Source organism: Bufo bufo, chromosome 1 (assembly GCF_905171765.1).
Source record: "Bufo bufo chromosome 1, aBufBuf1.1, whole genome shotgun sequence".
Classification (NCBI taxonomy): Eukaryota; Metazoa; Chordata; class Amphibia; order Anura; family Bufonidae; genus Bufo; species Bufo bufo.
Window position 1 is genome coordinate 214,836,445 of NC_053389.1, and position 125,623 is coordinate 214,962,067.

The window sequence follows — 125,623 nt, forward strand, 5'->3', positions numbered from 1 at the left end:
GGCAGCCCGCATGTGTTCGTGGGCGAACGCGGCGAACTGACCATCATTGCCCTTGATGATAAACGGTTGTCAGGGTGAAAGGCAGATGTACAGGAGCAGGGGCCAGCGGATGATGGAGGCAGTAACCAGGCCCAGTTTAATTAGAATAAATAAAGCAACTTCAAGTTGGATGCTTTGTGCTTGTGAACGGCAATCTTTAAGTCTGACCATAGATTTTCTATTGGATTGAGATCTGGGCTGTGACTAGGCCATTCCAACACATTTATATGTTGCCCCTTAAACCACTCAAGTGTTGCTTTAGCAGTGTGTTTGGGGGCATTGTCCTGCTGGAAGGTGAACCTCCGTCCAAGCCTCAAATCACGCACAAAGTGGTACAGGTTCTGCTCAAGAATATCCCTGTATTTAGCACCATCCATCTTTCCCTCAACTCTGACCAGTTTCCCAGTCCCATTCCCACAGCATGATGCTGCCACCACCATGTCTCACTGTGGGGATGGTGTTCTTTGGGTGATGCGATGTGTTGGGTTTGCGCCAGACATAGCGTTTTCTTTGATGGATTAAAAGTTCAATTTTAGTCTCATCAGACCAGAGCAACTTCCTCCATACATTTTGGGAGTCTCCCACATGCCTTTTCGCAAACTCACAATGTGCCTTTTTGTTTTTTGCTGAAAGTAATGGCCCCACTGCCATAAAGCCCAACTCTATAGAGCGTACGGCTTATTGTCGTCCTATGTATGGATACTCCAGTCTCTGCTGTGGAATTCTGCAGCTCCTCCAGGGTTACCTTAGGTCTCTGTGCTGCCTCTCTGATTAATGCCCTCCTTGCCCGGGTCGTGAGTTTTGGTGGGCAGCTGTCTCTTGGCAGGTTTGCTGTATTGCCATGTTCTTTCCATTTGGTTATGATAGATTTGATGGTGCTCCTGGGGATCATCAAAGATTTGGATATTTTTTTTATAACCTAACCCTGACTTGTACTTCTCAACAACATTGTCCCTTAATTGGTTGGAGAGTTCCTTGGTCTTCATTGCAGTGTTTGGTTAGTGAGACCTCTTGCAGCCTCTGGGGCCTTTCAAAAAAGGTGTGTATATGTAATGACAGATCATGTGACACGTAGATTGCACACAGGTGGACATCATTTCACTAATTATGTGACTTCTGAAGGTAATTGGTTGCACCAGAGCCTTTTTTGGGCTTTCTAACAAAGGAGGTGAATACATACGTAGATGCCAATTTTCTGTTTTCTATTTCTAAACAATAGTTTTGTTTATATAGTTTTCTCATTTCACTTCACCAACTTAGACTATTGTGTTCTGATTCATCACATAAAATTCAGTTTAACAAAACATTGAATTTAAGGGTGTAATGTAACAAAACACCAAAAAAGTCAGGGGGGGGGTGAATACTTTTGCAATGCACTATATATCAGAGAGCTTACTTTTCCCCAATAACTGTGTATGGGCAGTGAACTGATGGTACTGATAGTGCCTGAGTATCTTTTTATGCATTCTAGCAATCTTCCCAATTGACCACAGGTGTGAAATACTCTCACAAACAATATTGGATTTTCCAAGCCGAGGATACAGATGACCAGTGCATACCAAAGGGGTTCTACGCCCATTTCACCTAATTAGTAGCAGTAACTAACCTGTGGAAGGAAGCTCTTTTACATAGTACTTACCTGTCCCTCAATTCCGCTGTCTCCACTGCACCCACTCACCTGTAGGCTCTTCTGCCTGGGTCTTGACCAGATGTGACTGCTTATTTTCCTGTTTATCTGCATAGAAGTAAAAGTAGATAAACAGGAAAAGAAGACAGCGGCATTGGGGAGTAAAGGACGGGTAAGTACTATGTAAAAGAGCTTCCTTCCACAGCATAGGCTACTTTTACACTAGCGTTTTGGCTTTCCATTTCTGAGATCCGTCATGAGCTCTCAGAAGCGGTCCAAAACGGATCCGTTTTTCCCTTAATGCATTCTGAATGGAAAAGGATCCGCTCAGAATGCATCAGTTTGCCTCAGTTCAGTCACCATTCCGCTCTGGAGGCGGACACCCAAACGTTGCCTGCAGCGTTTTGCTGTCCGCCTGACGAAGCTGAGCTAAATGGATCCATCCTGACACACAATGTAAGTCAATGGGGACGGATCCGTTTTCTCTGACTCAATCTGGCACAATAGAAAACGGATTCGTCTCCTATTGACTTTCAATGGAGTTCAAAATGAATCCGTCATGGCTATAGAAGACATAATACAACCGGATCCGTTCATGACGGACGCATGCGGTTGTATTATTGTAACGGAAGTGTTTTTTGCAGATCCATGATGAATCCGCAAAAAACGCTAGTGTGAAAGTAGCCTTAGTTACAACTACTAATTAGGTAAAATGCCCAGAGAACCCCTTTAACCCTTTTCATAAGCAGTAAAGTCTTAATGCCATAAAAAAGCAGTACCTTACTGTCTGAATCCAGTGCATGGTCTTTGTGATTCTAGACCTTCTATGGCTGTCTATTCTCTTTCTCCTTCTCAGGGGTATCCTCTCAGTTAAATAACTCTGTGGCTGCTTTTCAGTCTCAGGAGCGGAGTCTCCTGGAGAAGGTTCTCTTTGGGCCTACTTTGGAAGAGCTCACATATGTAGGTTTTGGCTCTTGCTCTGCTTAGCTCAGACTCTCTATCTAACCAGGGTGCAGGCGCCTGTTAGTTAACCTTTTATGTCCATACATTGCCATTAGGCAGGAGCGTAGCTATAGTGGAAGCATAGGAGGTGGCTGCAACGGGGCCCGAACTAAGAAGGGGCCATCTTGGGAGGAAGACTGAAAGATTTTATTGTCAGTATTATACAATGACAATTATAGTGACATGACATACAGTATATACGTGTAGGAAATGGACAGAGCGGCTGCTTGACCTAATCTGGTCCTAGAGAGCGATCTTGACTAGCCACAGGACTGAGGGTTGCATGGGAGTAGGGGGTTGCTGGTGGGGAAGGGGCCAATCAAAAATTTGCTGTAGGGCCCAGTAAGTTCTAGTTCTAGGTACTGTATACATAGTGCACCAAAAAATAAGTGCACAAAGAAATAAGTGCTTTAACAACAAATCACATTTAACTCTGTAACATTAAATCCTTTGCAGTAATCCTCTGGGGCTCTGCACTAGTGACATGGAAAAAAAAAACCTTACCAAAAATTCTAAATAAATATGTTTAACATAAAAATGTAATTTGAAAAATGTCATTTTCTGAAAACACATTCCCTTTAAGACATACTCTAACTGTATGTGCGGTATCTTATGGTATGTAAACATGTGAATGTTCCTCATTCAATCAGGTTAAAAAGCATATCAATAAAATCAAAAGCAAATAACCTCATTATGCTGTAAAACAAACACAACTGAAGAAAATACAGTATGCAGACAAGAATATTATACATTTCTTCTTCCTAATAAGATGTTTATTTATTATTATTTTATGCACAGATATAGCGCTACTATAAATAATAAATAAATAAAATGAAGGTGCTGCAAAACCGCTGAGAAAACTGGCCAGTGTGAACATAGCTTGGTGGCATCTCTCCAGCATCATGCTATATAAGGGGGGAGGGGGTCATCATTTTGATAGGTCCACCTCATCTCAGTTAATATCGCTTGCTCAGGTGTAGGAGTGACATGAAGAACCCTATGACGCTTGTGCCTGCTTTTTAGCCTGCTTAAATGGTCTCGGCTATCAGCACAATGGAGGGGAAGTCAGCTCTGCCTTTCCACCAAATTAGCTTCAGTCCTTCTGCAGATTCTCGGTTCGAGCTGCTGCTGAGGCTGCAAGCACCATGGTCTCCATGACGACATCCTCCTCCCTCCCCTCTACAGCATCTCCTCTACCCAAGATCCTAAAAGACAGACCTGACCGCCAATCACTATTCCCATCTCTAAAGACAGGCAGGCGGGACAATAGGAGGGTCTCCTATCCATCACATAGAAGGGGGCCCTTGCAACATACAGAGCAGAAAAAATATCAATCTCAGCTTCATTATATTTATTTGATACATCATTTCCTTTTCTAGCCATACATGCATAGATTGACTTGTCCATGTTCCTATCATTGAGTCGTACATACACGAGCCGTATAGTAATCACATCATCCTTTAACACATTGCATCCGTCTGTGAATTTTTTTAGATTTTTTTTTTTTCACCTATCCTTCCATGTGTGTATTTTTTAGCCTCCAGACCAGCAGAGGTTTGCTTTGGACATGAGACCTAGATCCCTCTGTTCTGCAATGCTATCATACCAATGGGGAAGCAGGTAAGACCAGGCAATTCATTGGCCCTTTTTTTTTTTTACTCTCCATCTCTGTTTGCAAAGAGGATGAGGATGATGATGATGATTGCAGGCAGGCACAATAGGGACACTGACATCATTTATACAGATATAGCAATCCACACATACACTGCATCGCTCTGCTGTGTCCTTTAGTGATCTGGGGGGTGGCGGGTTTCATCATGCAGGCAGCATAGACTTTTATGTTAGCTTACGTTGGACTGGAGATTGCATGCTATCTGCATTCATGATGTGCCTTGCATTCTGTTTGTGCTTTTTTTTATTATATCTTGTGCTGTAGCAGAGTGTGATCTCTCCAAGACCACGGAATTTGTCCCCCTAAGATGCTGAGAGTGGACCCCCTCTTTATCCTGGTGGTTTCCATGTCGTATTTCAACCCCGAAAAGGCCTTGGCAGCCCCAGCAGAAAGCGGTGAGCTACCCACCCCCCTTTTTCCTTTTGTCCTGGTTCTTTTCTATGGCATCCGATTGCATGTGCTGCTATTTTACCTGCACTTTTGATGTTGGTTTAAAGCATCTGCAAGCCTTTGCTTCTATTATACGCTGCTTGCCTATCTCCCATTTTAAGCTACCGTTCCACACAGCGTCCCAGTTATCTCATCACTAGCCATTCATCTATCCTTGCCTCAGCCATTTTTAACCCCTTCAACCCCCACATTTATTCACTATTTTTGAAGTGCTCCTCTACCGATAAATCGCCCTTTCATTGCAATGGCAACTAACTTTTAACCCTTTCACATTGCCGTTATGAACTGTGCAGTCATTGCAAAGCAATTTCCAATGGGCTGAGATAGGACAGCCGTGTCTTTAATGCAGGTTTTTGGTCACTGGAGTTTTTGCTTGCTTCTGTTGAGCTATGTAAGACAGAATATTTGCATCATGCTTTTTCTCTGGTGAAAAGGGTCGACCTAGGAGGCCTCCCAGGTTAGATGAATATAAGGTAATATTAAATGTTGGTTGCTTTTGCATTTGTGAGTGCAAAACAGATTTCAACCTGTGTGCTTCTCTTCATCAAATCCCGGAGGATCTGTCAAGTGTTTACCTCTAAGGCTCCCCATGGTATACATGGGTGTGATTGTACTTTGTATCAGCCGAAAATGATATCACTCTGTGGAGCAGTGAAGATTGTAACATACTAGACAGCAAATAATGAGGATCCTTTCCTTGTGATCCGTCCCTGGGTCATATTCATAGTTGTAGGAATCCTATACATATGTGGAAAATACACCCTACATGGCTGACCAAGCATTATTTATATACATATACCCCGATTATACCTTTTTTCCTGTATTTTTTCAAATAATTTGACAAAAACAAAGTTTATCTGGTATCACCTATACAGTAGGTCAGGGGCAGATTAGCCATAGACCCTACAGGGAAATTTCCTGGTGGGCCAATGCCCAGGGGGCCACTCAAGCCCTCTTGATGGCTGCAGGCCAAGTACATAATGATCTGATGCTCAGCGGCTGCAGGTGCCCTCCTGGACTCCACTGTATTACTGTCCTCATGATGGTGATACCGTTTAATACTATGGTGAGGGCAGCAGTATTTTGTGCTGCCCTGTGGTATTTGGTTCTTCTGGGGCGGTATTCTGTGCTGCACTACAGTATTGCAGGCCCACCTACTTTGGTTGTCCCCGCCTACTTGTTTTGGCCCGTATTCTGTCAGTTTGAACCCACCTACAACATGGGCCACTTTTTTTTTTTCAAGGCCACTTTAAGTTCCCAATCCGCCTCTGCAGTAGGTGATACACCACTATAATTCACATTCCATTTCACTACTTTATGTAGGCCACAGATAGGGCTCCATAAACCTGGTGACAGTGTCATTTTAATACACATATACCCTAGCCCTATTGCATTTAAGCTTACAATCAATTTTTCATTTTAGATGCCAGTTCCATCAGAATCCAACCAAATTATTACTATGCTTTTTTGTAATATAAGCCTGTAATATAATACAACTTGTGAATGTCCAGTTTAAAATGCATGACCCCAGTAAGACATGGTAGCATTGACAATTATAAGCCAATGAAATGTAAAATTGTAAGTTGTTATTTAAGTTCATTGATCTCCTGTCTCATAAATGGTCTTCATTAGTCATACAAGCATCAAATCAGGAGACGTATCATAAGCTGACCAATGCTTCAAACCAACCTCCAGTAAAAAGAACATTCCATAACATACATCTGCATTGAAGTAATATGTAGCCATTCATACAGTAGAAAGGCACCAATATTGCCTTCAATGATAGGACTACACATGTGACTACTAAGTCCACATTGACAAGTTATACTGAATCTTTTTCCAAAAACGATACATAAATCTTCTCAGCTCTTCCTGCTCTATAATATGCTGATTGGACTGTAGTTTTAGGTTAACAGAGGGATATGGGCTAAAATATCAGGATACTGAGGTTGTACCTGTATATAAGTTTGTAATCTTTCTTGTCAAGCCCCACCCCTGAGGAGCCTATTGTACAATTTCTCATAGACACACACTAAGCTGATCAATAGGAATACCAGGAGTTGGACCCCCCTATCCCCCATCTGATACTGATGACCTATCATAGGCAATCAATATTAAACACACAAACAACCCTTTAATATTCAATCACTGAGAGTCCATCACCTCACTCCCCCACAATCAGCTGTTCCCTGCAGCCTCCGGCACTGTCATTAGCACTTTGAATGAAGCTGTGCTTCCTGTCCCATTCAAAGTGTATTGGCTGTGCTGGGTTAATGCAGCTAAGCTGCCACTGAAGTGAATGGGAGTTGAACTGCAGTAATCTTGAATGGAGCTATGTGTCCTGTTCCATTCAAAGTGCTAGTTCCAGTATCGGAGGCGTCAGGGAACAGCTTATTGTAGGTTATTGGGGTGTCAGACCCTCACCGAGGTCTGACAACCTGAGGATAGATCAATAAATAATCAAAAGAAGGAGCATGGAAAACCCCTTTAACTCCACGCAGATGATTTCCTAACCAGAATTGAACCCATTGTCCCGTGGCTGTAATGACTAAGGCATCAAGCAGTTGGTCTATAGCTAGTGTGCTGTTTCATGAGTCATACAATGAATACCCACTGAAAAAAAATTATTGACTATGAAAATTAGCAGTAAAAGTCTTGTCTCATTCTTTTTAAATTACTGTATTACTGTACTTTTGCAGAGTAGCTGGGTGATGGAGCCCAGATGTTGCAAGTAGTCCTATTACTTGTGGCACAAGTAACAAATTACCAGAACAAAAGCATCAGAATTTATACTGCAAATTGTCCTATATTTTTCTTTAAATTGCATTATTGAAAATAAGGTCCTATATTTTAGGGTGTAGTCTAAAAGGAACTCAAACGGAATGTCTACACCTTTTAAAACCATTATTCTTATGTATTTCCTGTTTCACTTATAACACCAATATATATTGGAGTTATTTACAGAGATTGTAACCACACCAGTCCCTGTTACAAAAAGGGCTCACACTCTAACTTCCCTATCTCAAACACGCATTCACAAACTATGGTCAATTTTATAGGAAGTCATTTAACCTATTGGGACCTTCTTGGAGTATAAGAGGAAACCAGACAGTGATGTAAACATTGGGAAAACATACAGAGGTTGCCCTATGCTGAATTCTGATAACATTTTTAGAATATTGTCGTAGGGCTGTGAGTGGTGTTTTTCTGTAACAGATCTCCAACTCCTACATAGATGTAAAAGAGAACATTCTGGCAGCATGCAGCCACCACTAGAGGGAGCTTACTGCATAATCAGGCAAATGTATCAAGAATAAGATCTACTTCGCACTGGAGTCAGATACATCTAATTTATTTAGACAAACCCGCTAATAATTTATGCACATCTTTGGCTACCTGTGCTCCAGAAACGAGCCCAAGCAGATTTGAGATAAAATTTATGCTAGTTTTTGGTAAATTTGCCAGGATGTTGAAGACCACATCCCCCATACACTAAGCTCCTTTTTTGAAGAGTGGCGAGAATGGTGTAAAAGTGCAAAAAGTCAGAAACACAACTGTTATTATTAAGTCCATTGTATAATAGTATGCAGTAAGCGCCATTGGTTTTCATAAGGTTTGTTTTGGTGAAAATGAAGAATAATAAAACCAAATATTTTTTCCTAACAGTAGTTGCATGTTTGCTCCAGTAGAGAAACATACACATTTCTGACCAAGCAAAGAAGTTCCCTAGATAAGCTTTAGGACATACTATAAATCAGAGGTCAGGTTATAAGCACTTCATGGTTAAAGGGGTTATCCCATGAAAAGTATTAGTCCACAATGAATAGGACATTCAAAAATATATTGTTCAATTTGTATGTACATTACAGTCTTCTTTTTGGCAGCGCCCCCTGCTTTTTGTCCTTCTCCTGCACTAACGATCAATAGCTTCTCTGCCAACCCCCTCCCCATTTATTGTTGGCATATTCATCTCATAGAGAAGCAAGTGAAGCAGCCTAGACGCCATTCATTCATCCATCCATCCATCACCAATTCTAAATTTATACAACCTATATAGCTATATCTCTACCTGTAGAGATGGAAATTGTGGGGGCATAACATACCATATGTATCTCTGGGACTGTATACCAGGTACTATTTTGAATGCAGGGGAGGAGGTGATTAACACGTGCTAAATGCAATGCTTCCTAGAGATGCAAGTGCTTGATTGTCCCATGTGAACTGATGCCCATCCGCGGAAAGGAAAGACATTCCTCCAAATAACCAGAAAAGTGTGTAATTTTTTTAAAAAATTGTTGGATAACCCCTTTAAAGGTTTAGATGTCTTGTAAAGAGCCTCTGGGACCTGCTCCTATCTTGAAACAGGGTCCCATCTCGAGACCATTGCATTCACATCTATTGGAGTTCTGAAAACAGCTGAGTAATTTGTACTGCATTGTACTACATTGAGACTCATGTCCACCACACTTGTATATCCTGGCATGTGGTATATGTAATATATATTATATGTGCCATAAGATAAGGTGTTGAGAGTCCGTGATCTCAGATCATCACCACTAATTTGCAAAACAAAGAGTCTGTAGCTGGTTGGAGATTGTCAATATCAATTATATTCCATACACCATTTTAGGCTAAGAACTTTTGGAATCACAGAACTCCATTGATCTTCTGTTCTTTCTTGTCTAGATATACTTATACAGTAGATTTATGGTAGATAAATATTTCTTTAGTTTTTTTTTCTGAATATCATAGGATATTTCTTTCAATCTCACACTTGGTTTCATTCTTGAGGTAAGGGTCTGGAAAATGAGACGTCTACAAAATCACCATTGGTCCAGTTTTTTTAATTAATTTTATTTAATACATTGAAACCTTTTTAAAAGACCACCATTGAGAAGACCATCCCTTTATCCAAATAAGAGTTTCTGTGGCAGATTTTTAGTGCCACTACATATTATGCATACTTGCCATCTTTCAAAAGAGGTTTTACCGCCTTTACCAAATTATCTTATCCCAGACCACAACCCTAGAGTCATGTTTTCTTACTAGTATTCAATCTCTGTAGGGAAGTAAATGGTTTGTATTTGAGTTTGTTGTACTTTTTCGGAATGAAGGGTTTCAATTGTGCATTTACCTAAGAAACAAACAAGGTCATTGTATCTTTGTTTGAAGACATATGGCACTAAACCCTGTATTCTGCACCTTGAGATGATTGATGTGCTCTGCTAAGACAAAAAAATGGTTTGTGTTTTTGAGGTTGTAATTAGTGTTTAGCGAAGCAAAGCATTCGAAGCAGAATTTGGTCAGATGTTTAGGAAAGCTTTGATTCACAACAAAGATGAATTTCTACACGCTTTGTGGTAACAAAGCACTTTCGTCTAAAATAGCAGCTACACGTGTTTTAAAATCAAACTAAAAAGCCCGGAAACGCAAGATCACTCATAATGCCGTGCAGTCATTCAATCCTCAGATAGCCATCCCCTGTGATGTCACAACCCTATAAAACCTTTGTGGTCTCCACCATTGTCCTGTGAGCTAAACATAGAGAGAGACATGGCAAGCACTCATGCGCTAGGAACAGTGTGGCTGAAAATGATTACTAGATAAATATTGGAGAGGAAGAGTGCAAGGAAAGTGGAGGAAGACTGCAGGTAGGGTGCAGGGAGAGTGGAGGGAGACTTATTGTGCATCAGTTTTATTTATTTCTTCCTACATTTACTTATTCCTATATCAGCTGTAAATGTAATTCAATACTAATAAGATGGAAGTCTTTATTATTTCACTGCCAGAGTGCCAACCAATACCATTAAATCTGCACCCCTTAGGAGGGCCAGGTCTTAATTATGACCATCCTCATCTTTTGCTGGCTTTGCTTCTTCTGAATCATCCTTCAAAGTCTCCATATCCTAGAAAAGTCAGCAAGATGCAGAGAGAGGAGGAGCTGGATGTTCCAGATGACATATTCTCATTGATATTAGATGATGTGGAAAAGGAGGAAAAGCAGATGGCAGAGGAAGGGCTCCCACCTGTAGGGCAGCAGACCGCTGGGGTTGGAGAAGTTGGTATGCCAGAGCTGATTGATATTCAGTGTTAACTGTCAAATAACCTGCAGGAGGTTGCAGGCAAGAACAGCAATAATATGCATATTGTCCCCCATCTAACCAGCCAAACACCATACCAGCAACAGCCACTGTTTAACGCTGCTGCACGGCCATTAACAATGAAGAAGGACTATACAGTGCGGTCTTCATTATTAAATGAAAGGCAGCTGCGAGCTAATTGGCCCCACGGTTCTTTAACTCAGCATGGCTCTGTGTGGCTATACCCCAAGGTAGAGTGGCCTGAGTATACCTGATTTATAGTGATTTGTGACAAATTAATAATCTAATTTCTTGGCAAACTTTGGCGAAGTCACTGAATCAAATTTTTTAAAACTTCGCTCATCTCTAGTTTTAACCATTTGCTAAGCCCTTTTCAGAAATATTGCATTTTTGTTGGCATGACAGCATTGTTTTATAGGTACCGGTTAAGACATGCTGCATGTTCATTGGGTATGGATTTTAGTACAAGTATTTTAGTACTCACAGTATAGGGAACTGCATGAAACTGTAAAAGACTCCAAGGCAGTGCACTACAACTTTATTATCATGATGTAGCGTAATGTAGTTTATAATTATGGCCCAGTGCAATATACTGGTGTCAGTTTGTTGACTGCTTTGGCCAAGCATCTTTGAGAAGGTTGGCATGTCTAACCATACTGTAAAAGTCTTCAGCTACTGCTGTCTTCTGTGGAACTCCAATCCACATTCCAATGAATTCAAGGGTTCCATGTTTTGAAGATAAAGTGCTACAATTTATATCATGGCATCATAACATTAAAAAGGGTTTTCCAAGTAATGTAAAAAAAAATAAAGTAAATCTGATGATCAGCAATATACATAAGCTAAGCACGTTTTAGGAAAAAGAAAATATTTCCTTATTTCCCTAGTTCTGTTCTGGCTCTTTGTTTGGGGGGGGGGGGGGGGGGCGTAACTACAATCTCTGAGGTTTTTCCTCATGAATATTTGTGGATGTCAACAAAGACTGTCTTTCCCCTCCCCCTGCACTGCAAAGGGAGTGAATAAAATTGCTTCCCTGTCTGCAGTCTGACTACTGGGATACTCATGTTGTATGTGTGGGACTACTAGTCCCAGCTGTGCAGTACAATGACATTGCTGAAACACATAGGATCTTCCCCCTACCTGTTCTTGTGCAATGCTCTGCAGACACTTCCTCACAGCCAGCAGAAAGGTACAGAGGAGAGAACTCCTCCTGTTTTTGTCATCTCTGTGTTTGCAAGGTGCGGAGGGAGAGGGAACCTGTGCACAGTATTTATCTCCTCAGTGCCTGGAGAAGAGGAAACCCTGCAGCTGCTCAGAACCTGAGGCAGGCATCCAGCCCTGAGTCTGTGCTGCTGATGGTAGAAGAGGTTAAACTGTGCTGAAGAATCCAGTGGAAGGGGAGACATAGGGCAGACAACTCAGCCAACAGATTGGGCAGTTCAGGGGGGCATGGCTTGTCGCTTCAACCAGCACAGCCTTCAAGTGATGTTCAGGCCTGCACATCCTGCTCCCTCAGGTTTGTGCAGGGAACGTCATCAGAGCAGGGAAAGAAGCTGACATCACAGGTCTGCTAACTAGGAGAACAGGGCCACTGTAGATGAAGGAAGTGATTTCAAAACCCTTTACTTTGGGTAGAAACATACAAAGAAGAAAATTACTTGGACAACCCCTTTAAATAGTTTGTACCAAGATCAAAACTAATCCCTTACCACCAATCCTAAGAATGGGAGTTCTAATTCTCCCAAATGAATGGAGTTTGAGCATGTGCTCCACTGCACCTTTTGTTGTACTCTGCTATTTCCACTAGTCCCATAGAGAAAGAGTGAAGCCTTGGCTCACATACTCAACCAACCACTCCATTCATTTGAGGAATTGGGGACCTAACGGTTCAAACCCCCACTGATCTGTTGCTCATACTCCATCTTGAGACTAGTAGATAAAGTTTTTGGTCTTGGTACAAACCCTTTAAAATGCTAAACAAAGATACGTGTATTGGTTTAATAGAAAGCGTAGTATTTTTCAAAATTGGTAATTGAGATGGAATATTGTTATAGTATAGGTGGTATGGATCTCCTATGAACATGAGGAACAGTAGAGCACCATAGTTTGGATACCCCATCTTAAAATCTAGTAGATATTGAGTATTATCTTTATGTCCCAGGCAAAAATAAATGTGTGTTAACATGAATGGGAATTGTGACAGTGCAGTAAAAATGATAAGGAATGTACCACATTAAATATGTATATGCTATATTAAAAACTGACAAACACAGCAACTGGTGACCGTTTGTTCATGCTAGAGTGTGATTTTCTCTTCTGCTCACTCGAGTTTTGCACTCAAGCAACATCACTTGGTATCACCTCTATAATTTATAATGCTCCAGACTGAAGCATAGTAGTAAGAAAAACATCTCATTGCTCAGCAAGAGAAAATGCACATGTAATTGAGGCATATTTTATTCCAGATACGTTTTTCTACTACTGAGAATGAAGATATTACTTCTCTGCGTAATGGAATTCTGTTTTCTTCCCTTCATTTACTCATTTACTGATTTAAATTAATTATTGACTATGAGGCTTGTAGGTAATGTGGAAACTTTATTTCCTCTGATGTTTGTGATGAAGGGAACTTTTAATAGCATCAAGGGAACATACAAATGCACATACTAATGGAATTATATGAAGCAATATTCTTAGAGGAGCACATACTACAGGAAAATTCCAGAAGTTATTGCTTTATCTATATCATCCACAGTGGCAGGCGCCAAAAGATCTAAATTATCTATACCTGGGTTTCTTAATCTTTGTGTACTGAGGTCAGAGCCTAACCACCAATGGTCAAAGTCCATTCTAAAATTTAAAAAATTGTTTCCCTTTCCTGTGTCTCTTGACCTCAGCATAGCATTAACCCTTTCAGTACCGGGCCACTTTTCACCTTAAATCCCAGGCCGATTTTTGCAAATCTGACATCTCACTTTATGTGGTAATAACTTCGGGAACGCTTTTACTTATCCAAGCCATTCTGAGACTGTTTTCCCTCGTGACATATTGTACTTCATATAGGAAAACGTATCTCAACTTGTCACTAAGGAGTGATCAGCTGATAGACGATCATAAGGCGCAATTACCACAACCCGGTACAGGATACATCAAAATTTATTATGAGACAACGCGTTTCGGGGTCTTGACGGCCCCTTTATCAAGTCTGTGTACCTGCCAACGCGCCTTTTCCACACGTGCCGCACACAGGACCATAGCGGTGACACAGCTACACCTTTTCCAACTAGGACAAGGTACGGACATGCACCATTTTTAGAAGAAACCAGGCAGTATACACCCAGCTGCACATAAAATTAAGGTGACACAGACTTGATAAAGGGGCCGTCAAGACCCCGGAACGCGTTGTCTCATAATAAATATTGATGTATCCTGTACCGGGTTGTGGTAATTGCGCCTTATGATCGTCTATCAGCTGGATAGTTACAAGCGGAGATACGTTTTCCTATATATATACCCGAGTGGCGATCTGGCCTTCGCCCCAAGGGGTCTCCTGACGCATCTGGCAGCACCGACCTGCGACTTTTATACCTTACAGCCCACCTGCAATATGGTTGCACTCAACTCCGGTGCAACCAAAACAGGTGAGTCTATCGTATCCACCAGCTCTTTGAAGGAAGCTGTTGTACCTCGATTTACTTACCCTATGAGCGCCTCTCTCACCCTTTGGCTGTTACTTCACTATATTGTACTTCATGACAGTGGTAAATTTGAGTCGATATATTTCACCTTTATTTATAAAATAATCCAAAATTTACCAAAAATAATACATTTGAATTTCTCTACCTTTAAGACTTCATAAACTTGTTATCAGTTAACATTCCCCATGTGTCTGCTTTATGTTGGCATAATTTTGTAAATGTAATTACATTTTTTTAGGACGTTAAAAGGCTTAGAAGTTTAGAAGCTATTTTTAAAATTTTCAACAAAATTTTCAAAACCATTTTTTAAAGTTATTTTGAGGGGCTTTAGTAATGTAAACCACCCATAAATGACCCTACTTTAGAAATTACACCCCTCAAATTATTCAAAACTGATGTTACAAACTTCGTTAACCCTTGAGGTGTCCCACAAGAATTAAAGGAAAATGGAGGTGAAATTTCTAAATTTAAATTTTTGGGTAGATTTTTTATGTTAATCAATTTTATCTTGCAACACAGCAAGGGTTAACAGCAAAATAAACTTCAATATATATTACTCTGGTGCTGCAGTTTACAGAAATACCCCATATGTGGCGGTAAAATGCTCTATGGGCATGTGGCAGTGGTCAGAAGGAAATGAGTGCCATATGGATTTTGGAGGCAGATTTTGCTAGAATGGTTTTCAGGCACCATTTTGTATTTTAAGAGACCCTGACGTACCCCTACAGTGGAAACCCTCAAAAAGTGACCCCATTTTGGAAACTACACCCCTTAAAGAATATATTAAGGGGGTACTGAGAACTTTGACCCCCTAAGCATTTTACGGAATTTGGAAACACTTGGCTGTAAAAATGAAAAGTTTAATTTCTTCCAATAAAATTGTTTCTTTAGCCCCAAATTTTTCATTTTCACAAGGGGTAACAGGAGAAAAAGCATCACATAATTTGTTACCCATTTTCTCCTGAATACGGCAACACCCCATATGTGGTGGTGAACTGCTGTGGGGGCACATGGCAGGACTCAGAAAGTAAGCAGCGTAGATTTTGAAGGATAGGTTTATGGGTGCCATAGATTTTCATTTTTTAAGTCATTGTCTTATGTGGGGGCTCATTTTTTCCGGGATGAGGTAATGGTTTGATTGGTACCATTTTGGGGTACATAAGACTTTTTGATCACTTGGTATTACACTTTTTGGGAGGCAAGGTGACCAGAAAATGGCTCTTTTGACACTGTATATATTTTTTTTTTGCGGTGTTCACCTTAGGCCTCCTGCACACAAACATGTGCTTCCCGTTGCCGTATTGCGGTCCGCATTCGCAGATCCGCAATACACAGGAGCCGTTCTGTGGCCATTCCGCATCACGGATGCGGACCCATTCACTTCAATGGGTCCGCAAATCCGGAGATGCGGAATGGTGCGGAACGGAACCCTACGGGAGCACTACGGAGTGCTTCCGTGGGGTTTCATCCCGTACTTCCGTTCCGCAAAAAGATGAAACATGTCCTATCTTTTTGCGGAACGGCCGGATCGCGGACCCATTAAAGTGAATGGGTCCGCGATCCGCTGCGGCTGCCGCGCGGATTGTGCTTGGTAAGCTGTGAGGAAGCCGCAGTACATGCCGGAGGGATAGGATAGGCCATCAATATCAAAATCCCAAACAACCCCTTTAAGACTGGACAACATTGAGCACCATAGATTATTATAAGCAGAACAGAGGTGTTAGGTGGGTGCATCCCTGTCTTGGCAAATGTAGACACGGCGCTAATGATAGCATGGTCAAGGAACTGTACGTAGTAGCCAAAACTTGACTTAGTAGGACATTTCTAAGTGAACTTAAACATAGGTGTGATTAGAAGTAATGGGTGGACCACAGGAAGGGAACAATCTGTACTTGAAATGTACCTGCATGCTTACCTTGTGCTTGGAAGCACTTTTGTTTTATCCTGGCAGTGTGTCCTGGACCCATTAGCTCTATTTGCATCTTTATTCAGTCATCAGTATATCTTGTACACTTTCCTTCAGATTTTTATGTTGCCTATTTCATTACTTTCTTACATTTCTTTGTGGTATCTCCTTAATTTCCACGTCTCTACTAACACTGATGGACTTCCTGTCAGACTGAATGCTTCTCTCTAGTTCATTCATAACTGTTGTGAATGGGTCATTCATCCTCCACTCTTGGTACATTCAATACCAGAATTGTTCACAGTGGCACGTAACAATGAGCGATCCCACAGACAATTAATGATTTTCCCTTTCTCAGATGTCTAGGACTACTGTATCAGCAAAGGGATTACCTTAGTTTAAAGGGGTAATCCCATGATTAAAATTCAAATGTAATACACTACAGTCCTGTACCTCACATGGATCCAGAACTCCCCCCATTCATTGCTCCAATTGTTCTGCTAGATCTACTTAAGGTTGGCAGCTCAGAAGGTGTGTCACTTCTAAGAGGTGTGTCATTTCTCATGGGGAATATCCATTTGACTTCAGCCTTCTCCCTGAACCTGTCGCATAGTCTAAGAGTAGATATAACTGGTAGCAGTTGAAGGACAGAACTGAGCATGTGCGTCCCCCTAAGTAGGTGAACATTGTTATAAAGATTAAACACCATTGTAAAGAAGTATAGAACATATTTTACAACTGCAGCATTACTACAAAAAGTAGATTTCAAAAGCAACTCGTTTTTCATGCTAAATTATATTGAAATAAAATTTGTGGTCGGATCGGCTATCAGAACGGGTTAGATAGGATGGGTACACCCATCTACAACAAGCAGTAGAATTGTGCCATAACTGCTGCGGTAGGGCAGCCTAAAGTGGCCAAAAAGCGTAGACCTTAGTTTAGAGTAAAACATATACATACCCATTACGACACCCGCTTTGCACTCAAAAGACACTACACGATGAAGGTGCGGAAAATACCGTACATATCAGAGACTTCTATATACGTTACCTCTTTGTCACGTGCGACGGCACATTGTTCTTGAAGGTAGCTAAAGTTGATGCTTTTGAAAGAGTGGTCGGTAATCAGGAACGATTTACTCCTATGTTGACAAACATATGAACATATTACGAGGAGGTCTGAATCCCGAGAGCTGCGGACTGAAACAACAATGGTGAATCTGATGGAAGGGCTTAAATGAAGACCAACCATTCGCTAAGGGTCTGCTTGGACACCAACTGTTACTGGTGGCAAATACTTCACTATACTTATTCCCCAGGCGACCGCTTTAATTATTATTTATAAAAGGACCCAAAGTTAGAAGATGGCGTATGCCGTTTAACTCTAGTAATGGATCAAGTGAAATGTGTAGACTCACCAGGCCTGGGAAACATAAGCACGAATACATGGCTGGTTGAAATTAACGAGCTAATGTCGCCTGCACTGAGGAAAAAACATACCCACTATACTAGCAGTTGTGACAGGAATAAGCTTAAAGTCATGATAACTATGTATGCTGCGCCTGTGATAGTGATAGGACTTGTGTCCGTAGACGTGACAGACTATATATATTGCGCCTTATTGTTGTACCTCTCACTTTGAAAGATGGACCGGTACAAGGTGCAACACCAACACCCTCAGACTGAGTTTGAAGATGAAGAAGTAAGCGTGCCTATAATGAAGACATAATGTACACACAATGCCTACTGCTATGACAGGACGAGCTTAAGGTCATGATAGACTACCTATGCTGCCCTGTAGTCGTGCTAGGACTTATCGTGTCAGTAAACGTGGACAGAACTTCGTAAATCGCTTGTAGTCGTGACAGGACTTATTAGTCTGTAGTCGTGACAGACTGCGTAAATCGCCTGTAGTCGTTGACAGGACTTATTAGTCTGTAGTCGTGACAGACTGCGTAAATCGCCTGTAGTCGTGACAAGGACTTATTAGTCTGTAGTCGTGACAGACTGCGGTAAATCGCCTGTAGTCGTGACAGGACTTATTATTCTGTAGTCGTGACAGACTTCGTAATCCCTGTAGTGGTGACCGGACTCCTGTGGACGAACCTGATGCCATAGTATAGTTGTTTCCCTTTTTTTTTTTTTTTTTTTTTTTTTAACACCCTTTGAGAAGCGGAATTGTGAGACCCCAGGGTCATCTCCCTGGGAGAATAGGTCTATAATTCAAGAACCTCGAGAGATTAAATGTGAGAAAAATGCGAACCCGGGAGGAGAAGTTGATGTCCGAAAGGAAGGCTTGGGATGACTGCTTTGAAAAGAACAAATGAAGACCCAACGACCTACAACAATAATGTGAGTGAGGTTCTAATGGCAAAGCCGCGCCTACGAGCCACCACGAGAAGAATTGTAACGCGAGCCACAGCTGACCGAGGCATGCGAGCGGCCTGAATGCAGAAAAGGCATGAACATACTGTGGCGGGACCACGCAGCCAACCTCGAATGGCGGAGTTTGTGTGAGTAAAATGTAAACTGAAGACATGCGTGAGAGACTAATGGCGGAACCAAGCGCTAGAGGGGACTAAAGACACTATGGTGGAACCAAGCGCTAGAGGGACTAAAGACACTAATGGTGGAACCAAGCGCTAGAGGGACTAAAGACACTAATGGTGGAACCAAGCGCTAGAGGGACTAAAGACACTAATGGTGGAACCAAGCGCTAGAGGGACTAAAGACACTAATGGTGGAACCAAGCGCGAGGAAGGGGCCATGCGCAAGGAGACACTAATGGCGGGGCCATGGCGCAAAAGACACTAATGGCGGGGCCATGCGCAAAAGACACTAATGGCGGGGCCATGCGCAAAAGACACTAATGGCGGGGCCATGCGCAAGAGACACTAATGGCGGGGCCATGCGCAAGAGACACTAATGGCGGGGCCATGCGCAAGAGACACTAATGCGGGGCCATGCGCAAGAGACACTAATGGCGGGGCCATGCGCAAGAGACACTAATGGCGGGGCATGCGCAAGAGACACTAATGGCGGGGCCATGCGCGTCAAACTTAACGGAGAAGCAATGCGTCAGAGACTCTAATGGGTAGCCATGAATGCGAAACAAATGGCGATTTATTATTATTATTTATTTTTAATATATATATATATATATATATATATATATATATATATTATATATATTTTTTTTTTTTATCCACTTATGCAGCACAGTATGACTTGGGGACTTGCATAACCATGACCCCCCTTCGACAATAAACCTAGGACACTAACAAGCTTATAACCATATCGTACCCCTAACAACATGATGATCGGTCATAAGCCCCACAGAGCCATGAGGCTGAAGAGTTCATCAGGCTCCCGAAGCCAAGACTGCACTCGATGACATTGCAGTGACGATAAGTATTAAAATGTGAGCTAGACCTGATGGGATATGCATCGACGTTAGTGAACCGAACCAGGTGCCTAAATAATACATTAAACCAACCGTGAATAAACAGATGAGAGAAAAAGCGCCAGAGGCATTACAGTTCGCTAAGAGAAGACCCTTATCGTGAAAACAAATGAACTACTTTGAAACATAGTAGGAATCTTACTCCTATTAGCCCACTAACCGCTGAGGACTGCATGGTGAACTGGGGCAGGAGGCCAATCCGAGTGAATGCGGACCAGAAGTAAAGGAGACCAGTCTGAGTGAATGCGAACCAGAAGTAAAAGGAGACCAGTCTGAGTGAATGCGAACCAGGACTAAAGAACAGGACACTTTTTTTTTTTTTTTTTTTTCCCGCTGACGTGAAACAGAAAAAGTAGGCCTATAACATAACCACCAGTGAGGAAAGAAACGTAAACCTGAAAGAAAGCAGCTATGTTTATCGGGAGAACGGTATCAGAGCGGTGCACTGACTGCCCTAGAGAAAATACTCAGTAACCATGATGTAGCAACGAAAAAAATGCAGCTTTAAGTGGAAGCCGAATATGCAGCAACTGATGTAAGAACAGGTGGGTGAACGCAGCTCTGGATGTGAGTAGTGCCTAAAAACATGGTATGGGCCCAGCTCTGAGCATGAAGAGCAAGGTATAACGCAGCTGTATGAATGCAACCTGAAGTGACAGGGTATTGATGTGATGCAACAGCAACTCATAAACGCAGCTCTAGTAGTAAATGGAGTATAACATTGTTAATGCAGACACATGGACGTGGCTTTTGAAGGTAACGAACCTAACCATGATCATTCGACCATTAGCGCCCCACCCCCCTCGCCCCAGAGCGCTACAAGTCCCCCATGGTGTATCCAAGTCCAATCCTACTGTGAATGAGAGTACTCGCCTGGCACCTTCTGCCATTACCCAGGTGCGAATGAAACCTCCACATAATGCTGTAGGTTTTTTTTTTTTTTTTTAAATGGACATCACCATCACCCAAGAAAACATAAATGCGTTTTGAACGTAAAACCCTGATGCAACGCCAATTAATCAACATATAGTGCACCTATGACCTAGCACAAAACCGCTGACACATGCGTGCCCATAACATACGGTTTATAGATTAACACACTTCCATACAAGAGCATCAGAACTCAAATACAGGCACCTAGACCGACCTGCTCGAGTACCCATATACAGACCACTGATCTACACCTAGCATGTCTGGCGTTAACTGCGGATGTGCCCCCACATGTAAAACAGGTAACAGAAACCCCACACTTTTTTTTTTTTTTTTTTTAAGCAGATATCAAAACGTAAGCCTGAAAAGAAAGCGGCTATCTTTATCGGAAGAGCAGTATCCGAGCAGTGTGCTGATAGCCCTAGTAAGAATACTGAGTAACCATTATGTAGCAATGAAAAGAAATGCAGCTTTAAGTGGAAGCAGAGTATAACACCTGATGTAAGAACAAGTGGGTGAATGCAGCTCTGGATGTGAGTGGTGCCTAAAAACATGTTATGGGCACAGCTCTGTGTATGAATATGAGGAGCATGGTATAGAGCAGCCATATGAATGCAATCTGAAAGTGAGCAGAGTATTAATGTAATGCAACAGCGGACGTATGAACGCAGCTCTAGTAGTGAACGGTGTATAGGACAAAAATGTAAATGCAGACACACGGACGTAGCTTTGAAGGTAACAATCCTAACCACGATCATTTGACCATTGAAGCCCAACCCCCTTTGCCCCAGAGCGCTACAAGTCACGGACCGTGTAACCAAGTCCAATCCTACCGTGAATGCCAGCACTTGCCTGGCACCTTCTGCCATTGCCCAGGCGCAACTGAACCTCCACATGATGCTGCAGGTGTTTTTTTTTTTTTTTTAAATCAGCGACCATTGATCCACATTTACCATCACTTAAACCCAGCACGCGTAGCTTGAACCAACTGCAGACACGCGTCCCGCATGTAAACCAGGTATCAGAAAACATACAACCATGCCCCCTCTAAGCACATGCTACCCCAATAACTGTATGCAATGGCCTCACCAGGCCTCTGAACAGCCAGACAAACAACCATGGTTTGACCATTTAGCGCCCATACTCTGCTGTATCCCAGAGCGCTAACATATCGCAGGCCGCAGCGTGGGTCCCGTACAAACACCTCCGATCCTACCATGAATACCAGCGCCCTTCTGAGACATTCCGCCGTCGCCCAGCCGTAAGGAGCCTCCACCCATGCTGCTGTATCCTAGAGCTGAGCCAGAGGTAGTGAAATCAGCTGAATCGGCGTCAGTCTGGACCCACAGGTGCCTATAAATAGCCTAGTAACCAGCCAGCCTGGGCTCACAGGTGCATGTAAGTAGCCTTGTAATGACCCTCCCCTCCCACAAATTCAGCAAACTTCTTTGCTTAACACTTAATGGTGGCACAAATCATTTAAGGCATGCAGGACCTAATAGTTTTAGGCTGTTTTATCCTATAGTCCAATAATAGTCAGTAAATACTATAACTGAAAGTAAAATAGACAAAATGTATTCTAGAAGAGGAGGAACTTGTAAATGTGTCATGTCCAGAGGCAATAGTAGGGGCAGTTTTGTACTTTTAAAATACCATGGGGGTCATTTATCAAACTGGTGTAAAGTAGAACTCGCTTAGTTGCCCATAGCAATCATTTAGATACCACCTTTCATTTTTCACAGCTCCTTTGGAAAATAAAGGGGGGGGGGATCTGATTGGTTGCTATGGGAAACTAAGCCAGTTCTACTTTACACCAGTTTGATAAATCTCCCCCCATATGTTTTCTATAGTAATGAAAACTAACCCAGGTCAGATTAAAAACCTTCTCCTCCCAAAAAAGCTTGCCCCTACTCTGCTTGAAAAACATTTACTCATAGCCACCTTGCCCCTTAATACCATCCAGATTGCCCAGAATTATAGTGCCATATGATGCTAGCATAGTGTCCACCACCATAGTGCCCTCATAGCTATAAAGGAGCGGAATAGGAACTTAAAGTGGCCCATGAAAAAAAAAGTTAAAGTGGCACCATTTTGTAATCAGGTCCAAATTGACGGCCAACACAAGTAGGCGGGGCCAGTAATACCATATTACGTCGCATAATACCTTCCCAGCAGAGCCAAATACCACAGTGCATCACAAAATACTGCCCCAGCAGCGGAAAATACCTCCCCAAAAACTGCCCCTCTGTGGCAGTCAGCGCCAGCTGCCATGTCGTGTCCTCCTCCTCCAATTGCCTCAGGATGGCAACACAGCTGAATTCAGGAGTCAGGAGGGGAGCGTCAGTTTATTACTTACCTGGTTGATGGCCGTGAGGAGGGCGTAGGCGGTTCCCTGGGCATCGGCACCCCGTGAAGTTTCCCTGTAAGGTGTATGACCAGTAGGGATCAGTGAATCGACTTCAAAGTTGATTCGCATAAAACTTTGTTCTAATACTGTACGGAGAGACTGTAAGTTATCACGAGACTTTGCGCAATAACTTCATAAAATTTATTTGTACTGTAAAAAAACATTTCCTGAACTCGGGTTTGGTTCCAAGTGGTACCTCCTGCTCCGTACAGTATTAGAACAAAGTTTCATGCGAATCGACTTCGGATGTTTCATCCGAAGTTGATTCGCTCATCCCTAATGACCATTCCTCCCCTGAACCTTATAATGGCCTATAGTTCAGACAACCACACTGCCCCATAATGCCATTTACTGTACCATGAACTTACTCCATCCACCCCACTGCCCGCTGACTGCACGTAACCAGCCCCTCAGGTGACTTTCTATTTCTGGCAGAGCTCAGCACATTGCTGCTTCACTGTATGAAGATGTCACCGCAGCTGCAGGACTGCGATAGGCGATATGTGCCTGTAAATTACATTCTGGCCATTGCCCTTGCAGATCTGTCAATGGAAAACACACCAGCATTTTTATCAAGCTTTACCCATCCACAGAAGGGCTTATGGAAGATCTTGTATTTACTAAGGGACTTTCCTACTTTTGTAAGGGAGCAATATTCAATTAGGGTTGGTCTGTGTATTATATTCTATAAATGTAGGATCACCATTATTGGTTTGTTTACAATAGCGCCTCTAGTGTCCAGAATGTGAGTTTTCATCATCCTTCTTGTAAGACATCTTTTTTCACAGTTCAAACTCTGTCAAGAAATATTGCTTTGGGATGACTAATATTCTATTACACTATGCCTGATATGCTGGACTGTGACCAGCTGCTTAAATGGAGATCATTTTTTTTCTGCGAGTTAAAACCAGAGAGTGACACATATCCTTTTATCTCATTTGATTGTATTTTTTATTGTAGTTCCTGAAAATGATTGATTATTCAGGCAGTTAAAGGAAATGTGTCACCAAAAATTGTACCTGCCAGATAAAACCAGATAGTAACACATCTCCTTTTTAGTTTCCTGAACATGATTATGGCGGCAGCCATTTTGCCTAAGCCGTTCTTAACAGCATTTAAAAAGCATTAAGAAAATTGCTTTACGGCAGCCCCATGGTCCATAGACACAATGGACAGGAGGGGACCTCATTGACTTCTATGAGAGAGTCTTCAAGACATGCTCTGTGACCTGTGCAGAGGTCATTGTACAAGAGAAGAATAGATAAGCTTTGACAATCACCTATTGTGAGTGGTAGATCCTGTCTTATCTATGCACAGAGGTGATATCATTACAGGCAGGATTAGGTAGCAGGTAAGTGCGGTAAAGTGATCTGTACAGACCAAAAAGGGGCGCATACAGTGCGAACTGCAGGTTTTTGTTTACATATAGATATTGACATGGGAAATTAAAATAACATCCTCAAAAATATAAAAAAATATGTTAAACATAAAAACATGATTTCAAAAAATGTATAATTTTCTGATGACACATTCCCTTTAACCCCTTCCCGACTTATGACGTATTAGAGCCTTTGGGTCTTTAAAGATGGCGCCTGCTCCACACAGCAGACACCCTGGCCTAATGCCCGCAACCGGCGGTAATGCTGCTCACGGACTTTTAACCCCTCAGATGCCGTTGTCAAACATGACCACAGCATCTAGAGGCGCAAACCTTCCTTAATAAAAAAATAAAAAAATCTAAATTAAAACTACCCCCCCCCCTTTCCCCAAAATGAAAATAAAAATACATAAAAAATTAACATTATGGGCAATGTCACGTGCGAAAACGCACATTCTGTTAAGATCTAAAAATATTTATCCCATAGGCAAACGGCAAAACGGAAAAAATAGCAAAATGGCCGATTTGCCGTGTTTTGGTCGCTTCACTTCCCACAAAAAATTTAATTAAAAGTGATCAAAAAGTTATATACATCCCAAAATGGTATCAATGAAAAGTACAGATCGCCCGCAAAAGTTATAGGGGTCAGAATATGGTAATAAAAGTATTAAAACGTGAGGAAAACTATACATATATGGTATCACTCTAATTGTCCTGACCTGGAGAATGAAAGTAACAGATTCAGTTTTACCGCATAGTAAATGTCGTAAAGAAAACCCCCAAAACATAAAACTGTTGCGAAATTGCGTTTTTTTTCCAATTTCACCCCATTGGAAATTATAACATTGTATCCAATATTAAATAGTGGCATTAGAAAGTGAAACTTGTCCCACAAAAACAAGCCCTCATTTGGCTATGTGAGCAGAAAATTAAACAAATTATGGCTCCAGAGAGGCAAGGAGTGGAAAACGAAAATGCAAAAATGAAAAAACATCCTGGGCTCCAAGGGTTAATGACATTTAGAGATAGGCTTTACAGCAGCCTCCATAGTCCATAGACCTAATGGACAGGAGAGAGCCTCATTGACTTTTAATGGACAGTTTTCCGTCAACAATCCTGAAAAAGAAGCGGTTGCAGCACTGGTGTTGCATGGCATCCCCTTTTCTGTTTTTTACTCCTGCACATCAGCGTTTGTGGCCACCAGGCTGTGCAGGAACCCTAAACGTGGCTCCATTCCCCTGAAGTCTTCAGTTCCCTTCACCGCTGGGTAGACAGGTGCTTTGATGTGCCGGGAGAAACACTTAGTGTTATGCTGCCTTCATTCTCAGGATCAGTAGAGGTCCAATAGGTCAGACCAATCGTAAAGTGAAGGCATATCCTAGCAACATGCCCACAGTCAGGGTGTAGCTAAAGGCTCTTAGGCCCTGATGCTTGGGCCTCCCTTCCCTCAGTGCTTTGTGGCAAGGGAAGCACATAGCCTACATGCTGACTGAGGCAAAAATTGAAACAGCACCCCCATGCCAACTTCTTGACCTAACCCTTTCCCTCCATCCAGAGGTGTAACTTGATCAGCATGCACTTTCTATAATACCAGTGTCTTAGGCACCACAAGGGTCATTAGGCCCAAGTAGTGACGGCTACCTCTGCACCCCCTATAGCTATGCCCCTACCCACAGTTTATGAGATTCGAATAACCCTTTAATATACTTTGCAGTCATTTACACATGTAGTAATTGATTATTAATCTACAATGAAATAAATATCTTATTATGGTCTTGTGCTATCAAGGGTTGCGGTATCGGGTTGCCTGTGAGTAGCAGAGTTGAGCGGACACCTGGATGTTCGGGTTCGGCAGGTTCGGCCAAACTTGAAAAAAAAGTTCGGGTTCGGGACCCAAACTTGACCCGAACTTGACCCCAAACTTTTGGGCACTAAAGTCAATGGGGACCCGAACTTTTGGGCACTAAAATGGCTCTAAAATAGTCCTGGAAAGGGCTAGAGGGCTGCAAAAGGCATCAAAATGTGCTTAAGAGCATGGCAACTGTTCTGCAAACAAATGTGGATAGGGAAATGACTTAAAATAACATAAAATACAGAAAAATTAAAAATAACAATCTGGATCTAGGAGTAGGAGGTTGAGGAGGCGGTGGATGGGTGGATGTGGCGGTGTAGGTTGACGTGGCGGTGTAGGTGGAAGCGGCGGTGAAGGAGGAATAGGTAGCCAACACTGATTTGTGTTATTTTTAATTTTTTAATTGGGGTATCCCCCAAAATATTGGGACATATAACAAAATAAAACAAAGAATAAGTGCACTTGAGTACAAGAATGGATGGTTGAGGCTGGTATAAATGTTTATTCTGCACAAGGTACGGACAAGTCCTGTGGGATCCATGCCTGGTTCATTTTAATAAACGTAAGCTTGTCCACATTGGCTGCGGCCTGTGATAATGCTCTCTGCCGTGCTAAACACACGTTCACACTATACACTGGCTGCAGGGCAGGTCAGCACCTCCAAGGCTGACAAAGCTTTTCCACATTTTGGCCATGCTAATCCTGCCTTCTCAGGTGCTGGCGGTGCCCCAGCTGCGTTGGCGACCTCTTCCTCCTCCTCTGCCTTCGCCTTGTGCTTCTACTGTGCCCCCGCTGTCAGGTGGGAATGCCATCATCAGCGTGCGCTTGTAGTCACTCATCTTCCGATCAGTAACAGATGTTTTCACTAAATTTAGTTCCCTGTCAGCAATGCAGAGCAGGGGTTCATTCACGGTAAAAGGGGGTTCATGTCACCCAGCAATACAACAGAGGATTTTGAGAGATTTAGGCTCCTGTCACCCAGGCACAGCAGGGGTTCATTCACGGCAAAAGGGGGTTCTTGTCACCCAGCAATACAACAGAGGATTTTGAGAGATTTAGGCCCCTGTCACCCAGGCACAGCAGGGGTTCATTCACGGCAAAAGGGGGTTCATGTCACCCAGCAATACAACAGAGGATTTTGAGATATTTAGGCCCCTGTCACCCAGGCACAGCAGGGGTTCATTCACGGCAAAAGGGGGTTCATGTCACCCAGCAATACAACAGAGGATTTTGAGAGATTTAGGCCCCTGTCACCCAGGCACAGCAGGGGTTTGTATACGCCAAAAATGGTAAAATGTCACCCGACAATTGAAAATAGGATTTTTTTCAATTTAGGGCACTAAAATTGGGACTTTTTTTAATTAAAATGGCTCTAAAATAGTCCTTGAGGAGGCTAGAGGAATGTAAAAGGCAGTAAAATATGCTTAAGAGCATGGCAACTGCTCTGCAAACAAATGTGGATAGGGAAATAACTTAAAATGAAATAAAATAACTAAAAATTACAAATTATTAATCTGCAACTCAGAGAAGGAGGTGGATATGGAGTCGGAGGTTGAGGAGGCGGTGAATGTGGTGTTGTAGGTGGAGGCAGCAATGGAGGAGGAGGAGGTAGCCAACAATGTTTTTTTTATTTATTATTGGGGTAGGTAGCCCCCAAAATATTGGGACAAATAAAAAAAAAGAAAACAAAAAATCATTGCACTTGACTTGAGTACAAGAATGTATGTTTGTAGTAGGTTCAGTAGGACGTGTAGCTGTGGCAGAACGGCCACGTCCTCTCCCTGCAACAGAGGCTCCACCAACACCACGACCATGACCGCGTCCCTTATTAGATGTTTTTCTCATAGTTAGCGTTTACAAAGCAAAGTAAAAAGTGGTTAAGTCTGTTAAAAATAATTAACCGCCAATAAAAACCCTGATGTAGGGTATTGCACTCAAATTTTTTTTAAAACTCTATATGACAGCGGTGTTTGTGGCCTGAATGTGACACTCACTTATGCACGTCTTATCCCAGATGTGCAGTATATCAGAGGCTTTTTTCACCCCAGTATGCCAAAGCCGTATTTATGGCCTAAAAAGTGACAGTCACTTATGCACGTGTAATCCCAGATGTGCAATATATTAGAGGCTTTTTTCACCCCAGTAACCAAAAAGCCGTATTTCTGGCCTAAATGTGACAGTCACTTATGCTTGTCTAATCCCAGATGTGCAGTATATTAGAGTGTTTTTTCACCCTAACCAAAAAGCTGTATTTCTGTCCTAAATTTGACAGTCACTTATGCACGTGTAATCCCAGATGTGCAGTATATGAGAGGCTTTTTTCACCCCAGTATGCCAAAGCCGTATTTATGGCCTAAATGTGACAGTCACTTATGCACGTGTAATCCCAGATGTGCAATATATTAGAGGCTTTTTTCACCCCAGTAACCAAAAAGCCGTATTTCTGGCCTAAATGTGACAGTCACTTATGCTTGTCTAATCCCAGATGTGCAGTATATTAGAGGGTTTTTTCACCCTAACCAAAAAACTGTATTTCTGTCCTAAATTTGACAGTCACTTATGCACGTGTAATCCCAGATGTGCAGTATATGAGAGGCTTTTTTCACCCCAGTATGCCAAAGCCGTATTTATGGCCTAAATGTGACAGTCACTTATGCAAGTGTAATCCCAGATGTGCAATATATTAGAGGCTTTTTTCACCCCAGTAACCAAAAAGCCGTATTTCTGGCCTAAATGTGACAGTCACTTATGCTTGTCTAATCCCAGATGTGCAGTATATTAGAGGGTTTTTTCACCCTAACCAAAAAACTGTATTTCTGTCCTAAATGTGACAGTCACTTATGCACGTGTAATCCCAGATGTGCAATATATTAGAGGCTTTTTTCACCCCAGTAACCAAAAAGCCGTATTTCTGGCCTAAATGTGACAGTCAGTTATGCTTGTCTAATCCCAGATGTGCAGTATATCAGAGGCTTTTTTCACCCCAGTATGCCAAAGCTGTATTTCTGGACTTGCAGACATGCAGATAGCCTGTGCTGGTGCACTGTCGTTGCATAAAATGGCTGCCGATTATGTATTGATATTGACTAACTGAAGAAAAAAAAGTTTGTTTTCAGTAGTAGTTGGCTCAGGGCAGGCTTAAAAAAATTGTGCACTGCACCCACAAAACACATTTGCTGTAGATCGCTGAGTACAAAAAACTGTTCTTGATAAGATTTCTCCCTGATCTCTCCCTCACAGCAGCTGCAGCCTCTCCCTACACTAATCCGAGCAGAGTGATGGGCGGTGCTACGTGACTCCAGCTTAAATAGAGGCTGGGTCACATGCTGCAGTTGGCCAATCACAGCCATGCCAATAGTAGGCATGACTGTGATGGCCTTTTGGGGCAAGTAGTATGATGCTTGTTGATTGGCTGCTGTGCAGCCTTTCAAAAAGCGCCATAAAAATCGCCGAACACCGAACCCCAACCCGAACTTTTATGTATATGTTCGTGTTCGGGTCCGGGTGCCGAAAACCCTAAAGTTCGGTACGAACCCGAACTTTACAGTTCGGGTTCGCTCAACTCTAGTGAGTAGTGCTACTCTGCCAGTTTTCACATGATAATACTTACTTCCCCTGTATTCAAGCAGCACAGTATTATCATAGGCATTGGATATGAGAGAAGTTTTGAAAAATTTGATTTGGCCAATTCGCTGAAGTTCATCAAGAAATTCGATTAGTTCCGAATGAATTCATCACAAATTGCAATAAATCAGGTATACCCCAGCCACTCTGCCTAGTCATATTATTCCCACTTGATGGCCCAATCTCAGTGTGAAGGCTTGGAAGTTAACCCTTTCTTGACCGCCGACAGTAAATTAAAAAATGGCGCCTGTCTTCCTGTGTGATGGTACCAGAGACGGTACACAGCATTTAGGTGGGAAAATCTTCCTCAAAGCAACAAAATGGAGACATTAACAACAGGGATCACAATAATCCCACGTGGATCCCTCCTATGAACCTAATGGTATTGCACTTTTAAAATGATTAGGGTTAAAACCAGATGCCGAACATGGTGGATGGATCAAACATGGCCGCTGGATTATTGCAGCAACGCTGTCCCTAGCGCATGAACTCTTGCCACGTCTCTCCCTATGCTCAGCTCACAGGACAATGGCGGAGACCATGCGGGATGAGGGTTTTATAGGGCTGTGACATCACAGGGGATGACTATCTGCAGATTGGCTGGCTGCACGGCATTATGGGTGGTCTCATGTTCCCGGGTTTCTTACTTTCGCTTTGTTACAAGGAAGGAATTTCGGCTTCATTGAGAATCAAAGTTTTCCTAAACTGTGGACCGAATTCGTCTTCGAATGCTTTGCTTCACTCAACACTTGGAATGCCTCAGTACAACCAATTTAAGGAGAGAAAGGCCTTTAAGGCTGTATATTCACAGTGGATTGCATGCCACCAGCCCAGCAGATTCCACTACATAGGACATATTTTGTTACATCAGTTACACGGATATTATTCAGGGGGACAAATACTTCTCATGTGCCCACGGTGCGCTCTGATGTAATATCGCATTTTCTCTGCTAATAGCCCAGCTTGATATTCCAGTCAGATTTAATACTGCAGCAGGCACCCTCTTAGCCCGTCTAAAAGCTCCCCTGGCTGGTTCTTCACCGCTGTTTTATGGCTTCAACATTTAATCAGTATATGATTAATTCTCAGTAGTTACCATATAAAGTACAGGAATCAAAGTAAACCGTGAGAAGAAGAACTTGCAGCTTCTGCACCCCGCCATGCTTCCTATAGCATTACACACAGATATGAAGAGCTAGAGGCCACAAATAGTAAGGGGAGAGTCCTGTTATAGTTTTTTATTTGGGCTTATGAGCCTTAAAGGGGAGCAGCTACCTTCCTGACGTGTCGGTTTTAGTAACTACTTACATTTCCCATGTAATAACAATTCTGGAGCAGCTATTTTATGACTCTGTGATGTGACATTCCTGTATTATTCCTGAAAGAAATTATGAATGAATTACTAGCAATTTTCAATAAAGGTCCAGATGGATGTTACCAGTTGGTCTGCCACCACTATCCAGTCAGTGCTGCCAGTGTCAGACTGTGCAAGGACACACTCCCAACTGGTAACAACTATCTGGACATTCATTGCAAACTGTCAGTAGTTCAGTCATGACTTCTAGCAGGAGTAATAAAGGAATGTCGCATCATAAAGTCATAAGAATAGATGCTCCAGAACTGTTATTACATTGGGAATGCAAGCGGCGACAGAAGAGGTGACAGGTCCTCTTTAAATCTGTCACCAGGAAATTCACTGATAAACCAGACACAATGCCCAGTAGAGCTAGCTCATCTGAATATAATGATGTCTTTCACTTAGCGATCTGTTGCGTCATTCTGGAGAAAAAAATACTTATAAGGGCTCATTCAGACGCCCGTAGTGTTTTGTGGTCTGCAAATTGTGGATCCGCAAAACACGGATAACGACGATTGCGGACAAGAAAACGACAACTTGAAATGAATAGGTCTGCACCCATTCCGTAATATTGCGTATCGGATACAGACTCATTCATACGGTTCTCTGAATGAGCCCTAATCCATATGCAAATTAGCTTCTAAGTGCGCCAAGGAGCGGGCTCTGTGAACTCCTGCCCTCCCCTGCTTCCTCTGTCAACCCCTTCCTCTCTTTCTTGATTGATAGGGCCAGGTTTCTGAATAGTCATCTCATGTGGCCCTGTGAATCAAGAAGGAGAGGGAAGGGCTGGCAGAGCAAGCAGGAGGAGCGAGGGTGCTCAGAGAGTCTTGGCCCCGTCCTCAGTGCACTTAACTGATCACTTGCAATGGATCGTTAAGTGTAAGGTATCATGACATTTAGCTGAGCTATCCCTACAAGGCACTGTGTCTGGTTTATCAGTGAATTTTCTCGGGGCAGGCTCCCTATAAGTTATGCCTCTAACAGAACATACAGTATAATAATCAGCTGTTTCTTATGGCATCGCATGGTGACTGTCCATGCTTGCCTTCGGTGACACTGGCATATCTCCATCAGGTTCCCCCTCATTTCATTTCAGTAATCCCCCTCAATTTACACAGACAAAGCCCACAATTGATAAATGTCCCATATTATCTTTAGTGAAACCTTTCCAAAAGCTCCCCTCTTTAAAAAGACCACCCCAGCTCTGGCATGGATTTTCAGTTCCATCTATGAAAGGTACACTGGCCTCTGCTTTGAAGACTATTCTTCACTACTACTTTGGATGGTTATTTCTAAGAGGTTCCATTGTGATTGAGCATCATATATCAAAGTAATATCCCCATTTGGACATTCATAGCATATTGACATTAAATGCATAAATGTCCAATAGGTACGGTTTCCACCTTTGGGACTATCTGCTATCTCAAGAAGCACTTCCATGAATGGAGAGCGAAGTGAATGGAGGGTACTCAGCACATGCACGGTGTGGTCTCCACGGTGAAGCCCTGTTCTTGAGATAGGGATGGGTCCCAGAAGTGCGACTGACAACTATTGGACATATTCTATCAATATGCTATAAATGTCCATATGGGACAAGACCTTTAAACCTTAGTTAGCCATTTAGCAACCAATCAAGGTCCATGGTTTTGGACCTGATATTTCTCAGCTCATTGTCTCCATAGCCAGGACCTACAATAGCACTTTGATTGTGGTCTGGACAGGAATGGTTTCCTTTGCTGCAAGCTTCTTGGGATGAGTTTAGAACATGGGTGATTTGTAGAGGGGCAATACTGAAAAACATGGGAATGTATGGTCATAAACATGCTTCAAATGTTTAAATCTTTTCAAAAGACCTATGTTGTTCTGTATAAGACTATATTAGTAGTGATGAGCGACAGGGGCAATATTCAAATTTGCGATATATTCGAGAATTTGCGAATTCGTGATCTCCAGGCATTATTTTCTTGATTATGAAAATTCGCTTAAAAATTTGCCTAAACTGTTATTTTTTAAAAGAAAATGAATATTTGCGATTACGAATATATTTTGCGATATTCTAAATATTCGCAAATTTTCGAAGTGCCGATATTCGCGATTAAAATTCGCAATTTGAATATTCGTGATCAACACTATTTATCAGTTCCTATTCACAATGAAGAACCAAGATATTGTATTAAAATAAATGTTTTTTGGGTATTTTCCACGTTAAGCATTGATTTTATGCATTATTTGTACCGTTTAAAAAACATATTCTTCTCCTTAATCTTCTTGCAGATGGCTCATCGCAGAGGGCCCCTCTTGCACCACCATACGCTGTGGTACTTATCTCTTGCTCTGGTCTACTAGCCTTCATCTTCCTGCTCCTTACCTGTCTCTGCTGCAAGAGAGGTGATGTTGGATTCAAGGTGAGACTGGTTGCGAAGTAGCGAATTATGTTGAGACCTATATTGTTGTAGGAGCCAAGATACATACAGGGTGCAGATATTTGTAGGAGTTGCATTGTATACAACCTTTTATTTCCATATAAATTCCTCTTTATGCAGGCTATCCATATAATGATATAACCTTGTGATCATTTCATGACCCCCCATGTCAGCTTTAGATGGGTTTTTTCTCCTAGACCTTTGGGGCCCACTATGGCTGGGCCTACCAGAGGATCCTCTTTTACTCTATTCGGCTAGTCTGACCCTGTCCCATGTTCTTCATGCACTGGTTTAGTGCTATGCCCCTTTTTGTCACATAAGGGCACCACCATGCCGGGAAAAGCTGTGAAGAGCTTTTCACAAAAGCTATTCACAAATCTTCGTCAACTAAATGTTGCTATCATGCCACCATGGACTTTATAGAAGTCCAGTCACTGCTGCTGAAATATCTGTTTTAGTAAGTACTTGTATTCTCCATGAAATAATTCTACAACATTTTTCCTGATAAATCTGTGTTGTGCCATTGCTCTGTTATTCATCTATATGTCCTACACTGTCGGCGGTGATTGGACAGTGCCACAGTGCTTAGGGACACACCCCCAACTAGCAATTCCTGGGGGAATAGGGGAATGGCACAATGCATAGTTCCGAATTATTATTTTATATAGAATACATGTATTTACCAAAACAGACATATGTATGTATGATGTAGAAGTTATAATGTTAAATTATTGCCTAACTAAACTAGACCTTTTTTTGTGATATAGCATACGTGGTGGTTTAAGGGGCCTGACATTTATGTTGAGCTACCAAAATAATTTCTGGGACTTTTTTTGTGACACATTGGGTTTATTATTTATATTTTTAGAGAATTTTTTTTGTTTCCAATTTGCAAATTGATCACAAAATGTTAATATAGGTTCCTTATTTTGTGTCCATCCTTTTGATATATAACAACAACACCTGCATGGAGTTTGTATGTTCTCCCTGTGTTTGCATGGCTTTCCTCCCATACCACAAAGACATACTGATAAAGACTTTAGATTGTGAGCTACATTGGGGACAGTGAGTGATGATAATGTCTGTAAAGTGCTGTGGAAAATAGCAGCGCTATATAAGTCTCACATAAACAGGGCGGTTATGGCACCAGTTTCTGTTGGCGTGGGCATTTATTTTTACATTTTTTAAATGTATTTTTTCTTTGCTTATTGTTTTATATATTTTTGCAATATGTGCCTCCAAAAAGGTCATAAAACCATTGAAAAACATTTCGACTTTTTGTTATTTTGCTTGTATACAGCTCTGCCTGTGTAAAATGCCCCCATAGGGGCAGTTTTCCCCTGTAATTGGAGCTCCTTCACATGCCCCAGTCAAAGTGTAACTTTGACTGGGGCATGTGAAGGAGCTCCAATTACAGGGGAAAACTGCCCCTATGGGGGCATTTTACCCAGGCAGAGCTGTATACACAGTCATAGAGGGAAGGCTGTCAATCACTGATAGGACCGTCTTCTGGACTTCAAAGCCCAGAACGAGCAGCAATTTAAATGAAGAAATAACAGGTTTTACAGAATCTTTTCCCACAAAACCATTTATCAATCTGCTAAACTCCTGCTCTATAAGGCTGGGTTCAGACCTGAGCGTATTCGATATGCGCTGTTTACAGGCGTTTTTATCGGGCGTATTTTGGGGCGTTTTTGTATTTTGGAAATGCACGTCATACATGCGTTCTTGCTATTGACTACAATGACTTACGCCCGACAATAAGCCCCAAAGAAGCTACTGTACTTCTTGGGGCGAAGGGCGTTTTACAGCGCATTCGTACGTGCTGTAAAACGCTCAGGTGAGAACCATGCCCATAGGGAAACATTGGTCTTTGCCTGTTGAGCGTTTTACAGCGCGTAGGAACGCGCTGTAAAACGCTCAGGTGTGAACCCAGCCTAACAAGCTGCTTGCAGCTCAGACACCATGTTTAAAATGAACCATGTTCCCTTTAGGTAATGTTCATGTACTTTTTGGTGTATTGTGGATCGGAAAGGGTGCTACACACGAGCTGCAGTCCCTCTTTAGTTAGTAGATCCCCACCTCCTTAAGTCCAAAGTTAAAGAAACAATTAGGGTCCGCGCTTTAATGTAGGGATATCAGAAAAAGCACATCAAACACTGTTCATGCACAGTTAGTTTCTTCCCATTTCTTCCTTATTTCTCCTCCTTCACCTCTCCTAAGTCTCTGAACCAACGAGCAATGGTAATTATACTCCTCGCACCTTCAAAGAAAATACAAACATCGTGCAGACCCACATATACATCGATTCCAATAACTTTATTTCACTTACAAGATCACAGTCTAGATCATCGTATAAAATATAAAACAATGCCCTGTGCATGAACAGTGTTTGATGTGCTTTTTCTGATATCCCTACTTTGAAGCGCGGACCCTAATTGCTTCTTTAACACATACTTTTTGGGTCATAAACTTGATTACATAGTTAAGGTAGAACTAGCTGTATTATTTGTGGCACTTTTTTACTGTTTATAAAGGCGTACATTGAACAGATCCATCAGTATCCCAGTTTCCCAATTTTTAGATGGGTCCAAATTTTTACTGTGTAATCACAATCAAACCATCTGCACATTGTATTATTTTTCTGTATATTGCCCTTAAGTAGCTTGAAAAATGTATGGATTGAAAAAAAAATGTTCCACCTTTCTAAAATTTCTTTATGCAGTCAACTAGATGCTGTGTCTGAGCTGCTGATTCTGTTATCGGTGCCAAGATGAGTGCTTATGATGTGGATGCCAGAGCGCAGCAGAGTGCCAATCCTTTACTATAAAAACAGGGGAAGGATTCTTAACATCACTGGGAGACTCAGATTCGGCCAAGCACTTCTGATTACAGCTTAATTATTAGCCTTCATGATTTGGTAGAAATATCGGGCATGTGTGGCCCGCCTAAAAGTATGGGAAAAAAATATACTATCATGGGTAGTTATCTTCTAATTTAATAATATCTATAATCATTTAGACCCTAGGTTCTCAACATGTGGGTTACTATCTCTCTAGGGTCTAGAATTTCAGCCTGTTTCTACCCTTGAGAGGGTGTGCTGTGGTACCTCCTGCTCTTGTTTTTCTTTTTATTGACAGTAAGGTGCATGGAGATATCCCTGGGGGGAATATTTAAAAATGTAACAAATAGCAGGGCATGTGATAAAAATACAAGAGAAGTATTAGTCCTTGGGAAAATCCACCGCTGATCATTTGCTTCCACTGGTCTCTGCTGCTATCGTGCAGTGATGGCATTGTGACCACCTCCATGGCATGCGGGTAGCTGAAATGTCATCACTGCAGGACTGCACCAAGAAGCCCCGGAGCAGCGGCAAATTTTCCAGGTGACTAACCCTTCTTTGGTTGTTTTATCCTATCCTCTGCTCTTTGCTACATTTTTAAAAGTACCCGACAGCTCATTTACCATAGTGCACTACAGCCACCTTTGTTTTCATCCAATATTTTTACATACAGCAGTGGACTTTACATAAAGAATATTTTAGATATATTTATTCTTTTGCATTGTGTGTCTTTTGTATTTTTTATTCTCTTTTAAAATGTCTTTATGTTCTATAGGAGTTTGAAAATCCAGATGGAGAAGAGTTTTCTGGGGAGTATACTCCACCCGCTGAGGAGACTTCCTCTTCCCAGTCCATTCCTGATGTCTACATTCTTCCTCTCTCAGAAGTGTCTTTACCTGTCCCCAACACACAGGCTCCTAAAACAGGTACCCATCTCCCATGAGCCCTGGTTTAGGACTATATCTCAAAAGACTCTTTTACTGTAGATTTATTTTGGTAGAGCTCCAATAAAGTGGCCTTCTGATTCTGCATAAAAGATTCAATTAACTGCACGATGCACAATTAAAGTACCTGGCGCCTTCCTTTTTATTCATTCCTGGTCTCCTCAACATTCACCAAAAATGGCCTCCAGCTTCTTGGAATACCCTATGCACACTGGGGAAGATATATCAGTGTATATCCCTGAGACCTTATTGTAAAATGCACCAAACTTTTGCATATTTTGATGCATTTAGTTTTAGCTTTAGACCTATTTATGAAGCAAATGCTCCAAAAAGAATAATCCACTGCACCTTGCTTGGCTATGGGGCATGGCTTAGAAGGAAAGGGGTATGACTTAGCTTAAGGCCTCATGCACACAGACGTTTCTTTTTGCGGTCCGCAAAAACGGTTTCGGCTGTTCCGTGATCCGTGTCTGTTTTTTCATCCGTGGGTCTTCCTTGATTTTTAGAGGATCCACGGACATGAAAAGTGAAAAAAAAAAACTAAGTCAAGTTTGCATTGAAAATGATAGGAAAAACGGACACGGATCACGGACACGGATCACGGACGCAGATGACTATCTTGTGTGCATCCGTAATTTTTCACGGACACATTGACTTGAATGTGTCCGTGAACCGTTGTCCGTGAAAAAATAGGACAGGTCATATTTTTTTCACGGACTGAAAAAACGGATCACGGACGCGGAAGCCAAACGGTGCATTTTCAGATTTTTCCACGGACCCATTGAAAGTCAATGGGTCCGCGAAAAAAAACAGAACAACGGCCGCGGATGCACACAACGGTCGTGTGCATGAGGCCTAAAGGGAATGTCTTAAAATGCAACAACATGTGGCAAAAGTTTGACACAAACTGTTGGCTCAAAGCAAGTCATTCAATAAGTGGTGAAAAAGTTGAGAAAAATGTCAATTTATTGTATAGCGTGCACCACTGTAATATATTTTGCAAGTCTTTAGGTTATAAATGATTACATTGTCAACATTTTAGACAGCATTAGTAAATCTGACCCACTGAGGGAGATTTATCAAAACTGATGTAAAGGAAAACTGGCTTAGTTTCCCATGGAAACCAAACATATTCCAAGTTTCATGTTTACGAACTCCTTTGGAAAATGAAAGGTGGAACATGATTGGTTGCTATGGCAACTAAGCCAGTTTTACTTTACACCAGTTTTGATAAATCTCCCCCACTGTGTACAGAGTAGTCTATGACACTTTAACTCTTTCACTCCACACTTTCTGGTACTGTATTACATATCAGTTTTCCCATTGGTAAATTTACATGCAAAACCTTATGGAGGAGATTTACTAAACTGGTTTAAAGTAGAACTGACTTAGTTTCCCATAGCTACCAATCAGATTCCACCTTTCATTTTTCATAGCTCCTTTGGAAAATGAAAGGTGGTGTCACGGCGCGGTGTGGGAGGTAAACTCCACACCGAACACAGGAGGGAAGGAAAAGGTACTAGACCTGGAAACTAGGGAAAGGGGAAAGGTCACCATCTAATGAATCCCTAAACCAAGCCCTGACTACTATCAGTATGAACAGACCTCAATGGTAGAAAGGTTCATACACAGGAACCTAGAGCCCTACCTGACCCTAAAGGGCCCTGGAAGCAGTGTCAGAATAAAAGATGACCTGTTCCTTCCCAGCTGAAGGAACAGGAGACTCCCTCAGGCCTAATACCAAAAGATATGGGAATACGACAAACTAGAAATAGAAAAAAGACACTTAACTCCGAAGTACGCGGATGCGCAGGAACTCAGAGGAGAACCAAACACCAGCACTTCCACAACCAGAAAGGAGCTATCAACCTCATAGCATGATGGGTGAGACCAGACTAAATAGAGGAGTTGGAATGACCACTTATCTACACCTGATACAAGAGGTGTGGTCATAACAAGCAACAACACATAAACAAGTGAAACCAAATAGGCTGTCAGATCACATCACATTCAGCCCCAGGGGGATAGGTGACAATTAAATTAAATCTGGTCAAAAACAACGACCATCTTGCCTGCCTTGGGTTCAGTCAATTAGCCGACTCCGGGTAAGCCAGATTTTTTTGATCAGTAAGCACAGTAATAGGATGAATTGCTCCTTCCAACCAATGACGCCACTCCTCAAAAGCCAACTTAATGGTCAGCAATTCTTTATTACCCACATCATAATTCCTCTCTGCAGCCGAGGGTTTCTTAGAGAAGAATGCACATGGGCGCCATTTACTAGGTGAAGGACCCTGGGCAAGACTGCTCCTACCCCTACCTCGGATGCGTCAACTTCCACAATGAATGGCTGTGACACATCCGGTTTCACCAGTATAGGAGCAGAAGCAAAACATTCCTTCACCGCAGAAAAAGCTTGTAATGCCACATCAGACTAGACTGAGACATCCAAACCTTTCCTAGTCATGTCCGTTAAAGGTTTAACGGCAGTCAAATAGTTCAAAATTATTTACAGTAGTAGTTGGTGAACCCCAAAAACCACATAAGCGCTTTCAGTTTTTCGGGTCGATCCCAGTCCAACACAGCACGGACCGTCTCTGGATCCATACGAAAACCTGAAAAGAGTAGTTAACCCAGGAATTGCACTTCCTGAACTGCAAATACACACTTCTCCATCTTAGGGTACTTTCACACTAGCGTCGCTGGATTCCGGCAGGCAGTTCCGGCAATCTGTATGCAAACTGATAACATTTGTAGACGGATCCGGATGCGGTCTGTGGGGTCTGTGCATGCAGGCAAGTGTTTCGGCAAGTGTTCCGGAATTTTGGACGGTGAAAATACCGCAGCATGCTGCAGTATTTTCTCCATCCAAAAACCATACAGTGACTGAACTGAAGATATCCTGATGCATACTGAAAAGATTGCTCTCCATTCAGAATACATTAGGATAAAACTGATCAGTTTTTTTCCGGTATTGAACCCCTAGGACGGAACTCAATACCGGAAAAGAAAAAAACGCTAGTGTGAAAGTACTCTTAGCATACAATTTATTCTCTCTTACGATCTGTAACACCTGTCTCACGTGACTCTGATGAGTCTTCATATCTAGAGAATAAATTAGTATGTCATCCAGATACACAACAACAAACCTCCCACCAGATGGTGAAAGATATAATTAACAAAATGCTGGAAAACCACAGGAGCATTAGTTAACCCAAACGGCATGACCAGACTCTCAAAATGACCCTCTGGGGTATTAAACGCCGTCTTCCATTCATCCCCTTCCTTGATCCTGACCAGATTATATGCCCCCCTTGGGTCCAACTTGGAGAACACCTTGGCACCAACAATCTGGTTAAACAAGTCAGGAATCAAAGGAAGGTGGTACGGATCACGTAAACCCTGCTGCCACTGGGGACTTGGAAGGTCTAATATGTCCTTTAGCCAAACTCTCTGCAATATTTTCTCACATGGCCGCTCTTTCGAGTTCAGAAAGGTTACATAACCTAGATTTGGGCAACTTCGTTCCGGGAATAAGATTGTGGGGGTAAACCCTGGCAACCACTCTCAGAAAATACATCACAAAAACCAGAAATGAAAGAGGGAACAGCTTTAGTAGTCAAGACAGAAAGAGATGTATTAAGACAGTTGTCCATGCAATAATCACTCCAATCGAGAATCTGTCTCACCAGTCAATTGTAGGATTATGTTTGCTCAACCATGGTAAACCCAGAACCAATGAAGTAGACAGACCCTCCAGCATAAAGCACGACATGGCTTCCTGATGAAAATCACCCACTCTTAAACGGATGTCCTGCACCATCTGGGACAAACATTTCTGAGTAAATGGTGCGGAGTCTATTGCAAACACCAAAATATTTTTCTTTAATGCACTTGTTGTCAACCCATGCAAACAGACAAACTGACCATCAACTAGGTTAACCCCTTCCCCACTGTCAATAAACACCTCAATTCCCACAGTTTTGGACTCTAGCGCCACCTCAGCAGACAGGAGAAATCGTATACTACCAGTAAATGACAAAAGTAGGTTCTCTGACTCCCCACCCACCCCACCAAGAGTAAGATGGGAATTAAACTTTTATTTTTGTTTTCACCTTGACGCTGAACGTAAGGACAAACATTAACAAAATTTTCCCTTTTTCCACAGAAAAAACATACTCCATTCTTATGACTAAAACTCTTACAAGCAGGCCCAGAGGTAGGTCCCCTAACTGCATAAGTTCTTCACCAGGCATAAACTCAGGAGTCTCTCCACCCAAGGTATCAGAGGAAGCCGCTATGTTATATGATAGTTCGTCCTGAGAGTGAGGGACCTTAGATCTCTCTCTCAGGCATCTATCCATACGTACAGCAAGGGACATAGCCGCTTCCAATGACTCAGGATTTTCGTGAAAGGCCAACGTGTCCTTTAGCCTCTCGGATAATCCCTGACAGAACTGGCTATGGAGAGCTGGATCATTCCATTCCGTATCCGTAGCCCATCTCCTAAATTCAGAGCAATAGATCTCCGCAGAACGCTCTCCCTGCTGTAAACCACGTAACTTGGTCTCGGCCAGGAAGATACGATCCGGGTCATCCTAGATAAGACCTAGAGCTCTGAAAAATTTATCTACTGATCGGAGGGACTGTGATCCAGTCAGTAGAGAAAAGGCCCAAGACTGAGCCTCCCCTTTAAGCAACAACATGATAATACCCACTCTTTGACTCTCATCCCCAGATGAGAGTGAACGTAATTTAAAGTACAATTTACACGACTCTCTGAACCAAATGAAATTATCGCTTCCCCCCGAAAATATGTCTGGAAGTGCAACCTTAGGTTCAGGACGGGCCTGGAAACTACTACTGGCACCAGCAGCCTGTGATCCCTGGATGTGCGTGTGGAAGTCAGCTATCTCTAGAGACAGACCCTGCAATTGTCTAGCCAGTGCAACGATTGGATCCATACCCTCACTGACACAAACAAAAAATGACAGTTTATGGCGGTTGATAATGTCACGGCGCGGTGTGGGAGGTAAACTCCACACCGAACACAGGAGGGAAGGGAAAAGGTACTAGGCCTGGAAACTAGGAAAAGGTCACCACCTAGTGAATCCCTAAACCGAGCCTTGACTACTATCAGTATGAACAGATCTTGATGGAAAGAATGTTCATACGCAGGAACCTAGAACCCTATCTGACCTTAAAGGGCCCTGGAAGCAGTGTCAGGACAAAAGATGACCTGTTCCTTCTCAGCTGAAGGAACAGGAGACTCCCTCAGGCTTAATACCAAAAGATATGGGAATACGACAAACTAGAAATAGGAAAAAGACACTTAACTCCGATGTACGCGAACGAGCAGGAACTCAGAGGAGAACCAAACATCAGCACTTCCACAACCAGAAAGGAACTATCAACCGCATAGCATATAGAGGACTTGGAATGACCACTTAAGCTACACCTGAGACAAGAGGTGTAGTCATAACCAGCAACAACACAGAAACAAGTGAAACCAAAGAGGCTGTCAGATCACATCACGTGCAGCCAGTCTCTTAGATCTTCTGACCCCTGTCACGGGAGAGACCGTGACAGGTGGCATCTGATTGGTTGCTATGGGCAACTAAGCCAGTTCTACTTTACACCAGTTTGATAAATCTCCCCCTATGTATTATCTTGATTATGTACAGGGATGGACTGGCCATAGACCCTACAAAGAAATTTCCTAGTAGGCCAATGGCTATGAGGCCTTGTGAGCTCTCCTCACAGCCACCAGTCAGTTACATAGGGAACTGATGCTCTCAGCATTAATTAATGCTAGGTGCATCTGGTACTTATCCACCTGGCTGGCAGAAGAAAGTGCCCTCCTGAATGCAACTGTATTGCTTTCCTCAAGACAGTTATAGAGTTGAATTCTGCTCTACTGTGTATTTGGTTCTGTTGCAGAATATTTACGTATAAGGTATGGGCTTGTGGGGACTGCCCTGTGGAGGTCCTGACATTGTATTCTTCATTAAAGGGGTTCTCTGGGCTTTTCATAAAATCCTGGCTGCATGCACAACTCGATGTGTTCCAGAGTCTTCCTGTTCTACTGCACATACAGTATATGCAGCTTAACAGGAAGACTTGGGAATGCATCATGTTGGCAGAAGTGCCCACAGCCACTGTGAGCACAGCTGAGACAACAGCGATGGATGGGTAAGCATTGCCCAAACTATCTTTCCTACACAGACCAGAAGATGGCAGAATTTTATGAAAAGCCCAGAGAACCCCTTTAATGTCAATCATTTGAGAATGTGTAAAATACTAGTGATTGTACAGATACATTTGCTATATATGTTATTGGAAAGACTGGTACTAACTATATTTTCTGTATCCACAGTGAAACAGACAGGATTTAGTCGACAGGACCTAAGCTATCTTCAGGAGATTGGAAATGGCTGGTTTGGAAAGGTGAGCACTGACAGTCCTTTTTTTCCCTTTGGATTTCTCTGAAGTAGGGATGGATCAGAAAAAGTGAGGAAGAGAGAAGGGGAAAGGTTGAGGAATGTAATCTGTACAAATAAAAGAGCCCAAGGATGGTCTCTAGGAAAAACAATACATTAAATGACTATAAGGCATCCCAAACCAATAAAATAAAATACACTGGCATATACCTTATTTTTTGGACTATAAGACACATCTCACAGCAAGACGCCCCACCGGTTTAAACAACAGGAAATTGAAAAGAACTATTTTCAATTAATTTAAACTTCCCTGGTAGATTAATGAAGTGGAGCGTTCAACAGTCTAGGGTGAAGGGGTTAATAGTTTACAGTCAGCTCCTGTTACTCCTAGTGTCTCATCTTTTGACCACTAAAACAAACAGCAATGGCGCATGTGGTCACATGATAGGAGTAGCAACATCATCACAATAAACATTACAAGTTACAGTGTACATGTCACGAACCAGCAGGAGTGAACCCACTGTGCCACGTGTGCTACCTCCTCTAAGGGCATTGTCTAAGTGAACCCCTCGATCTTCACAGTACCCCTGATGGTGGGGATAGACTTTCCCGAGGGGAACACCAGATCACTAGCTCTTGAGGAGGATTGTCACACAAGACAGCTGGTCCAGGCGGACCAGGAGGTTCCTGAGAAATGTACCAGAGGTACAGACGTAGTCAGCAGGCTGAGTTGTAACCAGGAGCAACAGTGAAGGACCGAAGGATGAGGCAGAGGGAAAGTCAAACAAGCAATAGGTCTGGACAGGTGGCACAGGTACAGGTCAGGCAGTCCGTATCGGCAACAGGAGATTCAAGGCAAGCAGGCAGGGATCAGACTGGTAGCCAAGTCCAGAAACACAAGCAAGAGTCAGGTACACAGGAACACAAGCAGAGATAACAGCAACCTTAGCGGGACACAAGGACCTTGACACTGAGGCATCTGTGAAGGGGGCTGAGACACTTATATATGTGCAGGATGGCTAGGATTGGTCAGTGAGGTCACATGATCTAACCCATAAAGCACAGGAAGTGACGCGTGCCAGCCCTTAAGGAAGTGCTGCAGGGTACAAGCAGCAAGCATACTGTGGCCAGGGCTGAAAAGAAACTGTGGAGCGGATCCCAGAACAACAGTACCTGCAAGGACAGAGCCCAGGAATGCAGCGGTGAATGGGGAAGTACTGGGAGCAGATCACCGCTGAACACGGCGCCTGGGACTGCGGCGGTAAGCAGGGGAACAGCGGCGCACAGCAGCTGCTGTTACAGTTCAGTTCAATACATTACTGTGTAGTCCTCTTCTTCTTACTGGTCTGATTCCTCCCACTGGTGATATCATCAAAGGTCCATTACCTACACTAAGTCAGAGCTTTCATGTATTTCCCTGGGGACCTTAAGCTTGGGGAACAAGGTGTTTCTCACAGTCCTCTCCATGAGCTGAACGATCGCTCAGCCTCCTCTCCTGCTTGCACTGATCATGTGGATTGGCATTGGGCATGGAGAAAGGAGGGTGCAGACATGCACCTCTCTCACTGATCTAGCAAAGTGCTGTATGAACACTCTGATAGATTAGAAAGGAAGCAGTCAGGGGGGTCTGACTGGAGACCATAAGACCTAGGCACTTTTTAACAAGATCTTTTCTTTCTAAAAAAAAGTGAATCTTATAGTTCAAAAATACTGTTCATACCTTTCAATAAATGCATTGTTCAAAACTTCTTTATCCCCGGAATGTAATGACAAGTTGACCATTGGGACAAGATTGGGAATGTCTAATCATGGATGTCCATGTTGATGCCATAGTGACAGACCTTGATTGGCCAGACTTGTAATTCTCCTTTTAATATTGATATTACTATATTTCCCTTATTGAAGATTTAATTTGCATCTTTGTAAGGTGTACATGATGTCTTTTTTGCCTTTTTGGTTAATTGAATATTGGCTTGTGAAGCAGAATGTCTACAGATGCATAGGAGAATACATGTAATGGTACTAATGGATATACAATTGAAATTTGGAGTTCCTTAGATACCCTGAGGTCAAAACCTTTGATAGGAATAGGTTGCCAACCACAGTTCAAATATGACAGGCAAGTCTGACTGCAGACTAGATGTAGGCACTTTTAAACAATTTTTCTTTCTAAAAAAGTGAGTCTTATACTCCAAAAATACAGTTCTTACCTTTCAATAAATGCACCGTTCCACTGAAACTGGTGTTGGTTTCCACATCAATCAATGACAAGTCTATTGGGACAAAATGGGGATTGGCTAATCATGGACGTTCAGGGTTACGCCACAGCGACGACCTTTGATTTGTCAATCTAATGGATATACAACTGAAATATGTAGTCCATTGGATCCCACGAGGTCAAAAACGTTTGATATGTTACCAACCACAGTTCATTTATGACAGATAGTGTTAAGTCACAATGGGTATTAAAAGGCAAAAAGCATATTAAAGATATGACCAAGTGACATGGCTTTTTTTACATGTCCGTAACTGTTACGGTGCGCAAATTGCAAATCCGCAAAACGCGGATACCGCCTATCATATAGGACATGTTCTATATTTTTTACAGGGCTGCGGAATGGAACTAGCACACGGTGTGCTGTCCGCATCTTTTGCGCCCCATTGAAATGAATGGTTCCGCACCCGTTCCGCAAAATTGCGGACCCAGAAGTATTGACGTGTGAATGGACTCTAAATCTATATTCTTTCTGGACCCAGTAGTGCACTATAATATATGCTTCCTGTACACTAGTGGCACCAGGAATATTAAGTGATTCCCCAGCTACTGGCACCGTAGACTCATTAGTTGGGGAACACTCAGTAAAGCAACGTTCATAACTATTCGCTGTCCATCATATGTGCATGTAAATGCTAGAATATTATAAATTATATAGATTCTTTTGGAATACAGCATGTATAAACACATTACCTATTTCACCTACCTTGTCCGATTACTTTTTTTTTTCATTGCCAATGAAGGTTATTTTGGGGGAGATATTCTCAGACTACACTCCTGCGCAGGTCGTTGTTAAGGAGCTACGGGTCAATGCCAGCCCTTTGGAACAACGGAAGTTTCTGTCTGAAGCACAGCCTTACAGGTATCTGGTAATTTGTGGCACTTTTTTTCCAGATGCGATGATACAATGTTTTGCTGTAACTTTGTCTATATTTCCAATGCACAATAGACTCACTCAAGCTAAAATTAGTTTTTGCATTTTTGTTTGTTCCTCCCTTCTTTCCAAGATTCATAGCATTTGAACTTTTCTACTAAACATGACTTTTGAGGGCTTATTTTTTGCTGGGCAAGTTTTGCTGGGCATTTTTTTAATAGCATCCTCGGGTGAAATAAAAAAAATTCATTTTTGCCATCATTTTTTAGATTTTGTCTTTATGGTGTTCATTAGATGCTAAAAGTGGCATGACAGGCTTAGGCCTCATGGACGCGGCCGTTGTTTTGGTCCGCATCCGAGCCGCAGTTTTGGCGGCTCGGATGCGGACCCATTCACTTCAATGGGGCCGCAAAAGATGCGGACAGCACTCCGTGTGGTGTCCGCATCCGTTGCTCCGTTCCGTGCAAAAAAAATATAAACTGTCCTATTCTTGTCCGCGCTTTGCGGACAAGAATAGGCAGTTATATTAAAGGCTGTTCACGCCATCCGTGTTTTGTGGATCAGCGATTTGCAGACCGCAAAACACACAACGGTCGTGTGCATGTAGCCTTATTCTGTGGGTCAGTTTGATTATGGCGATACTAAATGTACAGTTGCAAGAAAAAGTATGTGAACCCTTTGGAATGATATGGATTTCTGCACAAATTGGTCATAAAATGTGATCTGATCTTCATCTAAGTCACAACAATAGACAATCACAGTCTGCTTAAACTAATAACACACAAAGAATTAAATGTTACCAGGTTTTTATTGAACACACCATGTAAACATTCATAGTGCAGGTGGAAAAAGTATGTGAACCCTTGGCTTTAATAACTGGTTGAACATCCTTTGGTAGCCATAACTTCAACCAAACGTTTCCCGTAGTTGCAGATGGACAGCAGTGGCTTCCTCTGTGGTATCCTCCCATGAAATCCATTCTTGTTTAGTGTTTTACATATCGTGGATTCGCTAACAGGGATGTCAGCATATGCCAGAGACTTTTGTAAGTCTTTAGCTGACACTCTAGGATTCTTCTTCACCTCATTGAGCAGTCTGTGCTGTGCTCTTGTAGTCATCTTTACAGGACAGCCACTCCTAGGGAGATTAGCAGCAGTGCTGAACTTTCTCCATTTATAGACAATTTGTCTTACCGTGGGCTGATGAACAGCAAGGCTTTTGGAGATACTTTTATAACCCTTTCCAGCTTTATGCAAGTCAACAATTCTTAATCGTAGGGCTGCTGAGAGCTCTTTTGTGCGAGGCATCATTCACATCAGGCAATGCTTCATGTGAAAAGCAAACCCAGAACTGGTGTGTGTTTTTTATATGGCAGGGCAGCTGTAACCAACACCTCCAATCTCATCTCATTGATTAGACTCCAGTTGGCTGGTACCTCACTTGAATTAGCTGTTGGAGATGTCATTAGTCTAGGGGTTCACATACTTTTTCCACCTGCACTGTGAATGTTTACATGGTGTGTTCAATAAAAACATGGTAACATTTAATTATTTGTGTGTTATTAGTTTAAGCAGACTGTGATTGTCTATTGTTGTGACTTAGATGAAGATCAGATCACATTTTATGACCAATTTGTGCAGAAATCCATATCATTCCAAATGGTTCACATACTTTTTCTTGCAACTGTATATAGTTTTTATTATGAATTACCGGTACTATTTAAAAAAATAACCTTGCATTGTCATATGCAGACAGCTATAACTTTTTTATGCTTTTGTCCACAGAGCTGTGTGAGGGCTTGTTTTTTGTAGGATGAGCACCAGTTATTATTAGTATATATTTTTTTTCAGATACAGCATTTACCGCACATTTTCTGGCATGGTGATACAAACTATGTTCAAAGGGAATGATGCCCGTCTCTAGAAAAGCCCAGAACAGTGCGAGACACCACCAATTTGTGCCGGTGACGTCACCAGGCTCCCTGCTACGTGGAAGTCTCCACCTAGCATACTGATGTGAAGCCTAGTATGTCACCGGTTGAGAACAAACAGACCTAGCTATGCAGAGCAGGGCAAGGGGAGCATCGGAGCAAGGAAATGCTCAGATGCTCCACTCCTACATGGTAAAGGACTGAAGGGGAGCTTATATCCAGGTTCAGACCTGAACCCAGACAACCACTTTAAATACCACTAAAGCTATAGTACGTGGTATGGAAAAGGATTGTGCCATGATTGAGGCAAAAAAATGAAAATCAGAAATCATAAAGTACATCATCTCTAGGCAGAAGTCTCTGCCTACAATACTGATCTGAAGCCCGGTACGTCATTGGCTCACAACAAACAGACTTAGCGCTGTGCGATGGAGCGCAAAGCAAGGGGAGCATCGGAACATGGAAGTGCCCCAATGCTTCAGCCCTGCATGATAAAGGACTGAAGGGGAGCATATATTCGGGTTCAGCCCTGAATCCGGACAACCCTTTTAAGGGTTGGGGACCCTTGGTATGAATTGATGTAAATAAAAAAGACTAATCATCATACTTATGTTAACAAACTGTATCTGGCCTTGTGCTTGTGGTCATGGCATGACTAGCAGCTGTAAGTGATAAGCATATAAAGGTGCCTTATGCAAGGATGCATAACATTGGGTATCTGTCAGCAACTACTAAATCCTAGAATTATTAGTAGGATTATGTAAGAAAACAACTGCTTTGCCATCATCAGCTATTCAGGCTTAATGGGGTTGTCAGTTTTTTGCTATTAATGACCTATTCTAAGGATAAGGCATGAATATCAGACCAACAGGGGGACGACTCTCGACACCCGGGACCTCCACCGATCAGCTGTTTGAAGAGAAAGCAGTGCTCAAATGAGCGTTGCCTTCTCTGCTCTGTTTACCTGCTCGCCGCAGCAATTGCAGTGGTGAGCAGGTGTAATTACAAGTATGGGGTCCCCATTCACTTCTGTAGGACAGGTTTATCTGTTCAAGTGCATAGGACAGAGCCATCCCATCACCATCACCATAGTAATTACACCTGCCCACCACTGCATTTGCTGCACCAAGCAGGTAGTCAGAACAGAGGAGGCATCGCTTGTATGAGCACTGCTTGCTCTTCAAACAGCTGATCAGCAGGGGCGCCGGAAGTTGTTCCCCTGCTGCTTTGGTAGGTCATCAATAGTAAAAAGCGAACAACCCCTTTAAAGAACCTTTTTCAGGGTTTTTCAGGAGCACAATATTGATGAGCTATCCTTAAGATATGCCATCAATATCTGATTGGTGGGGGTCCACCTGCCACCTCTTTGATCAACTGTTTGAAGTGAGCACTTAGGACAGTGACATCAAGTTAATTAGTCACATAGGCCTATTTTCAGTTCAGTTCCTTTCAAGTGAAATGACCTGTGCTGCAATACCAAGCACAGCCGCTATACAGCCACCAGATGTCAGAGCCCCACTAATCAGATATTGATGACCTATCCTGACAATAGGCCATCAATATCCAAGTTATGGAAAACCTCTTCAAGATACCATTTCTGTACAAAATTAGATTACGTAACATTGTATATGCACCTTAAGGCCTCATGCACACGACAGTTCCGTTGTTCCGTGATTCGTTTCCGTTTTTGTTTCCGTGTGTCTTCCTTGATTTTTGGAGGATCACCAGACATGAAAAGTGGAAAAAAAATCGAAGTCAAGTTTGCCTTGAAAATTATAGGAAAAAAACGGACACGGATCACGGACGTGGATGACAATCTTGTGTGCCTCCGTGTTTTTTCACGGACCCATTGACTTGAATGGGTCCGCAAACCGTTGTCCGTGAAAAAAATAGGACAGGTCCTATTTTTTGGACTGACTGGAAACACGGATCACGGACGCGGATGACAAACGGTGCATTTTACGAGTTTTCAACTGACCCATTGAAAGTCAATGGGTCCGCAGAAAATCACAGAAAACGGAACAACGGACACGGAACACAACAACGGTCGTGTGCATGAGGCCTAAAGGAAATGAATCACAATTTTATTTTTTAAAAACCTCAGAAAACAACTCAGTTACTTATATAGGATAGTGTCTGTGTGCATAATCTGTGACCTAGGCAGAGGTGATTGTGCAGGGAGGGGGTGGAGATGATCTGCCTTCATTATGTTAGTAATGTGAAATTGTGCCTGTGATAATAATGAGATGAAAAGTGAGCTGTGTAGAACAAGAAATGCCAGCCTATTAAGAGCGAGCAAGCTAAACCTTAAGGGCTTATTCTTGCACTTTCACACATAACCTAATTCACAATAAATTGAATGGGACTATCACACCTATATCCTAATTTTTATCCCAGCTAGCAAGCCCTGCCTTGGCCACAACCTTAATGAGCCTTAATGTGACCACCTGCCACAACCACCATGATCGTGCCATATCGTATCACCACCAATGCAGTCACAGTCTGACTGATGTCCCTTGGGCCCACCAGAGGAAATGATTCTGAGGGCCCAACCTCTTTGTGTATAGGAAGATCTTAAGGGCCCTTTTTTATTAGGGTCTATTATTGTCATAGCTTGGGCCCACCAGAGGATCTTCTGGTACTCTGAAGAGCCAGTCTGACCCTGAATGCAGTGCAGAGCAGAATTCTCATCCACTACCCATGACTTACCCTTTTTTATTGCCTTTAGGCTCCTACTTAACACCTTGTCTACACCTCTATCCCCTTAACCCTTCTCTATCTCACAGAGCCAGAGATCTTGCAGCCACTCCCTTATCCACATTAATGTATTGTTCGCCAATAATGATGGCCTTGTGTTTCGCCCGGTGGTCGTTTCGCAGCGAACTTTGCTTGGTCGCGGTTCGCCGAACGGGCGTACATATGGCGATGTCCGCCGGCGCCATATTCTTTTGCATTGCGCGGAACTTTGACCCATGACACATCCATCAGGTGGTACAGGACAGCCAATTGAGACATTTCAGCACATGGACATACCCCCTACCTTATAAATAAACCTGACCTGGCCGCCATTTTACATTAAATCTTTTGCCAGTGTAGGGAGAGGTTGCTGTGTGGAGCAGGGACAGACTGTTAGGGACACCAAACGCTAGCTAATAGGGCCACAAAAGTCCTTTTAAGGACTGGTACAGATGTGCTATCGATAGGTGTGACTTACTGAGGGGTGCGATATACTTATAATATACTTTCTAACATAGAAAGTATATTATAGTGCATTTGTATTGTGCAGCAGTTGTGTGCGGTTCTGCTGCGATACTGCAGCTACACAGAGGGACAAACGCTATTGGAACAAATAATTTCTACTGGTGTGATATACCAGTTGCCCCAGAAAAAAAATGATTGAGGCAGGGGTGTGATATACCTATAATATACTTTCTATATAGTGCATTTGGGTAGTGCAGCATTTGTTTGCGGTTTTGCTGCGTTACCTCAGCTACACAGAGTGACAAATGCCATTGGAACAAATAATTTCTACTGCTGTGATATACCAGTTGCCCCCCCAAAAAAGTGGGAAAAAAAGTGGGCTACAGTAAAATTGTTATTCAGTGACCGCATAATGTACCTCGAGCCACATAATCACAATTTATTTTATGTCAGGTGAATGCCTAATTTTTAAGGCGCGTACTCCTGTGGCCTAAAATAAAATGTTTCTAGGTGCAGGGCTCAGAGATACTCTTTTTAAGAAGCATAAAAATGTCCCTTGATTAAGATACATATTTTTTGTTGGAATTTTTGTCATTAATCCCCCTCTAGTATGTCACTGTCCATGTTGTGGGACTATTTGTACACTTCACTAAGTATTTGGTGGCTGCAAATATGAGCTGAAGGTTTTTCAGGTTCGCCTGCCATTAAAGTGAATGGGGCCCTCCGCAAACTTTACGGGGTCGCGAACAATTTGATCGCGGGTTCGCGAACCGTCCTGCCGATGTTTGTCCATCATCTACCTACTCATAACAGCTGGGTTCGGGGGCTGAAGTCTGAAATGTATAGGGATCTCTCGTTCTACGCTGACATATGATGTTGGAGGTAGAGAAGGATGGGCAAAGTGAATTAATGTTTCACCTGTTCTTTTTGGTTCTGAAGTGACTGTGACGGTGACTTTCTCTTTTCCACATTGACAACACATACATGCTGCACGTGAACCGAATGTGTATGTGATTGAGGAAGTTGGAGAGATAGCTGTGGGCCGAATGGTAGTTCGTCCGACAGGGGGTGATTGAATGTGGATGGTCCATCTTTAACCTTAAAGCTAGATATTACCATGGAAAATAATTTATAAACACCAGGAACATTTAAAAATATATGTTTTAGCCTAAAAAAACTTTTGTTTTCTGACAATTAATTCTCTTTAAATGAGAAGTGACCTCAAGGCAGTGGCGTGCCGTAGGGTGTTTGTGGCACCTGGGGTGGTTTCTTTCTCTGTCACCCCCCCCACCCACCCAATACTTAAAAAAATGTTTACCCCCTCACAGTAGTATTGCCCTCATTGTACAACCTACACAGTAGTTTTGCCCAGATATGTGCCCCTTAAAGTACTTATCCCTTCATTGTGCCCCCTTCTCAGTAGATATGCCCTCATTGTGCCCCCTTCACAGCACTTATGCCCTCTCTGTGCCCCTTTCACAGTAGTAATGCCCTATCTGTGCCCCCTTCACAGTTATAATGCCCTCTTTGTGGCCCACTCACAGTAGTTATGCCCTCTCTGTGCCTCCTTCTCAGTTGTAATGCCCTCTCTGTGCCCCTTCAGAGTAGTTGTGCCCTCACTGGGCCCCCATAACAGTAGGAATGCCCTCTGTGCCCCTTCACAGTAGTAATGGCCATTGTGCCCCCTTCATAGTAATAATGCCCATTGTGGCCCCTTCATAGTAGAAATGCCCTCTGTGCCCCCTTCATAGTAGTAATGCCGGCATTTGGGCCCCCTTCATAGTATAATGTCCCCTTGTGCCCTCTTTATAGTAATAGGGCCCATTGTTGCCCTCTTTATGGTAATATTGCGGGCATTGTGTCATGGCATCCATAGTAGTATGCCTCCTTGTGCCCCCTCCATAGAAGTAATGCCTCATTGTGCCTCTTCCACAATAGTAATGACGCATTGTGCCCACTTCATAGTAGTAATGGGCCCATTGTGCCCCCTTAACCCGCTTAAGGACGCATGGGCGTATCGGTACGGCCCTATTTCCGAGTCCTTAAGGACTCAGGGGCGTACCGGTACGTCCTAGCTTGAACCTCAGTATTCCGGCGCCCGAGGGGTTATACGGAAGGCGGGATTTCGCTGAAATCGGCTTCAGCCGGCATCCTGTGACAACGCCAGAGGGGGGTCAAGTGACCCCCCCGTGTCGGCGATCGCAGCAAACCGCAGGGTCAATTCAGACCTGCGGTTTGCTGCGCTTTTGTGCAGTTTCTGATGCCCGCGGTCCCTGACCGCGGGGATCAGAAACTTTTGAGTGCCTATAATCAATATTTTCACCCCCCCCTGCACCCTGCACGATTTTATGCCGGCGGGTTGGTGCGTGGGGGGGTGTCGCATGCGGTGGTGGCGGTGCGGGAGGCGGGGCGGTGCGGCAGGCGGTGATCGCGATCCCCCTCCCGCGCCTCACCATGAATGATCGTTGGCTTCTAGTGGTTATACCAGGGTGCCAGCACATTGCTGGCACCCTGGTATATAACGGCTGACATCTGTGAAGATGTCAGCCGTTTAACCCTTTCCATACCGCGGTCCGTACGGACCCTGTATGGAAAAAGTTAACTGTCGTCGTCAGGAGACTCCCTCCCTCTCCATCGGGGGGCTGCTTGTGCCTTGCGAGCCCCCGATGGAGAGGGAGAGAGCCCCCAGAGAGCCCCCCTCAGCCCTGTGCTTACCCTTCCCCGTCTGCGAAGTTCTGAGCAGACGGGGAAGTTCCACATGGCAACAGGACGCCTGCTCAGGCGTCCTGCTGTCCATGGTGCTGAACAGATCTATGCTGAAAGCATAGATCTGTTCAGTGAAAGTAAAATACAGTATAGAACAATATATATTGTACTGTACTGAATTATAGCAGACATCAGACCCACTGATCTTCCAGAACCAAGTGGGTCTGGGTCAAAAAAAAAAGTTAAAAAAAGTGAAAAAAGTAAAATAAAAAAAAAAAACATTCATCACTAAATAAAAAAAAAAAAAAAAAAAAATACACTACACATATTAGGGTATCGCCGCGTCCGTAACGACCTGATCTATAAAACGGGTCATGTTACTTTCCCGAACGGTGAACACCATAAAAATAAAAAAATAAAACTATGAGAAAATTGAAATTTTGCCCACCTTACTTCCCAAAAAAGTAATAAAAGTGACAAAAAAGTCACATGTAACGCCAAAATAGTACCAATCAAACCGTCATCTCATCCCGCAAAAATCATACCTTACCCAAGATAATCGCCCAATAAACTGAAAAAACTATGCTCTCAGACTAAAAGAAACACTAAAACATGATTTTATTTGTTTCAAAAATGAAATCATTGTGTAAAAACTTACATAAATAAAAATAAAGTATACATATTAGGTAACTGCCGCGTCCGTATCGACCGGCACTATAAGAATATCACATGATCTAACCCCTCAGGTGACCACCGTAAAAAATAAAAAATAAAAACGGTGTAAAAAAAGCAATTTTTTGTCATCTTACGTCACAAAAAGTGTAATAACAAGCGATCAAAAAGTCATATGCACCCAAAATAGTGCCAATTAAACCGTCATCTCATCCCGCAAAAAATGAGACCCTACTCAAGATAATCGCCCAAAAACTGAAAAAACTATGGCTCTTAGACTATGGAGACACTAAAACTTTTTTTGGTTTTAAAAAATGAAGTTATTGTATAAAACTTACATAAATAAAAAAAAAGGTATACATATTAGGTATCACCTCGCGTCCGTGACAACCTGCTCTATAAAATTACCACATGATCTAACCTGTCAGATGAAGTTGTAAATAACAAAAAAAAAAAAACACGTGCCAAAAAGAGCTATTTCTTGTTACCTTGCCGCACAAAAAGTGTAATATAGAGCAACCAAAAATCATATGTACCCTAAACTAGTACCAACAAAGCTGCCACCTTATCCGTACTTTCTAAAATGGGGTCACTTTTTTGGAGTTTCTACTCTAGGGGTGCATCAGGGGGGCATCAAATGGGACATGGGTCAAAAAACCAGTCCAGCAAAACCTGCCTTCCAAAAACCGTATGGCATTCCTTTCCTTCTGCGCCCTGCCGTGTGCCCGTACAGCGGTTTACGACCACATATGGGGTGTTTCTGTAAACACAGAATCAGGTCCAAAAAAATGAGTTTGTTTTGGCTGTTGAACCCTTGCTTTGTTACTGGAAAAAAAATATTAAAAATGGAAAATCTGGCCAAAAAAGTGAAATTTTGAAATTGTATCTCTATTTCCTTTAAATCTTGTGCAACACCTAAAGGGGTTAACAAAGTTTGTAAAATCAGTTTTGAATACCTTGAGGGGTGTAGTTTCTTAGATGGGGTCACTTTTATGGAGTTTCTACTCTAGGGGTGCATCAGGGGGGCTTCAAATGGGACACTGGCTGTCAAAAAAACAGTCCAGCAAAATCTGGCTTCCAAAAACCATACGGCGGCACCTTTCACTCTACGCCCCGCTGTGTGGCCGTACAGTAGTTTACGGCCACATATGGGGTGTTTCTGTAAACGGCAAGTCAGGGCAATAAAGATACAGTCTTGTTTGGCTGTTAACCCTTGCTTTGTTAGTGGAAAAAATGGGTTAAAATGGAAAATTAGGCAAAAAAATGAAATTCTCAAATTTCATCCCCATTTGCCAATAACTCTTGTGCAACACCTATAGGGTTTAACAAAGTTTGTAAAATCAGTTTTTGAATACCTTGAGGGGTGTAGTTTCTAGATGGGGTCACTTTTATGGAGTTTCTACTCTAGGGGTGCATCAGGGGCTTCAAATTGGACATGGTGTCAAAAAAACAGTCCAGCAAAATCAGCCCTCCAAAAAACCAAACGCGCACCTTTCACTCTACGGCCCTACTGTGTGCCCGTACAGTAGTTTAGACGGCCACATATGGGGTGTTCTGTAAACGGCAGAGTCAGGGGCAATAAAGATACAGTCTTGTTTAGCTGTTAACCCTTGCTTTGTTAGTGGAAAAAATGGGTTAAAATGGAAAATTAGGCAAAAAAATGAAATTCTCAAATTTCATCCCCATTTGCCAATAACTCTTGTGCAATACCTAAAGGGGTTAACAAAGCTTGTAAAAACATTTGAATACCTTGAGGGGTGTAGTTTATAGAATGGGGTCAGTTTGGGCGGTTTCTATTATGTAAGCCTCGGCAAAGTGACTTCAGACCTGTAGTGGTCCCTAAAAATTTGGTTTTTGTAAATTTCTGAAAAATTTCAAGATTTGCTTCTAAACTTCTAAGCCTTATAACATCCCCAAAAAATAAAATATCAATCCCAAAATGCTACAAACATGAAGTAGACATATGGGGAATGTAAAGTCATCAAAATTTTTGGGGGTATTACTATGTATTACAGAAGTAGAGAAACTGAAACTTTGAAATTTGCAAATTTTTCAAAATTTTTGGTAAATATGGTATTTTTTTATGGGCAAAAAAATTAACTTTTTTGACCCAATTTTAGCAGTGTCATAAGTACAATATGTGACGAAAAAACAATCTCAGAACGCCTGGATAAGTCAAAGCGTTTAAAGATAATCAGCACTTAAAAGTGACACTGGTCAGATTTGCAAAAAAATGGCCAAGTCCCTTAAGGTGAAATAGGGCTGAGTCCTTAAGGGGTTAATAGTGGTAATGCCGCTCTGTTCCCTCTTTGTAACTAGTATTGTTCTCTGTAGCCCCCTTTGTAGTAGTAATGCCCTCTGTACCCCTTCTATTAGTTAAAATGCCGCATTGTGGCCCTCATTCACAGTAGTAATGCTCTCTGGTGCCCACTTCACAGTAAAAAATGACCTCTGTGCCCCCTCAGTTTTAAAAAACAAAAAACAAAAAAATAAAACAAAAAACATAATGACTGCTCACCTTGTTCCGTTCCTGATGCTCACATCCAGCTCTATTCTGCAGCCACAGATCACTCTGCAGCACTGTGTGGGAAGAGCTTAGGCCGATTCCTGGGCTGCAGGCTCCTCCCACACAGGACGGCAGCACGATCTGTGCCTGCAGGCTGAATGGTGGAGTAATGGTGTCCCTGCTTCACCATTCAGTGTGGGAGAGACAGTACACGGGGAGCTGAGTGACAGGACCGCAGCTCGCCAGCGCTCCAGGAATGAGTGCTTCCATATGTATTGATGGAAGCGCTCATTGCTTCTGGGCTCTGGCACTCCCCTATGAGAAGGCACCCTGGGCAGTGCCCCCCCCTCCCCTCCCTTTAGCCTGCCACTGCCTCAAGGGTATACAAAAGTTAATTTAATGTGTGCAGAGATAATTTTTGAACATATACCTCCAGTTATAGAAAACATCTGACTTGTCAGAAGCTCCCACCAATAGCAAGGGCTCGTGTGCTTTTCCCCTGGTTTAATTTGAAATGTCAATAGCTTTTTCTCACCTTTCTTAATGGAGCAGAATGGCTTATTGTTCTCTAAAGAGCATTGCTTATGGTCTGTGAACCTATATCCACACCCATGAGAACCTCTGACAGTACAGTAAAAGCTTTCTAATCTAGATATACACTTACAACTGGCTAAGAGTAATACCTTCTTCTTTTGGATCAATGGACAACTTTGTTATATGTGCTAATCACAATCCACATCAATTGTCCATATCATAACAACTCAATGCCTGAAGATTACAATACTGCTTAGGGCGGCTGTCATTTTGGTCAATAAGTAAAATGAGATGATGCATGCGGACAACACTTGAGTATCTCATACCCTTTTCACTAGAACCTGGCTTTATTGGCTGAAGTATACTTACATACACGATTGGGTATTGGGTCCATTCTTGCTCCTATGTTGTACGCTCCCTTTCATATTTTGTAATTTCATATCTTCTTTAGCATTTGCTCCATAGTTACCCGACTGATAACTATCTTTTCTATCTTTTTCCGCTTCAAGTTTTTATGTGCTGCTGTGACTCAGATAATGATTAGATCTTACATGCCACAGAAATATCCTACCTTATAGGATTACCATGATTCATATATGCACAATCTAATAGTCACTCCATGTATATAGTTTCAAAAATCTTCCTGGGCATTTCAAAATGGATTCACTGAAGGATTATCTTGTGGGCAGAGTCAACCACTGATGCTTGTAATGTCTTATCGCATAATAGGGAGTGTGACGCTAGATCGCAGGCTTCGGCAGACTTGTTTTTGCCTTAGATCATTCAGAAGAAATTTAAATTGTTGAGATCAAGCAGGAAAGTAAAATTAGGGCCTCATGCAATGAAGGAAATTCATTTTATATGATGGTGGGCAGCATAACACATAGCTTTTTTTTTATTTTTTTTACTTATGGCCAGTATCCCACTATGTGTTAAACTTTAACCATTACAGATTACTTCTAGCTTAAAAATGAGTGTATGGACTCCCACATTCCTGTAGCAAAACGAGATGGAGCAGCTGTAGAAATTTCATACTTCCATTTCCACTTGTAAATTAAGGTTCAGACGTGTTGGATGTTATATATAGGGTATATATATAGTATATTTTTATATATACATATAGGTTACACTGGCTCAAAAAAATAAAGGGAACACAAAAATAACAGCTCCTAGATACTGTATTAATTAAATATTCTTCTGAAATACTTGTCTTTACATAGTTGAATGTGGGCTGACAACAAAATCACACAAAAATAAAAAAATGGGAATCAAATTTTTCAACCATGGAGGTCTGAATTTGGAGTCACACTCAAAATTAACCACCTCCGGACCCGCCTAACGCGAGTTCGCGTTCCGGAGGTGGCAGCGCTGCGCACAATCACTCATATACGCGTCATCTCGCGAGACGCGAGATTTCGCTCAAAGCCGGCCCCACATCGCAGGCCGGCAAAATTAAAAGAACAAGTTCGTCACCAGCCTGCCAGCAACGATCATGGCTGGCAGACTGGCGATTTTCAAAAAATCCAATCAAAAGTCATATAACAGATCATATTAGTAAATATGATCTGTTATATGGCTTCTCTGCTCCTTCTGCTGTTCTTTTTCGTCGGTTGGATCCAGCAGAGGAGCAGACTGAACTGTGAGTACACCAACACTACACCTTAGCCCCAGATCACCCCCCTGCACCCCAATTACCCTTTGATCACCCCTTTGATCGCCCCTGTCAATCACTAGTGAAAGGAAAAAAAGTGATCAGTGTAAACTGTCACTTTTTTTTTCCACGTAGTATTGGCTGTTAGGTTTTAGGGATAGTTTAGGCCCCTTGGTTAGGTAGTTTAGCGTGAGTTAGGCGCCCAGCCACCGCACCGCAGTCACTTATTCGCTGTTTAGCGTATCGCTAATCAGCATTTGTACTTTTATAGTATCTGTAAGTGATCAAAACTGATCACGGTCAGATCTATAATAGTATTAGTGTCACCTTAGCTCGCCCTCCACCCAAAACGCAGTGTTTGCCCGATCAGGCCTGATCGGTCGCCCACACGTGCGTTCACCCACACCCGCCCCACCGCAGTGACAAAAAAAATATATTTTTTTGATCACTGCACATTCATTTTACATATAAAAAAATCAGTTTTGATATTTTTTATCAACCGCAGCGGCCTCCGGTACTTCGCTAGCCTCCCCTTTGTAAGACAGGCTTGCTTTTTTTCTTGGGTAGTCTCAGGGAATACCCCTAAATTTAGTAGTCCAAAATGTCAAACAGGGGGTATTCTTCTGAAGAGGCCTACAGGATTCTGACCCAGTCGGATGAGGAGTGGGAACCCTCATCTGACGAATCTAGCGGGTCAGAATATGAACCTGTAGAAAGCAGTGGCTCTCTGACCCAAAGTTCGGACGAGGAGGTTGAGGTCCCTGGCAGCACCAGGGCGTACCCGGCCCCGTGTCGCTAGACCACAGGTTATGCAGGATCCGCTTCAAGAGCAGCAGAGTGGGGCTGCGCTGCCGGATCACGTGGTGAGGCATGACACCAGCAGCGCAGCCCTCCCTGGACGCTAGTACGCAGCATCTGCCGTACAACATGGGTGACGTGGCGAGCACCAGAAGGGCAGTTGAAGCTGGTACGGTGGCACGTGCAGTAGTTACCCCCGTCGCATGCCTACCGCACAGACAGCCCGTAGAGCCCCTAGAATCCCTGAGGAGCTGGCAAACCCTGATTGCAGTCACCAACTTCAGCCGCACCATTAGTTCCCCCTTTCAATCCGCCCAGTCTGGAGTTGGGGTTGAGACGCTCAAATCGGTTCGGCCCTGGGATTTTTTGAGCGTTCTTGACTGCGGAGCTCTTGGACTTAGTCGTGGCAGAGACAAACCGGTATGCCACACAATTTATATCCGCCAACCCGGGAAGCTTTTATGCCCAGCCTTTCCGGTGGAAACCAGTCCAAGTTTCCAAACGTAAAATTTTTTTGGGCCTTCTCCTCAACATGGGCCTGACAAAAAAAGCATGAATTGCGGTCATATTGGTCCACGAACCCGATTCATCACATGCCCATGTCTCTCTGCTGCTATGTCCAGGGCACGATTTGAGGCCATCCTCCGTTTCCTGCATTTAGGCGACAACACCACCTCCCGTCCCAGAGGCCACCCAGCTTTTGACCGGCTCCACAAACTTCGGCCCCTCATAGACCATTTCAACCAGAAATTTGCAGATTTTTATACCCCCGAGCAAAAACATCTGCTAGACGAGTCCCTAATACATTTTACCGGGCGCCTTGGCTTCAAACAATACATCCCAAGCAAGCGTGCCCGGTATGGGGTCAAATTGTATAAGCTCTGTGAAAGGGCCTCAGGCTATACCCACAAATTTCGGATCTATGAGGGAAAAGATCAGACCCTGGAGCCGGTCGTTTGCCCTGACTACCTGGGGAGCAGTGGGAAGACAGTCTTGGGACTTGTGTCACCCTTATTCCGGCAAGAGGGGGTACCATCTTTATGTGGACAATTTTTACACAATTGTGGCCCTCTTTAGGCATTTGTTTCTAGAACGGATTTGCGCCTGGTGGCACCCGCGCGAACTAGTCGCGTGGGCTTCCCCCAACGCTTGTAACCACCCGTCTTGCAAGGGGGGAGGAGGGCTGCCTTGTGTAACGAAGAACTGCTCGCGGTGAAATGGAGAGACAAGCGTGACGTTACATGCTCTCCTCCATTCACGCAACACGACAATCCAAATTGAGCGAGCAAACCCGTGTCATTGAAAAGCCCCTCTGTGTCCACAACCTATAATGCGCTCATGGAGGGGTGACTTCAATGACCAGATGTTGTCTCCGTATTTAGTTTCCCGCAGAACCAGACGCTGGTATAAGAAGGTGTCTGTATATTTAATTCAATTGGCGCTGTATAATAGTTTTGTTCTCTACAGTAAGGCTGGGAGAACAGGATCCTTCCTCAAATTCCAGGAAGAGATCATCGAGAACCTCCTTTATCCAGGAGGTTCCGTGGCCCCATCCACCAGTGTAGTTAGCCGTCTACACGAGCGACATTTCCCCAGTGTCGTTCCTGATACCTCAACCCAACCGTCACCTCCCGAAAAAGATGTCGTGTCTGTAGCAGGAGTGGAATAAGGCGTGACACCCGCTATTTCTGTCCTGACTGTCCTGACCACCCTGCCCTATGCTTTGGTGAGTGTTTCCGGAAGTACCACACACAGGTACACCTAGCATAGGGATTGCATCTCACAGGACAGGCACACAGGGCTATTAGGGCCCTTTTACTCACAGCTGCTGCAAACCTCTCCTTTCACCTGGGATAAAGTGCATAACGTACTTTGCCACATCTTGGGCGATTTGCGCTTTGCACATTGTCCCATGGGGAAGGAGAGGTTTGTTCTATAAAGGTAAAAATAAACAAAACAAAAAAAAAATTACCGTAAGTAAAAAAGTTAAAAAGTTAAAAAAAAGTTAATATGTTCTGTTCTAAAGTTAATAAAGTTATTGCGTTGCGGCCTGGTTTTTTCTTTTTTGTCTTGTTTTTTTTACCTTCCAGGTGGACCAACCGATCGACCAGCTGCAGCACTGATGTGCATTCGGACAGAAGCATTGCGCTGCTGTCAGATTACACGCAAGTCGGTGTATGCGGCGCTGCAAGACGAGATTTCTCCTCTGCAGTAAAAGATACGTTTGCCGAGGCATATGAGCTGAGGAGTGGCGGTGTTCATATACTTTGGCAAACACTTTGTTATATATAAAAAAAAAAATACCGGCAATGAGATTTATTCATCCACATCGATTGATGTGAATGGAGAAATCTGGTTTGGCCAGGGCATACGAGCTAAGTGGGTATGGATGTTGGGGCGGAGCACCTATGTCCTGGCAGACGCCTTTCCCCTCCTTTTTCTTTTTTTTGGCAGAGATTTTTTCTTCCACATTGATCGATGCAAATGAAGAAATCTGTGCCGTTCATTTTTTTCTTTCAGCCCAGAGGCTGAACGGAAAAAAAAAATCTCATTACCTGTATGCTCAATATAAGGAGAATAGCAGAAACTCCTATGCTGGGCATACATGTAATGATTGCGGAGACCCTCAAATGCCAGGGCAGTACAAACACCCCACAAATAACACCATTTTGGAAAGAAGACACCCCAAGGTATTCGCTGAGGGGCATATTGAGTCCATGAAAGATTGAAATTTTTGTCCCAAGTTAGCGGAAAGGGAGACTTTGTGAGAACAAAATCAAAAAAATCAATTTCCGCTAACTTGTGCCAAAAATTTTTTTTCTATGAACTTGCCATGCCCCTCATTGAATACCTTGGGGTGTCTTCTTTCCAAAATGGGGTCACATGTGGGGTATTTATACTGCCATGGCATTTTAGGGGCCCCAAAGCGTGAGAAGAAGTCTGGTATCCAAATGTCTAAAAATGCCCTCCTAAAAGGAATTTGGGCACCTTTGCCCACCTAGGCTGCAAAAAAAGTGTCACACATGTGGTATCTCCGTATTCAGGAGAAGTTGGGGAATGTGTTTTGGGGTGTCATTTTACAACTTTGTATAAAAAAATGGGAAAAGTTGTCTTTTGCCAAGATATTTCTCTCACCCAGCATGGGGTATATGTAAAATGACACCACAAAACACATTCCTCACTTCTCCTGAATACGGCGATACCACATGTGTGACACTTTTTTGCAGCCTAGGTGGGCAAAGGGGCCCACATTCCAAAGAGGCAGCCTTTCGGATTTCACAAGGTCATTTACCTACTTACCACACATTAGGGCCCCTGGAAAATGCCAGGGCAGTATAACTACCCTACAAGTGACCCCATTTTGGAAAGAAGACACCCCAAGGTATTCCGTGATGGGCATGGCAAGTTCCTAGAATTTTTATTTTTTGTCACAAGTTAGTGGGAAAATGATGATTTTTTATTTATTTATTTTTTCATACAAAGTCTCATATTCCACTAACTTGTGACAAAAAATAAAAACTTCCATGAACTCACTATGCCCATCAGCGAATACCTTGGGGTCTCTTCTTTCCAAAATGGGGTCACTTGTGGGGGTAGTTTATACTGCCCTGGCATTCTAGGGGGCCCAAAAGTGTGGTAAGGAGTTTGAAATCAAATTCTGTAAAAATGACCAGTGAAATCCGAAAGGTGCTCTTGGAATATGGGCCCCTTTGCCCACCTAGGCTGCAAAAAAGTGTCACACATCTGGTATCTCTGTTATTCAGGAGAAGTTGAGGAATGTGTTTTGGGGTGTCTTTTACATATACCCATGCTGGGTGAGATAAATATCTTGGTCAAATGCCAACTTTGTATAAAAAAATGGGAAAAGTTGTCTTTTGCCAGATATTTCTCTCACCCAGCATGGGTATATGTAAAATGACACCCCAATACACATTCCCCAACTTCTCCCGAGTACGTAGATTACAAGATGTGTGACACTTTTTGCAGCCTAGGGGGCAAAGGGGCCCATATTCCAAGAGCACCTTTCGGATTCACTGGTCATTTTTTAGCAGAATTTGATTTCAAAACTCCTTACCACACATTAGGGCCCCTAGAATGCAGGCAGTATAACTACCCCACAAGTGACCCCATTTTGGAAAGAAGACACCCCAAGGTATTCCGTGATGGGCATGGCGAGTTCCTAGAATTTTTTATTTTTTTGTCACAAGTAGTGAAAATGATGATTTTTTTGTTTTTTTTTCATACAAAAGTCTCATATTCCACTAACTTGTGACAAAAAATAAAAAACTTCCATGACTGCACTATGGCCCATCAGCGAATACCTTGGGTCTCTTCTTTCCAAAATGGGGGTCACTTGTGGGGTAGTTATACTGCCCTGGCATTCTAGGGGCCCAAATGTGTGGTAAGGAGTTTGAAATCAAATTCTGTAAAAAATGACCAGTGAAATCCGAAAGGTGCTCTTTGGAATATGGGCCCCTTTGCCCACCTAGGCTGCAAAAAAGTGTCACACATCTGGTATCTCCGTACTCAGGAGAAGTTGGGGAATGTGTTTTGGGGTGTCATTTTACATATACCCATGCTGGGTGAGAGAAATATCTTGGCAAAAGACAACTTTTCCCATTTTTTTATACAAAGTTGGCATTTGACCAAGATATTTATCTCACCCAGCATGGGTATATGTAAAAAGACACCCCAAAACACATTCCTCAACTTCTCCTGAATACAGAGATACCAGATGTGTGACACTTTTTTTGCAGCCTAGGTGGGCAAAGGGGCCCATATTCCAAAGAGCACCTTTCGGATTTCACTCGTCATTTTTTACAGAATTTGATTTCAAACTCCTTACCACACATTTGGGCCCCTAGAATGCCAGGGCAGTATAACTACCCCACAAGTGACCCCATTTTGGAAAGAAGACACCCCAAGGTATTCCGTGAGGGGCATGGCGAGTTCCTCGAATTTTTTACTTTTTGTCACAAGTTAGTGGAAAATGATGATTTTTTTATTTTATTTTTTATACAAAGTCTCATATTCCACTAACTTGTGACAAAAAATAAAAACTTCCATGAACTCACTATGCCCATAAGCGAATACCTTGGGGTCTCTTCTTTCCAAAATGGGGTCACTTGTGGGGTAGTTATACTGCCCTGGCATTCTAGGGGCCCAAATGTGTGGTAAGGAGTTTGAAATCAAATTCTGTAAAAAATGACCTGTGAAATCCGAAAGGTGCTCTTTGGAATATGGGCCCCTTTGCCCACCTAGGCTGCAAAAAAGTGTCACACATCTGGTATCTCTGTATTCAGGAGAAGTTAAGGAATGTGTTTTGGGGTGTCTTTTTGCATATACCCATGCTGGGTGAGATAAATATCTTGGTCAAATGCCAACTTTGTATAAAAAAAATGGGAAAAGTTGTCTTTTGCCAAGATATTTCTCTCACCCAGCATGGGTATATGTAAAAAGACACCCCAAAACACATTCCTCAACTTCTCCTGAATACAGAGATACCAGATGTGTGACATTTTTTGCAGCCTAGGTGGGCAAAGGGGCCCATATTCCAAAGAGCACCTTTCGGATTTCACTGGTCATTTTTTGCAGAATTTGATTTCAAACTCCTTACCACACATTTGGGCCCCTAGAATGCCAGGGCAGTATAACTACCCCACAAGTGACCCCATTTTGGAAAGAAGAGACCCCAAGGTATTTCGTGATGGGCATAGTGAGTTCATAGAACTTTTTATTTTTTGTCACAAGTTAGTGGAATATGAGACTTTGTAAGAAAAAAAATAAATTAAAAAAAATCATCATTTTCCGCTAACTTGTGACAAAAAATAAAAAGTTCTATGAACTCACTATGCCCATCAGCGAATACCTTAGGGTGTGTATTTTCCGAAATGGGGTCATTTGTGGGGTGTTTGTACTGTCTGGGCATTGTAGAACCTCAGGAAACATGACAGGTGCTCAGAAAGTCAGAGCTGCTTCAAAAAGCGGAAATTCACATTTTTGTACCATAGTTTGTAAATGCTCTAACTTTTACCCAAACCATTTTTTTTTTTTACCCAAACATTTTTTTTTAATCAAAGACATGTAGAACAATAAATTTAGAGCAAAATTTATATATGGATCTCGTTTTTTTTGCAAAATTTTACAACTGAAAGTGAAAAATGTCATTTTTTTTGCAAAAAAAATCGTTAAATTTCGATTAATAACCAAAAAAGTAAAAATGTCAGCAGCAATTAAATACCACCAAATGAAAGCTCTATTAGTGAGAAGAAAAGGAGGTAAAATTCATTTGGGTGGTAAGTTGCATGACCGAGAAATAAACGGTGAAAGTAGTGTAGGTCAGAAGTGTAAAAAGTGGCCTGGTCTTTCAGGGTGTTTAAGCACTGGGGGCTGAGGTGGTTAAAGTGGAAAAACACACTACAGGCTGATCCAACTTTGATGTAATGTCCTTAAAACAAGTCAAAATGAGGCTCAGTAGTGTGTGTGGCCTCCACGTGCCTGTATGACCTCCCTACAACGCCTGTGCATGCTCCTGATGAGGTGGCGGACGGTCTCCTGAGGGATCTGCCAACTCCTGGACAGTCTGTGGTGCAACGTGACGTTGGTGGATAAAGAGAGACATGATGTCCCAGATGTGCTCAATTGGATTCAGGTCTGGATTCAGTCCATAGCATCAATGCCTTCGTCTTGCAGTAACTGCTGACACACTCCAGCCACATGAGATCTAGCATTGTCTTGCATTAGGAGGAACCCAGGGCCAACCGCACCAGCATATGGTCTCACAAGGGGTCTGAGGATCTCATCTCGGTACCTAATGGCAGTCAGGCTACCTCTGGCGAGCACATGGAGGGCTGCGCGGCCCTCCAAAGAAATGCCACCCCACACCATTACTGACCCAATGCCAAACCGGTCATGCTGGAGGATGTTGCAGGCAGCAGAACGTTCTCCACGGCGTCTCAAGACTCTGTCACGTCTGTCACATGTGCTCAGTGTGAACCTGCTTTCATCTGTGAAGAGCACAGGGCGCCAGTGGCGAATTTGCCAATCTTGGTGTTCTCTGGCAAATGCCAAACGTCCTGCACGGTGTTGGGCTGTAAGCACAACCCCCACCTGTGGACGTCGGGCCCTCATATCACCCTCATGGAGTCTGTTTCTGACCGTTTCAGCAGACACATGCACATTTGTGGCCTGCTGGAGGTCATTTTGCAGGGCTCTGGCAGTGCTCCTCCTGTTCCTCCTTGCACAAAGGCGGAGGTAGCGGTCCTGCTGCTGGGTTGTTGCCCTCCTACGGCCTCCCTCCACGTCTCCTGATGTACTGGCCTGTCTCCTGGTAGCGCCTCCATGCTCTGGACACTACGCTGACAGACACAGCAAACCTTCTTGCCACAGCTCGCATTGATGTGCCATCCTGGATAAGCTGGCACTACCTGAGCCACTTGTGTGGGTTATAGACTCCGTCTCATGGCTACCACTACAGTGAAAGCACCGCCAGCATTCAAAAGTGACCAAAACATCAGCCAGGAAGCATAGGAACTGAGAAGTGGTCTGTGGTCACCACCTGCAGAACCACTCCTTTATTGGGGGTGTCTTGCTAATTACCTAAAATTTCCACCTGTTGTCTATCCCATTTGCACAACAGCATGTGAAATTGATTGTCACTCAGTGTTGCTTCCTAAGTGGACAGCTTGATTTCACAGAAATGTGATTGACTTGGAGTTACATTGTGTTGTTTAAGTGTTCCCTTTATTTTTTGGAGCAGTGTATATATATATATATATACAGTCAGGTTAAGGTTTCAGACTATTGGATGTTTTATATGTATATATATATATATATATATATATATATATATATATACAGTCAGGTCCATAAATATAGGAACATCAACACAATTCTAACATTTTTGGCTCTATACACCACCACAATGGATTTGAAATGAAACGAACAAGATGTGCTTTAACTGAAGACTGTCAGCTTTAATTTGAGGGTATTTACATCCAAATCAGGTGAACGGTGTAGGAATTACAACAGTTTGCATATGTGCCTCCCACTTGTTAAGGAACCAAAAATAATGGGACAATTGGCTTCTCAGCTGTGCCATGGCCAGGTGTGTGTTATTCCCTCATTATCCCAATTATAATGAGCAGATAAAAGGTCCAGAGTTCATTTCAAGTGTGCTATTTGCATTTGGAATCTGTTGCTGTCAACTCTTAAGATGAGATCCAAAGAGCTGTCACTGTCAGTGAAGAAAGCCATCATTAGGCTGAAAAAACAAAACAAACCCATCAGAGAGATAGCAAAAACATTAGGCGTGGCCAAAACAACTGTTTGGAACATTCTTAAAAAGAAGGAACGCATCGGTGAGCTCAGCAACACCAAAAGACCCGGAAGACCACGGAAAAAAACTGTGGTTGATGACCAAAAAATTATTTCCCTGGTGAAGAAAACACCCTTCACAACAATTGGCCAGACCAAGAACACTCTCCAGGAGGTAGGTGTATGTGTGTCAAAGTCAACAATCAAGAGAAGACTTCACCAGAGTGAATACAGAGGGTTCACCACAAGATGCAAACCATTGGTGAGCTTGGTGAGATTAGAGTTTGCCAAACGACATCTAAAAAAGCCTTCACAGTTCTGGAACAACATCCTATGGACAGATGAGACCAAGATCACCTTGTACCAGAAGGATGGGAAGAGAAGAGTATGGAGAAGGAAAGGAACTGCTCATGATCCTAAGCATACCACCTCATCAGTGAAGCATGGTGGTGGTAGTGTCATGGCGTGAGCATATATGGCTGCCAATGGAACTGGTTCTCTTGTATTTATTGATGATGTGACTGCTGACAAAAGCAGTAGGATGAATTCTGAAGTGTTTCAGGCAATATTATCTGCTCATATTCAGCCAAATGCTTCAGAACTCATTGGACGGAGCTTCACAGTGCAGATGGACAATGACACAAAGCATATTGCAAAAGCAACCAAAGAGTTTTTTAAGGGACAGAAGTGGAATGTTATGCAATGGCCAAGTCAATTACCTGACCTGAATCAGATTGAGCATGCATTTCACTTGCTGAAGACAAAACTGAAGGGAAAATGCCCAAGAACAAGCAGGAACTGAAGACAGTTGCCGTAGAGGCCTGGCAGAGCATCACCAGAAATGAAACCCAGCGTCTGGTGATGTCTATGCATTCCAGACTTCAGGCTGTAATTGACTGCAAAGGATTTGCAACCAAGTATTAAAAAGTGAAAGTTTGATTTATGATTATTATTCTGTCCCATTACTTTTGGTCCCTTAACAGGTAAGAGGCACATATGCAAACTCTTGTAATTCCTACACCGTTCACCTGATTTGGATGTACCTACCCTCAAAATAAAGCTGTCAGTCTGCAGTTAAAGCACATCTTGTTTGTTTCATTTCAATTCCATTTTGGTGGTGTATAGAGCCAAAAATGTTAGAATTGTGTCAATGTCCCAATATTTATGGACCTGACTGTATATAAAAGAGAGAGAGACAACTTAAGAGTGTCTGAAGCAAGTAGACCTTAGGGTGCACATACTAGCGAGACATCCAATGGAGCTCCCATGATCTAGTCTCAGGTTGATACCCTCACGACTTCACCTAACCCCACCACAGTCCTGTGTCTTAAAGATCAAATATGCTTTCCTCTAGCAATGGATAGAAGGGTATTAGTGCTCAGCTCTTCAGTTACTGTCATATAAGTTTGTGACTCCTTATTGATTCTGGGGGCTCTCTTATATTCCCACTATTACCTATTCAGTGAGATGATGCTCATCAGGAACCTACAGTGTCAGACTGACCCGCCAGAGTACTAGAGGATCCTACAGTGGGCCAGGGCTAACAGGGACCCTATGGTCCATCTGAAAGGTATTCAATATAACTTTGAGCTGACGTTAGAGCCAATCACCTACCACAAGTGTCTGTTTTTTATGCAATGAAATTAGAAATGGACATACAAATGTTCTGTACAGATCAGATTGATAGTGGACACTCAGATGGGCCCAAAGAACCCCAGTCTGACCCTGGGAGCCTCTACTATAGCAGTTTGAAGTCATTTTTTTTTCTAAAATGTCCTAGGATTAGGGGATTTGGTTATAAATATACATGTAAAATTTAAGGCTGTGTTCACATGTGTTGCAGATTCTATTAAAAAAACAGGACAAAATAGCGTGTTATTTTGTCCAGTAGAGTGATGAGCTTCCTGACAAAACTCATTCATCTGCATCATGTGAGGAATATGTTGCTTCCTTAATTATCATTGTTCTGCTCCTGTTATATGTTATATATTGTTTTTATAACGACTTTGTTGTTTACGGTTTTGATGTGTTATGTGGCATTTTCTACATGTATTTATTTTACTTTAGTTTTCAAGTCTCATGAAAGTGCTTCTCTGTGATACTTATCTGTAAACTAAAAGGAAAATAATAATATGTTTTCTAGCAAGTGCCATGTAAGGGTACTTTCACACTAGCGTTTTTCTTTTCCGGCATAGAGTTCCGTCACAGGGGCTCTATACCGGAGAAGAACTGATCAGGCATATCCCCATGCATTCTGAATGGAGAGGATGCATCAGGATGTCTTCAGTTCAGTCGTTTTGACTGATTAGGCAAAGGATAAAACTGTAGAATGCTACTGTTTTATCTCCGGCGACAAAAACTGAAGACTTGCCTGAATGCCGGATCCGGCATTTTTCCCCATAGGAATGTATTAGTGCCGGATCCGCATTCAAAATACGGAATGCCGGATCCGTCCTTCCGGCCTGCGCATGCGCATACCGGTAAAAATGTGAAAAAAGATACAAGATGGATCCTCCCTGTCCGCATGACAGCGAGAGACGGATCCGTTCTTGCAATGCATTTGTGAGACGGATCCGCATCAGTCACATCAAAATCGGCGGATCTGGCGGGCAGTTCCGACGATGGAACTGCCCGCCGGATCACACTGCCGCAAGTGTGAAAGTAGCCTTAGTTAGCCCATGGATACAAGACACAGAACTAACAGAATTTACCCATGGATTATATTATTCTACTATGCAGAGGTCTTTTGAACTTGTATAAGAAGGGAATGTGAACAGAATTCTAAATGAATGAGGGCAGATAGATGGGGAAAGCTTGATTTTTATTTTATTTTAGCATAAGGCTGCATAACATAATTGAAAGAGCCTGAAGATTTTCTGAATGCATTGTATATATATATATATATATATATATATATATATATATATATATATATTCCTCAATGTTGAAATTGTAACACCAAGAAGGACATGTCATAAGGTTCTGCAAATCAAGGAAGTAGCAGGTCATTGCACGACAATGGGCTGTGGGACAGAAGTCCAGCTACAGGTATTCCATTGGCCTCATGCTACTGCTCTCAAAGGCTATCATGGTGCACAGCAAGACAGCAGTGGAAGCTGGAGTAGAGTACAGTGATAGCTGGAGTTGGTCTGGAAATCCCTTGGACAACGCCATATAGAGGCCTTCATAAGTGAATGTCGCACTGTTCCTACTCCTGGGATTATGGTGTGGGTGGCCTAATGTATAGTGGCTGGACCCCTCTAGTCTTCATTTCAGGTACACTAACAGCTCGATGTTACATTGATTTGGCTGTGAAACTATTTGCGCATTCATTTCTTCAAAGTGTCCCAGGAGCCATTTTTCAACGACAAAGCCAGGCTGCATGTGCTCATGCTACTGTGAGCAGCCTGCATGGCCTAAAAGTGCTACTATGGCCTGCAGTATCTCTGGACTTGTCTGCCATTGAGCACAACTGGCATGTCACTGGTCCGCAGTTGCAAAGGTTGCTGCCAGCAGTGGATCTTAATGACTTATGTGCCAAAGTGCATTCAGGGTGGTAGAACATTCCTCAGATACCCATTAGTAACCTCACTGATCAAAAGAAAAAGGAAAAAGTCTGGTACCGTGTTAGCCAATAGAAAACTAGTTTTGTGCTCTCATTAAGAGAAACAAAATAAGAGTATTGCAGGTTTGATACCTTTTAATGGCTAACAAAAATAGAAGTAATGATGTTAAATAGCGAGGAGTACGCCTGATGAAGGGACTGGTGATGTCTCGAAAGCTCGCTATGTAACATCATTACTTCTATTTTTGTTAGCCATTAAAAGGTATCAAACCTGCAATACTCTTATTTTGTTTCTCTTAATGAGAGCACTAAACTAACTTCACTGATAGCATGCCAAGGCGTATATGTGTGTGTATTTGTGTGTGGTGCTTATACACAATACTTAATAAATCGAGATGTTTTGAATATAGTTTCCATTTTCTTCATCATTTTCATAATAGTAACATGTCTATACATCCTGTGATTTCCATACTTCCAATACTCCTTCTTGGTGTTGCAATTTCAGAGTTGAGAAGTGTATATATATATAAATATAGCAAATGATTTTATGAATTTTTGTGTTTGGGTACTTTCACACTTGCGTTAAACTAGGGGCTCAATACCGGAAAAAAAACTGATCAGTTTTATCCTATCCTTATACCGTATATGCTGCGATATTTTCTCCGGCCAAAATTCCGGAACACTTGACGGAATGCCGGATCCGGCATTAATTTCCATTGAAATGCATTAATGCCGGATTCAGCACCAAGTTTTCCGGCATGAGCGGACCTTTAAAAATGGGAAAAAAATAAATACTGGATCCGTTTTTCCAGATGACACCAGAGAGACGGATCCGGTATTGTAATGCATTTGTGAGACGGATCCGCATCTGGATCCGTCTACAAATGCTATCCGTTTGCGCACAGATTTCCGGATCCGGCAGGCAGTTGTGTCAACGGATTTGCCTGCCGGATCCTCCCAACGCAAGTGTGAAAGTACCCTTATTTTGTGGCACACTTACCATCATATTGGACATTTTTTTTTTTTCACTAAAGAAGTCTGCAGCATCCAAACATTTTACAATGCCTGGGACTATGCACAGAAACGATCCCCTTCCTCCTCATCATGGAGTTTTGTCAATTGGTAAGTGTAAAGTTATTTGACATTCTGAAGGAGGAATCTGCTATTTTTTTTCTCACCTTAGAAAGTACTAAATATGTGAATAAATTCAGGAGGACAAAATATCTCCTACCTACCTACCTACCTGGGCTACACAGTGACTTTGGCAGTAAGATAAATGTATGTAGTCTGTTTTGTGAATTCATGCAACTCAGGTTATGCAAATTCTGTTGAAGGAAGATGTGGTGATGTTATGAAATATAGCATACCAAACCTGTACACAATTCATTCACTCAGAAGAGTTATGTGCATAAGACCTTAAAGCAGAATAAACAATACTGTAATGGGACAGCACTCATTCAGTTTCATGCAATTAGTCGTGATTTTTTATTTTGTATCTACCACTAGTTTTCATATAAAAAGGGCTTAGATTTCGTTGCCTTTTTCAAGCTACTTAGTGAATCAGTCTCCAGATTGAAAAAAGGCAACCAATTATAACCCCTAACGTTGCATACATGTGTGCAAACTGGTGGGCAGATTCAAAATAAAAATCTTCAGCTCTAATTTGAGATAGGAGACTCTGCGTACCTAAGAATCACATAGAAGCACAATATAGGACACTATCCAGAAGTTCTGAACAATAAAGACATGAATAAAGCACTTGGGGTTGAGATAGAAAAGCTACTATTCACTAAAGCAATCTCTGCGTGTGTTTGTCTTTCTGCATCTCATCTCACTGGCAGCTCACTCCTTTCTCCTCCTCCTCCTCCTTCCTTAGATATCTGTTGGAGCTTGTTATCTGATCCTTCAGTGATCCAACAGCCCGCATGTTTCACAAGACAGTATTAGCAGAAATACAGAGAAAATTTTAGTTTAAGAAGCAAGGGATAGACAGGAAAACAGCAGATAGAGGAGGAGACATTTTCTCTTGCTAATATACCAGCATATTACAAAGTTTTTTATATTCGACTTATATTCATACTATTGATTTATGCAAAGCTGTGAAAAGGAATATATAATTATGATATATTATATATATATATAATATATATATAGCACTCACCTAAAGAATTATTAGGAACACCTGTTCTATTTCGCATTATGCAACTATCTAGTCAACCAATCGACATGGCAGTTGGCTTCAATGCCTTAGGGGGGTGGTCTGGTCACAGTCAATCTCCTGTACTGCCAAACGGAATGTCAGAATAGGAAAGAAAGGGTTATTTAAGGCAAGGGGAGGGGCATGGGTGTTGGTGGCCAGACTTGGGCCGGCTGAGTATTTCACAATCTGCTCAGTTACTGGATTTTCACGCACAACCATTTCTTAGGGTTTACAAAGAATGGTGTGAAAAGGGAAAAACAATCCAGTATGCGGCAGTCCTGTGGGCGAAAAATGCCTTGTGGATGCTAGAGGTCAGAGGAGAATGGGCCGACTGGATTCAAGCTGATAGAAGAGCAAACGTTGACTGAAATAACCACTCGTTACAACCGATGTATGCAGGCAAAGCATTTGTGAAGCCACAACACAGAACAACCTTGAGGAGGATGGGCTACAACAGCAGAAGACCCACCGGGTGAATCCACTCATCTCCACTTACAATTAGGAAAAAGAGGCTACAATTTGTACGAGCTCACCAAAATTGGACTGTTGAAGACTGGAAAAATGTTGCCTGTGCTGATGAGTCTCGATTTCTGTTGAGAAATTCAAATGGTAGAGTCCGGATTTTGGCGTAAACAGAATGAGAACATGTATCCATCCCTCTGATGGCTACTTCCAGCAGGATAATGCACCATGTCACAAAGCTCGAATCATTTCAAATTGGTTCTTGAAGCTTGACAATGAGTTCACTGTACTAATAATGGCCCCCACAGTCACCAGATCGTCAACCCAATAGAGCAATACGGGAGCTTCGTGCCCTGGATGTGCATCCCTCAAATCTCCATCAACTGCAAGATGGCTATCGGCTATCAATATGAGGGCCAACATTTCATAAGAATGCTACAGGCACCTTGTTGAATCACTGCCTTGGTAGAATATAGGCAGTTCTGAAGGCAAAAGGGGGTCCAACACCGTATTAGTATGGTGTTCCTAATAATTCTTTAGGTGAGTGTATATAAAGAAGCTTAAAAATTTGTAAATATAAAAAAATGAGAATTCAATTCAATATGGATCTCTGCTCCACATATTGCAACTTCACAGGCATAGCCGTAGGGGTACAGTATAGGAGGTGCTTCAGGGCGCCCACAGAAACCTCTGCCACATAAGAGGATACCTCTGGTTACCTTTTGTCCTTGGATACAATCAACTTTATGTTAATGTTTGTAAAGTGCTGCAGAATATAGTAGCGCTTATACAGTAAGTGCATAAAATAAATAAAATAAATATTATGAAATTAAAAAATGCCATAAGTATTGAATCAGCAGGGGCATGAATCTGGCTGACACTATGGGTGCATTCAAACAACCATAAATGTTTTGTAGTCCATGGTCCACATGTTGCGGCGACGTATAGGACATATCCTATGTTTTACAGAGTGGCCAAATGGAAGTCAATGGGCCTGCACTGTGATTCAGCATGCACACAGCCAGTATCCAAATTTTGTGGATCCGCAATTTGCGGACCGCAAAAAACACTTAAAGAGGACCTTTCACCAGAATAAAACATCTAAACTAACTATACAGACATGTAGAGCAGCGCCCAGGGATCCCCCTGCACTTACTGTTATCCCTGGGCGCCGCTCCGTTCGCCCGGTATAGCCTCCGGTATCTTCATAGTTAGGCTCCACCCAGGGGAACTTGACAGCGTCTCTTTCTCCTATGCTGTAGCGCTGGCCAATCGCAGCGCTCAGCTCATAGCCTGAGAGAAAAAAAAAACCTCTCAGGCTATGAGCTGAGCGCTGCGATTGGCCAGCGCTACAGCCTGGGAGAAGGAGACGCTGTCAGGTTCCCCTGGGTGGAGCCTAACTATGAAGATACCGGAGCCTATACCGGGCGAACGGAGCGGCGGCCAGGGATAATAGTAAGTGCAGGGGGATCCCTGGGCGCCGCTCTACATGTCTGTATAGTTAGTTTAGATGTTTTATTCTGGTGAAAGGTCCTCTTTAAGACCATGTGAATGCACCCTAAGGGGCTATTAGTTGTGATCAAGGGTTACATCACCTCCCAGGATTCTGCATCAGAGGTGACAGATATCTATTTTAGATGATTAGTGTGGTCTCTTTTAAAGGGAGCGTAACCTCAGAATTAGGTCTATTGCATACGACCGTATGGCTTTTTCAGTGTTTTGCAGTCTGTTTTTCACGGATACGTTGTTTTGTTTTTTGTTTCCGTGGGTGTTTTCGTTTCTGTTCCGTTTTTCCGTTCTGTTTTTTCCGTATGGCATATACAGTAATTACATAGAAAAAATTGGGCTGGGCATAAAATTTGCAATACATGCATTTCTGTATGTGTTCTGTTTTTTTTGCGGACCCATTGATTTGAATGGAGCCACGGAACGTGATTTACGGACAATAATAGGACATGTTCTATCTTTCAATGGAACAGAAAAACGGAAATACAGAAACGGAATGCATACGGAGTACATTCCGTTTTTTTGTGGACCCATTGAAATGAATGGTTCCGTATACGGATCGCAAAAAACGGGCTGTGTACATGATGGCCTTAGTGTTGATCGAGCACCAAAGTGCGTCGGGTGTGCTTTTGTGCTCGAGTAGAACACTTTTTGAAGCTCGGGTGCTCTACAGAGCACCAGAGCACAATGGAAGTCACTTGGAGAATTAGAGGGCATTAAACAAGGCACGCCCCAGCTGTGAAGAGGGGAAGGTGTCTGGTTCAGCAGGGAAAAGATCAGAAATTGATGGGAAAACACGACTGAAATGGTTTGGGAATCAGCATGGGGAGGATGTCTGGATGCATCTTGGACTCCAGGGGTCGCTACTGGGAACGCATGTTGTCGCGAGTAGTAACGCCACTTTTACAGACCGAAGATAAAATCGATTTTAGAGGAAAAATTGGTTAGGAAACATTCTTTCCTGTATATTTACTTGTATATAAAGTGCAAGTGTTGTGCCAAAAATAACAAGGAAGAGGCGCACGTCCGATACAACCTGTATATCACATAAAGGAGGGCCTGCATTCACATTGTGGTACAATTGCTAAAGTAGTGGGACTCCTACACTCATAAAGCATATGGCACTAAGTGAAAGGGCTGCCAAAAATTATAAGAACCGGCACTCCAATACACCCTTTATTACACATAAAGGAGGGCATCATAGCACAGCCTTGAAAAATTATTATTGATTGCATGCTGGTGACCCTCTAAAACATTAGGGGCGAGGGCCTGCTGCTGATCTAACCATCAAAATCATATAATGCAGACGGATCCGTTCTGAACGGATCCCAAGTCTGCATTATATGAGCGGGATCCGTCTGAGCAGACACCAAGCGGACCCGCTCTGAACGGTAGTGTGAAAGTAGCCTAAAACATTATGGGCGAGTGGCCTGCTGCTGATCTGCCCATCTAAAACATTAGGGGCGAGGGGCCTGCTGCTGAGTGCTTGATCCTCTAAAACATTAGAAGCGAGGGCAGCCTAATAAGCACGTTGATATGATGATGGAGGAGGAGGAGGACGAGAAAAGGAAGATTGAACCATATACCCTTTTTTGTGGTGGAAGGGGTGCATGGGAATACAGTGTATTCAATACACCATAAAAGCCACAGTTAAAGTGCCTTTATGTTCAGCCGCTTTCCTCTGGTGGAGTAGAGAAGTCAGGGGCAATCCAGGCCTTGTTAATTTTTATAAGAGTCAACCGGTCAGCATTTTCAGTTGACAGGAGGATGCGCTTATCAGTTATTATACCCCCAACAGCACTAAATACCCACTCTGACAAAATGCTGGCGGCAGGGCAGGCCAGCACCTCCAAGGCTTAGAGCGCCAGTTCGTGCCACGTGTCCAGCTTGGACACCCAGTAGTTGTAAGGCACAGAGGGATCACTGAGGATGCTGAGACGGTCTGCTATGTACTCCTTCACCATCTTCCAAAACTTTTCCCTCCTTGTGACACTAGGCCATGCATCAGGGTGAGGGGTGCTGGCAGGGTGTCATTGAAACTGTCCCAGGCCTTGGAGAGTGGTTTCCCTGCCTCTGTTGAAACTACTGTGTGTTCCCCTCCCCTCCTCGGGTTTGCCCAAGGAATTACGTACTCTGCTGCCAGCATTGTGAGCTGGAAAGTTATGGAGCAATTTTACACAAGGACCTTGCACCATTTTGCTTGTCGAGAATGGGTGAACAACCAGTAATCAGTGTTGGCCAAAATGCGTACCACGCGAAGGGTCACGGGAAAGGCAGTCCTAACACAAGTCCGCCATGGTGCGCCAGAGTCCCAACAGACAAGACTTCACTGTCCTCATCAGGAGGGATGACTCTCAATCTTATCATCTTCTTCCTCCTCTTTCGGCCATCCACGCTGAACAGATGGAGATAAACCTGCTATGGGTACTACACTCTATAGTAACCGTCTTCAGCTCCTCCTCATCATCATCATTCAATAGACACAGAAGTGGGATGGTTATGCTTATAATAATAGCGTTATCACCGCTCACCATCTGTGTTGATTCCTCAAAGTTGCATAAAACCTCACAGAGGTCAGACATCCATGCCTACGAGTTGCTTGTGAAGAGCGGAAGCTGACTCGAAAGGCGATGACCATTTTGCAGCTGTTATTCCACTACTGCCCTCTGCTGCTCACAAAGCCTGGCCAACATGTGGAACGTGGAGTTCCAGTGCGTGCTCACGTCGCACAACAGTCGGTGAGCTGGCAATTGCAAGCGCTGCTGCAGTGTTGCCAGACCGGCGACAGCTGTAGATTGATGACTTTCGGAAATGGGCACACACGCGGCGCACCTTCACCAGTAGCTCAGGCAAATTGGGGTAGGTTTTGAGAAACCACTAAGTTGAACACGTGGGCTAGGCATGGTATGTGTGTGAGCTTGCCGAGCTCCAAAGCCGCCACCAAGTTACGGCCATTATCAGACACAACCATGCCTGGTTGTAGGTTGAGTGTCGAGAGCCACAGCTCTGTCTGGTCCCTTATCCCCTGCCACATCTCTGCGGCGTTGTGCTGTTTGTCACCTAAGCAAATTAGTTTCAGCACGGCCTGTTGCCGCTTCCCCAATGCAGTGCTACACTGCTTCCAGCTACTGACTGATGGCTGACTGGTGCTGCAAGGTGATAATTCAGAGGTGGAAGTGAAGGAGGAGAAGGGGGGGTTGCAGCCACTAATGTAGGGGGTGGAAATCCTGATGGAAGTAGGGCCCGCAATCCTTGGCGTCGGTAGCACCTGTGCCATCCCAGGGTACGACTCGCTCCCGGCCTCCACAACGTTCACCCAGTGTGCCGTCAGGGAAACGTAGCGTCCCTGGCCAAAAGTACTTTTCCATGTGTCAGTCGTTAAGTGGACCTTCCCATTTAGTGCTATGGCCTGTGGGTGGGTGGCTAGTCAGAATTCTTCTCTGTATATTTCTATTCTGTGCAGGACGTAACATTTTGCTACAGATTCTCCCTTTATGTACAGTGCTGTTTGCCAGGTTTTTCAGTTTAGCAGATGCTCGGCACTGACCTCTTTTTGCATCTTTTCTATTCTTTGTAGGGAGATTTGAAAAGGTATCTCAGAGCACAGAGGAAGGCTGATGGAATGACCCCTGACCTCTTAACATGCGACCTTACGACCCTGCAGAGAATGGCATATGAGATAACGCTTGGACTGATGCATCTTCATAAAAACAATTACATCCACAGGTAGTGTATATTCTGTGCATTTGTCATCTTTTACATAGTATTGATATGTCATAGTCCATGGTGACATGTCATAGGTTTTGATCGGTGGATGTCTGTGTGCTGAGACCCCTACAGATCATTGAAATAAGGAGGGAGAATCTCTCAGCTGAGCGCTGGGCCCCTAGTTACTCTTCTTTCTGTGTGGATCCACAGAAGGTGAAGGGCTTTCTGTACAAGCACGCTTGGCTCTCCTCACATGCAAAGCAGAAACAAGAGGGCAATCAGATGGGATCTCAGCACCCAGACCTCTACCAATCTAAATTTATTACATATGAGAAGTTTGTAAAAATCATAGGTACATTACCAGTCCTATTAATGCTTTAAATAGTTTTATGAATTAAGGTACAAGCATATTGTTGTCATATATGGGTTAACCAAGCCTTTGATCTGCTGTTTTTGAAATTCATGGTGGATCTGAAGAATATCCCACCTAATCTATATAAGGCCTCATGCGCACAACCGTTGTGTGTTTTGCAGTCTGCAAATTGCGGATCCGCAAAACACGGATGGCATCCGTGTGCATTCCGCAATTTGCGGAACGGCACAGACAGCCATTGATATAACTGCAAAACCGCAAAACGGACAAGAATAGGACATGCTATATTTTTTTTGCGGACCACGGAATGGAGCAACGGATGCAGACAGCACATAGAGTGCTGTCTGCATCTTTTGCGGCCCCATTGAAGTGAATGGGTCCGAATCCAAGCCGCAAAAACTGCGGCTCAGATGCGGACCAAATAAACAGTCATGTGCATGAGGCCTAAAAATGGATGTGCAGGTAGAGGATTGTCAGTCAGACTTTTTCCTGCTTGGAACAACATAGGATGCAGTGACATTTACACAATCTGCAGCAATCCCTTATAGCAACCCTTTATATAACCTATTTACCTATCATTCATGGTACTTTTTACTAGATGATTATTATTACTACTACATTGCGTAAAGAGGAAAAACAGTGGGTGGGATGGATTACATATTCTACAGCTACAATACATTAAACAGTAGAAAAGCTTCAAAATTACCTTACAGTGCACACATAACATATATTGGGGGTACGGCATACATATTAGGACATCCTCAGACATCATCCAAAACTCCCTCCTCCGTCAGGCAAAACTCCCTCCTCCGTCAGGCAAAACTCCATCAGTCCTCCTCCCTCAGACCAAACTCCCTCCTCCGTCAGACTAAACTCTCTCCTCCGTCAGCCCAAACTCCATCAGTCCTCCTCCCTCAGACCAAACTCCCTCCTCCGTCAGACTAAACTCCCTCCTCCCTCATCCAAAACTCCCTCCTCCCTCATCCAAAACTCCCTCCTACCTCAGACATCAGCCAAAACTCCCTCCTCCATCAGGCAAAACTCCATCAGCCCTCCTCCATCAGCCAAAACTCCCTCCTCCTTCAGACGTCAGCCAAAAATCCATCTCCCTAACTCAAACTCCCTTGTCCCTCAGACGTCAGTCAAAAAATACCTCCTCCATCAGCCCTCAGCCTAAACTCCATCAGCAAAGTAATAGAATGTAAAATATGTTTACAGCAAGTGCTGGCACCACAAACCATTGTCTTCACACATTATATATATATTATGGTCACTAATACCAGGCACCAGTACTGGATACAAGTTTCCTTGGTGTATAATGGAGGCACGCCGTGTTCAGCCGCTTACATACACGCCTCTCTCCAGCACATGTTATATCAGCAGCCACTAGAGACTGGTTCTCCTACAAGTGAATGAGATCCCCTTCCCCTTCCCCCCTATAGTGTGCATCCATGGCCACTGGAGGAGGTTGGCACTTATCCTATAGTGTGGAAGCACTGCCACCACTGCTGGATTGCAGGGCGGTCGTAACCCCTGGATCTGAGCAGTGGATAATGTGATTTAAAATAAGTCTAGCCAGCAAAGGAGGGCAATATGAGCAATCACAATAAATTATTAAGTGCCTTGTATTAAATTTCTCTACATAATAAATGCAATTTGCTAATGAGAGACAATGGGAGTAATGACTGGGATATAACAATACCAGGGTTCTCTCTATATAGGAAAGACAGAGAAGTCAAGAAGGGGGAGGGCTGGCCCTGTATGTGAGAGATAGCATAAAATCTATTTTATACAAGTTAGCGAGAACAATTTAGAGTCAGTTTGGGTTACCTTGCAGCTTGATAATCATAAGGTAACTTGTGTAGGTGTGATATATAGACCGATGTGGATATAGTGGGCACTCAATATCTGGACATATATAGTGGATACAACATATTTATTCATTCACATAACTTCATCTTGTATAGGTGCACATTAAAAAATCCATATAAAAAAAATCATTATAAATATATATACATATATATATAAGAGACGATTAAAAAATAAACACTATTATGTATAAAAAAAAAAGATAAAAGGTCAGACAATAAATGACATATCTTGCAAAAAAAGATTAATCGATGATATATCTTATGATATTGCTTGATAAGGTGCGCTTGATAGGATCCTAGTGTTGATTCCAATATACTGGTAATACTTTCTGTTATTGCCAGTGGTTCATTCATGATGAGTAGTTGTTAGTCTTAGTTATACACTGTCATTATTTAGCATATGTTATCTGGCATCATAGGATCACAATCACCAATGTTGGGTATCAATTCTGATCGCTATGGGTGTTAGTCCTTATAGGGGGTTATTGTGTATACATGCAGTTAGTTATGGTTACTCACTGCTGGCTGCTCGGTTCTTGCATATCCTGGCCGTGGTGGCGTCCCACCATAGGTCAGTACACTCACCCCTGACCATATAGACCACCTAGCCAAGTCAAAGAATTAGATGATCTACTAGTTGAGGAAATAGCTAAAATGACATTGAAGGGGGAAGTTATCATTATGGGAGACTTCAATCTTCCTGATGTAAACTGGAAAACCAAAATAGCTAGTTCTGCCAGGAGTACAGATATTCTAAATTCCCTACTGGGATTATCTCTACAGCAAGTAGTTGAGGAGCCAACCCGGAAGGAGGCCATTTTAGATTTAGTATTCACAAATAGGAATTTGGTATCTGATATTACTGTAGGGGAAAGCTTGGGATCTAGTGATCACCAGTCACACCACACAAAAACAAAAGTTTTAGATTTTAGAAAAACTGACTATTCTAAAATTAGATTAGTAGTATACGAGTCCCTATCAGATTGGAACTGTTTCAATGGAGTCCAGAAGAAATGGGACTACTTAAAAGTGGCACTATTGAAGGCAACAGAAAATTGCATTAGGCTTGTCAGTAAAAGCAAAAAGAAGGAAGAGACCACTGTGGTACTCAGCAGAAATGGCCAAAATCATTAAAAACAAAAGATAGCATTTAGTAATTATAAATTAAAAAAAACGAGGATGACAGGCAAATTAGGCAGAGAGAGGCCAAACAAGTTATAAGAGCTTCTAAAGCACAGGCAGAAGAGAAATTAGCTCAGTCAGTGAAAAAAGGTGATAAGAAATTCTTCAGATACATAAATGAAAAAAGGAAACTAAAACAAGGAATTACCAAATTAAAAACAAAAGAAGGAAGGTATATGGAGAAGATAAAGAACTAGCTGACTACCTCAATGAATACTTCTGTTCAGTTTTGCAAAGGAAAATTAAGGAAAAGGACCTCAGTTAGGAAAGAAGACTAATGAATCTTTGATGCATGTGTCTTTACAGAGGAAGAGGTTCTAAGTCAGCTGTCTAAAATTAATACAAATAAGTCACAGGGGCCTGATGGGATACACCCAAAGCTATTAAAAGAGCTCAGCGGTGAAACTAGCAAAACCATTAACAGATTTATTTAACCAATCACTGGCAACAGGAGTCATCCCAGCAGATTGGAAATTAGCAAATGTTGTGCCCATTCACAAGAAAGGTAGTAGGGAGGAATCGGGCAACTTTAGGCCAGTAAGCCTGACATCAATGGTGGGAAATTAATGGAAACCATACTTAAGGAGAGATTGTGGAACATCTAAAATCCCATGGATTGAAAGATGAAAAACAGCATGGGTTTACTTTCAGGGAAATCATGTCAAACTAATCTTATTGATTTTTTTGATTGGGTGACTAAAATAATAGATGGCGGAGGTGCAGTAGACATCGCTTATCTAGACTTTAGTAATGCTTTTGATACTGTCCCACATAGAAGGCTTATCAATAAATTGCAGTCTTTGTGCGTGGACTCCCATATTGTTGAATGGATTAGGCAGTGGTTGAGGGACAGACAACAGAGGGTTGTAGTCAATGGAGTATATTCAGACCATGGTCTTGTTACCAGTGGGGTAGCTCAGGGATCTGTTCTGGGACCCATATTTTTTTATATCTTTATCAGCGAAATTGCAGAAGGCCTCGATGGTAAGGTGTGTCTTTTTGCTGATGACACAAAGATTTGTAACAGGGTTGGTGTTCCTGGAGGGATACACCAAATGGAAAAGGATTTAGGAAAACTAGAGGAATGGTCAAAAAATCTGATAACTAAAACTTAATGTTGATAAGTGCAAGATAATGCACCTGGGGCGTAAAACCCAAGAGCAGAATATAAAATCAGTGATACAGTCCTAACCTCAGTATCTGAGGAAAGGGATTTTAGGGGGTCATTATTTCAGAAGACTTAAAGGTAGGCAGACAATGTCATAGAGCAGCAGGAAATGCTAGCAGAATGCTTGGGTATATAGGGAGAGGCATTACCAGTAGAAAGAGGGAGGTGCTCATGTCGCTCTACAGAGCACTAGTGAGTCCTCATTTGGAGTATTGTGCTCAGTACTGGAGACCATATCTCCAGAAGGATATTGATACTTTGGAGAGAGTTCAGAGAAGAGCTACTAAACTGGTACATGGATTGCAGGATAAAACTTACCAGGAAAGATTAAAGGACCTTAACATGTATAGCTTGGAAGAAAGACGAGACAGAGGGGATATGATAGAAACTTTTAAATACATAAAGGGAATCAACCGTGTAAAAGAGGAGAGAATATTTAAAAGAAGAAAAACTGCTACAAGAGGACATAGTTTTAAATTAGAGGGGCAAAGGTTTAAAAGTAATATCAGGAAGTATTACTTTACTGAGAGAGTAGTGGATGCATGGATAAGCCTTCCTGCAGAAGTGGTAGCTGCAAATACAGTGAAGGAGTTTAAGCATGCATGGGATAGGCATAAGGCCATCCTTCATATAAGATAGGGCCAGGGACTATTCATAGTATTCAGTATATTGGGCAGACTAGATGGGCCAAATGGTTCTTATCTGCCGACACATTCTATGTTTCTATGTTTCTAATCCTTTTAATTGATTTTATTTTGCTCTATTACTCAGTGATCTTGCCCTAAGAAACTGCCTTCTCACCTCTGACCTCACTGTCAGAATTGGAGACTATGGCATATCTCACAACAATTATAAGGTCAGTAAAAAGTTTAATGTAAAAGAGGAGCTGTCATCATTCCTTACATATCTGTTTTAGTAAATACTTTTATTTCCCATAAAATAACATTTATAGAACATCTTTGAATTGTAAGTTGTGCAATTTCTCTGTCTTTCCTCCTAGAAATGTATAAATAAATTGACAACTGGGCATTGCCAGTCCCTTGCCAGTTCCCTGACTGCCCCCCTACACTATACGCAACCAGTATGCCACATGAAGGCCTCAGAAGACAAAAAGCATAGATACCAGTTCAGGCGCAGGGGACTGCCAGTGCTGTGCCTAATTTATGACCAGGTGAACCCCTCATCATAAATTAGGTGCAGCATCCGGCCACGCATGGGATTATCAAAGACCAGTATATGATAAAGCAAGCCGATTATTTGTAATGTAGTTTATTATATAATGTATAGAATTTAGGTTTATCATTATTAAAGGGGTTGGCCCATCATAGATAATGGGGGCATATCGCTAGGATATGCCCCCATTGTCTGATAGGTGCGGGTCCCACCTCTGGGACCCACACCTACACCGAGAACGAAGCGGGGAAAGGTGCATGTGCAGCCGCCCTCCACCTACACAGAGAATAAAGCGGGGAAAGGCGCATATGCAGCCGCCCTCCATTTCTATGGGGCCACCGAAAATAGCTGAGCACTGGTTTGGCTATTTCTGTCGGCCCCATAGAAATAAATTAGGAGTGTTGGCCGCCTAAGCGTGGTCCGCTCCGATTCACTTGTACTGTATGGGGAGAACGCTTGCCGGTGGCCTGCCACTGCTCTCCCCGCTCTATTCTCGGCGTAGGTGTGGGTCCCAGAGATGGGACCCACACCTATCAGACAATGGGGGCATATCCTAGTGATATGCCCCCATTGTCTATGATGGGACAACCCCTTTAAATCGGCAGGACATACTCAAGACGATTGTGCTCCCATATCCTCAAGCAGGCAGAAGTAAGCACTTGGTGCTGGTGCATTCAGCAGTCTGATTTCAGGGTTTAAAGGGGTTGTCCGGAATTAGAAAAACATGGCTGCTCTCTTCTAAAAACAGTGCCATATGTGTCCATGCTTTGAGTCTGCTATTGCAGCTCAGCTCAATGGAAGTGAATCAGGCTGAGCTGCTTTACCAGACAAAACCTGTGGACAGGTGCGGTGGAGTTTACAAAGCAGCTAACTCCTTCAAAAGTATCATGTCATAGACATTCTGCGTAAGTTTAAACGATTTATAGGCAAGACAATTTTAACATTTCACTAAATCTAGTCTAGACATAGAAAGACTTACATTTATATTTCTTTATTTCCTTAAAGTTCTCTCTAGTACAACATGTTCCTTGCAATGTGCTATTAACAGGGTTAAGACGAATATGGTAGCTTATTTTATTTGCATGTAGGAGGACTACTATATCACTCCGGATCGTCTCTGGATACCATTACGTTGGGTTGCTCCAGAACTTTTAGATGAAGTTCACGGAAACTTAGTTGTGGTAGACCAAAGCAAGGAAAGCAATGTCTGGTAGGTCTCCATATTTCTTCTCAACAATTTTATTCTGCCCTAGATTTCTTCCCTTGTTTTCTTTGTAGACAGTTGATCTCTTTCTTGTACACAAGTAACATATGCAGATGTAATGCATTATTTAAGACAGTGGATCAGAAGATGCCTATTTATTATCATTCTGTATGCTGACAGACCCAGAAATGTCCTCATTTACTGTAAGTTGTAAGGAATAAGCAGCCGCCAGCATACAAAGGCATGAGTCTCTTGTGGTTTTCCCTAGGAGGTAAAAAGTTACAGGTGTTGTCCCATCAAGACTAGTAATGAGCGGCATAGGCAATATTCGTTTTCGTGATATTTTGCAAAATTTTTGCATAATATTAACAATAAATTAGCGAATTCTAAAATTCGTGATCTCGTCTTTATTTTCGCGATTGCGCAAATCGGCACTAACGATGCGCATATTTTTTGCACAATACATGCAACATCCCATTTTATGAGGTCTGTCGATATTACTGACTGGTGCACTAAGTATTGTTGTGATATCACAGCACTATGTCTGTAGCATGTATGTATGTATGGACAGCAGAGAAACTGTAATTCCTATCACACTACCTAACACCCTGCACTGGAACCTATCAGCTACATTATATCACTATCTAACCTACACTGACTATCTCCCCCTAACTATCTGTATTATATATATAAGCTTAATAACTATCTAATATGTAATTGGATAAGGAATAGGATCCAGATGAAAGCACAGGGCACAGCAATGACACTGCACTTTCTCTCAGAACTGCAAAAAACAGCAGAAAATGGCAGCTGGGGAGGTTCTTATATGGTAAAGAGGTAGCTCTGACAAAGATATTGCAGCCTTCTCATTGGCCCACAGCAAGAAGGGAGGTTACTGATGAAAAAAATCTAGAATATTCACAATTACGAATATATAGCACTATATTATACATCTTTGGGAATTCTCAAAGTACCGATATTTGCTATAGAAATTTGCAATTAGAATATTCGCGATCAACACTAATCAAGACTACCCCTATTAGGGCATGTGGATATCGTAGCTTGGGAACCAGAGCAATAACCATTAAACAGCAGTGGCTCTTACTCTAGCAGACTGAAGCCGTTTACATATTACATGGACCATCATTCATCTGAATGCCCTCCATGTCATGCCAGCACTAGATCTACTCTGCATCGGCTGCGGCAGGGAAAATGCATTGCTGCCCATGGCTTCCCCCCAGTTGTTTCCGTACTAAAGTTTTTTGTACTTCAATACAGGTCTCTAGGAGTAACAATGTGGGAACTCTTTGAATTTGGAAGTCAGCCATATCGCCATCTATCAGATGAGGAAGTCCTAGCTTTCGTAATTAAAGAACAGCAGATGAAGCTGGCCAAACCACGACTCAAGCTACCCCACTCAGATTACTGGTAAGAATATAATTCAGAAAGTAACCTATATACAATTAGAGATGAGCGAATCGAAGCTGACGAAGTGAAATTCGATCAGAACTTCAGGAATTATTTATTTCTTAACGAATCGCAATTTTTTTAAAAATGGCTGCTACACATGTTAGGACATGGAGCAAGGAACTCTGGGAACGAGGGATTACCCACAATGCCATGCATGCAGCCAATCAGCAGCCAGCCAGCCCTGTGATGTCACAGCTAGAGATGAGCGAATTTCCGGTTATGAAATTAGTTTGCGATTCGTTTACTAATAAAAGGTGAATTGCGTTATGGATTCCATTACCACGGACCATAACACAATTCTATGACGGAATGCATAACGGAATAAAGGCATAGAAGTCTATGGGCTAGTTTTAAATTAGAGGGGCAAAGGTTTAAAAGTAATATCAGGAAGTATTACTTTACTGAGAGAGTAGTGGATGCATGGAATAGCCTTCCTGCAGAAGTGGTAGCTGCAAATACAGTGAAGGAGTTTAAGCATGCATGGGATAGGCATAAGGCCATCCTTCATATAAGATAGGGCCAGGGACTATCCATAGTATTTAGTATATTGGGCAGACTAGATGGGCCAAATGGTTCTTATCTGCCGACACATTCTATGTTTCTATGTTTCATAACAGATCCGTCCGGTTTCCGTTATGCAGAGTGGACTCCCCTGCATAACGGAAATGGGATGGATCCGTTTTTCAGCCCATAGACTTCTATTATGACGGAATGAATAACGGAATGCCTCTAAAGGCATTCCGTTATGCATTTCGTCATAGAATTGCGTTATGGTCCGTGGTAACGGAATCCATAACGCAATTCACCTTTTACCAGTAAACAAAGTATAAACAAATTTCAAAATATGAAATTCGCTCATCTCTAGTGACAGCCCTATAAATAGCCTCAGCCATCTTGGATTCTGCCATTTTCCAGTGTACTTAGTGCAGGGAGAGACGTTAGCAGGCACTAGGGACAGTGCTAGGAAAGACTTGAAAACTTATATTTTGCTCAATAGAAGTTCAGGGAAAGAGCATTAGAAGTGTAGGGAAAGGACAGGGAGGAATTATTCCACAGTATTGAAGCAGAACAGGGTTCAATAGGGGTGTTTACAGCCTAGGTAATAGGAACAATCCTATTACACCTTGCTGCACTGACTGCGGATCCAAATCTCCATTATACTGCTGCTCATTTCAGGTTTGGAATTCCTCTGTAAGGGCTCTTTCACACGAGCGGATCCCGTGCGTGGAATCCACTGCGTGAAAGAGAGCCAAGCCCTGTTCCGGACAGCAGAGACATTGAGCATCAACATGATTGATAATGCTCCGTTCCTCTCTGTGATCTTTTTACTACAACATCATGGAGACAACTTTATCTCACTGTAATATTGTAGTAAAAAGATCACAGAGAGGCACGGAGCATTATCAATCATGTTACTGCTCCGTGTCTCTGCTGTCCGGAACGGGGCTTGGCTCTCCAGCAAACCGTTCTTGTTATTGGGGTCTTACTAGCCTTTGTGCGGTGCAGTTATATATATGGTATGTTCTAAAGCTTTTTTTTAATCGTGTATTAGTGGGGGGGGGGGGGAGTGGCTTATTAGACGTTGTGTGTTAAAGTGAGAGAATTACAGCCCTTTTTGCGTGTATTAGGCTAATTTCACACTAGCGCTTTTTGTGGATCCATCATGGATCTGCAAAAACGCTTCCGTTACAATAATACAACCGCATGCATCCGTCATGAACGGATTCGGTTGTATTATGTCTTCTATAGCCATGACGGATCCGTGCCAGATTGTGTCAGAAAAAACTGATCCATCCCCATTGACTTACATTGGGTATCAGGACGAATCCGTTTGGCTCCGCTTCGTCAGGCGGACAGCAAAACGCTGCAGGCAGCGTTTTGGTGTCCGCCTCCAGAGCGGAATGGTGACTGAACGGAGGCAAACTGATGCATTCTGAGTGGATCTTTTTCCATTCAGAATGCATTAGGGCAAAACTGATCCATTTGGACCGCTTTTGAGAGCCCTGAACGGATCTCAGAAACAGAAAGCTAAAACACTAGTGTGAAAGTAGCCTTAGTGGCAAAAAAAATTATATTTGCCGTTCACGGCTGCAGTTATATGTTCTAAAGCCTTTTTTTGTCGTGTATTAGTGGGGAAAAAGAAAAAAGGTTTATTAGCCGTTGTGTGGTGAAGTGAGAAAAATACAGCCCATTTTGGCATGTATAAGTGGCAAAAAAAATTTGATTTGCCGTTCACGGACGCAGTTATATGTTCTAAAGCCTTTTTTTGTTGTGTATTAGTGGGGGGGGGGGGGAAAGGGGCTTATTAGCTATTGTGTGGTGAAGTGGAAAAATTACAGCCCTTTTTGACGTTTATTAGTGGCAAAAAAAGTATTATTTGCCGTTCACGGGTGCTGTTATATGTTCTAAAGCCCTTTTTGGCGTGTATTAGTAGGGGAAAAAAAGAGGGCTTATTAGATGATGTGTGTTGAAGTAAGAAAATTACAGCCCTTTTGGGCGTGTATTAGTGGCAAAAAAAAGTGTTATTTGCCGTTCAGCGGTGCAATTATATGTTCTAAAGCCTTTTTTTTTCGTGTACAATGGGGGGAAAAAAGGGGGCTTATTAGGCGTTGTGTGGTGAAGTGAGAAAATTACAGCCCTTATTGTCGTGTATTAGTTGCAAAAAAAGTATTATTTGCCGTTCACGGCCGCAGTATGTTCTAAAGCCTTTTTTGCAGTGTATTAGTGGGGAAATAGTAAAAGGGTTTATTAGCCGTTGTGTGGTATAGTGAGAAAATTACAGCCCTTTTTGTCGTGTATTAGTGGCAAAAAAATTATTATTTGCCGTTCACAGACGCAGTTATATGTTCTAAAGCCTTTTTTTGTAGAGTATTAGTGGGGGGAAAATAGGGGCTTATTAGCCATTGTGTGAGGAAGTGATAACATTACAGCCTTTTTAGCGTGTATTAGCGGCAAAAAAAATATTATTTGCTGTTCATGGCCCCAGTTATATGTTCTAAAGCATTTTTTTGTTGTGTATTAGTGGGGGGAAAAAGGGGCTTATTAGCCATTGTGAGGTGAAGTGAGAAAATTACAGCCCTTTTTGGAGTGTATTAGTGGCAAAAAAAATATTATTTGCCGTTCATGGCCGCAGTTATATGTTCTAAAGCCTTTTTTTGCCGTGTTTTAGTGGGGGGGGGGGGGGGGGTCTTCTTAGCTGTTGTGTGGTGAAGTGAGAAAATTACTGCCTTTTTTGTCATGTATTAATTTCCTTTTTATTTACTTATTTGATCTAACAGTATGCCAGACAGAGAAGTGACAGGGCTTGCACAGGGGAGGGGCACAAGCCTAAATGTTTCTGGCGCAGGCGCAGGTCTCAGCAGTGTAAGGGGGCGTGGCAGCAGGGGTCACTTTGAGAGGCCTGAGCTCCCAGTGTTAGCTAGCGGTCGTGTCTTGACCAGCAACCCAGCGGTTCTTGAATGGTTGACTTGATCTTCGATTTCGTTACAAGTGGCATCAGACACCCCCAACCAAGAGTCGGTGGGGTCGTCAGACACAATTCTTAATTGGCATGGCCCGGGCACAGGCCCTGTGCCCTCATCTGTCCTCATACTGCCTCTGTCATTTTCTGTTCCCTCAGCCAGAGAAGTACTATATGCTGTGGGCTCAGCTTAGCTATACAGCGAGGACAAGCTACTAGATGACAGTCAGCAGCTACTGCTCAGCCAAGATCCGGAGGAGACATCTGCCGCTTCCTCCGGTAGGCGGGCAAGTAGTGATGAGGAGAGTGGCGTGGGAGCTGGTGTTGCGAGCGGTCAGGCTCGTGGCTCAGAGACTGGTGAGGAGGACATCAGTAACGTGCAAACAATACTTAATTATGATGTAGCTGATCGCAATTGGGAGCCGGTGGATGAAGAGGCTTCATCATCATCGGGAGAAGAGGGTGGCAGCTTGCGCCTGAGGCAGCAGTGGAGCCAGCAAGTCGGTAGCATGGCCAGGAGTCAGCAGGGTGTAAGTAGTGGGAGGTCGGGAGCCAAACATGCCCAGGGTAGACCACCCACTTTGCAGGAGCCTACCGGCCCGGAAAGTAGTGGTGGAGGGGTTTACAGAGGCAGTGGTGGTAGCAGTCAGTCAGTGCAGAGTGTTGAGGGTAAAATCACCTACTCAACGGTGTGGCAGTTTTTGTTAAGCCGCCGGGGGAGGTGAACATGGCCATTTGTCGAATCTGTGGGCAGAAGGTGAAGCATGGCGAGGGTGTCAATGTTGGCACCACGGCCCTGCGTCGACATATGGAGCGTCACCATAAAGTGGCCTGGGAGAACCGTGGCTCCAATGTGGTGGTCCAGCCTGCCGCAGCAACCGCTGCGTTACCCAGTAGCACGCACCCGATTTCAGGCAGTCAAGGCTCCACCACCTCAACCGAAGGAAGTTGTCTGTCCTTCCCATCATCTGCTGGTCCTGCTCCTCCTCCTCCTAGTCAGTCATTCCATCCATCAGCAATCGATCACCGAAGCAATTGCCAAGACACAACAGTATGCGTGCACTCATCTAACGGCGCAGAAGCTGAACATGCTCCTGGCCAAGTTGCTGGTACTGCAGTCCCTCCTTTTCCAAGTGGTGGACTCTTTCAGAGAACTGATGGCTTCTTCCGAGCTGAGGTGAAGAGTCCCAAGAGTTGCCGAAAAGGCAGTACCAGCCCTGCACACATATGTAGAACAGAAGGTGGGCCAGTCCTTGAGCCTGTCGGTGTCTGCCAAAGTGCACGTCAGCGCCGACATGTGGAGCTATAACTGCGGTCAAGTACAATATACTGTATGTCCTTTATGGCCCACTGGTTAAATGTGGTTCCTGCCCAGCCAAACCAGCAACTTGGCCAGGTGACATCGCTTCCGCCTCCACATTCTCAAGCCGTTGGTCCTGCGACAATGTCCACCTCTGCCTCCTCATACTCCACCTTGTGTTCAGCCTCCACTGCAGGGACAATTCACAGTGCCCCATCAGAATATGGCGGTGTCATGCTGTTCTGCACCTAGTTTGCCTGGGCGAACAGCATCACACAGGGGAGGAACTGCTCCACGTCCTTCGTCAAGAATTTGAATCCTAGCTTTCTCCACAACAACTCAAAATTGGAACCATGGTGAACCATGCTGAACCATGAGCCATCTGCAAGACATCCTAAAAATGTCCAGGAAACTTTGCATACACTTCAGCCACTCGTACACCGCCAAGCACACCCTGCTTGAGCTACAGCGGCAGAACGGCATCCCCCAACATAGCCTGATATGCGACTTTTCCACCCGTTGGAATCCCACTTTTTTTTTTTTTTTTTTTAAATAAATTCTTTATTATTTTTCTGAACCAAAATGTGAATTCAGTTACATATGATATATAAAAGGAAAAAACACAGGTAATATACGCCAATTCACATACTTGACCCTTTTATACCCACCCCTTGATTCACTGCGGCGGGATCCAACATGTCCGGTTGCTACTCGTGGTCATCCCCAAATACCACGAATAGCCAAGCTCTTTGGAGCGAAACCTGCCCCTTCCAGGGCTACTCTGCTTTTCGTACGATTCTTCTGTAAGCATCAATAGTGTCTATCTGAGCCTTCCACTCGGAATAAGTAGGGCTATTTTTTGTGCCCCAATATTTGAGAATCAAGGCCTTCGCAACTATGAAGCTCTCCAAAGAGATTCTAATCTGATAGGGCGTTAAATCCGTATGGGTAAAAAAAACTAATATTGCCTGCATAAAACAGTGATTCAATTTGATCTTATGTCTACTGTATAGGTCTTCGTAAATTCTAGTCCAGAATCTATTTATTTCTGGGCAGTCCCATAACAGGTGCCCTAGACCAGCATTTTCGGCCAAACATTTCCAACACGTGTCCCTTCTTTCCTAATATATTTTGGCGAGGAAGGCAGGGGAGTAATATAAGCGATGTACAATCCTGAACTGGATTAATCTATATTTGGGAGATATCAATGCCTTTTTTATATTTCGGTATACTATATCCCAATCAACAGTACTTCCTTTACCTAATTCAGCTTCCCATCCTCCCTCGCTTTTAAATGTTATTATTTCTCCTAAGCAGTCCCGAAATCTACGATATATTTGTGAGAGAGTGAGTTGTGTATTCCTAAATTTGAAACAATAATCTAAGAAGGAGTTTCCCCTAGTAATCAGGGAATCTTTATCCTGAGTGTTCATATATGCGTGTCTAATTTGTGCATATCTATATCTATCTAGAAAAGTGACGTTTGTATCTTTTATTAAATCATCAAAAGAGATGATATGTCCGTGAGATATTATTTGGTTTAGACGATTAATACCACGTGAGTCCCAATACTTATAATCATCAATTAACCTAAATTCTTTTAAATTGTGATTGTACCAAAGAGGAGTAAAAAGTGTGGGGCTGCTTACACCCAATATCTTTTTAGCTTTGTTCCAAACCTTATCTAACGTGTCGCTGATTAAGCACTGTTTTTTCCTTTTTCCCGGATGCCCGGTCTCCAAGATAGAGAAAATGTCTCGGTATGGCCCCAAAAAATCCCTTGAAAGGATATTAAGCAGCGTCACAGACTGGTGACCCCCGCCCCACCCACCACCTTATCTGGGCTGAAATATAGTATCCCTGCAGGAATGGAAGGGAAAGCCCACCATCCCTCTCAGAGAGACAAAGATATTTTTGCTTAATTCTAACCCTTCCCCTCCCCCAAATTAGCTCATTGAGCAATCTGTCTAACAGCCCAAAAAAGGAGTCATCAATCCATATAGGACATGCTATCAAGGGGTATAGGGCAATAGGGAGGACCACCATCCTGACCAGTGCAATCCTTTCTGCCTGTGACAAAGGTAACTTCTGCCAGGTTCGAATCTTTTCCTTCACCTTGTTAATCATAGGGGTTATATTTAAGAGGTTATATCTAGTCAGATCTGCGCCAATTCTAATACCCAAATATCGAATAGAATCGGTAAGGCCGAGTGGCTTAATTCCCAATACTCCATCGGGGGGAGTTCGGACTAGGGGGAGGAGTTCAGATTTATCCCAGTTCACTTTATAGCCTGATAAGGCCCCATATTCTTCCAGAATATTAATCAGGGGTTGAATGCCCTTCCATCCCTGCCTCAAAAAGACAAGGATGTCATCTACGTACAGGCTAATTTTATCTTCCTCTCCTCTCCCTCTAAAGCCCATGATCTCTTTAGACTGTCTGATTCTACATGCGAGAGGTTCCAATACCAGAGCGAATATCAAAGGTGAGAGGGGACATCCCTGCCGGGTGCCTCGCTGTAAGGGGAACTGTTCTGAGTCAATCCTGTTTATTTTAACGCTGGCCGTGGATCCAGAGTATAACAGCTTTATCCATTTAGTAAAGTGTTCACCCAAATTCATTCTAGTCAGGGTCTCCCATAGGAAGGACCACTCCACCCGGTTAAAGGCCTTCTCGGCATCCAAGGACAGGATGGAGCGGTCCTCCCCATCCCCAACATATATATTAAGAAAAGCTCTACGGATGTTCGATTGTATATTCCGTTTTAGGATGAACCCTGTCTGATCCGGATGGATCAAGCAATGTATGACCCCCCTCAACCTATTGGCTAGAAGTTTGTCAAGTATTTTGTAATCAGTATTGAGTAATGAGATTGGGCGGTACGATCCAACTTTAGTCCCATCTTTATCCTTTTTTTAAATTAGAGAAATAGAGGCCTCCCTCAAAGAGGGAGGGAGTAAGCCATTCTTCCAAGACTCATTAAGCATCTGAAGGAGGAGAGGCAATATCTATTTACGATGTACTCTATAAATTTCAAAAGGCAGGCCATCTCGGGCCAGCGCCGTATTGTTTTTTATACTGTCTATAGCGGCCTCCAGTTCTAAAAGAGTTATTGGCGAATTTAATTTAGTACAGTCTTGGTCTGAAAGGGAAGGGAGTTCCACTTTGTCCAAAAAATGAGCCGGGGCTCCTCCCTCCACCCCAAGATCCGACTGGTATAGTTTAGTGAAATATTCTATAAATGCGGATTTAATATTAAGGAAGTCATTGGTTAGAGCACCAGAAGGTAGCTTAATTTGCTTTATCGGGATTTGGGTCTTTTGGTTAGCGACTACAGATGCCAACAATCTGCCTGTTTTCCCTTTTTCAAAAAAATCACGTTGTCCTGCGAAAAATGCCTTATGTTGCGCTTTTTCGTATAAAAAAGTCTGATGTTCCCTCTTCGCTTCTATTAATGATAATCGGACATTTTCCCTATTCTGTCTAGCCAGCTGAGCCTCCAAAGTCTCAACCCTCTCTGCCAATTCTTTTTCCGTTTTGGCGTATTCCGCCCTTTTCTTTTTAATTCTCTTACAGTATAACCCTCTTATCATGGCCTTCAGGGAGTCCCACACAAAATGTATATGTGTGGATCCATAATTTAGTGCCCAAAATTCTGAAATATCCTCCCCAATCCTTTCTTGGTCCCCAACCAGTTGTATCCAGTGTGGATTAAGCCTAAAAGGTTTACTGCTCTTTTGCGCAAGATCAACCATTGATAACAGCATTGGAGAATGATCGGATATACCGTGTGGCTCATACTTCATCTTTTGTATCCGTTCCAAGAGTCCTGGGGTCGCCAGGGATATATCTATCCTAGACATAACTCTGCAGGATCTGCTAAAACAGGAGAAGGTACTTTTTTTTTCCATATAGAGACTGCCACACATCAATAAGACCCAATTCCTGGCAGATCCTGCTAAGGGCTGTAGGCTGATCATTTATACTCCCCCCTCCATTGATCACCGATACCCTGTCCTTATTATCCATAACGACATTGAAATCTCCCTGAACTAATATGGGGCACGAATCCCATTTACAGATATATTCCGCTAGTTTTCTCAACACTTCAGAGGAAAAGGGGGGAGGGATATACATAAACGCAAGTACGCACACCAGTCCCATCCATCGGCCATACAGGAATACAAATCTGCCTTCTTTATCGATCCATTGATCATATGGGTCGTAATCCACATTTTTGTGAATGTATACACTTACTCCCCGCGAATAAGCCGAGTAGTAGGAGTGGTACTCATACTGCGTCCATGACTTTCGCATATAATGCATCTTTTCAGCAGTTAAGTGAGTCTCCAGCAGCCCCACAATGGCAGGTAAATGTCTAAAGATAGTATCATAGACCACCCTCCGCTTAAGTGTGTCCGCCAATCCACGGACATTCCATGTCAAAATGCGTGCCATTTACACTAAATTGGAGGGTGGTCCATCCCATCCGCTCCTCTCCCAGCTCTGTATTGGATCTCGCAGCAGTGAAACAACCAATCCCCCCCCCCCCCCCCCCCCCCTCCCATGGTGCACGAGACAATTAAGGCCCATGCTCCTCTTACACATCGCCTAGGCCTCCTATCCCCCCTCACCCCCCCAAACACCCCCCCTCTCCTCCCCTCATCCCTCACATTTTCCTACCCCGCATACATGCAAAACCAGATAAAGCTTAAATCCAAAAACAGATTAACAATTTTTGCATGAATAATTCATATATGGCCATGGAGGGAAAGAAAAATAAGAAAAAGAGGGCGAGCACATGCAGCGGATATTCATATCTCATATCTCATATCCCCCTGGCGTCCAACCAAGCAGAGGCCTCCTCAGAGCTTGCGAAGATGGAAACAGAATCATTATATACTATTCTTAATTTAGCCGGGAATAGCATTGAGTATTTAATATTAGCATTAATGAGACGTTTCTTGATCTCCCCGAATTGCCTTCTTTTAAGCTGGGTACCGAAGGAGTAGTCGGGGTAGATCGAGATTTTGTTTCCATTATACAGCAAATCACCCAGCTCTCTCTTTCGGCGTAATATTTTATCTCGATCACTAACGCACAAGATTTTAGCAATGAGGCCGCGTGGAGGGGCGCCAGGGTGTGATATTTTATTAGGGGCTCTATGTGCCCGTCCAACCATAAATAATGATGAAAAAGATTCTCGGCCCAGGGAGTCCCCCAACCACTTCTGTATAAATCCCCCTGGGTCTTCCCCCTCTGATCCTTCAGGGAAGCCTATCAGTCGGATATTCCCCCTACGTGACCTATCCTCTAAATCAATCAATTTTTCTTTGAGGGCCCTGTGCTCTAGATCAATCCTTTCAATTTTTTTTCCCATTAAGGAAACTTCATCTTTAGTGACGATCAATGATTGTTCCGTTTCCTTTACGCTACAGCGAATTTTGTCCATATCGTCCCTGAGAAGAGAGATGTCAGTTTGCATAGAGCATACAGTAGTTGTTAGTGTTCCCAAGGCTTGGTTAGTAATTTTTACGGTGTCCAGAATGTCCCCCAGTTTTTGCTCAATTGTTTCCATTCGCGAATGGATCCGGATATCCGTGTCTTCCTTATCGCTATAATCTGAGGGCATTACGGTTTTTCTGAGCTCTTCCTTTTTCCTCTTGACGGGCGTTAGGTTTCAATGTACCCCTTGTTTTTGTAGGGGAGGATCTTAGATACCTCTCTATGTTGGATCTAGGGCTTTTATTCTCTGACCCTTTTGGGGACGTAGTGCCCACAGATATCCTATTTGGAGCTTTAGGGGCCATATTCACACCTTTAGATGGCAACGATAATCTATAACGATAGCTATGTGGTCTGACCTAGGCCTCAGTGCAAAGGGGGGGGACGGATGAGGCAGATGGAGCCCAAACAGCGGGGAGCGTCCTACTTATTCCACCCGTCTCCACTACTGCTTCAGAGTGTCCCGTTAGATGTGGTATTGGGTCCCTCTAACTAGAACCAGAGAATAAATCATAAAGATGTTACTTTGGTAGTATTTGTTAAGAGGTTGCCCACGATGGCTTCGCGTTTAAGACCTCCCCTTTTTTTTTTTTTGGTTATTAAGTTAGTAGATATTAATAGATATTAATAGCGATATTGCATAATCAGCCAGGTGACTTTCACCCTACTTGCCCGTCCCAGGCGTGATTAGTCCACAGGCTCAGGTCCGTAATTGGCTCCAATTCTTAGACAATGAATGCGATTCCATCCTCGGCATCTCAAAGCTCCACTGTCCGCACACCGCCGGTCACCTCCACCTCCTGGAACTCTTCAGAGGTCTCTGCAAATTATTAGCAGGCCGCATTGCGCTGCCACAGCACACCGCGTTCAGTCAGGAATGAACCAGGAATGAACCAGCCGTCGAGCCATCGAATCCGCAGGGCACCAGGTGGAGCACCGACTCCAGGATTCAGACCCACACACAGAAAACGGCACTTCGATCAACCCGGCAGCCCGGCGCACAGCACACCAGTCAGCTGTGGCAAAGGAGCAGAGGAGAGAGGGAGCCACACGGGGACCATGCCTCGGTCAGTCCAGGGGTCAGTCCAGGGGCCCGGCGCCAACTCCACACAGCACACCGGTGAGCCGTAACATAAGGTGAGGAGGGAGAGAGGTCGGGCAGTATGGATAGAGGCAGGGGGGGCGGAGCCCGCAGCACGCTCACATCATGCTGCACGCCCGGAAACTTGAAAAAGCACGTGGGAATCCCACCTTTCATATGTTGGACCGACGGTACGAACAGAGAGAGGCCATAAACGATTTCTTGATGATACCGGCGGACAGAGGCACCCCCCTGTGTAACTTTGATGTTAGCCAGTAACAGCTCATGTGTGACACCTGCCATTTGCTCGTGCCCTTTGAGGAGGGCACTTTATTTGTCAGTAGTGATGGACGAACATTGGCCTGGACGTTTTGCGAACGTGCATTCGCTATCAAATGTTCGCGAACCGCACATTCGCGGCGGGCTCCATTCACTTTATTGGCAGGCAAACCTGAAAAACCTTCAGGTCATATTTGCAGCCACCAAATACTTACTAGAAGTGCATGAATAGTCCCACAACATGGACAGTGACATACCAGAGGGGGATCAATGGCAAAAATTCCCACAAAAAATATGTATTTTAATCAGGGTCCATTTTTTATGCGTCTTAAAGGGAAACTCTCAAAAATGTGCCCTGCTGGAACCTAGAAAATTGTTGTTTTAGGCCACGGGAGTACAGGCCCAAAAAATTAGGCATTCACATGACAGAAAAGAACAAGTGATTATGTGGCTGGAGGTACATTAGGCGGTCACTCAATAACAATTTTACTGTAGGCCAGTGGAGTGCAGGCCCCAAATATTAGGCATTCACCTGACAGAAAAGAACAAGTGATTATGTGGCTGAAGATATATTAGACGGTCAGTGGATAACAATTTTACTGTAGGCCATTACAGGCCCCAAAAATTAGGCATTCACCTGACAGAAAAGAACTTGTGATGATGTGGCTGGAGGTACATTAGGTGGTCACTGGCTAACATTTTTACTGTAGACCAGTACAGGCCCCAAAAATTAGGCATTCACCTTAAAAGAACAAGTAATTATGTGGCTGAAGGTATATTAGACGGTCAGTGGATAACAATCTTTCTGTAGACCACTGGAGTAGAGGCCCCAAAAATTAGGCATTCACCTGACAGAAAAGGCCTTTTATGCCGCTGTATATACATAAGACAATTACCATTCTTTGTTCTGGGTGGTGGTTGATATGTGTGGGCTGGCATGCGGAAATTCAATTACACGTGGTCGTCACAGGTGTTGAATTCCTCCGAGATCTATGCCTCATTCATTTTTAGAAATGTGAGGTAGTCCACACTGTCGTGAGCTAGGCGAGTGCGCTTATCGGTCACGATCCCCCCCTGCTGCGCTGAACGTCCTTTCGGACAGGACACTCGTCGAGGGGCAAGCCAAGAGTTCCATGGCAAATTGTGCCAGCTCTGACCATAGGTCAAGCCTGCACACCCAGTAGTCCAGGGGTTCCTTGCTACTCAAAGCGTCCAGATCGGCCATTAACCCAATGTAGTCAGACAACTGTCAGTCTAGGCGTTCCCTGAGGTTGGATCCGGAGGGCGGCTGTCTATGGGTTGGCTGCAAGAATGATCTCATATCCGAAGTGACCAACACATCTTCAAACCACCCTCTTCTTGCAGGCGTGGTAGGATTGGTACCAGCACCTGTTTCGCTATAGGTGGAAATTCCTCTGCCAGCACCCACAACAGCAGAATGCGCATCTCTCGCAGCAAGGTCTGGAAATGCTGCATTCTGCCATCATTCTGTGATGCTGGTAACATGTCCGCCATTTTGTGTTTGTACCGGGGTCTAAGTATGTAGTTTCCCTTTATGATTTTTATAAGGCGGTCCCTCTTCAAACACTGGAGCATGAAGGCCCTCATTTGCACTAAATTGGAAGTGGTGGAGTGCCCTAGCTCCTGCTCATCACCCAGGAGAATGTCGTCCTCGGTCTCCTTCCTCCAGCCACGGACAACACCAGAGATCCCCGAAAAGTTTAAAGTCCCCCTCAAATCCTGCTTTTCTTGCTCCTCCCCCTCCCCCTAGTCACCATCCTCCTCTGACTCCTCTTCACTCTCCTGCTGACCTGTCTGAGATGGAGTAGCCCCCCTGGGAAGTCATTCAGCATTGCGACTTCCTCATCTTCCAGCTCCTGCTCCTCGACGGCTTGATCATGATCAATGACACGACGCAATGCACGCTCCAGAAAGAAGGCATAAGGTACGATGTCACTGATGGTGCCTCTGCTGCGACTGACCAGTTTGGTGATCTCATCAAATGGCCGCAGAAGTCTGCATGTGTCGCGCATGAGCAGCCACTGGCGCGGTGAAAAGAAACCAAGCTCCCCAGAACCTGTCCTGCTGCAGAGTTCGTACAGGTAGTCGTTAATGGCATGTTGCTGCTGGAGCAGCCTATCAAGCATATACAAGGTGGAGTCCAAGCGCGTCGGGCTGTCCCAAATCAGACGTCTGACGGGCAGGTGGTGTCACCGCTGAACGTCAGCAAGGCGAGCCATGACCGTGTAAGATCTTCTAAAATGGCCTTTTCCTGGCCTGCCACAAGACGTCCTGGAGCCCGTGGTATTTAGCAACGAAATGCTGCACGACTAAGTTCAGGGCTTGTGCCATGCACGGCACATGTGTCATTTTGCCCTGTTTCAGCGCGCTCAGCAGATTGGCACCGTTGCAGCACACCACTTTACCAACTGTCAAATTGAGTGTGGTTAGCCACTGATCGGCCTGTGACCGCAGAGCTGAAAGCAGTGCAGGAACGGTGTGGCTCTTGGCTTTCAGGCACAACAGCCGCAGCACAGCATGGCAACAGCCGCAGCACTCACTTGGCACATCGAATAGGTTCTGGGGAGCTTGGGGGTGCAGCGGCAGAGGCAGTAGTATTGGAAAAGGAGGAGTCAGCCGAGGAGGAGACGGAGGATGGAGTAGGAGGAGGAGAAGAAGAGGCAGGCCTGCAGGCAATCCGTGGCGGTAACACCAAATCTACACAGGTGCCACGGGTTACATGCTTCACGGCCGTCAGAAGGTTCACCCAGTGGGCAGTAAAAGTTATGTACCTTCCCTGCCCATATTTGCTAGACCACGTGTCTGTGGTCAGATGTATATTGGCACCGACACTGTGAGCCAGAGATACATTCACTTGCAGCTCAAAGTGGCCACATAGCTCTGGGATGCCCTTCTGGGAGAAATATTTCCTTCTGGGGACTTTCCATTGCGGTGTGCCAATGGCCACAAATTTTCGATAGGCCTCCGAGTCCAGCAGTTTATATGGCAGTAGTTGGCAGGCTAGCAGTTCCGACAAGCCAGTAGTCAGCCATTGGCCAAGAGGGTTTTCCGGCGTCATCAAATTTTTACATAGTAACATAGTACATAAGGCCGAAAAAAGACATTTGTCCATCCAGTTCTGCCTGACATCCTGCAAGTTGATCCAGAGGAAGGCAAAAAAAAAAAAAAACCCTGTGAGGTAGAAGCCAATTTTCCCCACTTTAGGGGAATAAAAAATTCCTTCCCGACTCCAATCAGGCAATCAGAATAACTCCCTGGATCAACGACCCCTCTCTAGTAGCTATAGCCTGTAATATTATTACACTCCAGAAATATTATTACGCTCGAGCATTTGGGCCACGGAAGCCTGCCTTCTGCCAGATGAACGCGACAACGGCACGGTGGAAGGTGGAGTGGAGGACAAATAGGAGGAGAGAGGAGAAGAGGCAGGATGTGGAGCTCCGGGAGTCTGCTTTTTGCCTCCGGTGTACTGTGAGTTTTGCCTGCATCTCCTCCTTCTCCTCCCTATCTGCTGCTCCATCTCTCCCTCTGAACTCCCCTTCTCTTCCTCTCTTGTGGGCACCCACATTACCTCCATCGACACTTCATAATCGCCACCTGCACCAGCACTGACATTAGAGATTTTGGAGTAGGCAGCAACAGCAGGTACCACCCTCCTTGGGCTGATCTGGGTACTATCGTCAGACTGCTGGGTGGCGGCCGTTGCTACCTCCTCTTCCTCATCCGATGCCAAGAATGGCTGCGCATCGGTAAGGTCTGGGAATGGATGGGAAAATAATTCCTCTGACTCGAGTGGAGGGGCTATGGTGGTGGTGGTGTCTTTGGGGTTGGACACAGCAGAGAGTGAGGAGGGTGCAGATACAGAGGATGAGGAGGGTGCAGAAGTGGAAGGCTGAGCGAGCCACTCAACCAACTCTGGTGCTTCCTTTGACGTAATCGCACGCACCTTCTCCAACATCCCACTTAGGCTCCGGCCTGGTCCACCTACCCGACCCCTACCACCCCTGCGAAACTGACAGCCTCTTCCTCTGTCTGTCATTTTCAAAATGACCCTGTGCCAAAGTCCCTAGAGAAGAGCAGTATTTGTGGAAGCAGGTATATCGCCGGCCTCAATCAGTATTTGATGGAGGCAGGTATATCCAACCCCTTAATCAGTATTTTGTGGAAGCAGGTGTATCGCAGGCCTCAATAAATATTGGGTGGAAGCAGGTATATCAATCCCCTTAATCAGTATTTTGTGGAAGCAGGTATATCGCACCCCTCAATCAGTATTTTGTGGAAACAGGTATATAGAACCCCTTAATCAATATTTGGTGGAAGCAGGTATATCACACCCCTCAATCAGTATTTTGTGGAAGAAGGTGTATCGCAGGCCTCAATCAATATTTAGTGGAAGCAGGTATATCACACCCCTCAATTAGTATTTTGTGGAAGCAGGTATATTGAACCCCTTAATCAATATTTGGTGGAAGCAGGTATATCACACCCCTCAATCAGTATTTTGTGGAAACAGGTATATAGAACCCCTTAATCAATATTTGGTGGAAGCAGGTATATCACACCCCTCAATCAGTATTTTGTGGAAGAAGGTGTATCGCAGGCCTCAATCAATATTTGGTGGAAGCAGGTATATCACATCCCTCAATCAGTATTTTGTGGAAGCAGGTATATAGAACCTCTTAATCAATATATGGTGGAAGCAGGCATATCACACCCCTCAATCTGTATTTTGCAGAAGCAGGTATATAGAACCCCTTAATCAATATTTGGTCGAAGCAGGTATATCACACCCCTCAATCTGTATTTTGTGGAAGCAGGTATATCAAACCCCTTAATCAGTATTTTGCAGAAGCAGGTATATCGCAGGCCTCAATCAATATTTGGTGGAAGCAGGTATATCAATCCCCTTAATCAGTATTTTGTGGAAGCAGGTATATAGTAGGCCTCAATCAATATTTGGTGGAAGCAGGTATATCAATCCCCTTAATCAGTATATTGTGGAAGCATGGATATTAAACCCCTTAATCAATATTTGGTGGAAGCATGTATATCGCAACCGTCAATCTGTATTTTGTGGAAGCAGGTATATGAAACCCCTTATTCCGTATTTTGTGGAAGCAGGTATATCAAACCCCTTAATCAGTATTTTGTGGAAGCAGGTATATCAATCCCCTTAATCAGTATTTTGTGGAAGCAGGTATATAGAACCCCTTAATCAATATTTGGTGGAAGCAGGTATATTGCACCCTTCAATCTGTATTTTTTGGAAGCAGGTATATCAAACCTCTTAATCAGTATTTTGTGGAAGCAGGTATATCGCACCCCTCAATCAGTATTTTGTGGAAATGCTGTTTTTATGTGTATATCTCGATACTTGGATATTTTCGATTATCACATGTGCATGTGTCTGGACTTAAACTACGCAGGCTCTATGTTAGAAGCGCTTGCACTTGAAATAGGAGCTCTGCAAGCGCTTCTAACATAGAGCCTGCGTAGTTTAAGTCCAGACACATGCACATGTGATAATCGAAAATATCCAAGTATCGAGATATACACATAAAACCACTAAGTACCAACGCATGCCCCCCTGACTACTAGACCTGGATATAGTTTTGAAGTCCGGGCGCATGCGCGAACACTCCATCAAGTAATGCCTTAAGGTCTAAGCAAAGGTTGGTGATTCCGGGACAGAGGAAAAATCGGAAGTCCCGACGCATGCGCATACAATTATTTGGAGCCTGAAATAATGCTCTAAGTACTGACGCATGCGCTTTTGTATGTCTTAGTAAAAGTCCTGGATAGAAATATTCTAAGTGTCCGCACATGCGATCTTGGGACGGAGAAAAATTTGAAGTTCTGACGCATGCGCATATAATCTCCTAGAGTCTGAAATAATGCTCTAAGTACGGGCGCATGCGCATCTGCAGATCTCAGTAAAAAATCCTGGATACAAATATGCTAAGTGTCCGTGCATGCGCATTGGCATCTTCGGGATGGAGAAAAATCGGAAGTCCCGACGCATGCGCATATAATAATCTGGAGCCTGAAATGTTGAATATAAATATTCGAAGAGTCCGCACATGCGTACTGGCGTCTCTGGGACAGAGAGAAAAAATCTGAAGCCCCGACGCATGCGCACATAGTCATTTGGAGCCTGAAATGATGCTCTAAGTCCCGGAGCATGCGCACTTGCCCTCCGATGTGACAAATCTGAAGTGTGGACGCATGCGTACTCTATCACTGTAGCCGGAAAATAACAAAGTACCGGACGCAAGCGCGTAAGTGACAATTTGATTCGCCCGAAATTAGGACATCGTCACTGAACAAGTTGACTGGATTGGCCCAAAATTACTAGCATCAACACGAGCTTGAACTCCATAGGCTACCACAGGGCGAGATCCGCCCTATAGGTATAAAGGACCTTTCAAATGTAACGCTCGTGTTGATAGTAGCTCCTTTTCCCCTGAAGACGCCGCATCTCACGGTGAAACATGTCGGGGGAGCTGCATCTTTAGATATTTTAAAAATTATGGCAGGGCAAAGGCACCAATAGATATTAGGCGGACTGCAGACGCCGCATATATGTGTATACTATAGGGGCAGTGCCGGAAAATTTAAGTGCGGCTGGCGGTAGCCATCAATAGTGATCTAGCACTGACTAGACACACTATATCAATAGCACTTTAGGCAGGGTTACAAACTAATAGAGTGCAGTATATCTACAGAGTGCCTGGTGTCGGATGACACTGCACACACAGGATATTATACAACTATCTGCACCCCATCGTCAGAAAGATATGCAGTAATATCACCTGACTTATTGTAAAGCGGAGATCTCTGCACCCTTAGCCCCAACACCTCGTTGCCCTCTATATGTATTTTTAACTTTTCACTTATGTTTTTTGTCCTTTTGGCAATGACCGTTTAATAAAGTTAAATAAAAGTTATATTTTAATATGACCAGAAACAGGAAACATAGTCATTGACTATTGGAATTGCATGTTCTTACCCTTCCCACTTCATGATTTGGCCACTATTTTGCCTTTTTGGCCTGGTTGACATCATCATTTATTTGACCCTTCTTCTGATCTGTCAAAAGGAAGGAAAAATCAGACACACAACGGTTCCTGTCTGTGTAGCAGCTGTAAGGTCTTTATGGTTTTATCAGAATTGGCTTATGATTTGGTAGCCAAAAGCAGGAGTAGGTAAAAAACACAGAATACATGCAAATATTCTATTCACGTGTCATCTCTGTTTTGGATCCACTCCTGTTTTTATTTTGGCATTAGCAATACTGATTAGTGATGAGCGGCAGGGGTCATATTCGAATTCGCAATATTTCACGAATATTTTGTAGAATATTCATCGAATATTCACAAATTCGAATATTCGTTATATTCTACTTTTTTTTACTCGAAAAATCAGCAAGGCAATGATCGCGTAATATGCGAATATTATGCAATCAATACAGGCGTGGGTCAAAAACAAATATATAGCACTATAGAATATAGTGCTATATATTCGTTATTTAGAATATTCATAATTTTTTTCCATCTGAAGTCATGATTCCTCCCTGCTTAAGTTACTTAAGCAGGGAGGAATTATGACTTCAGATGGATAAAAATGCTGAATATTCTAAAAAACAAATATATAGAGCAATATAGCTAATATAGTGCTATATTCGTTTCAGAATAGTTGTAATATTCTAAAACAAGAATATATAGCAATGTAGTGAATATTTGGAAAAAAAAACTAATATACAGCAATTTAGCTAATATAGTGCTATAATCTTTTTTTTTAATAGTTGGAATTTTTTTCCAATCTGAACTTCAGATGAGAAAAAAATTACAACTATTAGACAAAGAAGATTATAGCACTATATTAGCTAAATTGCTCTACATTTGTTTTTTTCGAATATTCGCTATATTGCTATATATTCTTGTTTTAGAATATTACGAATATTCAAAAAACTAATTTATAGCACTATATCGAATATATTTGTTTTTTAGAATATTCGTCTTTTTTTTTTTTTTTTCAATCTGTACAGTTTTTCCACTTCGGCATACTCCTCCCCGACAAGCGTCTCCGTCACCATGGGAATGCCTGGGGGTTAGAATTTACCATAAGATCTGAGTTTTCACGATCTCACTGAGATCGTGAAAACTCAGATCCGATGGTATATTCTAACCCCCAGGCGTTTCCATGGTGATGGGGACGCTTGTCGGGGAGGAGTATACCGAAGTGGAACAACTGTTCAGATTGAAAAAAAAAAAAGACGAATATTCTAAAAAACGAATATATTCGATATAGTGTTATAGATTCATTTTTTAGAATATTCGTTATTTTTCCCATCTAAAGTCATGATTCCTCCCTGCTTAAGTTGCTTTTGGGCCAATGGCTCATTGGCCCACAAGCAAGAAGCAGGGAGGAATCATGTGTTCAGATGGGAAAAAATGAGGAATATTCGCTATAATGAATATATAGCACTATATTCGAAATATTTGTGAATTCTCGAAGTTGCGATATTCGAGATAAAAATTCGCTATTCGAATATTTACGCTCAACACTAATACTGATGGATTACTGACCAAATGCTGACCGAGTGAAGATGGATGCTCAACAGACAGGATCCGTTTTTTTGGGGGTTATTGTTCTGACGTATCAGAGGAAGGGAAAAATAATCAGTGACGTCAACGCAAACTTACTGCTGACACACTCTCCACTCTGTCAGGGGGGCTCTACTTGTATAAGTGTTTAATAGAACAGGTTTTGTAGACATCTGTGTGGAATCAGCTGACGATGGTGTAAAAGAGTGCGCTCTTTCACGCTATAGTAGGATTTTTGGCCTCTGCACGGTTCTTTATATTTGACGCTAACATCGACCTGTAAGGTTGAGTTCACACTTCAGTTATTTGTTCAGTTTTGGCCCTGTAAGTGCTCAAAGAAGTGAAGTGTGCATTGATTCTAAGAGTGACTCCTGTCATCTGCGTGTCATACTGACTCACAGTATTGTTTCACTACCACAGCAGACTCCCTATGCGTGTTGCTGCAAGGCACAGTGTTATACACCACAAAGCTGTTTTTTAACACGATTCGCTACAAATTAATTCTGAAAGAAATCTAATCTTTTCGGAGAATTCGGCGAACCGACCGGATCGAATTTTTGAGAAATTCTCTCATCTCTAGTTACAATGTCTGTTCACTGTACATCATTGTATACCATGTGGGCTGGTTGCCAGATACTTGTGGGTATGTATACAGGACCATGTGTCTGTGTGGCAATACACATCAGCCTCTTTTGTTGTGCGTACTGGCCATGGATACTTGTGGGTATGAATTGGTTCCACTGTGACTTGCATCTCTCCTCATTCTCTTCTTGTGGGGTTAATCCCCCTGTCTTGTGTCTGTACCTGTCTAACTAATCAGTTAGTTAAGTCTGCTATCTGCTGTGTTCTGTGTCAGTTTCGGATTTGTCTTGAGTGCTATGACCTGCTTAGGTTCTGCATTCATGTCTTTCTTAGCTGTTGTACCATATTTTGCTCAGATCTGTTTGGCTTCTGTTTGTGTTCCTATCATAGTCATTGCACTAGTCTATAAGGAGCTTCCATCTGTCTGTGTATCCGAGTGCATGTGTTTTGCTATGTCTGAACAGTGTCCTAGTTCCTGAAGGCCGTTCCTGAAGCCTGTGTGTTCAAGTGCATGTATTCTGTGTGTTTGGTTTCGTGAGCTGTTCATCTACTCCTTGTCTTGTCTTTTGCCTGCATTCATGTTTGCCTTGGATTTACCTGTGCTCTGCTTCTGTTTAATGCCATACCTGTGACCCTGGTGCTTTGCACTAGTGTTCTTGAACAGAGTAGGTCAGCTGCCAAGTACAAAACCACCCAAGGACATAGAGGTCTGGTCGCTAACCCGCAGTGAAGTCCACATCCCTGTACAGAGTTTAAGGGATGAATACTGGGAAGGCTTCAGAATAACACCCTTGTGATGCTGCCACATATTCAGGCTTTTTGATGCCGTTTTTGAAGCCAAAATCAGGAGTGGATCATAACAAGAGAGAAGGTATTAAGATCAGATACAACTTCTCCACTTTTTTCAACCCACTACTGGTTTTGGCTTCAAAAACTGCATAAAAAAAACTGACCTTGTGGCAGCACCCTTAGTATTTGGCCCTACATCAAACCGGTTACTTGGTAAAGTGGTTCCACAACCATTGTCCATACACATGTGTGTATCAATATAAATGTAGATACAATATTCATTGTTTATCAGACAAGACTCCTTAGACTGGAATCCACTCTATGACTGAGCCATAACCCAGGCTAATAAAATTAGGATTTATCATATGATTGCATTTTCACATCGAGTAACAAAATATGGATTGTAGTTTTACTGTTTTTTTTTATTACTTTTCAGATCTCTGTAGCACAATTTGTTTTTACTTATCATATTGATCATCTGTCATTTTTAGGTATGAGGTCATGCAGTCTTGCTGGCTGACTGTTGAACAGAGACCTACAGTAGAAGAGCTTCATCTGCAGCTCACTTACTTGCTAAATGAATGCTCCAATCAGACAGAGGAAGGCTTTGAGTGGCGTTGGAATGCACTTAAACCAACAAAATCATCAGTGGGACCTCTGAGGCATTCTGATGAGATTTCTGCATTCCCACTGCTAGATAATTTTAGTGGTGGAGATGGTTTTCATGCAGACATGGATGACATCTTGACTGTAACTGAGAGCAGTCGTGGACTAAACTTTGAGTACATGTGGGAGAAAGCTAGATTAGGACGGTGGAAAGCAACATCACAGTGTCAAGACTATGCGCCAAATAATGGGAATCTGACTGTGCCTGCTAATCCTTTCTATGATTCCAGCCATCAACATTCACGGCAAAGCTTAGAAACTCCAAGTGTTGTTCCAGTCATCAGCGCCCGTAGCCCTTCAGTAAGCAGTGAATATTATATACGGTTAGAAGAACATACAGATAGAGGCAGCGGAGTGGACTGTACTGTATGTGCTCCTAGTCCCATCTATGAAAGAAAATTTGACATGCAAGAGCAGAGATCACTCCATCAACGTTTATCACTTGGAAGCCCATCCTCACCACTGGAACCACTTTTTTCCTCTGACTGGGACCCACTTGAGAGTGGCAGAACCAGTCCAGATGATCCTCCTCCTCATCTGATTTTACATGAAGTTCCTAAACTTATAGATAGATGGACACCTAGTAATAATAATCCATTCATTACTGTAGGAAGAGAATTGCCTCGTTATGTAAATCCTTTCCGTGGGCAAGTTGAAAGAGACTTATCAAGGCAGGTACAGGAGACTTCATTAATGGAGCCCACATTATCTGATGTATTTTCTTCTGATTCGATTTTGAATGTTTACAGAGACATAGAAGATCATAGGAGTAGCTGGGATTCAGATACACTTGAAGAGAGAGGAGCTGGAGAGACTCTTGCTGGAGATCCAGAGTCCTTGGCAGAGTTTTTAGATGATCGTGCATCACCTTGGGATTGTGAACCTTCATTAATGGAAGATCAAAGCACTGAAAGTAGTAGCAGCAGCACAGACAACAGCAATCATCGACACATGCCCTCCTGTCCCCTGTGTAGTAGAGGCATGATGGGTAATCTGCAGAGATGTTCATGTGCAATGCTGCGTGGAGATGTTGTAATAGATTGGACAACACATGTTGCTATGCATCAAGAGCATTATGGTTTAGATGATGATTCCTCTCTAAAAGTTGAACAGGGTTCCTTATCAGAGTGCTCTATACCTGCAAGAACTTTTGGTGATGGAGATCTCTATGCTGGTCCTTTTGGAGACAGTCTTTGTGCAGCAGAACACCAAGAATTTTATGACCCTTTAATGGGAGCAGCCGTAAAAAGTTATGACATTCAAGACTATCGTAACCGTCAAGTAAAAAGTTATGATTCTTTGCAGAAGAGTATTTCTAACCACCCTCCTTCCCCGTTCATTGGAATTTCTAACTCAATGGCAAACTGCAGTGTTATTGTTCCAATTGAAATCCCACCTCTTTCCACCTTAGCAGAAAGCATCGAAGAGGAGACAATAGAGATAGTTCCAGATGTACTAAATAGGTTCACACTGAACCACAGCACATTACAAACAGAAAAGCCACCACATGCCTGTAGAGCAACATTAAACTCTGTTGATTCTTTAGACATTCCCTCCAACACTAGTTCATCAGATGTATGCAGCCCAGCTTCTCATTTCTCATCCCCTGTACAGAAGTTTGGGGATAGTGGCTATGAAACAGAAAATACATTTTCCCCAGAATTCATTTTCAAAGAAGTGAAAGAAGAAGAAGAAGAAGAAACAGGTCTTAAGGATTTGAAGCTACCCTTAACCCCAATATCAGAATCAACTAGTGACTTGACTCTTACTGAGGACTTCTCTGAACCACAGGCTACACCTATGGAAGAAGACAGTTCTCTTAGGACGTTAAATCTGGCCACACCACATAGAGATTCTGCATATTTTTCTGACTATGACAATGAACCTGATAAACATAATAGAGTATCTCAACAAAAACCTGATGATGAAAATATCAATGGAGTTTGCAGTGAAGAAATATCTGTTGTCATATCAATTGCTGAGGACATTCAAAGTTTTCAAGCTGAAAATAGGAAAAAGGATGATATAGAAATACCAGAAGAGTTGCCTGTAAAAACAGTAGATAAAGAGGAAAACCATCATAATGCAGAGTATATTCAAGATGTAGTCCCAGATGGTGAAGATGGAATTTTGAATTGCAATGGTGGGATAAACTTAGTCCCAGAGGAGCACTTAAGTAATTCAGTTGCTCAAAGTAATAGCACTGATGTAACAGAAGAAAAATATGAAAAATCTCAAACTGTTATCGATCAGAGAAATTCAATTGAGAACATACTGAAAAAACAACCAGAAAGTGGTTTTGTAGTTCAAGTTTGTAAAGAGCAGCTGCTTGTCTCCTTGAGAGAAAACGTAACAAGGAATGTACTGTCTACCTTTGAATCTGGAACTGTGAACTCATGTGTCTTAAAAGACCAAGCTGTTTTGAAGTTGTGGTCTATAGAGCCTAGATCAAATGCAGTTATTGAAGGAGCAGTAAATAATAAACCTTTATTCAAAGAGTCATCTGAAAACTATGAACCCGATGAATGCAAACCTAACACAGATGACATCAACAAGGACACATCTTTAGATGGAGTTAGTAATCCTTCAGAGTTAATTGTACACAAAGATGAAAATGAGAACAATTGTGATGAAATCCACACAGAAAAAAATGGAGATGATGTTGAACTGTTATCACAGCAGACCCTTGAGAACTGTATGAAGAAACAAGAAGAGACTTCTGCTGAACAAGTAGAAGAACAGTCAGAAGATCAATCAAAACTTTTTCTAGACTTTGGCTCTACAGCAAATAGTGGAAGTGAAGCTATAAAAGGTAATTCGACATTGATCATTAAAATGGAATAGTTCAAAAGGCAAGTAAGGTGTTAATGAGCCAACCAGTCAGAAAACCTTATTTATAACCTTACACTCTTGTGCACTCACAGTACCTAAAGTAGACCTTTCTAAATCAATTTGTGAAACATTCTTAAGGGCTCATGCACACGACCATTGTTTGGGTCTGCATCTGATCCACATTTTTTGCAGGTCGGATGCAGATTCATTCACTTCAATTGGGTCGCAAAAGTCTGTTCCATGCCATCTGCAAAATTATAGAGCGTGTCCTATTCTTGTCCCCATTATGGACAAGGATAGGACTGTTAGACGCTGGCCATTCTGCAAAATGCGGAATGCACACGGCCGGTATCTGTGTTAGCCAACAGCAATGTATGATTTCCACTCATGTGCATGAGCCTTTAGTGTAATAAAACTTTTATTTATTGAGTTAAATTTATGCAGAATTTTCAAGCTTGAAGTTAATGGTCCAAAGCTTGCCATTTCAGCTCCTGTGAGGTGCCCTTGACAACAGTTTCTGTTCTGTATACTGGCCTTGTTATGGGAATACTGTCTACCATTACTCATGGCAGTTATGCACCATGCATATGACCGTATCTATCTTGCTGTCCACAAAATATGGATGCGGTCCGTGTTGCATTTGCATTTTTGCGGAACCATTGAATGCAATGGGTCTGCAGTCTGCATTTTGTGGACAAGTATAGGAAATGTTTTATATTTTTGTGGAACAGACATACAGATGCGAAGAGCACACAGATCATCCATGTGCTTTCCACATCCATATGCCTGTTCTGCAAAAAGATAGAATATGTTTGCAAAATGCAGACCACAGACCTATTGAAGACAATGGGTCCGCAAATAAAATGGAGACTGTACACGGACTGCATCTGTATTTAGCCGATCCGCGATTTGAGAACCACAAAATGGATATGGTTGTGTGCATGGGGCCTTAGGCTGTGAGGCTATATGTGGGATAACTAATGTCCCTTTGCCAAGGCTGAACACAGCCAGAGTGGAGGCAAAGAGAGAATACAGTTAAGTAAGTATTGTGAGCCAAAACCAAATCCTTACATTATAGCTTATCCCTGAGCTTCACTACTGGTTTTGACTCACAATAACTGATGGAAACAACTGGTCAGATAACTGAAGTATGAACTCAGCCTAAAAATACTACCACACCAGCAGATGTCATACAGACCACGATAAACAATCGAAGATGTAGTGCATCATTAACAACGAAAATTCAGCTTATTATACACATAGATAATCGTTCGTACTTACGGTCATTACTCATTCACTTTTAAATTGTTCCTTGTTATTACATGTAAAGATAGGGGACAGATGCTTGGTCAAAAGGCATGTACAGTTGCAAGAAAAATAATGTGAACCCTTTGGAATGATATGGATTTCTGCACAAATTGGTCATAAAATGTGATCTGATCTTCATCTAAGTCACAACAATAGACAATCAAAGTCTGCTTAAACAAATAACACACAAATAATAAAATGTTACCATGTTTTTATTGAACACACCATGTAAACATTCACAGTGCAGGTGGAAAAAGTATGTGAACCCCTAGACTAATGACATCTCCAAGAGCTAATTGGAGTGAGGTGTCAGTCAACTGGAGTCCAATCAATGAGATGAGATTGGAGGTGTTGGTTACAGCTGCCCTGCCCTATAAAAAACACACACCAGTTCTGGGTTTGCTTTTCACAAGAAGCATTGCCTGATGTGAATGATGCATCGCACAAAAGAGCTCTCAGAAGACCTATGATTAAGAATTGTTGACTTGCATAAAGCTGGAAAGGGTTATAAAAGTATCTTCAAAAGCCTTGATGTTCATCAGTCCAGGTAAGACAAATTGTCTATAAATACTGCTGCTACTCTCCCTAGGAGTGGCCGTCCTGTAAAGATGACTGCAAGAGCACAGCGCAGACTGCTCAATGAGGTGAAGAAGAATCCTAGAGTGTCAGCTAAAGACTTACAAAAGTCTCTGGCATATGCTAACATCCCTGTTAGTGAATCTACGATACGTAAAACACTAAACAAGAATGGATTTCATGGGAGGATACCACAGAGGAAGCCACTGCTGTCCAAAAAAAACCATTGCTGCACGTTTACAGTTTGCACAAGAGCACCTGGATGTTCCACAGCAGTACTGGCAAAATATTCTGTGGACAGATTAAAGCAAAGTTGAGTTGTTTGGAAGAATCACACAATACTATGTGTGGAGAAAGAGAGGCATAGCACACCAACATCAAAACCTCATCCCAACTGTGAAGTATGGTGGTGGAGGCATCATGGTTTGGGGCTGCTTTGCTGCATCAGGGCCTGGACGGATTGCTATCATCGAAGGAAAAATGAATTCCCAAGTTTATCAAGACATTTAGCAGGAGAACTTAAGGCCATCTGCCCATTAGCTGAAGCGCAACAGAAGATGGGTGTTGCAACAGGACAACGACCCAAAGCATAGAAGTAAATCAACATCAGCCTTCTGGAGTGGCTCAGTCAGAGTCCTGACCTCAACCTGATTGGGATGCTGCGGCATGACCTCAAGAAAGCGATTCACACCAGACATCCCAAGAATATTGCTGAACTGAAACAGTTCTGTAAAAAGGAATGGTCAAGAATTACTCCTGACCGTTGTGCACGTCTGATCTGCAACTACAGGAAACGTTTGGTTGAAGTTATTGCTGCCAAAGGAGGTTCAACCAGTTATTAAATCCAAGGGTTCACATACTTTTTCCACCTGCACTGTGAATGTTTACATGGTGTGTTCAATAAAAACATGGTAACATTTTTATTATTTGTGTGTTATTTGTTTAAGCAGACTGTGATTGTCTATTGTTGTGACTTAGATGAAGATCAGATCACATTTTATGACCAATTTGTGCAGAAATCCATATCATTCCAAAGGGTCCACATACTTTTTCTTGCAACTGTATGAAAAGTTAGTAGATTGTTCCATATTATAAGAACGGATTTATTCCCGTTCGTACTTATTATATCACACGATTTTCAAGAATCTGTATGATATTTGCTCCGTGTAATAGGGCCTTAACTAAAAAAACTAACTAAAAAAATGGATTTGAGAACTGTTTTCACATTGTCCATGCAATACTGGGCCTCATGTATATTTTATCTGGTATTTCACTAACAAAGACACACTATTGATAATAAATGCTTTTGAAACTTTACATTTTGCAATCCAAATAACTGAATTTGAGTGTATTTTATTACAGAGTTTTATTTAAAGGACTTTTATATGCTAAAAATATTATGTTTCATATTTTCTGCATTCCTGCAGCAAAAGTAGCCAGACTTTCTCTGTCTCTTCCACCCTTAAACCTTCAAGCATTCCAAAGCTCCAGTGGACGCAAGTCTTTTTGGGACAATGATGTAGAAAAAAGAGATGCAAATTTCAACAAGGAAGATGAGGATGAGGAAGATGAAGGCTTTGGTCTTCAAGACCACCAGAGAACAGGCTCAGAAGCTGAAGCAGAGGTGTCAGGAGTTCCAATTGTGGTAACAGAGATGGATGATGGACGTAACCTCCGGAGTCTGTTAAAGTCACCTAAATCTGCTGATGAGGTGGATGATGATCTTGATCGAAAGCGAAAAATGGTGTCCTTTTTTGATGATGTAACAGTTTACTTGTTTGACCAGGTAACAAAAATGTTCAGGGAGTCATTAGTGTTTTAACAATGATATCATGATATAGTCTTGATTTTTTGTTTTTGTCTTTGTGCTGCATTTCATTGCTTGGTAAGAAGATTCCTATAGGTTTTGTTGTGGTTATATATTTTTGTGCATATAAGTTGTACAGCTAGAAGATGGTGAATAGTGGTAAAGTGCACCTCCAATGATATAGAAAAACTATTATAGTGCACAATCATCGTTCTGCTTTTAAATAGCACTACAGACCTGTCATCGCTGTAGGATGTAATGTACTATAATTATACAGCGCTGACTCACTATTGGATACGGGAGATTAGTCGACAGATTAGGACACTGTCTCCTAACACACAGATATGAGCATCCTGCAGTATAGATAAAGCATGTTGGACGCCACTTGTTACCTGCATTTGCATGCAGCAACACCAGGGCTGGCCAGCCTGCGGCTCTCCAGCTGTTGTAAAACTACAATTCCCATCATGCCCTGCTGTAGGCTGATAGCTGTAGGCTGTGTGGGCATGCTGGAAGTTGTAGTTTTGCAGCAGCTGGAGAGCCGCAGGTTGGCCATCCCTGAGCAACACAATCGTTCATCCCAAATTATTGGCAGTGCATCCCCCTTCAAACAATCCAAGTGGATGATCAGGCTTATGTTCTCACATGCCAGTGATTGGAAATGAGTCTTTTTTCATTCCCTATCATCAGCCCAAGTAAAATTTCCCTTAGGGTGCCTTTACACATACTGATATCTGACCTGTTTCTGTCCAATCAGATCAATTTCAATCTAAATTAGTGTGTGAGTGGCCAGTCGATGTGATTCAAGTTTCTTTCATATGCCGGAAAACTGATCTGCTGTGCTTAAAAATTTGTCTGCCAATCACAATGATTGTAGTGTATAAGCAGCATGTAAAAGATATGCGAAAGATGACTCCATCATAGGGAATTGAAAGGTTTTATTTTAGGATGATGGTAGCAGATGATGAAGAAGAGAATTGGCTCTATACTAACAGACCAATCATCTGTTACCTCGATCTGAATGGTCAGAATTGGTCAGTAGTGAAAATTTGTAGGGAAATGCCATATATGTATATATATGTATATATATATATATACTGTATAAAGCATAGTTTAAAGGTCCTTTTACACGCTGCCCAGGAACAATGATTCTCTACGGGGACAATCAATCCTTGCATCGATTGCTTGTACCCATACAGCAGAGGTGATTGCAGCTTCATATCAGCTGACAATCAGGCAATTATTGGGAATGTCTGGTTCGTTACCAATAATTGCTTGATATATTAGTCCGTGTAAAAGAACCTTTAGTCATCGGTGCATTGAACTGCATGGAAGCAGAAAATGCTGTACTGCTAAGATTTTACCATTAGGATAATTTCTTCACCTATGTTTCTGAGGCAACCCTAAAATAAAAGTACAGTGAAATCCATAAGTGCTGTTCTTCACTGTACTCATAAAGGTGCTCTGTTAGTTTCAGTAACCTGAAAATACTTACCAGGCCAATTATTGGGAACTAACATTATTAAGAACACTTTTTCCCGATTCCTGCCCTATGTCATAACTCCCCCAGTAACCAGGCACCCCATACAGCAGCAATGATTGCTGATGTAAATGCAGCTAACGGTATGTTCACAATCATTGCTCTGTGTATGGGCCCATGTAAATGGACCCTATTTTACAGTATGTTTCTCAACCTCCCTCAGATGCCAAGTGCACATCAGATGATGTCCTGCTTTGTGTGGGCTTTTTTTCTAGGAGACTCCCACTAATGAACTGAGTAATCAGAATACGCCAGATAATGATCAGATTTCCCAGAATCCTTCCCTGGAGTCAAGTTTGGATGCCTTTTCATCAACTGATGGTTTTAGTAAGTAATGTCTTTCTTTTTCATTCAACGTCCTGTAAACCATTAACGGTCACAGTATTAGAAAATCATATTTAGTGGCAATAACCCAGAAATTTCTGATCTAGCTCTAACTGAAACTCTCCACTTTCTAAAAAGGGCTTTATTTTGAACATTCAGCTTCTTCTGTGTCCTTTTCATCACACCTTCAGGCATCATCGTACTAACACCTTCACTTGGGGTCAATACAAAGCTCCTACATACTGTATATGCTGTTGAATAGCCTGACAAGATGTCTTCTGAGTAAAGCCTGGAGCAGCCTGCATACCTAATACATTAGGTACCAAAGTATTGCTCTAATGTATGATTTCTACTTCATAATGTATCTTTTATGTCTGATAGGTGGAAGTTTTGAATGGGATGATGACTTCCCTTTGATGACCCAAAATTCCACATTCCTTCCCATGGCAGCTGAAGGAGCAGCTCTCAAGTCACCAATAAGTCCTACTACATCAGTACCTCCTACACTTCAGGGGAAGCGAGTGGAAGGAAACCTGATGGATTCACTGAAGTTCACCCGATTCACTGTCTCACCTGCTGTAGAACCACATGTTCCATTATGTGATTCAGATGTGGTTCCAAATGCAGGTTAGTATTATCATAAGTTCATTTATCTAAACGACAGAAGCTCAGTGGAGACATGAATCTAAACCGGCAAACTGATGCTAGCTGAGATATTAATACTCATTGGCAATAATTAGAGATGAGTGAATTTTAAAAAAATTAGATTCGGCCAGTTCGGCAAATTTTCTGAAAAAAATTGGTTCGATACTAATTTATTTGTGGCAAATCGCGTAAAAAACAGCTATTTCCTAGCTGCAGACAGCCTTTATAATGGTGTAGAACACTGTGCCTTGCAGTAACACGCATAGGGAGTCTACTGTGGTAGTGAAACAATACTGTGAGTCAGTATGACATGCAGATGACAGGCGTCGCTCTTAGAATCACTGCACACTTCACTTATTTGGGCAGTCACGGGGCCAAAGCTGACCAAATAACTCAAGTATGAACTCAGCTTTACAGGTCGATGTTAGCGCACTCCTTTTACACCATCGTCAGCTGAATCCACATAGATGTCTACAGAACCTGTTCTATTAAACAATTATACAAGTAGAGTCCCCCGACAGAGTGGAGAGGGTGTCAGCAGTAAGTTTGTGTTGACGTCACTGTTTAATAATTCCCAAAAACCGGATCCTGTCTGTTGAGCATCCATCTTCAGCATTTGGTCAGTAATCCATCAGTATTGCTAATGCCCCAAAAAATTTTCTCACTTCACCACACAACGGCAAATACTTTTTTTGTGCCCCTAATACACGCAAAAAAGGGCTTTAGAACATATAACTGCACAGCTGAACGGCAAATATATTTTTCTTTTGCCACTAATACACATCACAAAAGGCTTTAGAACATATAGCTGCACCGCTGAACGGCAAATATATTTTTATTTTGCCACTATTACAGGGCAAAAATGGCTTTAGAACATATAACTGCACTGCAGAACGGCAAATATATATTTATTTTGCCACTTATACATGCCACAAAAAGCTTTAGAACATATAACGGCACCGCTGAACGGCAAATATATTTTTCTTTTGCCACTAATACATGCCACAAAGGCTTTAGAACATATAACTGCACAGCTGAACGGCAAATATATTTTTCTTTTGCCACTAATACACATCACAAAAGGCTTTAGAACATATAGCTGCACCGGTGAACGGCAAATATAATTTTTTTTTTGCCACTATTACAGGGCAAAAATGGCTTTAGAAGAAATAACTGCACTGCTGAACGGCAAATATATTTTGCTTTTGCCACTAATACACACCACGAAAGGCTTTAGAACATATAACTGCCCCACTGAACAGCAAATATATTTTTCTTTTCCCACTAATACAAGCCAAAAAATGCTTTAGAACATATAACTGCACCACACAATGGCAAATAGATAGAATTATTTCCTTGTAAGAAACCCTGTTAATGCCTGTATCAAACAGCACTTGCACCCCAATAACAAGAACGGTTTGCTGGAATTACAGAGCTGTATAATGGCAATTTGGATCCCCAGTCAGTGCAGCAAGGTGTAATAGGATTGTTCCTATTACCCAGGCTGTAACCTCCCCTACTGAACCCTGTTCTACATAAATGCTGTGGAATGATTCCTCCCTATCCTTTCCCTACACCTTGAATAATCTTTCCCTGCACTTGTAAATATCTTTTTTTAGCGCAATGAAGTTTTTTTTCTAGCACTTTCCCTAGCGCCCTCTGATGTCTCTCCCTGCACTAAGTTCACTGGAAAATGGCTGAATCCAAGATGGCTGAGGCTATTTATAGGCTGTGACATCACAGGGCTGGCTGCTGATTTATTGCATGCATGGCATTATGGGTGATCCCGCCTTCCCAGAGTTCCTTGCTTCATGTCCTCACACGTGCAGCATCCATTTTAGGAAAAAATGTGATTCGTTACTACAAAGCGTGAGGAAATTCGTATTCGGTGCGAATCAAATTTTTCCTGAAATTCGGATCGAATTCCACTTCGTCAGCTTCAATTCACTCATCTCTAGCAAAAATAATAAAATAAGTTTGACATTCGTTGTTAATTCTATCAACATAGGATTCATGACAATTATCTATTTCCAGGTGCTATTGAAAACTGAAGAAATGTTTCCTGCTAAGAGATATAGCTGACATACGGGAGTCAATGAAGCCTCATATTACTTTTCTATGAACTTTCTATGGTTCTGTTTTCAGCTCGGCCAGTTCTACACCTGAGCAAATGTACTTTTTTCCACGACTGTAGATTCACTCTGGATTATTAAGATCCACACATACGCAAGCACCGTAGGCCGCAATTTATGACTTTAAAAGAAACTGTTGACCATCCTGTACATGCTCTTCATCATCAAGCCAGCACGGGAACTCTTCATCAGATATCTTGGAAAATCAGCTCTTATCTTGTCTGCTGCGCAAGATGAAAAAAAAAAATGTGCCAAACTGACTCCATTTTATTTGATGTCCAGTTCCAGCTTTGGTCTTCAGTCTGTACGTGAGCGTCTTGTGGGCCCAATGAATCGGACTGCAGTGTTTACAGCCTCAGTTTACAGCTCTTTTTTTATTGCTTTTTTAAACATATTATTTAAATTTCTTAGCTTCTTGATCTGAGATCCATTTCAAGGACCATCTTTATCATACATGGGTATTTGGGCCATGAAAGCACCAGTCATATTGACTTCTCATTTCAATGCAAATCTAGTAACCCTCGTGATCCATTTATTTTCCTTTGGCTTGCTCCAATATGTTGCTGTATATGTACATCCTACCATGGAAGGGTCTTGTATAAATGTTCAGAGGTTGCAAAGTCAAAGTCTTAAAACTGGGAAGTGAAACATTTTTTTTAAATATGTGTTTGGATATCCGCCTTATTCTCAGAGTGCCAAACAATGAATTTGACCCTTTACCTTACATTATGCTAGGCCAAACGACTCTTAAGTTAGAGGATTACAGTAACACGCTTATGATCTTATAGCTCACTTTTATGTGAATTACAATTTGCAGTATTCTTTTTGCATAAAAGTAGAGAATTGGCCCCTTCAGACATTTTCTGCCAATTGGGGGCAGGGCTGGCATTGGATAGAAATATAACATAGGTGTTTAGCTGAGAAGTTTTATCAACCATCAGCACCAGCAAATGACGCATTTTTCACGAGCAGATGCAGTGGGGGAAGACGTTTTGTAAGCTATGTACAGGGACTATTTATAGGCAGACATTTTTATAGTGCAGGTGAGATGAGGAAGGAAAAGCTAATGGTTGCTTTTTTCAAGCTATGTGCTGAGCTTCGAGTATCAATGCTATTGAAAGATTATGTGAAGTTAAGAAATAGATGTGTATTTTATCATATTCCTAGAGTAGGTAGATGTTGATGTTCCTGCTGGAAAGTGGCAACATATCAATGCGTATCAATAAGGGTTTGCTAATGAACTTTTCTTTTATAGGGTCAGTTTTTGAAAAGGTATCATTATAACTTTTAGGGTGACCCACACAAATATATCAGACATTTGCTGTACAGTATATGTTTTAAAGTGTAATGTGTCATAGAAGTTACTGTGGTGCCTCCTGGAGAGGGATGACCCAACTCTATTTTGGCCCCAGCTCCTTCCTCATGGGCAGATTGACTCTGCACAGGACACTCCCTCTCCACACACTTTAGAAAGTTGGCAAGGATGTTCTATGTGCTGTCACCCCCTCTGCATTTTGTCCAAGCTGTTTTGTTGCCTGCAAAGTAAGTGCAGACTGTAAACCTGCTGCTGGCCATAATCTGGTTTACTCCTAGTGCCAAATGAACCCAATAGGGAGCCTTATTGGTTAAAGCAATGACATAATTGACTTTTGGTATATAGAGAACTATAGAGAAAAGGCCTGATTTTGGAATTTTAACTGTGAAACAAAGTGGTTGTCACATGGAGATGGACATCAATAATGACTGTGCTAGTGGCCGCTGGGATACACATGGCTGCTTTCCATGACTGGTGAGAATATCTTTTTTTATTAAAACACAATGGCCACGCTGACTTGACAACAGTACAGAAGACATGAACTGGCTGACTCGTGCTGCAACAGCGAAAAAAGATGATCAAATTATCTACTACAGAGACATTAGAAATAAGTTTGCTTCATTTTAAGGAGATTTTCCGATATTGGGGAATTTTCTAACTTCACATTCTTCATACCGGATTAAATCTAATGACTATACTGAAATCTTGGTTTGTTATGAGATTCCACCAAATGCACTCCTTAGCGATAGTTTTCTCCAGCTCACCGCACGGTCAGCGCCAAGTTCTCTCTGGGTCCCATGAGTGGCACAGCATATATCCAGCATCCCATCGCATCGACTACCACAAAATTTGTACTGCTTTTACAATGCATCGTAAGGATCCAGGCTTCATGAATGTGTGTTTGTATGTTATTTTCTATTTTTCTTTATGATCATCCATATTTTTTTATATGTTACAATAACTGTGAGCTAAAGAAAGGTAATTGTTAGTAAGCAGTATGTTTCCTCTCCTTATTAAAGAAGCAGTACTAGACAGGGCTAGGGCAAGCAATGCAAAACATCCAGATTTGTAATTTCTAGGGCTCAGACTTTAATTTTTCAAAATGCGTTTTAGATGGTTGTATTTCTTTATCTGATGGATCTGTTAGTTATAAAGAGATTTTATGTTATAAATTACTCTTTGCGAAATATCAAGCACTTTTGGTTATAAGAATCATACAATATATCCCCATACCTCTCCACCGTAATGTGACAGATGGAAATAGTTGAACCAGTGCTATTTTCAGACCTTCCATAGCAGTGGACGGATGGTGGCCATGCTTGCATGGTGCACTCGCCTTCACTTCAGGGGGTCTG

General features: G+C 42.7%; 1 protein-coding gene across 1 annotated transcript; it reads left to right on the top strand.

Moving 5' to 3' along the window:
• The first annotated feature begins 4,647 nt into the window (after window positions 1-4,647).
• Window positions 4,648-120,808, top strand: LMTK3 (lemur tyrosine kinase 3). Its single transcript, XM_040415605.1, has 14 exons — window positions 4,648-4,735; window positions 33,780-33,910; window positions 37,546-37,696; window positions 44,091-44,161; window positions 47,173-47,291; window positions 74,217-74,304; window positions 80,928-81,076; window positions 86,424-86,508; window positions 87,914-88,035; window positions 89,308-89,457; window positions 111,615-114,601; window positions 117,933-118,291; window positions 120,068-120,179; window positions 120,558-120,808. The coding sequence occupies exons 1-14, from the start codon at window positions 4,648-4,650 to the stop codon at window positions 120,806-120,808; spliced, it is 4,863 nt and encodes a 1,620-aa protein (XP_040271539.1).
• Window positions 120,809-125,623: the final 4,815 nt, after the last annotated feature.

What these genes read in the sequence shown, in the direction of transcription:
- LMTK3 (XM_040415605.1), top strand. Translation starts at nt 4,648, where the DNA reads ATGCTGAGAGTGGACCCCCTCTTTATCCTGGTGGTTTCCATGTCGTAT. An exon ending in CACACAGGCTCCTAAAACAG is followed by an intron (nt 37,697 to 44,090) that starts GTACCCATCTCC and finishes CTGTATCCACAG; the next exon opens with TGAAACAGACAGGATTTAGT. An exon ending in AAAAACAATTACATCCACAG is followed by an intron (nt 81,077 to 86,423) that starts GTAGTGTATATT and finishes TCTATTACTCAG; the next exon opens with TGATCTTGCCCTAAGAAACT.